At 38.5% G+C, this 121,754-nt stretch overlaps 2 protein-coding genes across 3 annotated transcripts; one reads left to right on the forward strand and one right to left on the reverse strand.

The window, feature by feature from the left end:
* The first annotated feature begins 3,389 nt into the window (after positions 1-3,389).
* On the forward strand, positions 3,390-35,735 carry SREK1 (splicing regulatory glutamic acid and lysine rich protein 1). 2 transcript variants are annotated; one of them, XM_063423911.1, is made up of 12 exons: positions 3,390-3,842; positions 8,755-8,888; positions 16,575-16,690; positions 18,009-18,173; positions 19,278-19,456; positions 20,061-20,191; positions 21,623-21,737; positions 24,466-24,585; positions 26,809-27,324; positions 32,224-32,319; positions 32,797-32,932; positions 33,925-35,735. In XM_063423911.1, exons 1-12 carry the CDS (start codon positions 3,682-3,684, stop codon positions 34,075-34,077), a joined length of 2,022 nt encoding a protein of 673 aa, XP_063279981.1. In that variant the 5' UTR covers positions 3,390-3,681; the 3' UTR covers positions 34,078-35,735. The 2 variants fall into 2 exon arrangements, with proteins under 2 accessions (XP_063279981.1, XP_063279982.1); XM_063423912.1 differs by lacking the exon at positions 3,390-3,842 and adding an exon at positions 16,165-16,288 and having other exon boundaries at positions 8,754-8,888.
* A 10,092-nt stretch (positions 35,736-45,827) lies between these two features.
* On the reverse strand, positions 45,828-77,881 carry LOC134564589 (interleukin-31 receptor subunit alpha-like). The gene is made up of 15 exons (XM_063423487.1): positions 77,707-77,881; positions 77,438-77,488; positions 74,767-74,878; positions 71,735-71,901; positions 70,548-70,687; positions 66,594-66,735; positions 66,352-66,434; positions 65,108-65,318; positions 62,887-63,045; positions 61,724-61,846; positions 61,003-61,155; positions 58,167-58,310; positions 55,058-55,154; positions 53,071-53,134; positions 45,828-49,895 (listed from the first exon to the last, which is right to left on the reverse strand). Exons 1-15 carry the CDS (start codon positions 77,747-77,749, stop codon positions 49,422-49,424), a joined length of 2,163 nt encoding a protein of 720 aa, XP_063279557.1. The 5' UTR covers positions 77,750-77,881; the 3' UTR covers positions 45,828-49,421.
* Between the last annotated feature and the right edge of the window lie 43,873 nt (positions 77,882-121,754).

The raw sequence follows: 121,754 nt of genomic DNA on the forward strand, positions 1-121,754 counted from the left end.
CTGTTAAGATGTTTTTCTGTTCTACATCAGTCTTCTTAAAAAAACTCCATAAATTACACAAAGGCATACATAAAAATGAGAGCAGTTACTTGATAAACCTGAAAGGTATATCAGTGGAAAGGGAATGAAAGCCACATTTTGTACTTGGGAAGCACTGTGGATGTGCTGGAGTTTGGAATAAAGTCTGTTGTCTTTGAAATGTTATGAAGTTAATGTTTTCTGATTTGTCTGTTTTTGAAAGTTAGTTCAAGTTAATCTGATGTGTGAACATGTATCTGTGAAACTGGAACGTGTCTGAGCACAAACAGAAAATAGCAGTATTATCAGCAGTAGTTTGTAGTGGCAGTCTACTGTGAGTAGTAGAGATTGGCATTTGAAGATTATGCCTCTTGATTAATTCACAAGAGAAGGAACATTCATACTGTAAAAGAGGAATTGCTTTCCTGTGGTCTGCACCACTATCTGCACAAAGCACTGACATCTTGGTTGTACAGTAAGGAAAGGGGTGTAAAGCTACTGTGTATGAAAGCAAACTTAGGTAGCACAGGCTACACAAATGTATTGGCTTTTAGTGGCATTCTAGTACTGCTTTCAAATGAGCCATCAAAGAAAAACGGGACAAAGTTAGACAAGCCTTGAGAAAGTCAAAATAAACAGTATTAGATGCTCTCCCCTCATTCACAAGCCAGTCATTTCATGGCAGCCGAAGGCTACCAGGCGATCAGGCACAGTTTTCCCTTTATAAATCCATACTCACAACTCCCAGTCTACTCCTTGTCCTTAGCATGTTTAAAAATGGCTGTGAGGGGAATTTTGTGCCATCACTTTCCCAGGGACCGAGGTGGGGCTGATGACCGTCTAATTTTACCAATGCTCCTTCCTGCCCATCTGAAGTCTAGGGGTGAATTTGAAGGATAATTAGAGGTGGTCACACAGTACACTGGCTAGATTCCTCAACAATCACAGAAACATCCCATCATGTCCTGTGACCTTGCATGTGAACAATTCCTTTAACCTTCCTGGTTCTCCTCAGCCATGGGAATGTCTTTGCTCGAGCTTTCTCATTAGTCTCAAGAGCTTTAGATTTCCAGAAACAAGTTTTACCAGCGCTGCAGGAGTGGTTGAATCTGAAGTTAAATTTCACTTCTCACAAATTGCTTAAAACTTAGAACTATTTTATTTTTATCAAATAATTGCCAGCTCTGTGGCTAACATTCTTTTTGAAGTCTTTAAGGTTCCATTTAAAGAAAGCTGATGAAAGCTTTCTAATACTTCTTTCCTTTCTCATGTGATTTCCTCCCCCTGCAAGTGCAGCAAGTACCACAGAGATGTTCACCTCTCTCAGACCACTTATTATCTGCTTAAAAGGTAACTTCATGTAATGAAAAGACTTTTCTTCTCCTGATCCTCCAAAACTGCTTTTACTGTAGCGTCCTTCTGAATTGCCAGTATTTTTCTATGGGTACTTGCAATTAACATTACCCAGTAAATGCTTTCTAATCCTCATGGAAAGATCACAAAATGCAGTCTTAAGACTGCAAAAGTTTAGTAGTCACTCTTATTTAATGGCTTTACATTTAGGTAACCTGGAATTTAAGTTTACCTCTAAAAGCCTACAGAATGCCTTGTGTTTTCCTGTTAACCTGACAAGCAAGGTTCAAGGGAAGGAATTTATTTACTGAAGCTTTATTTACATGCACAAATACAGTCAAGTAAAAACAGGTGAGCAAAATTGAAAAATAGCTTGTACATGTATTAATTCGCTTGGATCACAGCCGAAGATTTCTCTAGACCTACAGCAATTTGTAAGACGCAAGTCTGTTAGCCATTGATTAGAGATGATGTTTGGACATTGCTTGTATGACTCCTTTTCTGCATGTCTACTCTCTTTATTTAACTTTTCCTTTCTCAATAGCTCTGAGAGTTTTTATTATAGGAGAGGGAGTGACTCCTTAACACCTTTAAATTTTGAAGGTTTGACTAAAATAGTCATTGTTTGCTTCCAGCCTTTTAGTGGCAACATGCGTGACCCAAAACTTTCAGCATTGGATTTTTGGGGATCTGGGACTGGTGTAAAATTTTTGCCCATTCTTCTTGAAATACAAATTAATTTCTTTTCCAAGCTATTTTTGTACTGCACCAGGGACTGATAATTACAAAATTTAAACACTGTTTTGGATTGTTTTCAGAGAGCAGACCAGTAGCTCAGAACTTTGAATGTACTGTTACAGGCTTTATCTGAAGGAGCGTATCCCAGTCAGTTCTGGCATCACAAGGCTTTTCTTTGTGAATTTTAGAGTTCATTTTTATTTTGGACCTTCCACTGAAAGATGCAAGGAGAAAGGATAAGAATATTCATAGCAGAAATAGCTTCTATATCTTGGCTAACCATCTTTGTATAGGATGTACTAGTGAAAACGTAATAAAACTTTATGTAAGGTTCCTACACATAGAATATCAGTTTCATTTTCCAAATATCTATAACAAAATATCTGGAAGCTCCAGTTAAACTTCTCCCAACTTAAGCTAACTAGAAGCTACCAGAATGGCTGAAAAAAAAAAGGATTTCAGTTTTGTACTTTTGGAATATGGATTTCATTTAGAAAGAGAATATGAGTGCACTGACAATAATTTTGAAGTAAGTGCTATCTGGAAGGTATGCATAAACGTATTTAAATAAAATGTATCTCTGACAATTGCTTGGAATTATATTTCTGTAATACATTGAGCATCAATAAAGGAAGCACTAACCTGACTTATCTGTGGATTTTTCTGTAACAACTGACCTACTTGCTCAGGGAAGTGTCACAAATTTGCAGTATTTTTCAGCCCAGATAGCTTTAAAAATACTTCAATCTTTTCTCAGTTCATGCTTGGGAAATGGAAAGTCTTACAAACTGCCTGAAACCTTAAACCTTTCAGCGCCAAGTTGCTCAGCTCCATGCCACTAGGAAAGACTGCAGTTTGATTCTTAATACTGACAGCCCACATGAAGTGCTCGGCCTCATTTTTTCCAGCCAATGTAGTTTTTAAGGCGCACTTGAACTACAACTGCAGGCAAGATCAATTTCATTGGGATAGAGTCGCAGTCAATTTGTAACAGAACCATTTGCAACCCGTTGTATTACAAGCCTTTCCTGTTTAGACACAGGGTGTGTTCAGACGTTAATTCCCTAGGGTGATTAAGCTGTCTCACACTGAACGTGGCCACAAAAAGCGCCATTAAACGCGACATTTGGGTTTCTCTCCGGGCCCTCGCCCCTGAGGGCCCCCAGCCGCCGACGGGGTCGCCAGGGCAGCCCCTGCCCCGGCGCGTGCCGGCAGCGGCGCCGCGCGCGCGCAGACGCGGGCGGAGGGGCGGGCCCTCGCGGCTCGCGCCTCTTCCTGGGCGGGGCGCGGGCCCGGCGCCGGTCCCGTCCTACACACGGCGGCCCCGCCGGCTCCATATGAGGTGGCGCCTGGGGAGGCGGCTCCTGGGGAAGCGACCGATCTGCACGCCGCGGGCGGGCCGGAGGCCCCGCCGGCAGGGGCCGCCCGTCCCTCCGAGAACTCTTCTGGGAGCGGTCGAGTGCACCGCTAGAGTGCCCGCCCGCGGGGCCCCTCCGGCCGGTGGCGCGCACCCCTCTCGGTGGGCGGGCCCGCTTCCCCGTGTGCGCGCGGTAAGGCTCGGCAGGCGCCGCCATGATGAACAGCGGCGGGATCGGGGTCCCGCTGGGCTTCCCCCTGGGCCCCACGTCCGTCATCCAGGTCACCAACCTCTCCTCGGCCGTGACCAGCGAGCAGATGCGGACGCTCTTCGGCTTCCTGGGAGATATCGAGGAGCTGCGTCTCTATCCCCCGGAGTAAGTGAGGCCCGTGCCATCCTCTGCAGCAGCAGACACCGGGAATGAGGCAGAGGCGCGGAGGGGCTGGGGGCGATGGGAAGGGCAGGGGCAGGAGGCCAGGCGCGCCATTTTGAGTGCGGGCACCAGGGAGGCGTCACGTGGTCCCTCCCCTTTGTATGGCCGGAGCGGCGGGGAAGGAGCTGCGCCCGCACTTAAGATGGCGGCGCCGGCCGTTTTCCCCCTTTCCTAAAACCCGCTTTCTGTGGCCTGTGTGTCTCCTCGCCCACGATGGTGCAGGCGGGCTACACCGGGGAGTTCCAGGCCAGCCCTCGCTCCACTACCTTCATTCTTTTTCTTTTTTTCCTTCTATTGAAAGGGCCCTGCGCTCCGAGAAGGGGCCATTCGAACAGAAGCCAGAGTAGCTGAGGTTTTGTAGAGGGCAAAGGAGGGAGCCTGCCCTGCCTTGTATTCGGAGTTGCCCCAGTAAGCCTTGTGCAGTAAATTAATCAGGCATCGCATCTCTCCCAAAATTATAGCGGTTCGCGCGGTGTCAGCGGCGTGCGAGGGGTGCACTCAGGTGGGAGAGGCAGGGGCTTCCAAAATAACAGTGTTGGCTCTCCCGGGAAGGCGATGATTAGGAGAAAGGGAGAGGATTTTTTTTTTTTTCCTCGAGGCAGCGGTTGTACTGGGAAGCGAATAACAAATGTGCCTTGTCAAACCTTAAATCGGAATCGTGAAAAGGAGAGCATCCTTAGCATCCCAATATGTGAACTTTGATACAAAAATGCTCAGGCTAGCAAATCTTCGATTTGCAAAAGAGAATGGCCAAAAAGTTGGTATTTATCAGAACAAGTCCTGGACTTGTTCCATAGTTGATGCTTTATATTTAGGGGTTTCTCTTGACTGAATATACTTTTTTGTTACAGCTGTTGTTCCTGTCTTTCACTAGGTTATATAACAGATTTTAAGTGAAATGGGGACTTCCTTGACATCCATACACAAATAATATTTTTGCCAAAGTGTACAATTTTGCCAGGGTGTATATACACATAAAATACTAAAACTCAGTACCATCGTTGGAAATAACTTGGGAATGTCAAGCTTATAATGCTGATTAATTCAGAGATACGATACAGGATTGTGATTACCTGTTTTACTCTTGGTTTTATTTACCATTATTTATGCATAAATGTTAAAAGTATGGTTTTCCTTGCTTCATGCTTATGGTCATTTGAACTGACTTCCAGATGGCTACCTTGGGAGAAAATTAATTACTTACTCTAATGCCCTTCCTTAGAAACAAAAAAGTAGTTCCTGCTGTTGACTTTCTGAAAATGTATTTAAATAATATTGTGATAAATTCATGAAAGAGTATTTCCGTGACAGGTGGATGGGAAGCAAAGGTGTCCCAAACAAAACGTAGATCACCATCGGTTTGCAGTACAGTTAACAACTGAAGCTGACTTGCAGGATTTCACAGGTCTTTTGCCTTGGGTGTGTACCCCAGTATGCTGCCCAGTATACTGACACAGCCTAGTGGTGTTTGCCAATATCGCAGGAGACCAGCGACACCTGTGATTGGATTCCTAGTCCCAGACATGCACAGGCAGTCCCATACACAGTTGAAGTCTCCCTTTCAGAGTAGCCTTCAAAATTACATGTGCAGCAGTGAGCCTTCATATGTGGCCTTAAGAGGATTTTTGAACAGTTGAAATGTTGAAAACCTTCCTGAGCAACAATCGAGTTTTGGCAGAATGAGTTGTTTTAAGGCAGGGAGTTGCAAACTGTCTCTATAAGCTGTGGAAAGACCTACTGTGTAATACTGCTTGCACCTGAATAGTCTGGAGTGGTCTTGGAAGCTAGAACACTGAGAATAAACTTTTGGTTTAACCAAAAGTTGGATGATGGGCTGGTTTGTCATAACCCTTCCCTAGTCAAGGGCAAGACTGGATTGGCCTCTGTGTTCTGCCACCAGGAAGCTCCACTCTGGTTGCAACCCAGTAGGTGTCGAGTGGTGGAGACACATGCCATACCAGACCTTGGCAATGGGGTTTGGGGCCTCCTCTAGTTTGGAGCTTAAAAGTGTTCTGTTCATTTCCCAGAGCCTTTGAGCAAAGCCTAGTTCAGCTTTGAGGGGTGCCACCCAAATCACTCTCACTTGTATACCTTACCCGTTCTGACACAGGTGGATGGGCCACCTTTACTTAACCAAGAAAAGGGACATCTCACCTGAGAAGAGGGCAAAACACACGCAGCTTTATTTAAGCTGATCTGCACAATTATTCCGTAAAATACTATTTTAGTAAGTTATTAATTTCTGTCATGTCCTCCACACTTCACACCCCCCACCTCTCTGCTCCACTTGAGAAAATTTGGACAGTTAGAGAAATGTTTTGTAGCCTTTTTTTTTTTATTATTATTATTGCTATTGTTATTGTTGTTGGTTTTATGTGGGGTTTTTTTAATCACTGTAGGCTTCTGAATAGACCCTTCTTAGGAAATACTTCGGTTGATCTTTATCCTGTTAGGAGACGAATGTTGCTGTCTTCCTACAAAGGGAAACAAAAACGTTAGAAATTATTTTGTCTTACATCTCTGATTCAAAGTTACTAAAATCCAGTTAGCCTCCTTAGAAAAAAAAAAATCCAGGTTGCTTTTTGGCATCAAGGCTGTGTAACCTAGGAAAAAGATCATGAGTCTCCATCAATTCAGCCTCAGTAAAGGCTAGCAAAAAAAGCAACCAGAGGAATTAGAATAGGACTTTTCTGTTTTAGGAAAGCCTTCTTAAAAAGGCTGATGGAAAGATTTTGGAGGCCCCCTTCATAAAGGGAGAGGACTCGATCACTGTTAAACCTTCTAGAATTTTTGATCTCTTAGATCTTAATAGTTTCCCTGGAAGCAATTTTGATGTGTTTTTTAGTAGAGATGGGCACCTTGTAGAGAATTTCTCCTTCCCAACCTTTGGAAAACACTTGATATCAAGATGTCTTTATACGGCCTCATTTGCACCAGTGTTCAGACATCTGTTATTTTTAACATACTGTCCACATAGGTTTTTTGTTCTAAATCAGTGAATACAGGACAGTAAGCCTTATAAAAATGCAGACAGTGCAGACTCTATAGATGTTAAAATCTATAAGGATTATTGGGGTGGTCTGAAACTGCCTGAAGCAGAATTATATTTTTGAGCTGTCAGTGAAAACAAAAAAGGTCAAAAACTCCAGGAGATATTAGAAGTCTTCAGCAGTTTGGACCATAGAACCTTCAGTGGTGGCTTCAGCCATTCAGGTTATCACACTGAGAAGTGCATTTAAAAAGAAACAAGCAAACACCATACAGTGATGACAAAACCCCCCAAGACACGATCTCCTCCCTCCCCTTAGAGTCCTCTCTCCCACCAAACCAAATAAAAACTACTTGTGGCCATAGAAGTCTTTGTGGTAAACGAAGTTTCTTTAGAGTACTGAAAAAGTCACAGCTGGCTGCCACCTCTGATGTTAGAAAGTGATCTCAACGAAGACCTCAAAGCTGGCTCAGAAGCTGTTCTATGCAGTTATTTCCTTCCTGGGTCTGGAAACGTGACACAGTGAAAACATGAGCCACTGAAGTAGATAAAGTGGGCAGAAGAAATGTAGTCGTCTTGTAATGTTTTTCTAAATTGTATGAGGTTTACTTTCATGTTTATGTGTCTCCTACTCCCTGTTTAGTTTTTCCTCTTACTGAATTTTCCATCATAGGTGTTTCCGAATGCCATTCTGAATTTGGCCATCTCTAGATATTATGCATTGGTGCTACTGTCCTGGTAGCTGGAAACATACTAGTCTGCCTGCCTCTGGATAACATTCTTGGTTTATTTTTGTGATTGATATGATGAGATGATTTGTCTAAGACTTTTGACTTGTATTTAAATTCTGAAATCTAATAGAATTCCATAGAACAGCTGGGGAAGCATGTGCTTGGAATTTGAGGGCACTCCAAGATGGGTTGTGTTAAACTTGAACTGCTGCTGGTGCTTTCAGAAATTTGGCAAGTGTTTCTGTTTTGGTTGAGACAGGACCAGGGTGAAACAGTCTATGCAACGTTTATTTCCATGATTTCAAATGAAAATTGCTGATATTCCTGCAGTATTGTATTCTCTCTGAATATTTTACCTATACTTCTTCCTGTGAAGAAATAAGCTGCTAATATAAAGGTTACAAAACTGGACTAAGGAATCAATTTTAAAACAAACTGACGTGGTTTTGATCACGATTGGAATGTTTGCATGTTTTCTGTTGGCATGCTGTGTAATGGAAAAGTGAATTACAGATTTTCTTCACTTTTGTAGCCAAATGGTGAGTTGCTCCTACTCCTCCAGGGTTACTCCATGCTACATTGTGCCAAACTTAGGCAAATTATAAAAATGGTTTTTGTTGCATTAGTCAGCTGAGTCACAGTATTTGAAAGCCCTCTCAAGAACTGCTTTTGTCTTTGTAAGAATTAATAGAACTATATCTGTGAAAGCTGGAGAAAGATTATTACAGACTGGTGTCTGAAGGACCCACCAAAAAGTGGCAGGGTTTGTTTGACTTTCCTAAACAAAGATTATTTTCAGAAAAAAAGATAAACTATATAACATTTACTTGGCAATTGTAATTGTCAGGTAAATATGCGCCTAAAATAGTAATTTGAAATGTATTGTTCAGTGTTGTGTAGCCAGATAATAGAAGAAAATTAGTCTTGTTAGTTAGAGATTTGGACTTACATAAACTTTCATTAAAAAGCAGCTCCATGCTTTTTTCACAGATGCAGCAAGTTGGCAAGTTAGTAGATTTCTGTTCTTTAGACTTCCTTTTCTAGGAAAACCCCCTTTTTTTCCCTTAAGGAGTAATAGTTAAAAATACATGCATGCAGTTATGACTAATTGTTATTTTTTCCTTTTATCTTGCAGCAACGCACCTCTTGCTTTTTCCTCCAAAGTATGTTATATTAAGTTTCGTGAAGCATCGAGTGTTGGTGTGGCCCAGCATCTAACTAACACGGTTTTTATTGACAGAGCTTTGATAGTTGTGCCCTGTGCAGAAGGTTGGTATTTTAGACATTCTTCTGTAATGTTGGTCTTTGTTGTGTCTGTTAATTGTTTTAAGCTTTCTGTGTAAGGTGATGCTCTGTTATTTTATTTTATTGCTTTTGGAAAAAAAAGCCTTGAAACAAAATTAAAAATTGAATGAAGAAAATCCCAGTTTTATACATGTTTAATTTAAGTACAACATCAGCAAAAAGATAGTTGGTTTAAGTTATGATAACTCACGCTTCCATGTTATTACATATTTTGAAGGAAAAGAAAGGAAAATAATTCCTTTCACTATGTGTTGATAAGTGTATTTGCACACAGAGTTCTCACTGAAGTCAATGGAGCTATGAAAAGATCAGGCAATTTCCTGATACAAAACACTGCAGTTTGAATCTTAATGTATCATCTTTGCTGTAGAGAATTGTTTGCTGATTTGTCCTTTTTTAAAGATACTGATGATTTCTGCAATTTTTTAGCGTGAATCCCAATGTTGTCTTATAGACGTGATATATTAATTTGGCCATTTTAGAGTCATCTAAGATACTTAGCATTCAAAATACTGTTTGAATATAAATGTTTACCTGCTAGTTTAATTTTTAAGAAACAATCTTTCCTTATTGTTACTGTTGAAAACGTTACTTTGTGTGCCATAAAAAACTTTCCTTATGTATACTGGTACTCCTTTTTTGTTTTCTGTATCTGTTTAAATATGCAGTGATCTGTCCAGAATGCTCCCATCATAAAATGTTCTTAAAACTCTTAATGAGATGAAATACCTGATGAATACTAAATTGGCAGATGTTCCTTTAACTAGCTCTGAGACCATACTTTTTCAGACGTGTTGAGTACTAGACAGTTTGTGTTTTTAGTACAAGCATCCAAGATTTGAATGCAGTTACGTGAAGCAGGGTCCTGTGGCAGGCCTATCAATGGAGCTAGGCAGAGCCCCATTGACTTCACTGGGTTCACTGTGGAATTTAGCCTCTGACTGGTGCTGGACATTTTGCCTCTTTTGAATGGAATCATTCCAGCTGATGGAGTGAACCCGACTTTACTTTCAGCTTGGTTGCTATTTTGCCATGAACAGCCATATGTAAAGGGATTGAACTGTAAACTGCAGCAGATAAAGAAATGCCTCCTATTAACATCTCTAACTGCAGGAGTCAGTTTTTGGTTCAAAAAAATACTATTGATTTCTTGCAGTTTGTTAACAATGGTCCCAGAGTACCATTTTTTGGCATGTTTGCTGCATCGTGATCTAGATAGTGTGAGATGAGTGCTGCTGTGATATTCATCTGGGAAGTTCTTAACAAACTGGCAAGTCTCCAAGATTTCACAAAATAAAAAAGTACTTTCACTGAAGGCCGTATTGACCTACATTGTACTGCCTATTCTTGTAGCTTTTTTAGACAGGTCATACAGCACATACATTTGTCTGTAAAGCTCAGGTTTTTAGTTCCTTTTGTGTCTTCTTTTGAGGGCTCTTTGTTTTTATATTTTTAACTTGTTCTTAAACCACAAAGAGAATATTGCTGTATACAAAGAGAATACTGGCTGTATGCACTGGAAACTGTGTAGAAGCTTGGAGGACCAGAGTCTCCAATTGAAAAACTGCCCCAAAATAAATAGACTAAAGATTATTCAGAATCTTAGTTTTATATTTCATCAATAAGATTTTTACACTGGTTCAGTATTGCCAGAGAGGGAAGATGGCTGCCTGATGAATGAGCAACACTTCCAAGTGTTTTTCTTGTGGTGAGATCACTGCCTGACACGATATGGCAACAGGCAGGTAAAGCTACATTTTCCTGTGTCTTTTGTGGTAGACAGTGAATGAAAGGAGAATAAATCAAAATTCTGACAAATCTTGTTCCAACTCTATTCGTAACTGGCTGATCAGGCATTTCTGAGAAAACATTGTCACTGTTCAAAATCATTCTGGACTCCACAGAAATGTATGCATATTTAGGTGAACAAGTGATTGGGTTTTGAGGTCACTTTTTTAATGTTAGAATGCTGTTCCCTGTAATGTTATAAAAGAATCAATCATTTATAAAAAGGTGAGAATTTTTAAAAATTTAACTTTCTGATGAATTTATTGTGTGGATTAAGTATGGCTTTGGAGACCATGGCACAAGGGCTTTTCCACCATGTGTCATACGATGCACTGTTAATGGAGTCAGTGGAGTGGATCATGGGTTTTAAAGGTAGTGATGGGGTTTTATCCTACCAGGAGGTAAAATTACACCATTGGCCAACATTGCCAGTAATAAAACATGTATTGCATGAAGCTTAACATAGAGGAGAGGTAAAATGGAAATCTGAAAACATGGTTCAAAAAAGCCCAATAAAATCTGACATTTGGAGTGTATTTAAACACTGTTAAATCAAGGAGAAATCATTACAAAATGAAATCAATGTAAAGTATGTGACATTTGATGAACAGTTTAACAAAAATGTAATTGTAAATGAAGTAAGATTATTAAGGTGTGAAGATATGACTTTTTGTGTATGTATATTGGTAGCTTTTTCTCTAAATATACTCTGAAAATGCAAAGGTTGAAAGCTAAACAAAGATGCCACCCTAATCTTTCTAAATTTTATGTCCACATTATCTGGTAGATGGATCTTGACTATTAATTTGGTTTTGTATGTTTTCTCTGTGTGATATTTGTGCATTATTAGATGACTAGACTGGCCAAGGCAGACCTGTTACACTTGCCTGAGTTAGGCATTGTTTGCCATGCCACTAAACCTGCCGCCAAGTGAAACCTTCATGGGGGAAATGAGATCGAAGTCTGACCTGCTGAAGATGGACGCCCTGTCTCTGTTTTTATTTTATTTTGCTTTCTTTCCTTTGTTTCTTTTATTTTTATTTTATTTTGTCCCTTTTTTGTTTTGTTCTGTTAAATCTCTTTCCCTTGTACTTGTGAACTGGTACTTCAGTTCTGTAAAATGATGTTTGTAAAGGGTTCACAGTGTTTGATTTTGAAGTTGACCTGAAGCTGCTTATGAATGGTGGATGGTAAACAGAGAATTTAGAATATGGTTAGTTTTTAATGCTCTGAATTAAGGATAAATTTGATTTGGAATTCATTTAAGTATCTAAATTGAACAGATGAGTGCATTTTGTCAGAAGACAAGAATAGTGAAAAAGAATTGTTTCGAGATGTATTCCTCTATATGTTGTGCTTTATGAGTTTGTCTTGGAAAAGGACAGTTAAAACTCTTTACTTCTGGAAACAGCAACTTTAGAAAGTAAAGTCATAATATTTCTCTGCTGCTTTCCCTCAGCAGAGTGTTTTATTTTATGTTGCATCAGTTATTTAAAAGAAGGGCTTACTATTTGTTTAACATGATAAGTTTAAAACAATTCTTTCTGAAGTTGAACTTTTATGAATATTGAATGTCATGAAATATTTGTTTACTTCTGATGAAACCTTGCTCCAGTGAGGTCAGTGGTAGTAAGGTTTCATCTCTTTTTTTTTTTTGTAACTTTAAGAAAAAACTATTTACCACTCATAAGTACAAATGCAGCCTGAAGCTTTGGTTGGAGTGTGTTATGTGAGACACATTGTCTTTTAACACTGTTACTTGTGGGAAGATTGAATCAGTTCTCTGTGTGTGTGTGTGTGTGTGTTGCACTTTGACATGCTGTAGTGGTGATTATTTCAGGAAGAAGTTTAAAAAACCCACTAAAGTCAGAAAAAAGGTGTTTTTCCAGTCATTGCAGAGTCTCAGAAGCCATGGCAGTTCATGCTGGAGTGATTAAGATGGTTCTCATCCCTAAAGGATATTCTTACTTCTTGTGAAACAGAAGCCCTGAAACAGAAATGGTGGTGGACAAAGTAGAGTGTCTAGTCCTTAGGCATTGCTCCTCCCAGCCCGCTGCACTGGGATCTCTTGGTTTCACTCCTTTCATCAGACTCTGCACTGCAGCTGGGAAGCGCTTTGATTTGTGATCCTTTTCGGATTTGGCTGTGACAGTTGTAATTGCCAGTAGCTGTAATCTTTTTATTCCCTTCTGCTAAATCCACCAAGATTCATGAGTTGAATCTCACAGAAATTATTTGATTTCTAAGCAAGCATACATGTTCCACTGATTTAAAATAGCAGGAAAATAATGACTTTTTAAATGTTTAAAGTAGATTGTGAACTCTTCAGCATTTTTAAATGTTTAAAGTAGATTGTGAACTCTTCAGCATTTTTAAAAAATGGAAACTTGTTGCAGAAGCACTTTTGGATGTAAGGGTTAGCTCTATAGGTTCACTACGAAGAGTTGGAAGTTAATTTCTTTCAAACACTTGAGGAATAAAAATACTGTGATTAGGACTTGTTTGATGCAGATGATTCTGTTTAGCCTTCAGCAGAATGGGTTCTAGTATGGACTAGGTTGTCTAGGGGTCTTTAGACTAATGGTACCAAAAAATGGCAATCACAGCTATGCCTTTAGGCAATGCTAGGGCTATGTACACATTTGCTTCCAGATTCTTTTGCAAAGGGAAGAATCAATAAATAAATTATCTTAGAACTTACAGTTTGCTAAGCAGAGGAGGTTCTAAGAAATCTGTGTAAGGATGTGGTATAGATATAGTGTATTTATTTTGACTGCTTCCCTCATTAGCAAATAAATATCTCCACCTCATTCTTACTCAGATTTTAAATACTGTATCCGAAAAATGAAAGTATTATTCTTAAACTAAATTGCCTTAAACTGTTGCATCATAACCTGCATGTTTTGATGTATTTAGTGAGCTTGTATTTCCTTTACAAATGCAACCACAGAGGTAAAACTGCAAAATATAAAGCTTGTTTTTCAAAACTATTCAAAGAATATGATGGTAGATATTCAAGATACCGCAGATTTTTTTTTCTCCACAACAGTGTTCCATTGTTTTTTAAATTTTTAGAATTTTTAAAATTGTAGAATTTTTTAAAACTTAACCTCATCTTAAAAACTGGAAAAGTTATTCTGAAGAGACAATGTCTTTGAATATACAGGCAAATTTTCAGGGTTGTCTGTAGAAATAGACCCTTTCTTATTCTTCAGAACAAAATAAGTGAATCTTTCTTTGTGGTATGGAACTGACCAACTTGAATTTGTATTTAAAATAGAACGTTACATTGTTGAAAGACCAAAGTATTCTGGAAATAATGCTGCAAACTTTACAATTTACATACATATATGCATGCTGTTCATTCTGTGAGCTGCTACAGTGGTGAACTTACCTGAAATATTCAGTGGATATCTTGATCAAAGTTTCAGCAAGTAAACGATTTCAGTTGTTTCACTGCTACGATCCATATACTTAAGGTTTAGGCTTCTACTGAAGTCACTTTATGAACTTGAGTCCTTGTCTGTCTTAGTTATATGCACCTAACTAAGCTCCTGTTTAAAAGGGCTAAACAGCTAAGCAATTTGTAAGTTTACCTGGTTAAGTGTGTATTGAATTGGCTGTGTGTAAGTGCATACTTAAATTAGGCATATACTTATGTACAGTCCTGACCAAGGATCTCTGTCAGCATGCAGGCACACCACCACCAGAGCCATTTCTGCCATTGGATTTAATTATGCCATGTCTCTTGATCCATAGAAACCTGCATGAGTAGCTGTTTAATTGCAAGATGCTCACTGTTCAGGATAAGTTCTGGTTCATTAGTCATTTGAGAACACTTTAATACTTCGATTTTTCAGAAGAACTGGTACATAATTCTATGCCTAATTTGCATGCACATCTGCTGGAACTGTATATTCAAAAGCCTGTTGGTAGGCCTACATATTAGGCAGGATGTGCAAAGTATCTGATACTTTCAAGCAGTCAGGCAAATCAGGTACACCTCTCATTGCATGCCTGACTTTTTTTTTTTCAAAATGAGATCTGTTAAGAGTGCTGAACATTGTGATGGCTTAGATTCATGCATGTTTTTTAAAAAAGCCCTGGAAGTCATTGCACAGTGAATTCCTAAGTGGTAATAATTTTCCTATTTTTCTTCCTTACATAGCAAAATCAAGTGGTTTTTTACATGTTAAGGAGCAAGGTGTCTCAAAATTTAACATAAGTAAATGTAAATAGGAAGCATGAAAAAAAAGGGTACTGTTATTTTATCTGTTCTGTTCCACCTGTGCTACATATCAATTAAGTTTCATTTAGATTTGTTTTGTCATTGGGTCATGTCCAGCTGTAACCCAGACTTGCCTGCAGATCTGTAGAGCAGGTTTGCAGCACTTGTTTCTTTCAGTTTCTTAAAGTAGTGTATTTTCTGTGGTGTCAGTTGGATCTCATATCACTAAACCTGCATGGTGTTTTCAAACCTACCTCAAATTTTCCTTTTACATAAGAATATATATTAATCTTCAAATTTTAGATTTAGATGTTTTGTAGTTAAAACATGCAGTTTGAATCAAGGCAGGAAGCCACTGGCACAGCTTCTTATGTTACTTGACTATTAAAACAATGTTTAAATAAGAGCATTTACTTCATTAAGATCTGTGGGGTGATACCAGAGGACTCAGTTGGTTAGCACATAGTTATGCCAGTAATTTTCATTAGATCATAGATACCTAGTGTAGTTAGAACTTCTTGCACTAGTTTTTCAGTTTAGTATTTAATGCTTGTGCCAATTTTAATACCTTTGCGCTTCAAATTTAAAACGTACATTTAATTGTAATCATAATTGTTTAACTATTAATCTTTTGATTTTTGGAGTCTTTGGGGGGTTCATTTAGTAGTCTAATCATGACTAACATTCAATGAAACCTACATTTAATTCAGATTAGTTTTTAAACTTTTGGCATGACAGGAGGAGTATAATCAGGTTAAAACAGCAGGAAGTACCTATGCTGGGGAAATAGAGCTTGCTTAGCCTGATCAGTTATGATTTTCTTCAGTCTGGGTAAATTTAGAGGAAACTTATCAGTTTCAGATAAACTGAGGTGACTAGAATGTGAGAGAGTACAAATCTTAAGTTTTTTTCTTCTCTTCCTTCCTCCACCTTCAGTTTCACTTGTAGTATGTATTCTGTGCAGTCACAGTACTTCAGTAGTTTATTATTTTATGTTCTATTTATTTTTACCTTCTAAGTAGGTAGCACCAGAGGAATAAAGAAAAACACAAATTTCAGTCAGCACATACTTTGGTTTTTTTCTTTTTTTTTTCTTTTTTATTCCCTTTTTCCTTTTTTATTTTGGTTTTCTTTCTTTTACTGATTTGGTTATTTGCCATTTCTGGGGATTAAACTTTAAAAAATGTTCTTCTTTTCTGTATCTGATGTTCTGTGTGCTATTAGTGATGCAGCCAACACGAACGGTTGTCATGTGTAAAACAACTTTCGATCACCGCGAAAACACCGCCCTGGGAAAGCGTCCATGCTTGATATCGTTTGGTTCATGAACGTTAAGTTTCCAGTACAGGTGACCCATAGCTCAAAGTGTTAAATAATTATATTCATTATTCAGTTTTTAAAATAATAATCCATTAATGAGATTGCTAGTCTTTGAAGTTTTCTCACTTTTGTTTTTCCTAATAGAGCAGGGTAAAAGGAAAAACTTAAGTTATTTGTTTCTTTGTACGGATCTGGTAGATAGATTCATTGTTATTTATTACATTTTTAAATGCAAGGGTAATTTTAAAATCATAGAAAGAGTAACGTCTGGCTAGTGTTCCAACTTTGTGTAATGCTTTCATTTGCTTCTTCAGGTAAAATCCCAGATGAAGCCAAAGCCCTCTCTCTATTGGCACCTGCCCCTACTATGACAAGTCTGATGCCTGGTGCAGGGTTGCTTCCTATACCTACACCAACTCCCTTGACTACAGTAAGTAAAATTTGGTGTCTGTATAATTTCCAGTTTCCTCTTTTCTCTGTAGCCTTTTCTGTATACAGGGAACAGGGACTGTCTAGTCCACACATGTTGCAGTGAGGGTTTAGCTGTGGTGATTCTCCTGAGGATCGTTCAGAAGATGTCCATGTGGTACCTTTCCAGGATTTTTCTTTCAGATTACTATTTTCCAAAATACTGGGTAAATACTGGTTTTGGTTCTTGTTTTTAAATTGCTGTCCTACCCTGTAGAGCCATTAAGTTAGTACAGTGGTAGTTATCCACTGACAAAAATTTACTAAAACATAAGTTACATTAGCACTGGTACTTCAGAATATTAAAAGCTGCAGTAGAGACTTTGACTAGATATCTGTATGGCAAGATTTTTGACTGTTAGACTGTCTTAACAGTCTTTTCACTATAAAGTCAAGGAGCTTGATTCTGCTATTTTTCCTCCATTTCCTTTTGCTTCTGTAAGACTTTCATGACATCAGCAAGTTGCTGTGGTTTATTGAAGGAAAATTTAAGGTTTAAATAGAGTAGTTTTTTCCTTTGTTACATACATAAAAGGTACTGATGGCTTGTTAAGAATTCCCCACATTTCTTAGAAAATTCGTTTCTTGAAAAAGCAGTTCCTTTCTGGGTAAGAAAATTCTAACCAGGAACTCAATGGACCAATTTCATAGTGATTTTTAAATCACTACTGGCTGCTTATAACATTTTGCAGGAGAGTTTTCCATTTCCAATTCCAGTTATGAGAGCTGTATTTTTCTTATTCTCTCTAAGTATGAATTGAAGAACTTAGAATATTCTTTGCATTTCAAATGTAATTAATCTTGTCTTGGGTGATTCATTTGTCTAGAAGACACTTTATGTGTCTGTTTGATGACCCTGGAGTGCTGGAAGTTCCCTTTTTCCCTTGATGGGCAAGATGGCAGCTGTTCCTCATCTAGTCCAAATACTTGTTTCAAAAATATAAGAATACCAGTAGTGTTTGAAGGACTCTCACTCGATTTAATTGACTCTTAAGCATTAGAGCCTGTATGTTTTGTGATTAATATATATCCCTGTCCAGATCTCTTTGATAAGATGTTAACTGATAACCCACAGAATAACTTAACTCTGGAAGCTTATTTTTGGGTGGACTTTTCTTCTGTAAAAAACCTGCTGCACCGTGACCTTAAAATTTAAGTTATTGCTTATATTAATTAGATCTGTTTTTGCAGAAATGCATCCAGGCAAACAAGTATTAACAAGTGGAATATCTTTCAGCAGTGCTTGGCTGCAGAGTGTATTCTGTGCTTGTGTTTTCCAGCTTGGTGTTTCACTTGGTACTTTAGGGGCTATACCAGCAGCAGCATTGGATCCTAACATTACAGCACTGGGAGAAATACCACAACCACCAATTATGGGAAATGTGGATCCATCCAAAATTGATGAAATCAGGAGAACAGTCTATGTTGGGAACTTGAACTCCCAGGTAGCTTTCTTTTGTTTCTGTGTTATGGAAATACTAACAGAAGGAGTGAAAATGTTATCTATGAAGTCTAATCTTACATGTTAAAAGAGTTTCCATTAGTTAATGACAACATGAATTTAAACAAAACCCCCTAAATTTTTTTGCTTATTCATGATGGTTTGCATTTTGAAGCGTCATGTGCCAGTCAGCTTAGACCAGACTTTGTCAGAATACCAGAGACTCTAGGTCAGTTGACTGTAGGTCAGTTGAAGAAACTTACTTCTAATTGTGTGTGTTGATTAAGAGTGCAGTTTGGTTGTGTTAGATGAGCAATCAGCAGAGATACGAGATCAGGGTAGCTGTCCTCCACAGCACAGTGCAGTTGCTTAGGTATAGTAAGATGGAATGATGTGTCTGTCCTACTGGAAGTTGCAAAATTAGCATAAATATCTTTCACTCTGTAGATTGGTTTTTTCAGAGGTGATCGGATTAATTGAAAAATACTTGTTTTTAATTGATAGCAATATAAGTATTACATTTTTGGGGTTTTGATTTCTGAAACAGCTACAGAGTGTAAAAGTACTGCTGATTGGGATAAAATAAAACAAATTGGCAGCTAGTAGAAAGCCACATAAATCTGAGTCCTTTAATATTTGGATTTTTTTGTTTTAGTTGATCAAAAGTCACAGTTAGCTTGGAAACAGGGATACGGAAATTTCTTATCAGTTATTTCAGATTAGTTGCCTGAAAAGTGCAAAATTCCATGTAAATTTCTTTTTTTTACTTTGGTGAAGGACTAAGGGCTTGTGGCTGACCTATTTAAAAGTGAAGAATGTTCTTTAGATTCATGAAATAAAAATACCTGTCTTTAAGTCTTAAAATGTAACACTCCCAAATTCATAATAATTCATATTAGCTTATTACAAATTGAAAATGCACATTGCATTTCATTATTACTGCATAGTAATGCACTGAAATACAATGTGCATTGCATAAAACTGAAATGCAATGTAATAATGTTATAGTATCATTCCAATAATCTGTAGCTCTTAGACTGCCCAATATATTAGATAAGTGGTTTTCATTGTATAATTTACTTCAGCTGAGCTCTTCAACTCTTTCCAGACTACAACAGCAGATCAGCTGCTCGAATTCTTTAAGCAAGTTGGAGAAGTCAAATTTGTGCGAATGGCAGGTGATGAGACGCAACCAACACGATTTGCTTTTGTGGAATTTGCAGACCAAAATTCTGTACCTCGAGCTCTTGCCTTTAATGGAGTTATGTTTGGGGATCGGCCACTGAAGTAAGAAATTAATTATCCATATGACTGTTGAGTGAGAGATTTCTTTGTATCATTGTACACACATTTTGACTTATGTGTAGCAAAATGCTGGGACTAACATTTCTTCAGTATGCAGACCTCTTGTTAACAAACCAAAACATTTTTACCAATTCCAATTTCACAGTCTGGCATAAATTTTTCTCAGTGGAATACATATAGCATTGAGTAAAATACATTTATATTAGTTTTGAGGTAGTGTAAGCTATAATAGTGAAAAAATCCTTGAAGTCCAAAGTACTAATTAAGTTTTCAGTATGGTGTGTATGTAGTTAGTAAATGTTAATGTAGAGATTTGATCTGAAATAGAGAAGTAACTTACTAGACTTCTACTAAAAATACTGAAACATAAGAACACTGTGCTGCCTTTCTTTAAAAGTGGTAAGATTTCAAAATAATAAAATACTTTGGCTACTTAGAACAGATGAATGTTACAAATCTGCAGTTTTGCTGAACTTTTAAGTTTGTAATTGTACATGAAGTTGAGATGTTTTCCTTTCTTACTTGTTTTTAATTTGCCCTGTTGAAATGTTTCAGAACGAAAGGCTTTTATTTTTCTTTAATTTAGGATAAATCACTCCAATAATGCAATAGTGAAGCCTCCTGAAATGACACCGCAAGCTGCAGCCAAGGAGCTAGAAGAAGTGATGAAGAGAGTAAGGGAAGCCCAGTCTTTCATATCTGCTGCTATCGAGCCAGGTAGGTATATTGTGTTCATCACTGAACAGGCTCATTGCGTGTTTACCTTCGTACACATTTCCAAGAGCATTTTCAGACACAATAGAAGAGTATTCCAGAGGTATTCAAAACATGTTGGGTAAAAAACAAAAATAATCAAAATTCTGTTCATGAATCTAAGCAGTGGAATGAAGCTCTTTATTTCATGATGTCTTGTTTTCAGATGTTCACTGAATCTTTTCAAACATGCAAATTTGATATTAAATCAATACTCAATGATGGCACTTTCTAAGTTAAGAGCACTTAAAAAGGTTTAGAAGAAAATGCTTTTTATTTATTGTTGTCCTTTAGCACCTGTTAATGCCATTGTTTCATGATCAGAGTGAGCTAGCATGGTTCTGAAAGCAGCAATATGCTTTCCTTATCTGCAGCAAGTTAATTTGGTTTCTTTTTCATGGTGACTCAAGGCTGTATGCATCCTCCAAATAAAAGGGATCAGAGAATAAATCTGTGATAAACATTAACATGTTGTAAAGGACTTCTTTTCATCCGGATTGTTTCCCTGTTCCCTATTGACGCTGAGATGCCAACTCAGGCAGGAAGGTGATGTTGTGCTGAGAGGTTAGATAGACACTCAAGTGGTGATTTATGCTGGCTTAAACTGATTGCAAAACCACAGTATAAAAAAAATCTCAATTTGGTAAACTCCATGCTTTTTCTATCAGCATTTTTTTGCCATTATTCTTACTAACAAACCCAGATATTGTCTTGTGTTGGTTGGATAGTGTGGAGTCTTGAGGGTTTTTTGGGGGCATTATTTTCTGTTGTATTTTTTAGTTAGAAGTAAAGTAACTCTAGCACTTTATCACTGTTAAGCAATAGAGTAACAATTAGACTCTGAACCATGGTGAGCTCACTGTTAAGGTTTCTACTGACTTTTTGGCCTTCATTCAAACTTTTCAACCTGTTCTGTTCATCCTTTCCTTGTACAAAACAATAAGGATAAAACTTCAGTATTTGTACAGTGTTTGAAATATCTAAAAATACAGACAGTAATACTTACTTATATTTTATGCTTGTTTTCAAAATTATGCCCTCTAAATTTACTCTATTCTTCTCAAGTTATTAAGAAAAAGGTAATTATATTAAATAATAGACCAAAAGGAGGACATGTTATGATTTTGTGCATTGTGGCAGCGACATAAATCCCATTTGTAGTAGAGCTAGCTGTTTATAATTATCTGGTTTATGTGTACTGCTGCAGGATGGCTGCACTCAACGAGTATATGCAATGACTTTCTTGGATGTTTCTGAAGGATATTTGCAAAGAAGGAAGATGTGCAGAGAGTAGGCCCCTTGCAATGTGTGTGGTACATTCCTCTTGTGCCAGATTGTTAACTGGGATCTTTAAATGTTCTGAGCTTACACTGCAAAGTGGTTTTTTCCTCCCAGAGTCTGGAAAGAGCAGTGAAAGAAAAGGCGGTCGATCTCGTTCCCATTCTCGTTCAGAATCCAGGTCTAGCTCAAAATCCCGATCTAGAAGGAAAAGGTCACACTCAAAACACAGGTAGGTTTGCTTTTTGTTTCAGACTAAGATCATATTGGGATTTTTTTGCATGGTGCTGGTTACTGATATTTTTTAGTTACAGACAAGTGTTCCTGTAGAGATTACTAACTTGCACCCAGCAGATCATCATAACCAGGAACTTTGTCTCTGAATAGATACTCTTCTCCTCTAAATCCTAAATGTTTTTAGGATTACTTTCAGTTAAAACATACTAGAAGGCACTTCTTGTGCTATGTAAAATAATAAGTTCTGTGGGGTTTTGTATATTTTATGTTTTTGTACATTAGGCTATGTAGCTAAATAACATTTTGTTACCTATACTTTAAAGATAAACCTGTATTTTGTGGATGGAGCATATAATTAACTGGCAACACCTGAGCAGATAGGCTGGCTCATTTTTGATATAGAGTTCCTATAGTCCTCAACTTCTAAACATTGAGTTAATAAATGCAGTATTGCTGTTTGCTGTCCTGTAAATGTGAAGCTGTGTTTTTAAAAAGCATAAGGAAAAGGCTTCAGAGGAAGTTTCTCATTTTTCAGGTTTTGTTTGCTTTGCTAAATTTGTTCAGTTCTGAAACAGATTATTCTTGAAGTATAACCATTAAGATTTTTCACAGGAATGAAACAGCCTTTTTCTGTGAGAATTATAAAGGTTTCCCAAAACGGCCCAGATTCTTTCAATGTCAGGATTATATTCTGAGAACCTAGGTAAATCAATCTAAATATACTTGACCACATTAAGGATGAAAAAAAAACACCAAATCTGAAATGTTACTTGAATGTTTACACTTTTAAAAGATGAGTGTTGTCCATATTACAGCACCAGCTCTGATGCATCCTGTCATTCGTGTCTTTAAACAAGACCACTAGGATACTTTTAAACAGAGGAAATCTGGTGAGAGGGAGTTTTCAATTATACTATCAAACAAATATGATAAAAGTGTAGGCTTCAGTCTTGCAATAGCAGGAAAACACAGCACATGTTTTCTAATGACTTCAAAATGTTGGGTATAGGTAGAAGATAATATTTTCTTTTTTTTACATGTGGAAAATCTGTTATTTAAACAAATGTTAATTATTATATTTTATTGTGTTTTGTTAAATTGTTTAATATTGCAACTGTCAGTTTTGAGAACATGCTGCAAAACCAGTCTGACCTGTTGAGGCAGCTTCATCCATAAAAATAATCTATCCTTACTGCTTCCCTGTTTTACTGTTTTATATAACATCATTTTCATCTCTGTGACATAAAATTTATTAAAGGTTGTGTTTTGATTCAGTTGTAATTAATTGGCCTTGCAGTTGGTTAGTATTTCTCTGCTGATTATGAGAACAAAGCTGTAGGTAAAAAATGGCTTCCTCTCCTCTTGGTATGTATTACTGATGCCATTTGGGAATAGGTAAAAACGGAGACCATACAAAATGAAGGGAATAAAAGCAGTTATATTTATGAAGGGCCTTCAGGTACGTTTAGGGCAGACAAAACCCCCCCCAGGGGCTACATCCAAAATAGATGTTGGGTCACGGGTTTTCACACTTTCATAAGTTCGGTCCATTTGCATTTTGGGGGTTAATCTTCCAATTACAGCTTCAGGTAATGAAGTCATTTACCCCAAGTTTACTCTTCTCTCAACTCGCTTTTGTCTGTATTTCTCAGGGCCTGAGAAAGTAAGGTGTCCTTGATTCCCAGGACTAGAGAGGAATTGTTTTGTCTGACCAAAATGGGAGAACAGTAGCTAATACTCTATATGGAGTTATACACTAAAGAATTGCAGGATTACAAATGTAATGTAATGAAAGTGTAAAAGCTAAAAAATGTAAAATGAAAAATGTATGAAAAATGTGAAAGGTAAAATCCTATGGAATCTTTACACTGTGTGTCTTGAGCTGTGGAAGGTAGGTGTAGCTGTTAATTTTTGTACCTCACAGTTCTTCGGGTTTTATTGAGTAATATACATATGCATGATCTCATTGTCTGTGGTAAGTTAAACTGCATGAAGCAAAGTATCCAATGATGCAGATTTTTGAAACTTAATGTGCAAATTCAGCTTTTTTTGTTTGTTTCCCTGGGGAAAAGGGTTTTCCAAAAATAGGGAGTATTTTGGGAAAAAAGTTTTAAGTGCTGTTTTCTTCATCAAATCTGCATAAGACTTTTTTTAATCAGAGTATCTGCACTTACATTGCAACTGAAATCTGTGCTAACAGATCCTTTTATCTGGAAAGGTAACTTGACTAAAACCTGCACAACATCCTCAGAGTTTTTTATGAATTTAAATTACAAGGATGGAGAACAGAGCAAAAAGAGATTGTTGCAGTCAAAGTCATTTTTCTTTGATGACTAAGACTTCAGTAAGTGACTAGGTCTGGAAAGGAAATAAAATGTACTGCTTATTTTTACAATCTTCTAGAAATTGTCAGAGATTTTATGCAGTGTCATTTCCTAAGGACAACTGTTGTAAATTATATTAATTCGTATTTTCCAGATTCCTGGAAATTATTATGAAACACTAGTATAACTTAGATGGTTTTAAAGTGAGCAGATACAGTGGGTGAAACGTAAAGTATCCATGTTTGCAAAAACGTCTGCAGACAGTATGTTATGGTGTCATTCTTTAAGGTGTCATACTATGGGATGGTGTGACACATGTATACTGTTGTTCTGTTGGTTGACTTCATTTGTATGAAGTTTCAGTATTAAAATATTATTCTTCTGTCATTCTTCTTTTAGAAGTAGATCTGGCAACAGATCTCTCTCAAGGCACAAGGACAGACGCAGATCCAGAAGTCCCCTGAAAAAACGGTCTAGATCTACGGAAAGGCGGAAATCAAGAAGTCGCTCTCGCTCTCGGTGAGTTCCCTTCCACAAAATGGTACTGTTTGCTCACAATGCAGAGTTTTTGAAAAAATATTTAACAGACCTTATAGGTGACCATAAAGGATGGAGCCTCATCTGTGACGGAAAATAAATGTTAATACTGAGTATAGTGGTCTTGGCTAAGATAGAGTTAATTATCTTTCTTATAGCCTGTAAGGTGCTTTCAGGCATTAAATGATCACACCGAGGCACTTGAATTTTGATAGTCTCATCTACATCTGTGCTAACATCCAAGTTGACTGAAAAAAGTAATTTTGTCACACTACAACCAATAATTAAGGAATATCTTGTGTACCTTGTGAACCCATAAAAAATGGATAATGCTTGTTTGATGTGTATCAGTTGAGAAGGCTGAATTCAGACTCACCTTGATCCTGTGTTGTGAGAACATGTATAAAGTTCTTGTGCATGGCCTTTTATTTTCGTCTTTGACTTTCTCATGTGTTAAACAAGAGGATGGGTTGGTTATGTGACATTCAGGATGTAATATGTGTGTGTTTTGTCTAGTTTGTTAGTTTTTAAGTCTGATCATCTAATTATTAAACTCTGAAATTCTAACAAGATCATCTCATAATTTTTTGAGTGTTGAAGTAGTGAATAAGCTCAAACCAAAAGTGCCTGTGAAAATAGCTTCATGAATAGAAATCTTGGTATATTCTTAGTTTCATTTTTATAATTCTCCTGATTTATTTAAGGGGAGATTTGTACTCTAGGTTGAGCTGCTGCCTCTTGTTCTATGTGATAAGTTTTGTGAGAAAGAAAGCTGCAGATCTCTGGATCTGTGTGGAAAGAAAACTAGGCTGCTCTAGCTGACTGGGTTTCACTGGTGGATCCTTTTGATTCCCTGTTTCTGTTTTCTGGAGCTTCTTGAGACATCAGCTCACTGGAAGGGCAAAGTGAAATCTCTGATAAATTAACTAGAAGACATTCCTTGGGAGGCTGTAAGGCGGGTGTTCTGGGGACTGGGCACTGTTTCATCTTTATGATGTTACATTCCATTTCTGAGACTGCTAAGGAAGCACTTGACAGAACCTGATGGGAATCAAAGTTGTCAGGTCATAGAGCACACAACACTCTGCTGTTTATTTGCAGTTGGGAAGATACAGCCAAACATTTCTTCAATTTGAGTAAAGTTTGAGTGCTTAGGACCTTTCATGTGTGAAGGAGTCTCTTAGAATCTATAAAAACCTAGATTAGATACCAATACCAGGTAACTTCTGGTTAGTCAGTCTGGTTCTTCTTGACACAATGAGGCCTGCTAATCACTTTCTTCTCTACCTCTTTCTCCTGTTTTCTCTCTGAACAATTGTCCTTTCAATATGTGTCTCTGTACTTGAGAAGAAAGATGGAGTCTTGGATTTTCAAATAATAATATACAAAAATATAATCTTCCAACCAAAGCTGTTAGCGAATTAGTTTTTGTTTGACTTGATGACTTGAACATCAGATTGAGTTTTCCTCGCTGTTTTTTTATGAGCATGTATCATATTTCCTGTCCCAAAGGAGCTGTTTTCCTTTCTTCTTTATTTCTTGTATTAGCATTTTTCAGTAATTTTCAAATTCCTAATGACTTTACAGATGGTTGAATTGTCCTGATTGGGTTTTGATCTTACCTTTGCCTTTTAAGGGAATCCAGTGACTTTTTGTCCATATTTTCTTTTTATTTCTTGTATTAAGTGTTCTTGGACTTCTAAGTAGTTTAAGGATATCTGCGTGAGAGAAAACTAGAATATAAAGACTTCTGTCAGTCAGCTGTCATTATCCATTTGGCAGTGATTAATCTGAAGGCTATTTTATGTGGATACATTTTTAGTAAGGAGGGGATTTACAGATTGTAGCGTTTGTCTCACTCCTGAGAGGAAATTTATATATGTAAAATTACCTAACTGTGAGGTGAAGAGACACATTTTCTACAAACATAGTAGCATCACTTGAAAGACAGTGGTTTGATTTGATTTTGGCCTCACTTTCTCCAGTTGGGTTTCCAAATTTTTCCTTCCTGTATATAGCAGTGTATTTCCTAGCTATATATAGCTTTCCCTCATTGTGAACAGGGGTGAAAAATTAAAATACTGAAGAATTACTGTTTTTCAACAGATGTGCACACTTTATCTTGATGTATACTGAAAAGTTAGTTGTACTTTTAATTGGAAAATTCAAAGATGAATTAATGGGTTTGTGTTTGGCTTTTCACAGGGACAAGAAAAGAGACAAAGAAAAGATCAAGGAAAAAGAAAAGGCCAAAGAAAAAGAGAAAGACAGAGACCGAGACAAGGAGAAGGATAGGGATCGAGACAAAGACAGGGAAAGGGAGCGTGATAAAGAGAGAAATAGGGAGAAGGACAAGGAGAGGGATAAAGAGCGAAGCAAAGATAGAGAGCGAGCCCGAGACAAAGACAGGGACAGGGACAAGGATAAAGATAGGGACAGGGAAAAGGAAAAAGATAAAGATAAGGAAAAAGACAAGGAAGAGGTAGATCAGAGCAAAGAAAAAGAAGATACTGAGAAAGAAGGAGAGAAGGACAGAGAGAAGATTAAGGACAAGGAGGGAGATAAGGACAAAGAAAAGGACAGAGACAAAGAAAAGGAAAAAGATGGGGAGAAGGAGAAGGATCGAGAAAAAGAGAGAGATGATAAAAAGAAGAAAGATAAGAGATCCAGAACACCCCCAAGAAGCTATAGCTCTTCAAGAAGATCTCGTAGCACCAGCAGGTTTGTTTAGAATTTTTCATGCTTGTTTTTTTTTATTTGTCAGATCAGTTGACTTGCACATAACAGTAACATATAAACCTTGAGGACAGTAATCAGATGATTCCTGTGCTATTTCTGTATGTTACAGACAGCCAAAAGTTCTGACCAACATCACATGCATCTGTCTTTGCCCTGATGAAGTTTGAGTCTCTGTTACATACTTCTTTCATTACTTACATACTGCAGCATTTTGGTCTGTAGGTCTTGCAACCAGTTGTTTGCTAATACTTGCCTCTCTTTGGCTGGATGGCTGAACTGCAAGAAGCAAGCATGTTGCTTGGCTAGCTAGCCTTTCACAAGGTGAATGTATCTACTTTGGAGAGATGGTACAAAGTTCTTTATCTGACTAAGTGGCCAGGTGTAAGTTAGAAGTAACTTAACACTGCTGATAGTAAGCAGGTAAACAAAATTAAAATAGCTGTCGGTCTTGGCTCTGAGGGGAGCTTAACTGGCAGAAAGTCTGGATAAATTTATTTACAGCTGTGAGATTGTAATCAATCTCTGTAAGCAAACTCAGGCATATTCTAAAAGCATTGCAGCTAAATTAAGTTTAGGATTATTGATGGATTAGGTCCTTTCTGTTACATCAGGAATCAGCAAGTTTAGTAGTATGGTATCACATTTAAACATCAGATTATATCTGTAACCTTGAGATAATGAAATGCTGAATGGATTGGACAATTTCTACATATCGTAATAATTTCACTAGAAAAAAGCAGAATTCCTTTAGTCCTCAAAATTCATCAGTTCAGGGTTCCATAGAAGGCAAAAAAGAGTGTTATGGTTTCTGAACATTATGTTTTTGTTAAGAGATTTATGGGCAAAATATTGTTTCTTCCATAAGCATATGCAGCTTCCTATTTAAATGAGTGGAAGACCCACATAGAGATATTTCTGTCAGCTTTGAAATGGTTTTTTTTTCAGTCCATAGGCCTCAGAGTGTTGAATTGGGTAAGTGCAGAAAAGTATGTAAGGGTTTCACAGTATGTGGCTTCTATAGGAACCTCGGTGGAAAACCAGGTTCCTAGTGCCAAATGGCAAGTGTAGTTAGCTACACTTGCCGAAAGCTTGTGCTTGAGTTTGCAATAATTTTGCTCCCCCCATAGGAATCTTACTTAGGAATTCTTAGGTAAGAAAGCGCTATGGGAAGGCTCCAGTGTCATATACTTGAGCAAAGAATTCTTGTGAAAATTAGCCCATTTCTTCTCATGCAGTCAAAGTACAAACCTGTACTTTGGTGTGACACAGATATTGTTAAACAAGGACAGTGTTCTTTTGAAGCTGGAAGATGATAAGAATACATGTTTTATTATGGATTTACAGTTTTTTCTTCAGATATACTTATCTTAAGAGCATCAATGCAGAGGCCAGTACTGGCAAATGTCATTATCAGGGGCTTAGCCAGTGGGACAGAGTGCATCCTCTGTAGCTTTGCAAACGGAGAACCAGCTGTGGGGGGAGGCTGATCTGCCATTTGGAGAAACCTCAGCAGATGGGGGAAATGAGATAGTCATCTCATGGAGTTGAGCAAAGAGAAAGGACAAGTCCTACACGCAGGCAGGAATAATGCCTTTGCACCAGTACAGCATGGAGGCTTGCTGGCTGGAAGGCTGGCTGGCAGGTCCTTGCAGCCAGAAAGGCCAGCAATGTTGTGAGTAGGTCAAGAAAGGTAATTCTTTCCCTCTTCTGGTGAGGACACATTTAGAATCCTGTTCTGGGCTTCCCATTACATGCAGATGTACTGGAGTGAGTCCAGTGAAGGGCTATGAAACTGGTAGAGGGTGTGGAAGCTTCCTTCATACAAGGGAATACTGAGGAATATGGGATTATTTAGCCTGGAAAAGAGAAGGCTGAGGAGTGTCTTGCCAATATATATGAGTATCTGATAAGAAGAAGCCAGAGCAAGCAGAGGCCTGTGACAATTAAGAGGTGACAGTTGCATATTGACCTATGGGAAATAAAGGGAATTTTTTTCTAGTATTGAAATTGTGGTTTGTCTGGGCAGACTGGAACCAATTACCTCAAGGGATTGTCTCCTCCACTCAAAAATCTGACTGGATATGACCTGAATAACCTACTCTGATTGACCCTCTTGTAAGGTGGGGAAGGGTTAGGTTGGACTAAGTGATTTTCAGACGGTTCTTCCAACCTCAGGAATGTGTTTGTTCTCTGAAAAGTAATTCTGAATAGGTTGGGTTACATTAGGAGTCTTACTTGGGTGATGGACATTGCGTAGTTGAAATGGTTGCAGACCTTTTCAATGAAGATCATTCAACAGACAGGCATTCCAGGTGTGTCTATTTCAGTACAGCAGTTGGCTGCTGATCATGTAAAAGGTAAAATATAAATGTAAATGTAGAATACTGGGCAAATAGTCGTCTTTTTGGAGAAGAGGTGAAGGTGGAATAGGACATACAGGACCTTCTAAGAACTACCAGATGGCAGCTGACCTTGCTTTGCTGACAAACTGTTTGCAAGCATAGGAAATAAGATGGTTGTTATTCCTATAAAAGAAGAGACAGACCAGGGGAAGAGAAATCAGTTGGAAAAGGAGCTAGCAGAGCCAGTGGCACCAGATGACATGGAGAATGTTATTTCCATGTATAATTAAGAGACACAGGATCACTATCAGAGTATTCAGAACTTGTTTTTCTTAAATTTTGGTGTGTTAGTATTGTATCAGAGATTTAATGAAAAAAAAAATCTTTTTATATACAAATGTAATGGAGAAGGGAACAAGTGCAGTGAGCCACAGTTATAATTCTTCAACTTGAAATAAAAGCAGAAACTGAAAATAAAATTTCATGAATGAGAATGAATTGCTGAAGCACTTGGTTTGCAGGTATGCATGCTGGAAAGCAAAATTAACAGAGAACATAGTGTAGAAATTAACAGTGTAGCTGCAGTGACAGCACTGAGAGAGAACAATCAATTTCCAGTACCCTCAGTTACATAAAGGTGATGATCAATGTGGAGATGTTAAAAATAAAAAGCATGTTAACTAGCGAACAGCTAATTAGTGACTGTTAATTTTCTCCTCAATTTTGAGGCCATTTTGTATTTTTGTTTATCAAAGATAAATCAAAAGCTTGCTGAACCAAAATACTTATCCTGTGACAATTGCTGAACTAAAAATCTTGTCCTGTGCAGCTTCAGGAGGTCACTGTCTTGGTTTTGATTGAAAGACAGTTAAATTTCTTAAAAGCAGCTGGTACAGTGCTGGAGGTTTTTGTTGGTTTTTTTTTTCCTGCTTATTTTGCTCCCCTGGTGGTGTGGTAATATGGAGGTTGAGGGGCAAAAGGAGGCAGGGAATGAGTAAATGCCACTCAGGATTTAAGTGTCATCTGTGGTTACACCAAGTCAGTTCTTTTTTGACTTCTTTTGTTTCCTCACCAATCCCTTCCTTGCTGAATCTTGTTATGCTCTGCCAGGCTCTGTTTTGAGAGATGAGGTAAGAACGCATTAGTAGTTGAAACAAAATAAAATAATTATGGTAAGTGTAATGGAAAGGACAGAGAGGAATAAAGTCCAAGAGAAACAAGTGATGCAGTACACACTTGGTCACCCCTCGCTGACTTCTGGCCAGTTGAGTCAGCTCTCCTGGCCATGCTCCCTCACAGTGTCCAGTGTACCTGCTTGCTGGCAGAGCATGGGAAACAAAAGTCCTTGATTTAAGGGTAGCTAACAACTAAAACATCGGTGTATTATCAACATCATTCTGATACTGAATCTAAAACACAGCACCATTCCAGTTACTAAAAGGAAAATTATCCTGGCCTAAGTCAGGACAGTCACAATAGGTGGTATTGTCAGAGTATCAGTCCATGTAGAGATACTGGCTATAATTTAATGTGTCCTTTTGTTACTTATCTAATAAGTGTTGATTTCTTGGCGTTTCTAAATATTGAAGATCTAAATATTCACAAATTGCAAAAGCTGCTATCCATAAATGTAGCATTTTTTTCTGTATCTAGAAGTAAGTTTAAACTTCCCTAGTTTTCTTCAGTTGTTCTTCCAATCTGCTTTTCCTGCCTTACAAAGAGTTGATAGGAAAAAAAACCCTTATTTTGACAGATGGGTTCTCCATTTATGAGAAATTAAGTTGTACTGGCCCAGTTTTTGCTTTAATTTAATGTGTGCCTCAGTATAAATGGTCAGTTATTTCATGTTTTGTTGTATTCAAGATCTGACATAATGGCAACTTCAGGAAACTCCATTTACCTATGTAGAGCAAATGTTTTGTGAAACACTTCAAGCTCTTCCATGTGTTACAGAATGATGACATTGTTTGCTAAGCAAGGACCACTAGAAAAAAGTATTAGTTATTTATTAGTTAGTTATTCTGACTTTGACAACAGCTTGGTCTTCATTTTGCACTGTTTTCTTCTAAACCAACTAATTGCAGCTCATATGTTTAAGAATTTCAGTCAGGTTAAACTTAAGTTGCAGTGATCTTCAGGTTGTAATGTTATGTTTTGAAAGTCATACTGCTCAAGTTGTACCTTTTGTCTTAATATAGCTCTTCGTTCAATTGAATTATTTTCCTGACTGAAGAAACTCTTAACTGATGCAGTATTACCGAATTCGGTGTGTTTTCATTGTTATCAAGCATATAAGGATTTTTTTAAAAGATTGTTTTGAAAGGGAAGATCTTTTTTTTTCTTCTTCTTTGACCTTGCCTTTCCCACTAAAGTGAAGCATAAAAATTTTTTCTTTAGTTTGCACAGTTCATATTTTGTTGGTAATACAGACTGTAAAATTCAGTGGATGTGTTGGATCATTGTAAAAGCTTTCTCTTTTTATCTCTTTTGAGTTTATTATTTTTGGGTTTTGATGATATTGAATTCTTTGGTCCTGTAGAGAAAGGCGTAAAAGGAAGAGCAGAAGTCCCTCCAAATCTCCTAAAACGTCAAAAACAGCTAAAAGAAAGTCTTCGCGAACTCCTTCTCCAAGAAGGTCAGTTTGATGTAAACACAGAAGTTAATGATGAGTAAAGAAGCAAGAATTTATAGTGATTTTACTGGTTTACTGTTCTTGCACTAATGATTTCAGATGATCTCAGTTGGTCGGTCACAAATGATTGACTTTAACTCAAAACTTTAACCAGTTTGAGCTCTGGTACTCTTTCATCTTCAAATCAATCAGCATTGCAAATCGCTTCAAGTCAATAAAATCCCTTCATCTGATACAGATTAATTTGCCTTTTTTTTTTTTTTTTTTTTTTTTTTTTTTTACAAATTCAGTGTGTAATGGTCATATACATTGTTTAGCTGTCTTCAGCAAAAAAATCCCATTGTCTTTGTGAAGTGTTTTTGGTTAAATTTTGGGAGGTTTTTTGGAAGTCCACACTGAGTGTTTAGTTTGCAGTCAAAGGGTTTGAAGTTTTTTGTAATTGAATCAAATCCTAATTTGAATAAAAAATTTCTGAAACAGAAACAAGAAAGAAAAGAAAAGAGAAAGAGATACAAATAATGAAAGAAGAGAAAGAGAACGCTCAACTTCCAAGAAAAAAAGTAGTAAAGAAAAAGAGGGAAAGGAGAAGTCTGAGAAAAGCACCACTACTTGGAAGGTAAGTTTGTGTGACCAAGTGATGAGCAGAATGAAGTTGTAGTGAAGCCATTATTGAAGTTCTCTCTACTTTTTCTTTTGTTTACTCCTCCCTTCTTTTTCTGCTGTTCCTTACCAAATTAGTGCCATTTGAGTTGTGTTTGCTAGTTGGGGTTAGTAGGCCAGTTTAACTCTACATATTTGAACTTCAGTTGACCTGTAGGAGTTTGTGTGCTTAGGATACAGAAACACCTTGTTTCTCTTCCTAGGACTTGCCTGCCAGACAGACCATTAAGTAAGAACCAATGTTCAGGGATGGCTTGACTGTCAAACTGAAAAGATTACTGAAATAAACTTTCACTTATGCAGTTCAAACTCCCCTTTGGGAGCATTGGTCCTGGTCTGTATATTGGATTCTGTAGGAGTAAAGTTGAAGAGTTATGGAAGAGGTGGTATAGGATTTTCCCCTGCAAAACAGAAGAGACTGCAATTAAGAAATATTTTCAAATTGTTTAGTCTTAGAATTTGAATAGTAGCACACCTTTTAAGAGCAGTCTGTTGTGCTCAGAATTATTCAGCTGTTACAAAACAGCTGGTTTAGGTGACTGTTCAAATGCTTGTGTAAGTATCTTACCCAAGAACTCTCTTAAAATGCATCAGACAAAAAATAAGAAAAAATGTAGTCCTGTTCTATTTTAAAAATGTTAGTAAAATCTTAATTTTCTGGAGCTGTTTCTCATACATTCCATGGTGCTGCTTTTTCTATAACTATATATGACTTCATTACTGTTAATGAAGACTGATCGCTTTGTGGCATAGTTTCTTGGGTGATGGGTTGTTACAAGTGCCAATTGAAAAAAAAGCTTATTTTTAAAAAAGGCAGGGGGCAAAGAAGCACACCTCTATTTTAAAATTTGCAGAGACAAGATATACATGTAAAAATTGAAACAATAAAATTTTGAAAATTGTAGCCTATAATGCTAAGAATATTATTCTGTTTTATTATTTTGGTAGGACAAAGATAACAATAAAGAAGATCAGAATTCAGAAACTGACAAGGAAGTAGACAATAGAGATACACAAAGGACAGATGAAGTCAAGCTCCAACAGAACGGGAACTGTCAACCAAATGAAGAAAACCTCTCAATTAAAATGGAAGAGGTTTAAAGCAAAGAATGGACTTCTAATTCAACTAAGGAATAAAATCCAAAGCATTTTATTTCCTAGAATGAGGAAGAAAATGTCAAAGCAATCAACCTGAACGTGTTGATAGTACTAGTAGCTCCTCCAATTCTTGTGATAGCTTTGTTGTCTTCTTGCTGTAAAGCAAGAGAGCACAGACCAGTAGTAAATACCATGAAAAGGCAGATGCCATCAGAACTATTCATCTCTGAAAATCCATGCATTTCCATGATGGCTGTACTTGTAAAATGATTCATGTTAAGTTTTGCTATAAGCTGTTACAAATAACTAGAAACTGAAAGATGTAAACCTGTACTTCCCAAAAAAAGCTGAAGATATGCATTGAAGGTTGTTTAAAATACTGCTTGTTGATGACTTTTGTATTGTTTTGCCCTGTAGGTTAAAAAATCCACAAAACCTTTAATGTGTGCTGTTTGATGTGCTTGAAAATGGTGCATAAATATACACACTTTCTTTCCTTGTAAATGACAACTGTAGGGAAAGAGGGTTTAAGCATAGACATGGTTTTACTGTTTTTATGTTAAATACTCTGAGGTTAGTATGTTTTTCATTTGCTCACTGCTTGAGATTCTTAGGGTTTATTACTTAAAATAATTTCTTACTAATATCCCTGAAATTAATATTTCTTTTAAAGTATTTGCATGCGCTTTTTTTGTTCCTAAAAGGAACATTGCCATGTTATAGATATTAGGTTAGCTTATAGGGTTATTTTGGAGTTGTTTTGTTTTGTTGTTTTCTTTGTCCTTAGAGAAGTGAAGCACATCTATAAGATGATACCAGAACTTACAGCTTTGTTTTGCAATGTACTGCAGTGTGTCTGTTCAGCTGAAAATAGTACAGGTGCCATTAAGAAAATAATTTTTTCCTTTTTGTTAAAAAAATATGGGAGCACAAGCAGAAGCTTTAGTGCCTTCTTAAAATGTGGTATTTTCTAGAAATGTATATGTGCTGTAACACATTTTCAGCTAAATCCTATATGATCTCTCTTGCTACTTTGCCACCACCATACTGTAGACAAAAATGCAAGTGACTTGCCAGAATGGTTTCTTGGTTCACTTGTTAAAATAGTGAAGCTCCATTTTACTTTTATTTTTTATTCTTAGAAGAGATTTATAAATAAGAGAAAAAATGTAGTTTGGGGACCACCACTGTACAAAAGTAGTAGCTGAATACAAAGTGTGCTCTGATCACCTGCATCAAAGAAAGCCCTTAAGACATTTAATATACATTTGGATGGCCTTAATTGTTACCTCTCTGTTACTTTCTCTGATACCTGTTGGGTGATATAAAAGGAATGGCGTGCAAAGAAATAGGGGATAAATAATTTGAGGAAGGAAGTTCTAATTTATACAGGGCTTACATAGAGATTTTTTTTTCATTTTTTTGTGGAGAAAGCATGCAAGAAGAGAATGACAAAATATGATTTTGTCATAGCAAAACATGGCTTTTATTCTCTGAAGTAATTTAATTGGTTACATGAGATTTCTGATTTAAAACATAATTATATCTAAAGTTGCGTCGATTATTTTTACTACAACTTAATGCAATCAGATTACTTAATTGCCTTACCTCATGGGAAGTGTTATTTCTTTCAGTTCAAATAAAAAACTACGTGTATTGGCTATTTGCTTTCTACTTGTTTTACTTTTCTGCTTCATAGTTAATGTTTTTCAGTGCAAGTGAAGCGTATTACAGGGGATAAAAACTTTACTCAGCTCCTAAGGTAATGAGATACAATTTGATTGTGAAGCTGCTTAATCACTCCTCATTTTCTATAAGATTTAATGTTCTTGCCACTGTGTACATTTAAGACAACAGAAAATGCTTTACCATGTAAAGTATAGAACAGCCATTTTTGTGATGTTTAAGCCACATGCTGTTGGCTGGTAAACAGCTGATTCTGCTAGAAGAGTAACAAATCTGTATGCTTACAGGAAGACTGTGAAAGATTGTGTCTTGCAACAACAGCTGTCTTATTTATGATGTGTAAGTAGCATAGAGCAAAAAGATTGTTTGTATACTTGTTATCTTTGGTACCATTTCACTAATAAAATAAGTATTTTAGAGGGATGTTTCTGCTGGTACATACTTATTAAAGGAATATTTTTAGACCATCTGGTCTTATTCATAGAGCTTCTTTCATTTGAAATATGGATATTAGTGAAAATGTATTTATGTTTTCTTTGAAAAGCTAAATTTCTCTGTAAAAACTAGAATTCTTTCAGTGTATTATGTTTTAGCTGGTATTTGCTATATGTTTGGTTTCTTGAGTTTTGTTATCCTCAAATAGCATAGCTCTGTGATATATCAGTTATAAAAAATGGGGATTTGTTTGGTTGGTTTTGTTGGTTGAGGGATTTTTTGGTTAAGGAAAAAACCAACCAAAGCAACCAGGCACTAAACACACACGTTTCCTCCCTTCTTCAACTAATACTTGATTGCAAATACTGTATTTTCTGGTTTTGTTTTGTAAATGCTGTGCAGATCTGTGAGGTAGTTATGATCTGTCCCTTCTTATCAGGTGTTCCTAAAAACCACTCCTGGATAACTTTTAGTCTATAAGATGCTTATCTCTGCAGAGGAGAGCTCGCTTATGAACTGGTAGCATAGCTTGGTAGTGAGGTTCCAGCCTGCTCCGACAGGATTGGGTGCATCATCCACTGAATCTGTTTGTTCATCTTACATGGGAAGTCCATTGCCTTCATCATTAACAAACTTGTGTGCTGAGCTGTTGTATCAGATCTTTTGGTTTTGTACTTTGTAATTGGGGTTACCTTGGGTAGAGATTTTGAGAACAGCGTGGTTCATGGTAGCTGTATTTTACATGTAGTTCACCTGAATCAGCTCTTACTTGAAAATGTAAATTGCTCAGAACAGTGATCATACGTTGACACTTTGCTAAGACCACGTAAAGTGCATAAACATAAGCTTCTGTTAGTGCCCATAGCCATTTCCCAAGAGGGTTCTGGATAGCAGACAGGATTTTTCTTTGCATTCTGAAAAAAGAAGGTAACAGAAGAGAACTGCCTGGTGGATCAAACAGGATGTCAAGCTCAAAATACAGGTGGCTGTGGCTTAGATGATTTCATCCGAGTCAATGGATTTACACAGGTGTGAGGCATGGAATTTTGTTTACAAAAACCAACAGTAGTTTGATACGTAAAGAATTCCTAGTTTTCATATGTTGGAATTGGAATTTGGGATTATAAAAGCACTTAGAAACTAGAAATATCTGAAGAATACTTGAGAAGTGGATGAGATGTGGGTTTTGCTTATGAAGTAATCACCTGCTAATTTTTTGGATGGCAGTTTCAGATAGATATATCTGAACCAGCCTTGTATTAGCTATCTTGTAATAGTTACTAGACTGGGGAAGTATCTGTTGTTTGGGTTTTTTTTTTTTGGTCTAAGAAAGATCGTAAGTAAAGCCTGCACTGTAGGTTATAAATTATTGCATATGTATTGCAAGTCCTTATTTAGTTATTTTTCATTCATGAGTATGACCCTTGGAAACATTAATTCCATAATGGTGTGTGTATTGTCTGCTTCTAGGTCTAAAGCATCTCTGCATGACTTTTGTTGTGAAAAAAGATCAGAGCTCATGTATTGTTAGGGGAAAAAAATCCAGACATAATAATCTTGAGTTTGCTAAACGCTAGTGTGATAGTAGCATTATGCTGGTAAAACAATCTTAAAGATGTGAATTCTGAATCATTATTTGGGGCATATGCCACTTGGTACTTTCCATTTTATAGCATTAAATATAACCTTTGTTTTTGAAAGTGAAAATTTGACTTAGTGACATAAATGCTGAAATCTGTAAATGGCTAAAATGTCAATCAGTAGACACTTAGTTCAGAGAGATGTAGTTTTCTCATCAGAGACTGGAGTGTGGAGAATTAAACATATGTAGATATCATTAAGTGTTCGTGCCTAAAGAAACTGAAATTTGATTTTGTTTGCTAATACATAAACAGAAGTTTTCAGCTTGTAGTTTAGCTTTATTTTTATATGTTGAAAGATGCAATTAAAATAGTATTGAAAACTAAAAGCACTGAACAAAAGGATGTAAAAGGATGTTCTCTTTTAATGTAAGAGAACCACACTTTCATCTGTTTAATTTTAGACTTAAAAAATGTCACGGCATGCAGTGTTTGTTTTTAATTCAAGACTGCCTCATTTGTACGTAAGTCTTGTTGCAAGATATGAGCACGTTAGCACATCAGTTTCTTTTGTATTCTCTTCAGTGTAATACAGCTTAATAAACTCAATACGTAGAGGCGGCTACTTTCCCTCTCGTTTGAGGAGATGCTGCTGTTAACACTTCAATTCTGTATTGTTTAAGTAAATACTACAACTTCAGCTCGTTTTCTGAACATGTGAACTCTTACTATCCAAGAGGGCAAGAGGGGTTTTGTTTTTGGTTTCTTTGTTGTTTTGGTGTTTTGGGGGTTTTTGGTCATGACAAGTCAGTTTTAAGATTGTTGAGCGTAATACAAGAGAACATGGGCAGCAAAAAACAGTTTTTTAGCTCTTTGCTAAACTATTCTGGAAAATTTCAGCTTATGCTTTTTTAAAATTTGTTACATTTTTTACGTTCATCTAGTGCCAAATTTTATGTGAGATCAGAAATATTTGGTGTACAAAGTGTATTCTCTACAAGTTGTTAACGAAATTGTTCTTTTTCCATTGAAAAGGCTATATGTGTCTTTTTTGGCCTGAAAATGGTAAAAGAATAATTTCGTCTCCCTTTCATGATGTCCTTTATGAGGCTGCCAGTTAACTGGCTTTCTTAGAAGAAGTTGTTGCTCTGTTCTTTCCTTAGGGCAAAGATTTAGAACTGCTGCTGCACTGATGAGTAAATCATAGGCCGCTTAGAAATTTCTGCTTTGAAAAGCTGTCATTTACATAACAATCAAAGGAATGACTGATTTGGTCCAGAAAAATCAAGAGAGGAATTTAACGTTCACAGATTATGTAGCCTATCAGTGAGTCCTTTCTGGTATTTTTCTGAGTGATCTGGGAGCTATGTCTAATTTGTTAAATCACACCCATCACAGTCTGGATTCAGGTATACCTGAGGAACCTAAGCACCACAGCTGCAAAAATACTATTTTCCTTCTATTAAGTTTGATATTTCTGTTAATAATGTAGGTATTCTAAGTTTAATTAACAAGTAACCAAACTTGTGCTATGTTGGTAGAGTATATTTTTGCATAATGAAGCAACTATGGAAATGGTACACATAAAGAAATGTTAAATGCTAGTATATTGTTGTTCTTTTCATAAATAAACCATATCTCAAAGTTCTAATGGTGTCATAAACTCACTTCTACTAAATTTAGATGAGATACAGCACATGACTGTACAGTTCTATTTTTTTTTTTTCTTTTCTCTTATAGGCTTTACCTGCCCTAGAGTGAAGTACTTAGAAACTAAGTCTGTTTTACTGATACAAGAAGGATGATAAGGGTTAAGTAACTGAATATATCCTCACTGTTTAGTTACAGAAAAGCCTTCTGAATCCCATCTCTGAGGAGGGGATTTTCTTCTGCACAAGAAATTACTACAGTTTCACCAGAGAGAGTGTCTCACTTTCAAACAGTAAATTAGTAAATGTATAGAAGGTAGTGTCAAAGTAGGAATTAGGAGTTCAAGTGGAGCTTCTGACACTAACAGTACCTCTCAATTTATTGCCATGGGTGTTTTCATACTAAATTTACTTCTCAATGCCTAAGCTTCTCAATTGCTTTGTGTAATTTGCAAGAGCCTAAATAGCAATGATTAGGGAGCCAGAGTTTGAGACGTGCTTCTCAACAGACTAATTTGCTCATTAGTATCTGATCTTGTGATTTTTGAGGTTGGTCATGTCTGTAATGAGACTCATGGCTGGCTTGGCTCCCACTGATGTAGTCACCACAGGTGAGGTAGTCACCACGTCTGTGGTCTCGCAAATTGCATTTCACCATGCTGTTCCTCTCTGTGAAAGCAAGGAAAAACAGATCTGAGAAACACTTTGAGGTAACTTTGCAATGGTTCAAAATCGTGTATTACACAGGAGGGGGGCCAGCCTCTGCATAAGATGGTGACGGGTACTCATGGTAATTATAAATGCAAATGTGTTGATTGAGCTATCCAAATTTCATTTGTATCAGTGAGAAGATTATTTAATTCACCAAGATCCTCAGAATTGGGATACATTTGTTTTGTTATGTTTGGTTCCAAAGAGAATGGATTGAGGGCAGCTATCTATTATGGTATGAGCCTGGGGGAGCTGGAGGCCACTTTATAGGGCCATATCTCAGATAATGTGGGACACACAGCAAGTCACTGTAATATTCTGTTCTTCACTCTTCTAATTTTATATCAGAACTTGGAGTACTCTACTCTGTTCAACCAAAGTGTGTCAATGCTGAATTAATTAAGTGGAAGTGTACCTCAGAATATTTTGATGGAAGAAAGTGTTAGACCTGGGTCATTGCATTTCACTGAATGCATTAGAAATGGGCATTTGTGGTTCTTTTATGGCTAGATGAAAAATGGTAGCCAAGTATTGCATAAGTTAATTCCTTCTAGTAAATCAGATTCCTTTTGATCATTTTTACCTTGGGAAATTTATAGTTGAAAGAACGGTTGTAATTCAGTAGATGATAATAAAACATATAAATCCTACTACTTTTTGAAATAACTTTGTTCTGTCAGATCTGTAACTCTTCCAAAAGCAGCTTCTAACTGCAAATTGAGAGAGTAGTGTAACTCCTTTGAAGTGACCATGTTTTGTGGCTTCTGTCATCTTCTGCCTGTAAGATTAGCAAGTTTTGCCTTTATGCTCTTTATCAAGAGAGACAACTAGAGATCTACAAAGACCATAAAGGCAAGAATCATTATTTCAGAAGCTGTGTCAGCCTTCCAGGTCATAGTTTCCAAGAGCTACCTAAAAGTAGTCAAGCCTGGTTCCTGATCTGTCTCCTGTTATAAAGAGGTGAGGAGTAACTGTCCAAGCCTGCTGGTACCACCGTTGATTCATCTTCTGACTTGCAGACAGACCTTTGAGATACAAAACGCCTGACCTTAGTGATCAAACAGTTCTGGATATGATGATTATTTATACCACGTAAACTTGCTGCTGCTTGGTGCTTAGCTGCTTACAAGCTGTGACAGTGTTTGGGTGGAGGAGGAGTTTTGGGTTTGGAGACGGGTACTGTTTATAGTTCAGTCTCCACATTTGCTTTTCTATTACGAAGGTGTGAACTTGTATACTATGAACTATGAATTGGGGTGCCTTAGAGACGGATTGGAAGACCAGATAAATGACTGTAGTGGTTGCAATGTTAGAGGAATTAAAGTAATTTGCAATGAGGCCCTGCTGTTGATGGGTGCTTAGGCAGTATTCTGATTTAGTGCTTATACAGAAATGTAGCTTTACTACTCTAAATTTATAACCCTTAACACAAGCTTTTCAGAAAGCTCATTCTTTCCAGCAACTTCAGAAAGCTCTTGCTTTTGGATCACTGTGGAGCTGTTAAAAAGACACCTTTTCCAACACAATACTTTGAATCCAGCTAGAAATCCTCCTTTTTAAATATGGTTCTGTGTGTCACTTACCAGGAATTTCCAGATCACAGTGTGGGTTTGCTGTAACAGTACATTATTTTGAAAGTGGAACCTTATTGCTGAGAACACAGGCTAGTTGTGTGACCCAAGAGAGAAACCTGCAAGAAAGCTTCAAGCCCCTGAAGGATTATTGAGGGGATTTTAGCAGAGAATCAGAAATATTTAAGCCAGAATTTGTCCTGGAATTTCAGAACGTATAAGTGTCACAGCTGATGTAGGAAGAGCATCTTCTGGAAGTTAGGTTATGCTGCACTGCAGTATAAAACTCAGTGCTGGAGCACCCCCTCCTGAGCTTTCACAGTAAGATTTCAGGTAGTGTTTGAAATATTGCATATTTAGACACTTGAGAGTGCTGCAGGCTTTGTTACAAGCCTACTGTAAAGCACCACTATTTTTAGGACTCTACCATGCTAATTTTGTACTCTAATGCAGTAGTCTGCCAAAATGCACTGGAAAGTGGTGTACCTACTTACATACACATTAATAGGATATACTCCATGTACAGGTGGCAGAGCCTTTTTAGTCATATCTGAAATAGGTTTGTTTTGACTTTGATGTTATGCCCAGTTCATTACCTGATGCCTTGGACCAATAACCAGGGACTAAGGGCTGATGTATATTGGAGGTTTGCCTTTAACACTTAATTAATTGATGTAATGTATTTGTTTGAACAATTTCTTTTTGGGGGGGAGAAGGTAAATTAGAATGCCTGACAGCAGGAAGGTGCTCTTATTTAACCTAAATAAGGAGAAAATGAAGTAAATCAGAGCTCTGTAGTCCTTGCTGCAGTGCAGTTTATGATTGCAATGAGAGTTTTGCCAGTGAAGAAAAGGAATGGGAACTGTAAGGTTGGATTGGCATTAGGCAGAGTACCATGATGCCAGTGTGCAAAACTGGGCCACCTGGGCAGCACAGCTGGTTGCATTTGCAAGACATATTTTACTGCTGGAAGGACAGAGAATGCAAGTGTAGAGGTGTAAGGAGAAACAACCAGTGTGTCTTTCATATCTTTTGCTCTTTGAAGCTTTCAAATAACCAAACAAAGTTATTTTAAAAACACCAAATTAAAAAATCCACCCAAAAAAACAAACTAAACAACATACAAATCAAAAACATAACTGTCCTTAGAAGTTGAAAAAACATACTCTTTTATGCTTGTGACTGGATCTCCAGTGTTATTTCTGTGTCCTTAGGATCAGCATACCTTTTCATCAGGTCTGGAGAGCAGAAAATGAGTCACATACAGTATTACAAACAAAACAGACTGGGTGTTTGTCAGTAAAATATTTGGTGGATTGAGGAGTTTAAAAAGTTCACTGCAACCCTGCAGCTGCAAATAGACAAATATGGAAACAGAGACGAGAAAACCCAATGCTTAAAAAATATCAGAGTGAGAAACATTCTTAGAGCAAATGGCTTCAAAGCAATTGTGTAATGGATTTATGAAAACACACACAACCCTTTTTGGAAGTGCAGACTCCTCAAGCATTCCAGTTGGGATACAGCCTATGTATATGGTGAATTCAAGTATACTACCACACCTTTGCTTTTCTTACTTATTTTTTGTGAAATCCATAGGGTCTTCTGACAAAGGTTGAATGAGCATTGAAACAAAGTGAATAGAATCACATGCTACTGGACTATTTTAACTGGTTTTGGAGCTAGGGATCTTCTGAATATCCACAAAATCTTAGTTATTAATGGAAATATTTGTATTCTTTTTCATAGTGGGATCCTTAATGTTAATTTTCATTGAGCCAGTGCATTCAGTGTAAATTTTATCTTAGCTTTTTCGTAAATGCTTTACAGCATTGAAAGTATATCCATATGACCCAGCATAACTAGTTAGAACTTCAAGGTGACTAAATGCCATTTCTTTTTAAACTATGAGTTTCTGGCCTGGGTTGTGTTGAAAAGCTACCTAGCTTTTCAACCTAGGTTTTCACCTAGATAAATAGCTAATCTCTGAATGTTGTGTGGGCATTAGCAATTGCAGCTTCTTTGACACAGCTGTGATAATTAAAAGTGGCATAAACACAAATAGCTTCTTCTCCAAAAGTTTGTAAGTCGCACTCGAAAATAACACACAGAAATCACAGTGGCCGAATTCATTTCAAGACTGTGTAACCCACTAAACCACCAGATCCTGAACGTGCAGCCACAGCTGTGGTGCCAAAAGGGCATTAATGCTTCTTACGGATCCTGATTCTGGTGATCCCCAGTAGCCACACACATGAAATGAATGCCAGAATAGTTATTTAATTACAACTCAGAAGAAAAGGAGTGCTAATTGCTGAATACCTTGGCTTGAACCACTACCAGCAAAGTTTAACACTAGCAATTACAGAATCACAGAATCAAGTAGGTTGAAAAATACCTTAGAGATTAAGTCCAACCTATGACCTAACACCACCTTATGAAATAAACCAAGCCACTGAGTGCCACATCCAGTCTTCTTTTAAACTCCCCACGGGATAGTGACTCCACCACCTCTTGGCAGCCCATTCAAAGGCCCAATCACTCTTTCTGTCACAAATTGGTGTCTAGCCTAAACATCCTCTGGCACAGCTTGAGACTCTGTCCTCTTGTTCTGTCAGTGGTTGTCCAGGAGAAGAGACTGACTCCCACCTTGCTACAGCCTCCTTTCAGGCAGGTGTGGGGACTGACAAGGTCTGCCCTGAGCCTCCTTTTCTCCAGGATAAACAACCCCAGCTCCTTCAGCTGCCCCTGGGCACTGCTGCCTCATGTTCAGCTGCTGTCACAGCACCCCCAGGTCCCTTTCTGCCTGCCCACTGTCCAACCACTCTGTCCCCAGCCTGCAGCACTGCAGGGGATTGCTGTGGCCAAAGGGCAGGACCTGGCACTTGGTCCTGTTAAACCTCACCTTGTTGGACTCAGCCCATGGATCCAGCCTGTCCAGGTCCCTCTGCAGAGCCCTCCTGCCCTCCAGATGGACAGCTCTCACACCCAACTCAGTGTCATCTGCTAATCTGCTGTGGCAGACTCAGTGCCCTCATTTAGACCATCAGAAAAGAGACTAAACAGGACTGGGCCCAACGCTGATCCCTGGCAGACACCGCCAGTGACTGATCCCCAGCTGGATGCAGCACTGCCCACCACCATTCCCAGGGCCTGGCCCCAAATTACTGTTTGGGAAAGGCCAGAGAATACCTGTAAGAGCTCTATTGTTCTGTTCTCCACTTCTGTGCTAGCAATCTATGAAAATCTGGCTGCAGCCTGTAATTTTTCAGGTAAAACAGCATGTATACTACTCCCCAGCTTGCCTAGGATCCAGTGTCTCCAGTAAGGACCTGAACCCATTTAATCTCTTTCCCTCTCAGTGCTGGCTGTAGCTTTGCCTGTCATTCTTCAAGGCTTCTCTCTATCCTTCCTGTGTCTATAATTCAAAAAATCCAGATTACTTCCTTTGTGGGTTCATTTTTGTAAAGTAATAAGTCCACCAGTTTGCCTGGGGAGGGCTTTGTGTAAGAAAGTTAGAGCACAGGTCTTACAAGAGGTGGCTGAGGGAAGTGGGCATGTTTAGTCTGGAGAGAAGGAGGCTCAGGGAAGGGATCTTATCACTCTAAAGCTGCCTGAGAGGATGTTGCAGTGGGATGAGGGTTGGTATATTCTCACAAGTAGCAAGTGATAGGATGAGAGGATATGGCCCCAAGTTGTACCCGGGGAGGTTTAGATTGAATATTTGGGAACGTTTCTTCACAGGAAGAATTGTCAAGCCTTGGAACTCACTACCAGGGGAACGGGTTAAGTCACCCTCCCAGGAGGCACTAAAGGACATGCTTTAGTGGTGGACTTGGCAGTATTAAGTTTGCAGCTGGACTCAGTCCTAGAGGTCTTTTACAACCTCAGTGATCCTGTGATTCTGTGAAGCACTGGAGAGGTCTCTGAGGATGGGTAATGGGAATGACCATTTCTAGCACTGTTTCCAGTTTTATTATCAAACTGGTGCTTCTACTGTAGAATTGAAATAGGTATGAGGATCAAATTATTCCCACCCCAACACCACTGGCATGGAGTGATTTGTCTTACCAGTCTTCTATAAACAATGTTCAGAAGTGAGTGGTGTAATCTGTCACAAGTTTTATTACCCAGGTTCAGACAAATTGCACCAATATTGTACCAGAACACATTTAACATCATTCAGGCAGCAGACATACATTGCCATTGAGAGAGAGAAACAGGCAAACCAAGAGTCTGTGACACAGAGTCAAGAGCATCTTCTGTAACTAGAGGTCCTTTATGAAATGCTTCATTGTTTGACAGTTTTTTAGCAATAACTGCAGTTGATTTGGGTTGACAGGAAGCCTCTGTGTTCTCTGCTTTCCAGACAATTCTGCTCGAGTGCAGCTACTACTGTGCCATAAAAGTGGCTTTAAGGGTTGTCACAGTACCTCAAAGGCTTAGATTCTGGGGGAATTTGGAGATACTTGGAGATATTATTATTAATTTGTTAACTAATACAGAATAAACCTCTACAATATTGTGGTTGCTGCAGTCTCCTGTTCCAGGGTCAGCACTTGTTTTTTTTTGTCTCTGACACTGTTAATTTTCATGGTTAACTACTGTGGTCTGACTTCAGGCACTAAGTAAAAATATTATTAAAAAAATTAAAATAATAATAAAAAAAATCTTCATGTCCATGCAAGAAAAAACATCTACTCTGGATACCAGAAAAATACACGTGTACTAACCTAGCTTTGTGCTATATTAGAGACTGAGTATTACATTCCCTTCTCTGTAAATACAGAACACTAAAGTACTGTAACCTTACAGTATAATATCCCACACTATAAATCACTATGCTGATGTGCCTCCAGGTCTACAATTGTCTAAGTTTTTACCATGTCTAAATTCTCACTAATGCTGACAGTGATCATCCAGAGCTATGCTGACTGTGAAAAAAAGCAAAAATTTAATTATAAAATACCTTCTCTTTCGTGGTCCTGAGCCTTTATCTCCACAAATTCACTCAATATAACATATATTGAAGCTAAGAATATTGAAGCTAAAAACACTACACAAACCACTTGAACAGTACTATAGCACATGGAACAAACTATCTTACATGTTTATTTTTATAGGAAGGCTTCTGCAGTCACTATATACCAGTATATGCACACATTTTTTTATACTGCCTGAAGAGAAGTACAACTAGATGATTCTTGTAGGACTCTTCTAACTGAACTAAAAATCTCCACAGAAGAGCCAGCCAAAAAAACCAAAAACCACAGAAATCTCTTTTTCTCTAACCTGAAGACCTGAGCATGGTATGTCTCCTAATACTGTGTCCCAAAGTAAGTACATTATTCTAACTAAACCTCCTTTTTGGCTTCATGAAACTATTTAGCAAATGTACTCTTCTATTTCTCTTCACATAAAATGTTCCTTCTTTGCTGTCAAAGGGTACATCATGATGGGATGAGTTCTTAATTTGTATCTAAACTCTGCACCAGGATTTTTCGTGTATCTCTTATTCTTCCAAATGTACTGTGTGCAGTGGTTTTGCAAATATTGCTCTAATGACATCACGTAAGACTTACATATATTGTGAGCTTTATAACTGAAAATAGACTACATCTATACCTTCTGTTTAATATCCATGGGTACTTCTAGTTTGTCCTGTTCTGCTATATGAATTTTCTTCAGCAAGATGTCAGACAATGGCTAGTATGGTGGAGCTGATAATCACCAAGTTAAAAGCCCAAGCTTATCTGGTCAGTTTCTTGTGTCAAGGCTGTTTCATGTAGTGAAACTCCTTGCAAGCCTTTGCTTTGGTTCTACTTACTTTCTTATACATACTTTATCCATAACAGAATAATACGTAAGAGAAGAAGAATTCAGTGTTTACAGGGATAAGTAAACCTATGGAAGGTGCAAACTGCACCAGGCAAATAAGTTTCTTTAACCAGAAATGGAAGAAATACTGTAAGTAAGGAGCATGGATAATTCTTATATTCTGAAAATGGATGAATTATGGTATGGCTCCTTGATAAAGACTATGTGTTAGGACTTCATTGTCTGTAACAGCATTTCAACACCACTGCTAGATATCACATGTAAAAATAGCTCCACTAATATCAGGACATTTGCATTCTCTTAAATTCAAATCAGGCAAAGTCACCAGATTAAAGTTCAAAAAAAGAAGACAGATATTTAAAAGACTGTCCAAACTTGTGTGATCTCTGGGGAGTGATTCTCTTACCCCTTGTTTCAATTATAAGATTTAACAACCATAAATGCACATTGCTGTGTGGGAGGACAATGAATTGTAACTGCTAAGAAAAAACACACTGCATAACCCACAGTGAAATACAGGTTTGTTCCTGGCACTCTTAACAGATATAGAGAGATGAAGTTAAAGAGAGAATATAAATAAGGAAAATTAGTGAACTAGGTTTTGTTATGGATTCTCACTAAATCAGTGAAGTGGGGATATGGAATTTCTCTGAGTTTTTGCAAGAATGAGTTTTCTATAATTGATACTGCCCAGTATGAGTGGAAATATTTGTATGAATGCTAATCATCCTTCACTTTTAGTGACAGAATTTTAAAAAATGTCCATCTGTGGATTCTCTGGTGCTTCGGATACAGTTGATCCATTTCTTTCTCCACAAAGCAGTTTTAATATAATGCTCCTTTAACTTGAGGCAACAACAATAAACTGGATCTTCTACAGTAAGTGCAGACCATTAGTTCCTGCAGAGTTCATGACTGAGAAACCCTTGTAGGCCAGAAAATGGCTCAGACACCTTTCATTGTGGATGCATGATGGAGTCTCACAGAAAGCATATTGAAGAAGACCCTTTTATCCCCTGTATTCCAGTGGCTCCTCTTCCATGCAGTCTTTTGGAGGTATAGCTACTTGAAATATCTGTTCAGCTCCTGGAGTCTGTTTAACAGTTATTGTCATTGCAGAGTGAAAACATATCTGTACCTACACCTCATCACAAATGATGGCTGGGTTTTTCTGAATGTGCAGGCAATTGTAGGAGGAAAAAGCATTAATTTAATACAAGTAACAACTCCAATACTGTTAATGAAACTTATCATCTTCACTTATGCAGCACTATTTATCTACAATGACTCAAGAAGTTCTAGAATGTAGAGCACTAATGGTGTTTTACATAGATCAATAAACAAACTTTTGATTCTTAATTTGAAAGATTTGAACTAATTTCTTTCGCCAGTTTTGACCAACTGAAGAGCTTCTTTGGAGTGGTAGATATTTCTGCTGGGGCTTTTTTTTTTTTCTTTTCTTTTCTTTTTTTTCTGAAGAAATTATGAGATCTGAAAATCAGATCTAAGCTGGTCATAGTGAATAGAGAATTTTTCTGATATCTACAATGACACTGTACTTCAAGTGGAAGCCTGGAATGGCTCCTGAGTGCCCTGGAACAAAATACCAAGCAAGAGGTACTTTCCTGAAAGATTTTCCACGTAAGTCAGTGGAAGTTTTTTCCCGTGTGAAGGTGGTGGGACTTTCCACTGAATGACTGAGGTGAAATAGCTAATCTAATCGTATAATCAATCTGTTTCACCAAGGAAACTTACCATAGTGGAGATAACTGTTGTCACAAGCTCACTGTCCCATATGGTCCTAGTGGCTCCACTGAAGTATAACAAGATTTGGAACTTAATTTTATGGGAAGGAAAAAAATGAAGATACTTCAGGTTTAATTGGCTTGCCCCATGAAATTTGGTCCAGATGACGAAAGTACCACCTGGCTTTGTTTGAGGTAGTCCTGGGAGGCAGACAAAACTTTATGCTTAGTTTGTGCTGGCTTACTGCTTAGTTCCATTTCCAGATGAGGATGAGCAGTTCTCTCAGGCATGCTCACTGCCAGACTCATCAGGGCTTTCTGACTAAACTCCATGCTGGCATAGTCACTCAGGAATGGTACTTCAGTGGAAATGGTGTCTTCTTCACTTGTAACTGCTTCTGAGGGGATTTCCTCATGCCTTGGGCTCAGGTGTATGTTATTGCTAGGTTTTTCTGACTGGCAGCTGTCGTGCTTGCTGTCTTCTCCATCTGTGAAGAGGTCTAGCATCAGAGGTGCCTTTGACTCATGCTCTATAACAAAAAGGCTGGTGGTGTCATTGTCTGACAGGGCCTGAAGCAGGGACCTTGTAACAGGTTTCCAATGAGTCTGTGAGACAAAGCAAGGAAAAAGAATAATATGCTAATTAATCAATTTTATTTTATCTTCCATTTTAGAAATATGAATGAAAATACTTATTCCCCTAATTTAAAGGACCATTTCTCCAGTCCCATAGTATTTAATCAAAGTTTTTCTTGCTTTTGTGTTTACTTGGGACCAAAAGTAGCGATGATAAATGTAATGTAAGCCTCATGATGTGCTGTTCTAAGAACACAGCTTTCAAAAAGTTTAGCAAATATATCACTATAAAAATGCAGCAACTTGAACAGCAGCCAGAGAAGATTAAGCTGTCAGCTGCTATGAGCAGTTTGTTATTAAACTTCATGCCATGTTGTGATCTGAGTACACCTGGGGTAACAAGTTTTTCCCAATTCTGGATGGGTAAATGGAGAACAGTTGGTAACACCAAGCTTCCTTATTTTCCACCTAGGTTGTTCTGTGTTTGCCCACATTTGACATAATGTTTTTTAAATTATGGGCAGGCTGGTAGAGCTATTAGATTTTTTCCTTCCTTCCTCCCCTACCCCTCTGCCCCTACTTGCTCTAAATTTGTTTACACTGTTGGGTTTTTTTTTACAAGAAATAAGTAAGTGTGTATTGTTTTTTATTTTCTTTCTTCTTACAATACAATTGATCTGACCAGGAAATGAGAATGTTGTTCTTTGAAGTCTCAACAATACTGAATAAAATGTCTCTATTTTTCTCTTGTAATGGGATAAGTAGACATCACTGCACAGTTAACATCTGCCTTGTTTTGAACAAAGAGCTGTATGATACATACCTTCATTATCGTATTTTTTAATGAAGAGCAGCCCAAATTCCAAACCCTAGAGAAAAGAGACTCGGGGAACCTTCTCACTCCCTACCCCTGCCTGAAAGGAGGCTGTGGCCAGTGGGAGTTGGTCTCTTTGCCTTGGTAACAAGTGAAAAGATGAGAGGAAATGGCCTCAAGTTGCTCCAGGAAAGGTTTAGATTGAATATTAGGAGGAATTTCTTCTCTAAAAGGGTTTTCAGGCTGTCCAGGGATGTGGTGGATTCACCATCCCTGAAGGTGTTTGGAGAATGTCTACATGTGTCACCTGGGGATGGGGATTAGTGGTGAACACAGTGGTGCTGGTTAGTGGTTAGGCTGGTTAGATGATCATGGAGGTCTTTTCTAAACAACATAGCAATGCTATGGTTCTTCTGGTGAAAGAGCCAGTAGGTGAAGAGGAAGAATCTTGCCTATATGTGAAGAACAGAAGATTCATTTTGGTGGCTGACTGACATTTCAGTTCTCCATAATTCATTTTCCTGGTCTCTGTAATGTCTCCAGTGCCTCCTGCTGCTCTGTACCATGTGATGTATCATTGACTTAATTTTGTTAAATAACCCCCTGTCTGGACAGCAAGTTGTCTTGCTGCCTTTTCCTGGATTATTTTTGTGTTTTTGTCAAGAGTTGCTAAGTTGTTCAACTAAACTGGTACAGTTCAGTCTTGGAACAACTAGAAATTGAATGAATGTACAGAATATAGCAAGATTTGCTCCCTGCCCCTGTTTTGCAATGCCTATTTGGGGAATATCTTTCTCCGCAGTTCATTAATTGTTCAGAATACCTAATTACTTCTATATGATATATCCGGTAAACTGTTTATTGTACTGTCTCCTGACATAGTGTTTTCTCTGCTTTCTCCCAGACCATTATCTGGTGTATGGTATTTCTGTGTCTGACATGTTATCAACATTACAGTATTCTCTGATAGGTGTGGTTAATTCAGACTTCATTTTCTTTGACAGTCACTTTGCCTCTGCAGGAAAAGTTAAAGGCATTTTAAATCCTATATTCTGCTTTTAAGCATTTTATGTCAAAATGTCACTGTGGTTCCATAAAACCTACTTGTCCCTTCTGTAGCATGCAGACTCGTATTTCACTCGCAATTCTTCATTGCAAAATGACTACCTGATGACTAGCTCTGAACTCATCACTTCTTTACCTACATTTAGGTGGAAAAAAGCAAGAAAGCAAGTGAGGAATATAATATTCCTGATCTGGAGTATGAAAATCCATACTCTCTTTGCTGCAGGAAGCAATGCTGGTGTTCAGAAAACTTCTCTTTATCAGTGGACTATCAGGGTCTTGTGAAATGTTGTTTCTGATCACTTCACCCTCCATCCCTGTTCTGGACAGTTCAGGACAATATACTTACTAGCAAATGCCCGAAATTTGATGAGATAGAAGTCTGCTTGTTAAAGGTCATGAGAGAATCTACTAGATTGTCGAGTCCCAAATTAAATTAAAGTCTTCCGGAAAAAGAGATTTATAAAGGAAGGCAGTACTAATTCCTGCTACAAAACCACAATTGGCAGTTATCTGAGACTTAAGAGATAAACTTAGGTGTTCTAAAAAGAGGAATTTTAGAATCAGATGTCACCAAATCTGCAGCAGAAATCTTATTGAAAGGGTGAAGGCAAGAAGGCAAAGATACAAGTAAGTCCACTAATAGGCAAAAGTGGTTAATACCGTCTCCAGCAGCTGCTCCTAATAGCTGTATTTTTTTCCTAACAGCTGATTTCCCTGCTTCTTTACTGCTGAAATTCAGGTATACCTACCAAAACATATGGGTAAGCTGTGGGCAAGATGTGAGCTTGTTGAACAGTAGGTGTTCCTCAGACAGCTACCAGCTGGGTTGCTTTGGAGGCAAGCAGGGACTGAGGAGTGAGGAGCAAACCTCAGAAAACACCAAGTTACATGGTCTCATTCATAATATTTCTCTGGAATTAGGCCACAATTCACTACTTTGTATTTTGAGTATTTTGAGTAACTTGTACTTAATAATCAGTTTGAGTTGGTAAAAACTGACTGGATATAAAAACTGAATTTCTCTCTTTAGTCTCCATTTACTCTCATTCAGATCTGATTTGTTCTTTTAAGAACCGTGCCTTTGAAAATCCTTTACAATTTAGTCAAAAAAAGTGTGAGACTTTATTAAATTTAAAAGTGTATATACAGCCTAAGCCTTAATAAAACCACCCTCCATCCTATATTTTCAATATTACTCTGGCTTCCAAGCAATTGATATTAGGCATTTTCTAGAGTGAAGTGTGAAAGGACAAATAACTAGCATTATAGAGTAATCAAAGATCTCCCCTCTGTATTTTTTCATGCTGTCAGAAGAGTACTTGCCATATCTTGGAGTGCACTGCTGTTTCTTGGGCTTGGTACACTGGGCCAGTACAATATTTTCAGCCTGTAAAGAAGTATTTTACATTTAACATCAGGTTAAATGAATGACATTTCCTATGCATTTAAATTAATTACTGTTCATACCTAACATATTAACATTTTTGTAGCCATCAAAAAAGGTGTTCTACAGAGACATTTAAGCATAATGCCAATAAAAAGCTGAAGACCAAAGTTAGGAGTCTACACTGAAATGCTGAGTTAATGATGATTAACATCTTTGTTTAATGACAAAGGAACTGTGAAAGTGCTGGCAGTGTTGTCTCTTTCTGCACATTTAATCTATACATTTAATATTTCTATACATCTAATTTGTTATCATTTCCACAAAACCTCCATCTTCCTTGAGGGCTTTGGGACACATAGGATGAAGTTAGTTTTAGTAAGTATTTGCTCCTGGGTTTCAATTTAAAAGTTTCCTTTCCCCTGAAAACAAAACAAGACACTGTTGCGTTCAGCCCATGTGCAATGGCTCTGGTAGTCTGGAAATGGCTCTGACAAGACAAGCTCCTGCTCTTTCCTGTTTGTTTTGAGTTTGGCTGGGAGCTACTACATACAGTATCTCACCTCCATTAAAAAAGCCTCAACAAAGCTGTAAAGCACTGAGAGGTTAAGTAGTCCATCACTCTGCCTTGGTGTCGGCTTCAGTATTTTTCAGTTTTGAAATTAAATCTGGGCTTCATTAGATTTAGGATACCTTGCCTCTGCTTAGGCTGTGGTTGGAGGTAAAGGCTGTGGCTGTAAAGTTACTGGATCTCTTGCTGATCCTGTGAGGATGGGTGTTTGGCTGGCTGGTGAGTCCCTTCTTACAAATCAAGAAGGCAATTAACATGAGGGCATCACTGGGACCCTTCATCTAGGTTTTAAGTGTTCAGTATTACTACAGATGGACAAATTTAAGCACGGTTTTGTAGGGTTGCACTGGGCTCCTGTGTGCTACTTGGTTGTTTTGTGGTTTGGTTTTTTTTCCCCTATTCTTTTCTATTGAACCCAGACAATAAAGTTTACTCTAGGTCAAAATTTCCACGTAGGTCTCAGAAGTTCCTGTCAAAACTGCTGTACCAGACACAGAGCAATTTAAAACACAATCTGAAAAGGTAAGAGCACAGGAGGGAGGCTTCATGTGGAGTCTGTTTCCCAGTGGCAAGGACAGGAGTTCAAGCTAAAGCAGGCTATGTCACTCTGTGTGGCTTTCAAGCCACAGGTTGTGCCATCTGCCAGCTTTCAGCTTCTGAGGCTGGTGCTTTGTGAAGAGGAGAAAAAGGGAGGGCAGGGCTCTAGGACACCAAATAATAACATGGGTGGTTGTATGCAATTAAGTTTGTCAGAAAATTAATATAAGAACCATTATAATGCAAACCTTTCAGTCATAGTCTATGTATGATATTGTACCTCAGATTATTATGTGGGGATGAATTCTTTATTGTTGCAGAAAACAATTTCTCCTAAAAGAAGAGGACCACTGCAAGATCTTAAAGGCACCCTTGTTATTCTCTCTTGTTCATATTCATTCATATATTACTCCTTGTCATTATGTGCTTATATGCATACCTTATACAATTAATATCCAAATGTGTTTGCAAGAAACATCTTAGATAAAAATAATCAAAAGCATGCTTTATCCATATATCTGTAGCATATTTCCCAATGTGAGAAATGGTCTTGGCTCTTTCTAAGCATGTTTGTGACAGGAGGTAGTCAGATAAAGGAAACAAAAGCTAAAGAGTATGGATTTTTTACAAACTTGTTTTACCATTTTAATCAGCTTACAGTGGCTTGTAATTGCCCTCACTGTGAAATTAGTGTGTTGCTTTTTTGTGTTTTTTGAGTTGTGCTGCCTTTAATGATAAAAAAGGCCCAGTGCTATGAAAGTCCAAGCTAAGCAAAACAAGAGTGCTGCTAAGAACTCCAGACAATATTCTGTTCTTACCTTTTAATCACCAGAGAACAAGTCAGAGGTGCAAAAACCAGAATGAGTATCATGCTGAAACAAAGACCAATGACAAAACCTTCAAGTTCTCCTTTATCTGATGGGAAACAGAAAGCTTGAATCAGATTTATAGTGCTAAGTACAGAAAGACCTTACTAACTTCATGAGAGAAATATTTCAAACAGAAGTCAAAGCCAACTTTACACATGTCCTGGAATTTAAGTAAAATCCAGTGAAAACTGAACCTGGTATTCTCAGGGGAGTGTGAGCTTTTAAGGTTTGTTTTTTTAAGATATCTAGGTATCATAGGGTCACAAAATGGTTGGGATTGGAAGGGATCTCTGCAAATCATCTATTCTAACCCTGCTAAAGCAGGTTCACCTAAAGCAGGTGACACAGGATTGCATCCAGGCAGGTTTTGAGAGTCTCTAGGGAAGAAGGCTCCCCAGCCTCTCCGGGCAATCTGTTCCTGTACTTTATCACCCTCACAATAAAGAAGTTCTTCATCATGTTCAGGTGGAAATTCCTGTGTTTCAGTTTATGGTCTTTGCCTCTTGTTTTGTCATTGTGAAGAGTGTGGCCCCCTCCTCCTGACACTTGCCCTTAGAGTATTTGTATACATTGATAAGATCCCGTCTCTATTGCCTCTTCTCCTTAATAAAAAGTCCAAGCTCTCTCAGCCTTTCCTTATGAGTAACATGTCCCAGTTCCCTGAACCCCTTTGCAATCCTCCACTGAACCCACTCCAGGAGCTCCGTGTCTCTCTTGTCCTGAGGAGCCCAGAACTGGACACAGCACTCCAGCTGAGGCCTCACCAGGACTGAGGAGAGAGGCAGCATCACCTCCCTCCCCCTGCTGTCAGAGCTCTTCCTAATGTCCCCAGGATCCCACGGGATTTCTTGGCCCCCAGGACACGCTGCTGGCTCATGGACAGCTCATTGTCCACCAGGACCCCCAGGTCCTTCTCCTCAGAGCTGCTCCCCAGCAGGTCAGTCCCAGGCTGTGCTGGTGCCTGGGTTGTTCCTCCCCAGGGGCAGGACCGTGCCCTTCCCTTTGCTGAATTTCAGATGGTTCCTCTCTGTCCCTCTCTCCAACCTGTCAAATGTTTTTTTTCACCCCATGCTGTTATGTGAGCTCTAGCTTGTTTAACAGGTCAGGACCCTCATGCATGTCTGATTTAATAAGAAGCTATTTGAGTGAAAGTGGCTTTTCATCTATTTCAGGTTTTACTAGTAGTATCTGGGGGGTTTTTTGGGTGGTTGCCTGGTTAGTTTTGGGGTTTTTTAAGGAGGTTTTTTATTTGGTTGGGGTGGGGTTTTTGTGGGTTTTTTATTGGTTTTTGTTCGTTTGGGGGTTTTTTATTTAGTTTAGTTTTGTTTTAGGGTTTTTTTTGGGAGGTCATGCCTGATCCTGATAGCAATAACACAGTTTCTGTATTTAGTTGGTGCCCATGCTTTAGCTTTTAAGATCATTAAGACCACTTTATCTGTAATCAGCCACTTGTCAATCTTTGATGCCAACATATGTCTCCTATTGCTCAAGTTACTGTCTATCAATATCCCACCTACAGAGGAGAAAGTGTTTGAGAGGTTAATGAAGGTTGATAAAATGCTCAGGCCAACACAGGAACCAAAACTGACTGTTAAGAGTGAGTGAGTGTAGAGGTCTTCTTTACAGATGGAGACATCAAAAGTTTAAAAATAATGCCAGTACATTGTGGTCAGTTCCTGATTGTGTTACTGATATTGACAACCTGTATTTGTGAAAAAAACCCTCTTGCTTCTTTTCCTACCCTACCCATCCCCCAACAGAAATGTCTTTTTTTTTTTTTTTTTTTTTTAAAACCAAACAGCCACCTAATATTGAAAACTAACTTGGAAGGTTGCAAATTGCTTTGTTGCTGAAATTTGGTTTTTTTGTGGCAAAGAAACCTGAGATTCTTCTAATGGATTAAATAACCTGTGAAATGTTTGGGGAGTGCAAAAATAGTGAATGCAATGTTTAAATTCAGTTTAATTACTCGAATTTTTAAAATGTATTAATTTCACTCTGCATTTTTGTTACTTCAGTGAAAAATTGGATACTCTCCAAGTATATATTTGATAGTAAGAGTGAAATAGAGTCCTGAAGAAAAGCACTAGGGAGAGACTTTAATATTTTGTGTTGACAGGAGAAAGTTTTCAGTGGGGGGAGGAGGGGTGCAAATCCTGTTGATTTCAAGGAAGAATTTAAATTTATTTTTTTTTATCTCTGCTTCACACTTTTGAGTATTTAGTTGTATGGTTTCACACCTCTTTCATGTAATACAAAAAGCTGCTGCAGGGAGCAACCATTTCCATACTCTGTCTCTGAATATCACAGGTTACTGATACCATCTTAACATGTTATTCTCTTTTTCTATTTAGAAAGCTTCATTAAGGGAAGCTGTGGTCAAACAAAAAAAATCTGTTGCAGTGTTAGTTTTAGCTTAAATTATGAAGTATTAAACATGTTTGAAAGACTAATTTTACCCAACCCTATATGACTTCAAGGTTTTTAGACTTTAAAAATGTTACTGAATTGGTCTTAGCTTATCTAAGCACTTCTGAGAAAAGCAAACTTTTGCCAGTGGCTTAAAGGACCTGTTATTTAAAATATACTTAAATCATCAGAAAGCGAAAGATACTTTGTATGAGTATTCACCCACCTTAGGAAACTTGATACTTAATCTTTTATTTTTGCATTTAATGGCTCAGGAAGCCAATTTTATGGGATTGCTCAAGATTTTGCCGAGAGTAGAACATTACTAGTCACAGGCAGAAATTTCAGCTGCTCCAGACAGTTATTGTCAATAAATAAAGATATGTGCACATAAGTAGCAAAAAAAAAAAAAAGATCAGAAAAGGTTTCAGAGATGAAGAACCCTAGCTAAGAACCCTTCCCTGTATACTAGGTAATGAAATACAGAGTAGTTCTGTGACACAAAGTTTACCTCTGGCAGAGGAACAATTTTTTGTGGTTGCTCTCAGTAACCAAGGATTGAATAATAAATCTTGTGAGTGAGCATAGAGAGAGCATAAAGCAAAGATCCATGCTGAGTAATGCAGATGCACAGATAGTTCCACAGTACCATATTTTGGAGTGCTGAAAGGTTGTGAAAGAGTCAGAGGTCCTTCTCCAGCATTAGTGAATCCTGAAATCTGCACACGATAGGTGGTCTTTTCCTTCAGTCCAGTAAGATGGTAATTTGTGATGGAAGAGTTGAGAGTAACAGCTGAAATGCAAGAGGTTTGAGGGGAGGGTTAGATTAACACTCATGGCTAAGCATGTATGAGTGCAGCTGACTACGGAAAAGGCAAAATTTCAGTGCCCTGATCCTCATCTGGAGGAAACCAGCCTGTGCAGAGGTTCTTTGGATGGGCATAAGATTCAAATGTACAAGATATTTATGTGCATTTTAAATTCAGAGGTTAAAAGCATGAACTTTTAACACACCAAGCCTGTATTGAGTTTGCATGGCCAGATGTTGGTAGCAGGGGTGCTACAGGGGTGGCTTCTGTGAGAAGCCGCCAGAAGCTTCCCATGTCCAACAGATCCAATCCCAGCTGGCCCCAGGATGGATCCACTGTTGGAAAGGCTGGCCAGTTAGAAATGGTGGTAATGCCTCTGTAGTAACATATTTAAGAAGGGAAGAAGAGTTACTGTGCAAATGTAATTGCAGCCAGAGAAGAGTGGGGTGAGAATGTGTGAGAGGAACAGCCCTGCAGACACTGAGGTTGGTGAAGGAGGGACAGGAGGAGCTCCAGGGCAGAGCTGGGGTTCCCCTGCAGCCCGAGGTGCAGCCCATGGTGAGGCAGCTGTGCCCTGCAGCCCAGGGAGGTCCCTGGGGATGCAGAGATCCACCTGCAGCCATGGAGAGACCCAGGACAGGGCAGGTGGGTGCCTGAGAGGGGGCTGTGACCCTGTGGGAGGCCTGTGCTGGAGCAGGGTCCTGGCAGGGACCTCTTCACCCATGGAGAGAGGAGCCCATGCTGGAGCAGGTTTCCTGGTAGGACTTGTGACCCTGTGGGAGATCCACACTGGAGCAGGCTGTGTCTGAAGGACTTCACCCTGTAGCAAGTGAACACCGTGGGTACTGGAGCAGTTAGTGGAGAACCGTAGCCCATGGGATGGACTCATGCTGGAGAAGCTCATGGAGAACTGTCTCCCATGGGAGGCAGCCCACACTGGAGCAGGACTGTTCTCCCTGAGCAATGGCAGAAACAATCTGTGATGGCCTGACTGTAACTCTGTGCTGCTGATGGGGAGGAGCTAGAGCCTGGGAAGGAGGGAGTGGTGGAGAAAGGTTTTTTAAAGGTTTGTTTTACTTGTCATTATCCTGCTCTGAATTTCATCGGCAATAAATTTCAATAATTTCCCCAAGTGAAGCCTGTTGTGCCCTTACATTTTGTCTGTGATCTCTCCTAGTCCTTATCTCAACCTGTGAAAACTTTGTTACATTTTCTCTCCCCTGTTCCACTTGCTCTGGCGTCCAGTGGCTCTGGTATCCAGCCAAGGTCAAACCATCACAGGTGATGAACACAGAGAGTTGTGTATTCTTCATGAGAGGAAAATATATCTAGCATTCTGAACAGCTGTTTTTATGTTAGCAGGCACAGGTAACATTAGGACTAGCCCTTATCAAACACTTTACTCTCACTCCAGTGGTCAGTAGTTGTTCAGCTTGATTTGTGCCAGTGCTATTACTCATCATTCAGTACAGAAACAGGGCTGTGCTTTCTGCTTTACCTGCTTTGTGGGGCTTTCAGCTCAGCCTTTCTTTTCTGATGGACTTTTCCCTTGGCCAGAATAATGTACAGCCATGTTGTAAGGATGCCTTTAACGGGGCAGAAATTACTTTTCAAGTTTGTGGCTGTGGATTTAAGATCTTCACAGAGGTGGATGTGATGCTGCAGCCTGTGGACTTCCTGCCCCAAATTCTCCAGTAAAATTATATTTCCCACCTGGAAAGCATGGGCCATGTCACTGCCCTATTGACTGGTTAAGGCAGAGGGAAAAAGAAAGAAATTAGGGTAAGTTCTGGATGTTTCCATTCTGCCTCCTCTTGTGAATTCAGACAGGTATTTGAAGTGGAATGGAATCTCCAGATGATTTTTTATGCTTCTCTAAAGGCATAGGTTAACATGTAATACAGAACTCTTACCATGTCCCTTTGTCAGCTCTTAGGTGATATTTGTCTTTCCTAGCATGTCTTCAATTTTATTTGAAAGTCAGTATGTACAAAGTTAACATATTATTACTGATGGCAAAGAGACTTTCCACTCTCAACCAGCAAGAAAATGTTTATCAAAAGAACATGGGGACTTCTTAAATTGAAAACTCAAGAGGTTTGAATTCACAACTGTTACTTTATTCCAATGTGTAGAAGTTTCATCAGTTGCAGTTTGTTAAGGTTAGAAATACATTTAAGGTTATCAAGTCCAAACTTAGACATAAAAACTAGCAATTTAAGAAAGTGTTTCCAAAATTAAATTTATAATACTGTTTTTGGAAACAGGTAAGAAATACAAAATGCTAATTGAGTTGAAAAATATAATATAGAATGTCTTATAGAAAGGCTCAGACTCAAGCTTGGACAAAGTGCAATGAAACATAAAAGTGTCATGATTGTAATTGCAATAATGAAAATGTATGTCTTCTTTAAGTGTTCCTAGAGAATTCTGCTGTAGTCTTAGAAAGGAAATTTTTGAGGAAATAGCAATATTTAATTTGAGATAATATCTAGAAAATTCTAAGTGTTCGTGGGAGCATCTAGGGCACTAAAAGTCTAACTAGGAGCTGACCTTTGAGAGCAGAGCACTCAATTTTTACAGAAATTGTAAATATATTAGTAGACTTAATGGTCTGAGTGAAGCTTTTCTTTCCTGACTCTGAGCTGCTGCTTTCTTCTGGCAGTGGTGGCTTACCTGGAGACCTTTTCCTTGATGAATCTGTGTAACTGATCCTGTATCCCTGGAGAAAGCCCAAATGGTCTTCTGCAGCTATTTTGGTCCACTTCACAAGTGCAGAATGCTTTGTGATATTCAGAATTGTCACATTGGCGGGACCAGTCCTAGGAACTTAAAAAACCAGATATTTCAGTTCTGCATCAATACCTCTGCAATAGACACACAAGACTGAAACCTAGCTGTTTCCAAGAGAGTTCTTGTCAGACTAAAGATGCTAAAAATACAATGTAAAGGGTGCAAGAGAAAGGCAGAACTCCATAGAGTAAAACCCCCTAATCTTAAACAATACCAAAGTAGGTAGAAATTGTGACTGTCTCATTATTAATATTTTACTCCAGTATCAACAGCCATACTCATTTCAACTTGTAATATAAGACACTATGAAATTAGGATCAGAAAATCTGATTTAATTTAAATTTGAGCCACATGGGTCTGAGACTCTCTTTGTTAGTTTTGGTAATGTCACACGTAATAAAAATATTTCTGAGGACTTGTCAGTAAGGAACAACATTCAGGTCATTCACTGCTAGGACATAACTGCTAAGAATAAAGGCAGTGTTAACTGAAGAAAGCTGTTCAGTCACCTGGAAAAGAAATTTTTTGTAGTTTTCCTTTCATTGCTGCAAATAGGCGAAAAGAAGAAATATAGAGCATGAGGTTATACAAAGGGGAGGAATACCTCCTTCAACGGAGTAAAAGTGGGTCACTCCAAAAGTCGTTTCATCTCTTATGAAACTTTCACACTGACAGATATCAGATGAATGTACTATTATTTTGTACAACTTATATGGCTGAAAATTGTCTGGAAAACAAATAAAGGTGTGTCAAGGTTTACTGAAGAGATATAAATTATAAAGAAGAGGAGGAAAGACAACAGCTTCATAGATTTTCTGTATAGTTCTTGCTTTCTGAGACTCATAGCATAGCATAAGTGTATATTTACATTGAATGCAAAATATGTACATCCTATTTCAATGTCTCTAGATGCTCTACAGAAACTATTTCAAAGCCAGAACATGACATACCATGGGGTTTTTTTCAAAAGATGACAGATGTGTTTATAGTCTCTGTCTGGGAGGCTTTAGCTGCTAAAGGAGAAATTGGGAACTAAAATGGCTGTAGTTATTTTAGGGATAGGTATTTCCCACTCAGCTAGAATATATAAACCCAGGCAAAAAACCTAGATGTAATGGCACTACAGATATCACAGAAGGACCAAGGTAAACAGTGCACTCTCTAGAAGACTTTGTAGAACTCTGAAGCTAAATGATCTCTATTGTATATAAAAACCAGTGCTGAATGGCCTTTGCAAGTGCTGCCTACGTGATTTCAATCAAGATTTTCAATGTCAGTTTCATAAAAACATCCCTGACTGAAGCCCATCGTGTCTAGCATGGTAAGCATAATACTGGAGTTGAGAACTTAGGCTTTGGCAAGTATAGACATTGGTATAAAAATAGAAATTAATCTCAGGGAGTCTGTAACAGACTGGTTTATACTGAAAGATAAGCTTATCTAGGTACAAGATGAAGGGGTTTTTGTAAGCCAGTAATGTATATGTCTGCATGGGGACAAGGAGAGACATTGTACCTGTAGCTTAGTTGCATTTCTTGCCCAACAGCATCCAGAAGAACCTTAATGAAAACTCTGTTTTTTATCTGCATTAATGTTGCTAAGCATTAGATGATGACTCAGTACTGGACAAGTATTAAGAGTTGTACTTATCTGGATGGACCTTTTAAAGTTTGCCTTTAAAAACAGAACAAAAACCCTACTCTGCCCAACCAAAAATAACCAAGAAATTAACAGGTGCCTCCAAAGAAGTGTAGTGGCTGCTGTTACCTAATGTGAAATTTCTCGTAGCCGTAGTTATTATTTTCATTTGCATATCCTCTTTACCAGTGCCCCAGTCAACCACAAAACATTTTGGATTGTGTTCTGGAGTCCATGTGACGACTGCATTAGTTCCCTGGCTTTTGACATGGATTTGACCAGGCAAGTCTGTGAACAAATATAAAATTAAAGGTCAATAAACAGGAAAGCAGTATTCTCCCCTATTGTTCTTTCTTTCTCCCTTTTACTCTGTTTTTTTAAAGATTATTCATGAAGCAGTTATCATAGCAAGTGATGTGCTTATAGTAAGGTTTACACTAGTATTTCAATAGAGGAAATTTTGCAGTGGTGTCTGGGGGCTGCAGTGTTGATTACTGTTCAAGACTTTTCCTGATTTCTGGTTGTTTGAAGTTAAGTGGCTGTTCCAAGCCTCAGGAAATAGTCTGGTGTTGCTAAATAACCTCCTGTGAGCCACTAGTAGCTAATATATGTAAAATAACTCTGAGACAGTGCTTCCCTGAGCAGGGGTGGAGGAGGAGGGACTAATGATAGATATAGCTAGATTATTCCAAATTTCATATATTTTCTGAAAGGATCTTGAAGATTTTGACACTTTAAAAGACAGACTATCAAAGTAGGAAAGACTTTCTGACTGACACTGAGGGAAAAGGGCAACCTGCCAGTTTGAGGTAAGAGGTGGACCTTGTGAGAGACAAACATTCTCCATTTTATCTCCTGTCTGGAAACGAATATAAGAAAGGCAAATTCATTCTGAGGGCGCTGTGGTTGTCTGATGGAGCTGGGGCTGTCTGAGGCAGCTGGGGGTGTTTATCCTGGAGAAAAGGAGGCTCAGGGGAGACCTTCTCAGTCCCTACACCTGCCTGAAAGGAGGCTGTGGCTGGGTGAGAGTCAGTCTCTTCTCCCAAGCAGTAAGCCATAGGACAAGAGACACAGTCTTAAGCTGTGCCAGAGGAGGTTTAGGCTCAACACTAGAAGGTATTTATTCACAGAAAGAGAGATTTGGTATTGGAATGGGCTGTGCAGGGAGGTGGTGGAGTCACTGTCCCTAGAGATGTCTAAGAAAAGAGTGGATGTATCACTTTAGTGCCATGGTCTCATTGACAGGGTGGTGTTAGGTCATAAGCTGGACTCAGTGTTTCAGAGTTCTTTTCCAAACTCGTTGATTCTGTAAAGAAAATTACTGTAGTAGCTGAGAAAAAGTTGTGTATGCTGAGAAGGAACTTATCTTAAGAATGCACTTAATGCAGGTATCCTCTCAGTAATTCACCATAGATACAGAGAAGCTGCTCTGAAGTACAATCAAACAGAAACAGGCAACTGGAGAGAGCCATGAAATACAGGCTCAGAGGTTCAGTAGACAACTAACTGTCTATCAAAATGTGGCTTGAAGTGGTAGGATATATATTTTATCAGAAGAGAGCTAAGGGACTGAAATGTAAGGGCAAAATCCAGTTGTTACCTCTTTGCAAGAAAAAGGAGAACAGCATGAGAAGAGTGTTAGAAAATTCTGGATAAGCAATCATTTGCAGCTATCTGAAGATCAACAAGGGTACTTGCACACTTCTTTATTGTGAATGCTATAGCTTAATTAAAAAAAAAATCTTACTTTGTAAGAGGTTCTTCTTGCAATAAATACCCCTCAAGACTGTAATATATGACACTAGTTTATATTATAAGGAAGATATTAGACAGTAAGTTCTATTATTTAAATGAAAATATTGTCTATTTAAGCCTGAGAAAAGCTTATATCTTCATTAGAGTGTGACATGTACATCCTAATGTGACATGTACATCCTATCTATTGCTTTTGTAATGCGCCAGTTGGAGTAATACTGAAATAAAGGACAATAGCAGGTCTCTTTAACAGTCATTCAGCTCAAGAACTTAGATTTGCATACACTTCTGTTAATTTTTTTATACCAGTGGCATGTACTCGATCTGGAGGACAGTCCATAAACCATTTTCCTAAGTAGATCTAGCACACAGTACTTTCTCTACCTTGACAGAGTTGCTAAAATGAATATTAAATTGCTAGCCTGTTTACTGAAGTATCTTCTTATGAAACAATTCTGACTCCCAGTATGTAAAATATTAGCCTAATAAATATTCAAGAGAATGCTTTTACCTATCCCAAAGTCTGTCAAAAAGCAACCCCAGAGATTGGTCATAGAACTTCCCTACCATTGTGGTGAACAGATGGTAAGGTTACCTGTTACAGAGAATTCTGGGACAACGTAGATGGCTCGTGGAGATTCTCCTGCTTCATTATAGGCAGAAATATTAACTCTATAGTTAGCCATGGAGATATTAACAAGAATTTCTCTGTCTTTGAGAGAGATGTGATTTGGTGGGTGGCTGCAGCTGTTGGGTATTCTTTCCACATTAACAAAATATCCAAGGACGTTCTCACTTTGTGCTACCTAGCAAGTGGAAAAACATTATTATTCTGTAAATGCTGTTATGTCCCATGCAGAAAATGAAGAGAAATTTAATTGTAAAAAACAAAACGTAGCCTCTAATGATGGGGATATAATCATACTTTTTTAATTAGGTCATTAGGAAGCAATGAAGCAAAGCATTTCCTTAAAATTAAACGCATACTTAAATTGAGAGGATTTAAGTACAGGATTAAGAATTTTCCTTAACTGTGATCTTAGTTATGTGTATGCAATTAGTAATAACAGCAGTGAAGCAGCTGTAAAGTTCTCTACATTTCAGTGGAACATATCCCTCATTATCAGGAACTTGAAAGTTAATGAGAGGTGTTTAATTGAAATTTATGCCTCTGGGTACCCTCATCTACTAGGGGTTGTAGTCTTTTTAAAGAGAAATGCTAGTAATTATGCTACAAATTTGGAACGTGCTGAATATCCATTGGTAGGAATTTCTGGTGGTGGTTCACTCATTATTTTACTGTAATAATCTTAATAAGAGCTTGGAAAATGAGTGCACAGAAATGGAAATTACTGTAATATAGACAGAAACTTAATACATGAAGGTCTGTGAATTCTTCAAGGGTTATTTCTGATATCAAGATTGTCAGTGATTTCTGGCACAAAATTAATAGTGTGTAGATACCATGAAGCTGTGAGGCTGGGTTATCTTAATGAAATAATTGGATGTTTTGGAAGGAACATAGACAGGAAGACATTTAATAATCTAAAACGCAGAGACACATGTCTTATAAGGAATTTCAGATGAAGCTGGAAGCTCTTAAAATGAAAACATGTTTTTTTCTGGAAAAGAAGGGAAGTTTTAGTAATTTTTCCTTGTTAGTTTCTAACACCTAAATCATCAGCATATAAATACAATGAATTGTGCAGCAAGTATACAATATCCAATGCCTTTCACATATCAAGTTTAGACTCAATACAATGAGAAACTCTGTTTTTTCCTGAGATGTAATAAATAGCATATACATAATAAAAGGTATCTAGACAAAGTGAACCTTACCTCCCACTTCAGATGAACACTTCTTCTTCCTGGAGAGACTTGTGTAGTTACATTATATGATATTCTTGGCTTGTTCATGAGTTCTGGTAAACATGGAAAAAGATGGAGACAAGCACTCAAATAATTCTGATGTTCATTTTTACAGGAGTATCTGAAAATATGCTATTCCATATGACACAGAATATGGAAAAGCCTTTACATTCATGTTTACTACCAGGAGGATGACACTACATTTCACTTACTGTGAGGGACCAAAATGTCTTTGCTCCAAATGCAAACACAGTTGAGACCATCCTTGGTTATGCATCTGAGCTGAACAATGTACGAAGACATAGCATTTACATTTGAAATGGTGACGTTGTCAACATTGCTTCCTAGAGGCACCTAAAAAAATTTCATTCATGTAACAGCAATAAGACATTATCTTATATTAATTGTTTTCTCAGCCTAAGACCAGTCTTCTGACTCAGCTGAAAGTAGAGGTTCCTGTCATCAAATAGGAATTATTGCACATTTTAGTCAAAGTATTTTCATTCTTTCAAAGCAACACCCTCTTTTTCATGAACTTGTTCTGCTCACTTAGGACAGCAAGTAATCTGGTCTAAATATTACTTTTAAAATAAATTAGACATCACATATACTGAAAAATAAAAATTTACTTAACTCTGAGCCTTGTTAATGTTTGCAAGAACAAGAAGTCAAGGGAAATAAATATTAAAAAAGCGTTTATTTTTTAAAGTGTCATTATGTCTAAATAGATCCACATGGCTGATGTCTTAAGCAGCATGACCGGATTGAATGTGTGACTGCCTTGGCACTGCAGGAGAGATTTGCATCTGCAGCTGGTGTAGCCATGTGTACAGGAATGGAGGAACTGTACAGGGAATGGAGCTTTTCTTGAAACAAAGACATCACCCCCCACATCTAAGAAAAACCCTGAGCTGAAAAATACAGATAAAATAGGAGAAAATATGACAGGAAATTGTTGTTACCACTCCAACTCTTCCCTAAAACTCCCTAAAAGAACAAAGCCCCATCATAAGGTGACCAGCTCCTCTCTTTCAACTCCTGCAGTACTTTATTTTTTAATTAAAGTTAGTTAATTAACTTCTGTAACAGTGTGCTCACCTCCCTCCACTTCCCCTCCATTCTGACCTTTATTTCCTGTAATCCTGATCAAGTGATAACCACTATCAGCTGTCACAACAGATGTGTCTGAACCAGCATCTGACTCAAAGTCGATTCGAGGCAGATAACAACATGAAAGACAAGAGCTAATTTTAACAGTTCATCCACCTAATCATAGTGCTGGTTAAGATTTGACTCAAGTCAGCTTTGGAAGAAACTAATATTTGAAGTGAGCATGATATATGTCTTTAAGTGTCTCATCTTGCCCTTTAAATAGTGGACAGCCCACAGAGCTCTCCTACACGGCAGTGGGGTGTACAACAGAATCTCTTGAGTAAGAACACTTCTTAAGGTTACTCCTCAAGGATGAGAGGGTATTCATCTCATCAGATACTTGATAAATTAACTGGAAATTAATATACTGAAAACTTAAAATCTCAGTTAAGTGATACAAAGCGCTGATTGTGTTCATATAATCTTTTAGACATAAATTGTTGACCAGGTCTGGGACTAAGTCTGGATCCAGAAGCAACTAGACTTGCAGGGGGTCTAAAAAAGAATTTTAGAATGCAAGGGGAGACTTTTTTAAGCATCATGACCCAATTAAAATACTTCCCTCACAGTTTTGTCTATTCTCTATGAAGAAATCAAGTGCTCCTTGCCATCTACTCTTGTTAAACTCCTGTCACATTTACGATCAAGCTTTTCTAGATTCTGGTTTATATCAATAAACACATGGCTACTTCTTTCTTATGAATGAAGGATATTACTCTGTCTATGACAACTTCATATAATTTTGCTAATAGAAAATACCTGGTCTCAAAAAAATCCTACTACCCACAATACTACAGAAAGACTCCAAATCTCTAGAGAACAAGAGGGAAGTGCAATGGATTTAAAGCCCAAATGTTAAATTACATTACAGGTACATTTATCCCACTCTTGATAGACAATAGCTTTATACATCCTCTGTGCATATATGGCCATACTCACTCATCTGCAAGTGTAGCCTATGTTTATATTATTGGAAAGAGATTACAGCCTCAATTCATAGCATCATTTGGGACCTGGGAGATAATGAATATCTATAACCTGTAGTCTTCACTCATTCACATCACCCAGTGTGGCTGTTTCTACTAGTCCTTCACAGTACTCATGTGAATCTCCCATCTCCCCTGTCTCCAAAACCTGCAGGACATTCATTTGTGCTGCTCTTAACCTTCTGTTCTTCCACATGCCACGTACCAGACTGTCTGCACGTAGTTGTCATGATTGCCCTACTGGGTGGGCTATGCATGCCTAAGTGGCTGGCCTAGGATGGTCTAGGACTTGTATGTAAGTGAACAAGACCTTTCCAAAACCTGCATGTTCTTTGTACCGAGATGAAACGTTTCTTATGTGGGCCTCTCGAAGTATGTCTTCAGAAGTGGCTAAATAAACCAGTACTCAGCTACAAGAGAAATGGGAACAGTCTTCTAAGACAAAAGGAAGTCCTGTAAGAAGACATCTGTGCAGTAGTGGAAGAAGGTGCTGGAAATTCTTTTAACTTTAGCACAATAGACCATGACCCCTATATTTGTTGTTAGTGCTTAATTTTGTCCATACAGTGCTTAGTACAAATACCAGAGATTAATGTGACCTTGTGCTAACTCCCTACATCTGTGACTGATAAACTTGTTCCAGTTAATGCTTTCTTGTTTAGTTCTGTTAGTGATTTAATATGTTCTAAGGTTTTGAGAACAAGGATTGTGTGTCAGAGCAAAGAATGATAAGAGGAGTACATTATGACCTGATGACGTATTTGAGATACTCCCAAGGAGAAAAGGTTCGTCAGAACATCTGGAACCATACCCAAACAAGTGAAAATAATTAGCATATATGCATCTGTTCAGGAAACATGAAAATACAATAGTTTCAGGAATATAACCTGGTCTCTTAGGCTATTGGGCATTGCATGCTTTGAAGAGAATCACCTATGCATTCAGCAGTGCTAATGAAATCATGTTGGCATCCTAATTTAACAAATTTGATAGAGAGTTTATTTTCCAACTCTGGGGACAGGGTCCCCAGCACAGGCAGGATATGGACCTGTTAGAATTAATCCAAAGAAGGGCCACCAAATAGTTTAGTGGGATGGAGTACCTCTACTGTGAGGAAAGGCTGAGAGAATTGAGATTGTTCAGTCTGGAAAAGAGAAGGCTTTGGGGAGGCCTTATTGTTGCCTTCCAGTACCTCAAGAGGAGCTACAGGAAAGATGGGGCAAGACTATTCACAAGAGCATGTAGTGACAAGACAAGAGGCAATGGCTGTAGACTGAAAGAGGGTAGGTTTAGATTAGATATTAGGAAGGAATTCTTCACTGTGAGGGTGGTGAGGCACTGGAACAGGGAAGTTGTGGATGCTCCATCTCTGGAAGTGTTCCAGGTCAGTTGAATGGGGCATCCTGGTCTACCAGAGTGTGGCCCTGCACATGGCAGGGCTGGTTGCAACTACATGATCTTCAAGGTCTCTTCCAACCCAAAACATTCTATGATTCTATGACTGTATTACAGGGAAATTATTTCTCTTATTTTCAAAGAAGCAAATCTGGGATACTTACACAAACCAAAAGTGTGTGAAGTATGAATTATTACCTTAAAAAAAAAAGCAACCTGATCTGTTTGAAAATATGATGATACCAGCTAAAAGAGCAATGTTGTAAATCACTGAAAGTATGATTTGGATCTGACTTTACGTGACATTTCTGATATTCAGCTTTTGCATCACTGGTAGTTGTAGTGTCTCACTAGTAGGTTTATGAACCAGATAACATGCTATTTTTCTATTAGTCTATTCTATTTTACTTTGTTTAAAGCTAGTATTCCTTCTTTTCCAAATATTGCATGATTTGTTAGAAGCAAACTGAGGTGTCTTATAGGTCTGCTGTCTGCTGTAGGCAGTGGGATCTGCCTACAAAGTGACTCCTTGCTGTGCCACCTTGCAATCCTTGTGCTGCACACAACACGTGCAGCTGAGCTGACAGTGAGGCACCCTTTGTTCTCATGAGATTGTCATCTGGAAGTACTCACCAGTGTCCATGGAGCAGGTTCTGTGAGTGCCTCTCTGTATCTCAGCTCATATCTTGTGTGAGCTGTGGGCAGGTCCCATTTTATTACCAATTGGTTTGTGATCTGATAAGCGTTTATGTTAGATGGTGACAAGCACTTTCCTGAAAGGGGGAATCACAGCTGTTAAAAGTGGAAGGGAAGCAGGAAAGCTTTGGTAATTAAGTCTGTTGATTGTGGTCTATAAAAATTAAAAGACTTGGCACAGAATACTAAACACTTTGAGACTTCAAAAAACCCTGGAAATAAATAATTGCTAAATCTTTATGATATCAACAAAATACTGTTGTTCCTTGTGCCTTTCTTTTGTCAACTTTCTTTTGTCAATGATTTCAGGAACATTCTTTTTCTAAGCAGTTACTATTCTGAGTGAGGCTGAAAGGCAAAATCAAGATGTCATGAGTACCTGTAATCACGAATTTTATAAAAAATATCCAGAATATCTTCAAATAAGTGCAAATATATTTTCATCTTCCTCTCCAATAAACATAATGCGGCCAAAAGCCTTCAGTAAAGGTTATATTGATAATTTGGGTTGTACTGGTATTAACCCCCAGCAGTGAGAAGAACTGTTTTTTCTTGGACCATGATTAGTCTGAGCAGGTGAAGTTTTATGAAGCCTTTAACATTAGTTCAGTGAACAGATAGGTAGGGAATCTTTAAATAAACATCTAAAGGGCATAATAAATAGGGTTGCTTTTTTCATATCTTTCTTGTAGCACTGTGTAATGGGTAAGAGGCCTTAGAAAATAGACGAATTTTGAAAAGGCTTCTCAAAATTTTAATGCCCTATATCAAGGATTCCTTAGGTGCACAGCACTGAGTCAATCTGCTCTTTGCAAACCAATATAAAGAAATTCAGAAAGCCATCAAAGAGAGCATAGAAAGCTGGTTAAGTATGGTATAAAAGTATTACTAGATATTTTCTGGATATGAATATTAAATATTCCCTCCTCCCGTAAACCCCACCTCTCATAAAACGTGATAGACTTCTGTTATTAACCTCATTCAAAGAAGTCAAACTGCATCTTAGCTCTCTGAATCAGTAAAAATAACAAGAGTATTTTGGGAGCTGAAATTTTGGAAATAATCTTTATAGACTACAGCTTTAGCTGGGCACTGCAGTAACACAACTTGTGAAAATGCTGTACCTGCTTTGCTTGGTAACACTGAGATGTTCTTTCCTTTTGCACAGGTGTCCTGGGCATAATTCACTGCTATCCAAACAGATACAAATCTTTCAATGTAGAGATTCTTTCGTTCTATTGTAATGGAAGGTGATGATGTGTTTCGTTGAAAAGGTTTTCGTATTTTATTCCTTCAGATAAAAAGGTAGCAGAATTAAAAACACTTCATTGGATTATAGTTATTCTTTACTCCCCTGCCCAAGAAACAAAATTATAGCAATTTTTAGCTTTCCAGAGACTGCTACACATAATTCCACTCCTGGAAGTCTTGAAGGTTCATCTTGAGCATCTTGAAACGTGACAACAAGACTTCCCCTGGTATACCTAATGCACACAGCACAGGAAGTCCAAGAGTTATAATGCCTTAAATACAACTTTGCTGCCTATTTTTTTTTCCTTTCTCATTTAGTCTCTACCATACACAGGACAAATTTTTCCAAGGTTAGATTTGTGCAAGTTCAGTGTTCTTAAAGAGAAGGGCTAGCATACTAATTGCCTAGCTATGCATTTCAAGTATTAAATTACACACATCATAATTCAATATTTAATACCTGAGAAAAACTGCTTGAAGGTTTTCCTGTCTTCTGCTCCAGGCTAGCTATGAATCAGCCATTAAAATTTCAAAGCATGATTTTGAATTCTTGTTTGGAACTTTTCTGTAGGAGTGTTTATCTTTAATCTTTTTCTTCCTGACAACTAAATCATAAGGAGCAAGGACAAGGAACTATTACAACATCAAATTGATGTTACATGCAGGAAGGGGTGATATCCTCCTCTTGGCAATCTAAAAGCCTTTTCACATGTGGGTTTTTTTCTTTCCTTTTAACCAATAAAGGAGGAGATAGGAAGTTTGTCTTTAGGACCACCAGGTGGAAGCTTAGGAGACAGAGGTTAAAGTCTTTGCTCTGACTGGGAAACATCAAGGCTTCTGCCAAGGAATTGTCTCCCTCTTCCCCCACTGACATCCTCTTTCATTCTTTTTTCTGCCTTGTCTCTTCATTATATCAGCCCTGCAGCCTGGGAACAGAACACTCTGGTTTTGGCTTAGGAGTTTAAGATCAACCTGATTACAAATATTTCAACAGATAACATCTCTTCAGAAACAGAGTAGTTTCATAGATCTTTCTGCCCTTCCAAAGAAATGGATTCCTTGAAGTCCCAAGAGGAAAGACAGTAAATGTGGTGGAATTTGGTGCTTATTGCAAATTGATGTCAGCTGCTACCTCCAGTGAGAAAATACTGAATCTGATGGGGGGAGTAACCTCAGCCTTGAGGTGGTTGCTTTGCTCCTCTGCAATGTGAAGATGATCACCCTGGGGAATTTCCCAGTGTGGTGACATTTTCTTAGCTTTAGGAGACGCTTCTAACCACAGCTCATTTTTAATGGCAAGAGGTGGTTATGTGGCAAAATAATCAGCAATGAATATCAGAATTTACCAACGGCATACAGTGTTGTACTCTATGTACCCCATGATACAGTTGCATGGTGAAGATCATGTCTTCTGATCTCACGTCTCTATTTCTGAACAAGTCCCTAATCTCATGGGAGATTCCAGATGTCTAGATATAAAATGAGGAAATTCAATTTTATAATGCAGCTGCAACAGAAGATATCATATTTGAGATAATCAGTTCAAAATTAACCCTACAGATTCATTCCGTCTGTGAAACCACTACTTGATAATTCATCATTACCAGAAATTATGCCATATCTGACATCTCCCTGGGTATGTGCTATAGCAAAATACATAATACATAAAACAAAAGCTTAATGTCTGTTTATGTTTTTGCTGTTTGTTTTAATTTTATTTTTACTTTGCGTCTGTGTTGAATAGTCAATAAAATTCAATACTGCAAATAAAGGTAACTGAGTAAGCTGATCCTTGGCAATACTGCTCTAAACTGTGTGTTGGAGGCATGGTAGGATGTATAATGACTTTGAACTGGGTTTGCATGGCAAGGCATGGGAGCAGGGGAGCAGATTGCTACAGAGGGGCTTCTGTGAGAAGCTGCAATAAGATTTCCCCATGTGCAACAAAGCCAGCTCTAGCTGACTTCAGGACAGACCTGCTGCTGGCCAAGGCTGAGCCCATTACCCGTGGTGGAAGTGCCTTGGGATAACACATTTAAAAGAGGGAAAAAACTGCTGCACAACAGCAGCTGGCGGAGAGGAATAGAAGATGTGGGAGCAGCAGAGAGCAGCCCACACTGGAGAAGGTTTGCAGGGCCTATGAACCCTTGAGAGACCTGCTTTGGAGCAGGCTGCTCTGGAAGGGCTGGCACCCCATGGAAGGGACTGATATTGGAGCAATTCATGAAGAAATGCAGCCCCAAGGAGTCATGCTGGAGGAGTTAACGATGGACTGTCTCCTGTGGGAGGATTCCCATGCTGGACCAGAGGAAGAGCCAGAAGAGAAAAGAAGTGACAGATACAACACGTAATGGACTGATCAAAATCTTATTTCCCATTCCCCCACAGTGCTGTGGTGGAGGAGGTAGAGAATTCAGGAGAAGAGCTAAGCCCACTAAGAAGAAAAGTTGGGAGGGCGGGGGGGGGGAGGGGGGGGGGCGGGGCAGAGAAGGAGAAAGTGTTTCAAGTTTTAGCTATATTTCTCATTACTCTACCCTGATTTGAATGTTAATAAATTCATTTTCCCAAGTCAGGTCTGTTTTGCCCATGACAATAACTGCTGAGAGATCTCTTCCTATCCTTTTCTCGACCCATGACCCTTTGTCATATTTTCTCTGTCCTGTTGGGCTGAGAAGGGGAGAGATAGAACAGATAGATAGTGATGTCTAGCCAAAATCAACCTACCACTCTCCTACCAAGCTCTTAAAAATCAATAGGCATTGATGAGAAGTGATGAAAGGTTGACCAGCATTGCGTAACCACCCATAACGTGATGAAATACACTGGAGCAAAACTCTGGCAGATGGAATTCACATCTAACAGCAATAAGAGCTTTTTGTTCTCTGAGATTACTTTTCAGACTTACCATTTTAAGTATACAGTATAATTAACTGTATTTGCAGCACTAGGTACTGGCAGCCAGGTACAGGTTAGATCCTCACTTAATTCTTTGTAACACACCAATTCATTGTCCCAATCTGGAAGATGAAAACATGAGCACTGGAAAAGACCTATCACAGGCAATCATTAACTGACTCAAAGTCATTAGTAATGAAACCAAATAAAAACCAGGCAAGAACTGGTCAACTAGACCCTAGAATTATTTCAAAACCATCAATCTCTATCTGAAGTTCAGAACTATACACTATTGCTGGATAAAAACAATATTGCTTTTATACTGCCAGCTTTATAAAGAATGCATTATAAAATAGGGGGAGCATAAGTTTAAATTACTGTATAAATTGTGTAAAATTACTTGTTATTAATTTTTAAAAGAGAAATATGGGCCTTTTTTTTGCAACTGAACATACTGGTTTTTCAGCTGATGTGAAAGTAAACACTGATGACATTATTAAAGGAATTTGTTTTTTGTCTTTAGTGATTAAGTTTATGTCAGTATTTAAAAAATCTCTTATCAGAAATGCTGATGATAAAATATGACTTGTTCTTGTTTTGCTTTGTGTCTCACTGTATGAACTATCAGTTCAGAATAATCAGTCAAGCTGTCTTAAAGCACCACCTAAAGGACTTTTGAAAAGGACTCAGATTTTTTTTGTTCTTGTTTAGAAAAGTAAACAAGGATCTCAACAGGCATGGGATGCTTAAGGTGAATTTTTTCCTGATGAGTAGCCACACGTCCTTCATACTTGTTAGGTTTCACAAGTTACCTATAGGCCTATTGAATCTTGAATAAGAAATGTTTTGCTGTGTGATAGATAAATAGGAGTATGTCTGAAGCTGGTGTTGTAGCACAGTTATGGTATCTCATAACCTAGATTATGAGTTAAAAAATCAGTTCTCCTCTCCTCATTTCTTCCTACAACCTGAGTTACAAAGCGTCCTCATATCACAGGCTCTGCACTACACCTTGGCATTCTTTTCATCATTGAAATAACAAATGCTTATTTCAGTTAAAAGGCCTTTTGGGAAAAAATTGTGTCAAATTAGTATAGCACTGACTTTAATACCCTCACCTTATGACACTTCTTTTCTCATACTAAATGAATAATGTTTTTCTAATAAAGGTGTGCTGTGTCAGTTCAGGTGTGTGCAGGTTCCTTTCAGGAAGGTGGAGATCATGTTTTCCTTATTTCCACAGCAATGTGAAATATTATAGAATTCCTTGCTTTTCTGGTCTGACCACCAAACCACACCTTGGCCTCCTCACCCATGAACATGGTGTCTGTCAACAGCAAGGAAAAGAGCAATAGCTCTCAAATTCCTCTCCTGTTTTACTCTGAATTAAACCTTACACTAAGTCAGTGTTTCTACATCATTGTTTTGAAGAAACACCTGAAAACCAAACCTTTTTGGAACTACTGTAATACTTCATGTCAATACATTGATAATTAACTGCTCCTGAAACTATTTGAGACGAGTTCTATTAACTCAGATCTACATGGTGCCTACCACCTTGCAGACCTATCTTTCCCTGCAGGGGTTGTATTGCTCTAAGTTTTACAAAATCCCCCTGTCTTTGTCTATGAGATGGTTGTATTAGAGCAGACAAATTAAAAATAGTAGATTTTGTGTGTGGAAATAGTGTATTAGCTCAACTAACACCCCAATGCATACTCCTACTCCCTATATTCTGAAGTTCTACATTATTTTCACCAGATGAATATAATGAATCTTGCACACTTTTATTTTCTCTTGTCCTGTTTGTGGATATTAGTGTCCATATGCACATTCATTGTTATGCTAATACTTTCTTTATTTTACTGCACTGCTCCACCTTAACATATATATTACTAATTCTTCTCAGGCCTAGAATAGCCACTAGCTGTATAATGAGTGTTCTACAAGAACTATGCAAAGAAACAAAAAAATTTCTTTGTTCTGAAGAAAACACAGTTCAGTTTCTCCACTAAAACAAAACAAAACAAAACAAAACAAAACAAAACAAAACAAACAAACAAAAAAAACCACAACAAAACTCAAACCAACAAACAAACCAAACCCCAAACCACGCACCTTTAATTTTACCACTCTAGAACTTTCTGTTTTTCTTCCTGAGCATCTGGTTTTCTCACTAACTATTTAGTGGAGCTTCGTCTGACAGGTTAATTGCAAGGACTAGATAATTATCTATGGCTAATTTCAGAAGAACACGGTCCTGCTGCAGATGTCTCGCCCAGTGTCACTGCGTACTCAAGAACCTGTCATCTCTGCTGTGTCTGCTAGCAAGCAGGATGCTCCTGCCTACAATAAATCCAGCACAAAGCACACCGAATGCCCACCCACCGCTCCGTAATGCTCTATCCAAGTGTGTTGCACTGTTCCTCCTCGCCATCCCCGCTGGTCAAGCGGAGAGCAGAGGTCTCCGTCACACAAAGACATCGGGGCATCCCTGTCTTTCCAGGCGGCGGCTGCTGGCCATGCCTGGATGCATTTTTGCAGGTCACCCCCGGCCCTGCCGCCGGGCACACACACCTCCCCCGTCGGGTTTTCCTTTCGGGAAAGGCGGGAGTGCTTCCAGGGCTTCCCGATGTCCCTGGGAGCGGGCACGGCCGGAGCAGCGATGCACCCACACCCACCTGGGAGCTGCCGGCAGAACGGAGAGTCCCAGTCCGCGCAGCGGCAGGAGTCTGCGGAGCACACACGGGAGGGGAAAAAGGGAAAAAAAACAATTGTTGGTCAAGACAACCGCGAAAGAAACAGGCAAAGTGTTGCTGGTGGTTGCTGCGCCCACTCACAGAATTTAATTCGGTCACGATTTTGTTCATGCGGCCCCAATCCTTGAGTTGCATTAAGCATTTTTGCTGTTCATAAGCGGCAGTAAGCTGTGCAGTATATGAAAACTCACCTCTAACAAGTAAAAAGATAGCTGCCAGCAGAGAGTTCTTCATCTTCTCTGTAAAGAAGCATGATGATTACCATCAACATTACGCTGCCTTCAGTCTATTTTTCACACTTCCTCTTGTAACTTCCTATTCATTCTAACACCTTTGCTGCCACTGGCTGAACGCAAGTTTATTGATGACAATGGGAAGGGCACTTGAGCTCTGTGTTATTAATTGTACTTACAAAATCCTAAAAGATCTTCTGGAAAACAGGACTCCACCCTGGTTTTTGTAAGCACTCACAGGGGGATTCTTCACAGTGTCTGCAGTATCCACAATGCAAACAATTAAACTTACAGGTACTGCAAACTCCTTTGAAAACCCTAACTGTCACTGCAAATTAGAGATATTCAGTACCAGTAAAAAGGAAGTCCAGGTGTTTGACTGAGCCTAATATACATTCTTGGACACTGTAGAAAAAAATAATAGCTCAGAAGACCCTGACATTCTGACTTCCTTCATCTTTCAGTGTAATTTCCACAAAGATTCTGTATCTACATTGTTGGTACCTACACTGGGGCCCTAATACAGACAAAAATCACCATAGCTGTAAATCAGAAATTGGCTCCACACCGTCAATTCAGAGAACATTCTGAACACAGAAGCCAGCAGAAACATAGCAGCTGTTACTGTCACAGCGGTAAAGGGAAATTTTCAGAAAATTTTGCTACTGTGGGAAATTTCCCTTCTGGGCTTAGACAGCTGCTATCAGAGATTGGATCCAGACCTACCTGGAGATAGGCAAATTATTAACTTGTCTCGGCAATCATAGTATATTTCAGGTTGAGTATTGAATAGAAAAAAAACCTGTTTAAAATTAATCACTTTCCTAAAGAGAGAGGCATGCTTCTCAGCATGGTCTAGTAGGAGTGGGTGACTAATGCAACAACCATGTTTTATCAGATTTTATGAAGGGCACAGTCATGAAGGCAAGTGATCAAGGAATTCTGAGTGCTACAGGGGGTTTCCTAGTGACAAATTCATTGGCCTTGGGAGTAAGCTACGGAATGCTGAGGGGTGGTGGATAAAAATGTATGTATGCAGGATCACAACCCCTATTATCTGAAAGATCCAAAAATCGGCCTTGACAATGCTTCCAATAAGGAATAGCCAAGAGGATAGGGAGATCAAGATAAAGTAAAAATGCAAGTCATGTGTGACAGATTCTGACTGTGAGGTTGAGGAGCTAGAGGCTCAGAACAGTGTAGAAGTCAGGAGATGGAGAAAACTTTAACAGCTATATATGTATTGGTTTGATCATGCTCAGGATAATCATATTCAAAACAATCTATCCTAAATGAAAACCATATAAGTAACTCAATGCAAGAGCAGGACTGGATTTAGTGTGCACAGAATTAGGACAGAGCATTCTGGAGAGAAATAATCCCAATGAAGCAAGTCCATATCATCTCTGCTGGAGGTCTAGGTCTCTGTATAAGTGTCAGTGTCATTTGAAGAAAAAAGTTAAATCCTGGCAAGCACAGAATATACATTACCAGTCCAAACAGCAGAGGAGATATAATCTTGAAAACTGGAATTTCACATTTGAGTGAGGCCAATTTTTTTACTATTGCTTAGTTATTAAGTTACTATAGTAACCTTTTAATGTACAACAAAAGATAAACGATTGTATTTGAGGTAAATTTGCACAGAAACACTTTTTCCAATGTTTGAAATTTCAGCTTTTTCACCACTATGAACTTCTGTCAGAATTGTAAATGCCTGAAGTTTTCCTGTTAATTAAGATGAGGATAAATTATGCCATCTTCTGTGATATGTTTTCAAGTGCAGAATGACTGCAGGACACTTCCAGCTTTACTTCATTTTGACCTAGATGTATTTTCAGACCTAGGTTTATTCATCATTCTAGATGAGGTTTTCCATGAGGGTTTTCCCTTGTCACTTCCTTATATAAGTTCTGCAGTAAAAGACATGGCAGAACTTGGTCTCCCCAAAATGTAGTCTTGAAATCAATGAACCTTTCCATTATACAGAATTAGAGAAGGTAAATTAATATAAACCCCACATCCTTCTCTGTTCCCTTCCCCAACAGTATTCATTAGCTCTTGATCTTCAAAGGGAAAATGATCTCTGGAGAGAGGCAGGCTCAGCCAGGAAAGTGCCAGTGGCCCCTTGGTCCTGCTCTGCCCCTGTGGAGCTGCAGTTGCTGCAGCACATCCCGGGAGGACTGGTGAAGCCATGAACCTCTGAGTGCATTTCTTGCAGGTCAGCCGTGTGCCCATGAATGCTGATGAACCAGACAGGCTCTGAAATCTTGTTTGTTGGAAGTTTTAAACTTGTCCCAGGAGGGTTTGGGTTATGTGTAACCACCAACATCATTGAAGTACACTCAGGCAGGTCCTGGTGGGCAGGCACAGAAGAATGCAGACTGCAGAGACACAAAAGGCATATTGCATTTCCATTTGAAGCCTTACTTTCTATGAGGTACAAACTGATGAGGGTTTCATTGTCTCCTGGTTGAATCAGTATGTATTTTAGCTAGTTGCTATTTCTTTGATAAACAGTTCCAATTGACTGGAACTGATCTCTTTCAGGCATGTTGTAGCAAATTCAATACTGCAGCAATTTCAAATTCAGTTTTTGCTGCTTACTAGTACATGCTTAATTTGTATATCCTTCCTCTATGGATCTGGAGTAGTCACAGAATTTTTATTTCTGATATAACTCTGCTTCCCACAAGCAGACCTCCAGGTCTGTAAATATCTGACAGATTTTTACAGATTGGTTTTGTTTTCCAGGGAAATACATGAACATCTGAATTCAATGAGCAAATCTCATAGGACCTTTGGGGAAAGAAAAATTCCCACTCAGCCCTCAGCTATAGCCCTTGGGGGAAATTTTTTGGGTTAGGGAGAGTTTCCACCACAAACACTTTCATCCTTTCTGAGTTCAAGTTACATTATGAAACAGCTTACCTTTCATACAGTCCTGTATTATCTTAATGAAAATCACATTTTTTACCCTAACACGTCAGCTGGACAGAGGCCATCAAAAAGTGGCAGTGAGAGATCTGCCCTGGAGATTTAAGAATTTCCAATTTCAAATGAAGCATAAATGCACCTGAATAGACTAGACACCACAGAGGATGCAAAAAAATCCCAGAGATTTACATATTAGGGTGAAGATTCCTTTGAAGAAACAAACAAACAAAAAATTAAGACAAATGTAGGTTAAATTCTGCTGATACTAGACCAGATCTGGGGTCCCACCAGTACCACATCATCAACAGTGATGTGGGCAGGGTTTTGCCTGGTGTGTCAGGTACAATATTTATGAGATTCATGGTGGTATGATCAGATGAGACTGGTAACTTCTCTTTACTACAGCATCACTGTTAGTGCTACAGGCTTGTTTGTGGGATGCTGGGAGAAAATGATCACTGTGGTAGCTCAGACTAGTGGTTTGAAAATGGAGTTCATTTATATGGTGGCTGAGCTGTGTGCAGAACCAGCGTCTTAAGTATTGTGATTTAGAAACAGTCTTAAGTATTGAGATTTGACTTGCAAAGAAGATTTTTTGCTTCTGCTAAATCACCTTGAAGCACACCTTATTTATCAGTTTTGGTAGTCTCTGACTGCTTTGAAAATACAGTGCAAGAATTTGCTTCCATTTAGGTCCAATATCTCTTCCTGTGCGGCTAAGAAGAGAAAGAAGGATAATTTTTAACTTCCTCCATCACATTTAAGACTTTATTAAATGCCTATAAGTGCTTTTAATGCACAAGTGGATAACAAAGAGTATAAGCCTTCTTCCCTACCACCCTGTTTGGTTTACCTCTTGGGCTTGCAACTGCTGCAGGGAATTATTTTGGGATATGTGATGTGGAACCAAAGAGAATTTGGCAAAAGCTTTTCTGTACTTTCCTAGACACAGTTTTGAGAGTAATCTTTATCTTTTTGTAGCTACAGGAAGACTGGATTGTTTGTTGTTTATGTGTTTTAGTTCGGTCTTTTTTTTTTAATCGCCGATGTTTTAATCTCTGAGGCAAGGAGATATAAATATCCTGTTTACCTTTCTTTTTATTTTTCCCCTTGGGATTATTTCTGGACAAAGAAATGCTTGCCAGTGAAACACAACTATTGTAGAAACAATGTCTGAAGAAAGTCCAGGAAAGCAGTATGAAGAAGCTCACCTAGCTCAAGTCAAAAGGTGAACTTTTTCAGTGTAGTATTCTGTGTTCATGGTATTTTATCTTACCATTTCCACCTTGGTAACAATGAATGTATTTGCACTGCTAGTTTCCGATTTTCTCCATGATAACTTTTGTCTCAGAATTTTATCCAGCATAACTGGTCTGCCAAGTCATTAGCTTTTCTTAATTCAAATGTTTTCAAACATATTTCCTGGCTTAGAACAAAGTGATATAAACATAGTAATTATGGTTAACTGAGTTCTGACAGTCTGCATGTATACCCACTTGTGGCTTTATTACTCCTGGCCATTTTATTTTTCCTTCAGCTATTATTATACAATAGATAACCTGGGGGATTTTTTTCCGAGGGATCATTCAATTTTCTATCAAAGTTTTTTCAGTCATTTGAAAATTATTCACAAAGAGCTATTTGCTGTTCACGTGTAGCATAGAAAGCCAGGGAAGGGCTAGATTTGCCAAACTGAAATAACAGTGTCAGGATTCTCATTAGCCCCTGTATCTTCCAGAGTTCAGTGATTCCAGTGATTGTTCAGAAAGTGGGATCCCTTAAACTTAGTTTGACTGTAGGAAGGCCTTGCTCATGAGACTGAACATTGTTATTTAGGACATCCTGGGATGGACTATTTTGAACTCCCCATTAAGAGGATTCTTTCTTTAGATCAATAACAACTGATATACAAAAATCTCTTGATTGAGGATTTATATCTAGTGAGCCACATCTCATTTAAGCCTTTTTACTATTGATCTGAGGCATCACATTACAGCAAGAGTCTCCAAAGTGTGCTCCTATGGAAAACATGTAACTATCCTAGTAGTCAAGGTATATTTTTGACAGCTGAGAAATTCTGATTTATGGTTTGCCTGCGTAAGATCTGAGCTAGGCATCTTTGCAGCTTCTAATTTTTATTTGCCTGCCTATGGATTACTTGCACAACTGTGATTATGGCTTCTTCTAATTTTAAAAATGTCCATAAACTCTTGTGGATTTCCTGGCTTTTTTGTAATGCAGTGTGAATGTATTCCCATTCACTCTTAGCCTCCAGCTGAGGTTTGCTGCTAGGAACACAGAAATACCAGGAGTGTCATGGCTGCCTGAAATTTCTTCTCTGCTAGCACTCTTTTCATAATTTCTTTTGTCAATTGAACTTGTTCCATCTTGAGAATAGATTTTTTTAACCTCATATCTCATACAAGAGACTGCTCCTGTATTTTTTAATCCTTGTTGAGAGTTCCTTCTGTGCTCTAAAATATTTTCTTTCATCTCCCACAGTGATTATCTGCCTATGTTTTGGTCAATTCAAACAAATTACCCTTTTCCAGTCTATTATTATACAAAAATGGTTCCTTTCCCCTGTTATCTCATTAGTCTTTCTCTGTACAGTTTGATTATCTGAGATTTTGCTGCTAATGGTGAGAGAAACACCAGCTTAGGGTGTTGCTTCTGTTGCCCCTGTTCCATGTCTCTTTGGCCAAGGGTGCTGTCAAGGTGAAGCCCTCCTGCTAACCACAATTGGTCAGGCTTTTATTTCTGAGTTGTTGAAGTGTATTTCAGTGGTTAGCCACAGAGTGTGACAGCCTGGGTCCAAACTGGCAGGTGTTTTTAATTTTAACAGTTTCGGGACTTTCTGTCACAGAGGCTGAATTGGAGGCTGAGGAGTGGAAGGGCACTGGGAGGTCCAAGAGTGCAATTGTGCCAGAGAGACTGGGAGAGGAAGGAGGGCTGGCGTGGGGCATTCTGCAGCAGGAGCATCCTCTGGCTGGCAGCATGCAGCAGCACAATGCATCTCTGTGGTGCAGATACAGAACACCAAAAAATGGTGCAGCCATTGCCCTGCTGTTTAACCAACATGGATAAAATGAGTTGTGATTTAAAAAGTATGAAACATAAACCTCCTAAGGGATGTCTTTGACAAAAAAAGAAGCATTTCAAGCAAAGCTACTGGTGATTCCTTATGATAAAGTTATGCCAAAATGACCTCTGGAAGTTTCCCTCCGTTGTTTTGAAGAATGCAGAACTTTCTTAGGTCTCTCCAGTTAAGAATGTTTAATTAAAACATTTTCTTCTGTTTTCTGAGGGAAAAAAATGAACTGAGATGTGTCAAATGGTGACAGATTCACTTAATGAGTTCTCAGCATGAGCCTGAAAACAACATGATGCGGGACATGGTGAAAGTGGCTGCATGAAAGGGAAAGTCTGCATAATTACCACGATGTAAGTTACCTCCTTTCATGAAGACAGGGAAAGGCATGACAAGAAAACAGCAACCACATTTAGAATGAAATGACGTGCCAAAGAGCACAACTGAACTGAGGAGGGCATAAGCAACCCTGAAATTTGGAAGTTTGTGTCTAATCTTTGCAGCCTTTTCCTTTTTTACATAATGAATAGAGATCAATGGTTTAGAGCTCAGCTTTCTCCTCAGGCACTGGGCCTTGGCCAGTAGCTGATCAATATGTAGCTGAGGAGGAATAAAGGACAGGCCTGCCAGGTTACAAAAAGGATTGCTGCAAGATGGTGTGGAACTGCAGTCAGGAGAAAATGCTTAATTGTAGTTTAACTCCCAGACCTGGGCTATTGGCAAGGCAAAAGCAAGAGCCAGCAGTGAGCTGGGCTGCCTGTGGGTGTCTTGCTTGATCTTTCTTTGCTTTCTGAATGCTTGGAGGTAGGTTGATATAAAACATAAAGCTTGAGCACAGAAAAGAGATACTACTTTTTCACAATGAAACAATGCCAATTCTAAAGGGCAAAGCTAAGGCTGCCTCTTGGAGTCACACACCTCACAGTGATTCAGGACAAGGGCTGTTCATTCTTGAGATACATGTATTTGGGAGGTTTGCTTTGGCTTTGGGGAATAAGAGGAATGTGATTGCAGTGTGGTCTCTCTTTACACCACCCTCTCTCTCACCAAAGCAGGGAGAGTGTTCCTGACCTCTGGGAGCAGAGGCTGCTGGCAGGTTGTGAGTGTTGTGCCGTGTAAACAGCCCTGTGGCGTCTGTCATGCCCCACCTACCACAGGAGCTCGCTCTGCCGTGGGAAGGAGACACAAGCTCTGAATGGAGGAAAGACAGCGATGGCTTGTTTTGACAAGACCTTGTTTTGCAGAAGCTATGCAGAAGAGAAAAGCTGCTTTATTTGAGCCCAAATTTACTGTGAGCATCACTTCGGTAGTAAAAGAAATAGGAGAACTAATTCCATTCTTAGCTGTAAATTCAGCTTTTAGAAGTGAAACAAAGTGAAAGAACTCTTTCATACAAGAAGAAACAATATTGCAATAAATAGAGAACAATTTTATTTCATTTATCCCTTCTACCTCAGGCTCTTCCCTCAATGAAGGAAGGGAACTTCTCTGAGTCACCTGTTCCAGTAGTGTTGAAGGCATTTGCAGTCAGCATGTTTGTAAACTGGTCTGGCTCCAACTTAAAATTTGGTGGTTTTAATTGGTACTACCCCTTAGAGAAAGTTTTTTTTTCATCACTGTGCATCTCTGAGAGCTATTTGTGAGAAAGTATTTGAGCCTCTAGTTTATTTTATATTTTGGAATGATTTGGAGGTAGAATTTTAAAGGAATGCCTACAAATGACTTTTTGCTCCTCCTTTCTAGAAGAAAAGGAGGTTCCTTTCATTACAGTGGGATACAATTTTGCAAGACACCTTTATGTTTAATCTCTTGTCTTTAGAGTCATTATGGCAATGGCCCTTGTTCCATGTTTAATGACAGTTCAGTGGTCAGCAATATTCTCTTTAAACACAATAGACTGTCTAGATGATAAAAAGAATTTAAGCATCCTTTCATGCAATCATTCCATTACATAGCTCAACAAAGAAAGTTTGCATTTCCTTAATTTTATTATACTGCATTACAAGTGACACCACAAATGCACAGCACAAGAGGCATTCACAACTCAATTTTTACTGGGTGTAAGGCCCTTTAATGCTATCTCTTAGTAAGCATGGAAAGCTAGTAAAATGCAAAATCCAATGTATATCCAATATTTCATAACAGCTCTTGATGGCCCTCTGTCACTGTTTTCCTCAGTCCCTGCCATTCTGTGGTTATTGAAATATCTAGAATTTTTGACTGAGTAGGAAATCAGCAGCATTAACACTAAACATGCCTTAAGCAATGCCCAGGGTCACAGAATCAGAATTATATGGGCATAGAAACATAGAATGGTTTGGGTTGGAATGGACCTTAAAGACCATCTGGTTCCAATCCTCTTCCATGGCCGGGACACCTTCCACTAGCCCAGGTTGTTCAAAGCCTCATCCAACCTGGCCTTGGATGCTTCCAGAGATGGAGCATCCACGGCTTACCAGGGCAACCTGTTCCAGTGCCTCACCACCCTCAAAGTGAAGAGTTTCTTCCTAGTATCCAAAGCAAACCTACTCTGTTTCTGTTTAAGGCCCAAGTAAGACACAGTGAATGGGAGGGAGTATTGTCAGCTTGGTCTAAAAAGCCACGGTCCAGGCACTGCAGACCAGCTAGCAGTGGAGCTGGGGCTGTTGTTGACAAAGTTCATGTAATTGCAGGGTTATCAGCTCTTCTCTAGTGATGCCACCTTGGGTAGAAGGTAGATCTTGTCCCTCTATTTTCCCCTTAACTATTTCTTTCCATTCACACCCCGAGTTCTGTGAAGGCTGCTTAAACTTGGCTGTGCCTCATGGTGACACAAATCCAGTAATGCCTTTTTGCTTAACTGAGTTTCTGAATCATGAAGAGTAAGAAAAAAATAAGACATACATCACAGATCTGAAACTCTGATAAGCTTCTGAGTATTGTTGAGTAGGCTTTGTACATCTTATGATACTGGATAAGCTTATCACAAAAAAAAAAAAAAAAAAAAGCAGTTAATAGAGGGAAAAAATCCAAGAAAAGGCACATTTTTACTTCCTTACAACTTATTTAAAGAAAAGAATTTTTTTCAATTTAAGTAATTTAAAAAGTGAAAATTATAGTGCACACTAGAAGAAATTAATGTGCATCCTGAACTGGTTATTCTGTTCACCTCAAGGAAGTTTATCTTCAGAGATCAAAAGGCTCAGAAATATTTCCTCTCACATCACCTTCAATGCTTTAAAGAGCAAATTTCACAGTTGAAGGAAATTCTGACACCCTTGTTGAAATTTCTCTTTAGAGGATCTAGGGAGTTTGATGGAGCCATTGTTTTCTTTGTAAAAGTAGAGGTATAAGGTGGAAGATTTAATATTTGCTGTAGGTTCAAATGTGAAAGTCAAACCAACAACATTTTCCTGATTTTTATTAACCCATTTCAGAAGAGAAAAATACAGTGAGACTTCTCTAAGTTACTTACCAGTGCCAGAATTTTTTTTGTTTGAGACTGTCTTTTCAGCCACCCCTACACAGTGAAGCTGTGGGATTCCAATTGCTGCTGGTAAATAAAGGCACTTGACTGCCTTTGCATGTAGCATGCTGAAATTCACTGTGCCAATTATAGGAAGCAGCAGTGTTTTGAACAGTCACATTAGAGTTGAAACACTTTCTGCTGATTTATAATTTTTTTTATTTTTATCTGTAGCAGACTATTTTATGTAACTGTGTCCACGTACTACGGGTTGAAGAGCTTCTTGACTGTAGCTCCTTTTTTGATGGAAAAATATTTTATTTAGCTTTTCCTCCCATAAGATATAGGAGAAAATAATTTTTTGAAATAGAAAAAAACAAACTCTTACCATTTTCTACTACTTATTTCCACAGATAAAATCATTTTTACTCTCTAAGCAGACATGAATGGGATATTATTTATACTCACAGAAATGTTCTCTGTTTTTTAATAACAAATATCAATAGTAATAAAAAGGATATTTGAAAGTTCTTATGAAAAACTCAAAATGAAAGAACACTCCAGCTCAGAGGAGCTTGACAGTTCTGGCACTCTGAAAACTGACAACCAAGAGTTGAAGTAGAGGACAGGTCATAGAGAGCCAGCAGGATACCTTCCTCTTCAGCTTTTAGATGCTGTTGGGTTTTGTGCTCCTGTTCTCCTTCACTTCCTCACTTCCTTTTCAAGGAAGGTTAGGCAAAGTTGGTACACTTCCACAAAATGTTATTATGTAATTATTCAGAGAAAGAGTGCTGTCAAAATTCCTCATCTGTCTCTATATGTCTATATCTAAGTGTACTGGTGGTTTATGCTGTATAACAATAATATAATAATTTACATAATTGAGTTGCTTATAAAGGCTATTATGACTGAATTTCTCAGACATAGATACTCAATTGCTTCAACAATAAAAGCATAAAGCCACTATGGAGATTAATAAAGCTATCAAACCTGAGCTGGAGTTCTGGAGACAATGGAATTTTTCAATGTGGCTGCAGCAAAACACGAAATTATGCTGACATTTTCAAATCTGTCTTCCTGATGCCAGGCACACAGTCCTTAGGCAGACAGCTCTACAGTCACTGCCTCATGTGTCTCATTGCTCTGCAAAATCAGTCCCACAGCTGCCGAATTAAGGATTTCATGACACAGCAGAAGCCCAAGATTGAAAAGCTTTGCTACTGAAGCCTGCAAGGATTCATGCTGTGTGCAGCTCCCGGTACCTACAGACAAAGCAAAGATGCATTTTGAGCAGCCCCCTCCACCCCTCACGGAGCTGCTGGAGGCCAAGGGCAGAGCCCAGATGTGCCAAACCCAACAGGCCTCCCCCAGCCAGGCACTGCAAAAGTTCAAACACAACTTTCTTGTCAGGCTGTGCAGTGTGTGCCAATATTCCTTGCCCTTGCTCTGAGGGCACTGAGCCATGGATTCTTCACCCAGCCACTGCAGGGGTGTCCTGCAGCCCATCCAGCCCCCCACATCTCAGTGAGAGGCTTGGATTTTGTGTTTATTTACCTCACAGTGACACCTGCTGGAAAAGGAGCTTCGTTCAGGCAAGGAGGATTTATTTTTACCGTCAATTAAACCTTCACTGGACGCCAGGAACAGGACACTATGTCAGGCAAAGATCATAGAAAAGACTAGCACAAGTGAAAAACAGGAGCAGAGTATTTAAAAACCTCCTGACAACAGCACTGCAATAGTGTAAAGAAGCCTGTTGCAATTTCCTGAAGACAAGCGGTTTTACACCCCCAGTCCAGCACCACTTGAGTCCCAGCACACACTTGTGAGGATTGTGCTGTTTCTCTGCACAGTGATTTCCAAGGATGCTGAAGCCCTCTTCCAGACATCTAGTGGGATTTAATCAATGCATGGAACATATTTGTCTCCCGTTCCTGTATTTTAGGAGACTGTTCTTTCGTTTATAAAAGGCACGGCTCTCACTTGGAAGTCCTTGTGTACTTTCTCAGCTTCCTGAGAGATTCAGAAAGCAAAAGGAAGGTAGGGAGGAAATCTGCCTCTGGGCATTCAGAAAAGCTATTTGTCTACACAGCTGTGTAACATTCAACAAACCAAGACTGGATGGGTTTCTCCTACCCAAGAAAATACCACTAGGTGTCACTAAATGCCAGGGATTGTCAGTACTGGTCCCAAGATGCACATCAAAGGGAAAACATTGTGCATATTTCATATATACGCCGCTTTATTACAAGCCTTTTTGCAATGAACAAAGTGTGATGTCATTTTAGATTTTAGTAAGATTTGCATTCGTTTTGGGAAACACCTCTGGCTTGCAAATGGAACATATAAACCTTCAGCTTTCCAATTTTAACTGGATATACTTTATTTTATGTACAGTGTGGGTGAAATAATCTTGCTCTGTATAAGCTGTTAAATTCTACATGTTTACATCTGAGAGAAGCTACTTTAGTCTCAGAATTAAAATAGTGATGGTGTTTTATCTGGTTTTCCTACCATCTGTACTCAGAGAGGTTCTACTCAGTGGGATTCTCATCAACATCTCACAAGGAAAAGTCAAAATACCCAACTGTATTTGCTTTTAGAAAGCTTTTGTATGTGCACATAGAACACATACAGGAGTGCTGAAACTGAGGCTGCCAGCACAGCTGCAAACACAGCTTTGTCCTTCCATCCTGTGGATTTTAGAGCAAAGGTGAGGGGACCAACATTTCTGTAAGTGTGGTTTCTCCCTCAGACGGAGCTGTGATTTCCTTAGGCAGTGTGGGAGGAGGCACAGAGAAAGCAGATTTTGAGTGCAGTGGCCTCGCTGATGTTGAGAGGGGAATCAGAGCTCTGCCTGCAGTGTCCCAACTCCAACTCTGCTGGGCTCCCTACCTCAGTGGTTGCCTGGTCTTTCTCCAGAAAGGAGGGATAAGGAGTCAGGACGTAATTGTGAGTAACCAGAAGGAGGATTAATGAGCACACAGCACGTAACTACCTCTGCCTTTGGCATCTGCGAGGTGTCTCAGTCTCAGGGATCTCTGCTGTTCTGACACACAGCCCTGGGCTGAGCTCTGCCAGGCACAGCTTCCTCAGACTGGCACTGCTGAGGATCTCCCGGGAAGAGCTCTCGAGATATTCGTGTTTCTTCAATCAAATATTTGGTGCCAAAGGCAGGATGGAAGTGTGTGCTGGAAGAGGACATAACAAAGTGAAAAGTGAATGGCCATTCCTTCTACTGAAGGAACAAAAGCTCCACAGAAGAAAAAGTAGTGTGTTTACTGGTAATGACTGCTTCTTAATGCACCCAAGGAAACTGTGCTGAGATTGCCTGCTCATCTTCTGTTCTTTGTCACATGACAGGAATATTTTCTGAGTTTTTCTTTCTTCAAAAATAATTTTTTAAAAAGAAAATCTCCCTCTAGAATCCCACATTTTATAATTACTGTTTTCTCTGACAGGGAGTAATAAGAGTAAGCCTCTCATTGCTCTGGTCATTTAGTTTGGCTGTGCTTCTTATCCCCACTCAGATGTATTAATTTTGAACTTCAGTGTAGTCTTCTCATACACAAAGCAGTAAAATTCTTTCTGGTACAGTTTTTTCCACATAGAAAATGAAGATGACTTTATCTCGTGTACCTCATGTTTTAAGGCTTAATACACACATGTTTGCAGAGTGTATTGAAGATGAAAAGCAGTATATTATAAGCAGTGCCTTCTACTTTGATCATAAAAGGCATTAGTGCTTTTCTTCATCCCTCAAATAAACAGCAGTGCTATTCCTTCCTAGACATCCATAAAAATATATCTATAAAACAGGAAGAGAAATAATTATAAGATAAAGCTTCATAAATAAACAAATACAGAAATAAATTATTTTAAGATGACAGTTGAAATCTCTCTCACTGGCTTCTTTTGATCTCCTTGAGGCTCATTAAATTGTGGGTGGCAGACCCTGCTTCCATATTTGAGGAAGAAGCTAAAGTGCTGCTTATGTGCAAGCAGAAGTTTCAAAGGTAATGAGGCTTGGGACCTATAGACCAGAAAGTATAGGTTGATTTGCATGCATTTTCACCTCTCCTGCTGCTTATTTGCATTGTTCATCATTTTCCAGCCAGCTCAGAAATCCTCAGCTGATTTGTTAATATTTGCACAGTGCTCATAAGCATTACCAATAGTCTTCAGGTAGACAGGGAAAAAAGGCACTGGCCCAGTGAACTTCCAATCAAATTACTGGAGTTGTGACACTCTCATTTTTATCTGCTCCTTGCCCTGGATGTGCATCAAAGATTTTCCATAGCAACTGTGAATGATAAATTCACAGAAATGTGTTCTAAATTGAAAGTCTGTAATACAAAGGAAGTGCTGAAATTCCACTTCCTTAGGTTCTATATGTAAGGGATATAGACATCCTCTATTTTTCTGTGGATATCCTAATTTATTTTTCTTTCTCTCATTTCTGTTGGCTTTTTATATTTTTTTCTTCATACTCCTTTGCTGATTAGGGTTGAGGTATGCTACAAGTCAAGTATCTGTGTAAGAATTGATGTGGGATTGTCTCAGCAGATATGCTAAATGCAAAATATCTCTTTGGATGCTGACTGACTGCCTTTACCTAACTTGTGCTAGTTAGCTTGGTGGGGCAGTGCTGCACATAAGCACTGGTAGAAGTGAGATCCCCTGCACCTGGAATGGACTTCTGTGGCAAGAAACACTTGCAGATTGGAGCCCTATACTAAGGAATGGAAGGAGCATCCCAATGCATTTTCAAAAAGGGGAAGAAAATTATTATAACAGCTTACATAAAGTAAAAGAGACAAGAAAATTCTAACCCATAAACAGCTTACATTGCAACCAAGCTCATTACCAATTGCTCTGTTAGAGGTTCTTCTCTTTGTTCTGATGCCTAACAATTATTCTTTTTCAGAAACATTGACTTAAACAAGGATACCCCAAATAACAAGGCGGGGTGTCATAAATGACTGCCACAGAGTGATCACTGCTGCATGTCCACGGTGTCTCCCAGCACAGAATGTGAGGATTTGCTGCTGTGGTGAGCAGCTGTGCCCATGCCAGCCCATCCTGCTGTGTGGCATCACCACTCACAGGTACAGAGCAAGCATCCGTGCACGGGGTAACCTAAAATGAGCTCTCACCTTGGTACTCCTTTGGCAAAGGAAAGTGAGCAAGAAATGTGCAAAGCAGATTAATTTAGTCCTTGTTTTCCTTGTGGGTGACTTTTCACATGCTGTTGAAAGACTGGGAAGGAGTTTCTAATGGGAGGGGGAGACAAAATGAGACAGGAGAGGGTGAAGAGAGCTGTTCACCCCTGCACAGCAATACTCATATGGAAGATTTTTGTGTAAAGTGCATCATCTCTTTGTATATAAGCTCCTGCTGAGACTGAATCCTAACTGGGACAAAAGCATAGCACAAGGAAGCTGATACTGCTTAAATCTGTGCTAGATTACTTTCTTGCTCTTGCCTTTCTGTGGGTTTAAGGAGTCAACAATAAGCATATCACGTTCCCAGTATGCAGCACTTCTATGAAGAGAACAAAATTTCCTTAGAAACTACAAAGGAGCTCCTGAGCGTTTGTTATTATCAACAAAGTTTTTGACAATAGGCAAGAAGCAAAATAAAAAATACATTTTTGAGCAGCATTCCTACAGGTTTATTGGAACTTCATTGTGAAACTACCCTACCTCCTACTAAGCCAAATCACAAAGAATCCATGAAATCAAAGACACAGCTGTGAACCATATAATCAGCTATTAAAATAGAAAAAAATAATCATGCTTGGAGAAGAACTTTTTGCATTATAAAGGCAGCAACCAGCAGCTACAAACAGGGAAGCAAAAAGGCATTATCTTCTGTTTCCAAATAATATTTTTGCACAGAGGCCTGAGATCTTAACAGATTTACAGCTTTCTTTTCTAAAAAAACTGCTTTGACACAAAGTACAGATTAAAAATAGTGTGCAGGTGATGGCTAGCAGATTTTAACAATGAGGTGTTGTGACCACATCCTAACCTCCTCAGTAGTAGCTGCTGCTGCTAGAAAGGATCATCTTGCTGCCTGACATTGTGGGAGATCAGCTGGTTTTCTCTTCAGCACTAGTCCCCTCAGTGTTCAGCTGGACAATCAAAAGCTTGTTTGAATAGTGGAAAAGAAGAATATCAAAAGGCAAATTGGAATTAGTATTCAACTGAATGGTGTGAAACCTCAAAGTGAGATTACCAGGGTAATGATGCACAGTCATCTCAAAAAATAGGCTGTTATTTTGAGAAATAAAATCTCACCAAAAAGAGAGAATAAAGGGATCAGCCCCACAAAAATGCTGACTTTTAGATGGAAAGTAAATCTTTAATATGAAACCCTTTACTTACTGTTGTGGAATCAGCAAATATGTTTGAGAAGATTTTTATCCTTATCCAAATAAATGTTCTCATTTTTATCTATATCAAAAAATATCTAAAATAAACAGATTCACAATTTTCTATTTTCCCCAGAACCTAAGATAAAGACACCAAAGAGAATTTTTCTATTAATGTTATTTAAAATAATTTTAAGTTTGTACTTGTGAATGAAAAAATACGAAAAATATGTTATGTAAAGCAAGATGATTGCTTTATTATCTTTGCTATTTGGTACAAAAATATTTGAGTATTTGTTTGCATTTATTTTGACTAAAATAATATCTGTTCTTCTGTGGTTTACCACAAAGGCTAGGTGGTCTGGGGACAGAGTGAGGGAACAAATGCAATGTAGTATAATGTAATGTGTCTGCAAAAGTCACCAGAACAAAAGAACCTGTATGGAATTAATCTGTAATGTTCCTTTCCTATATGGTTGGTACCAAGCTGTGCTGCAGTCAAAAGTGGAAGCCAGTAGGATTGCTGTGTTACTGTACAGGTCTCTTGAAATGTCACCCTTCTTTCAGGCAAGGTAAGTGTTTTGTTGTCTTCAATATTGGTAGATTAATAACTTTGAAAACAACTTTCAATTCTAGCTTTTGGTGGAAAATTGGAGACTGTTTTGAATATTTAGTGGTGAGTGAACCCCAATGAATTCCTCAGATTCTGGCAGAGAGCTGAACATTGACTATACTTGCAGTAGGCATAGCCACACATCTGCTGCATGCCGTTTTAATTTTTGCTTTTCATTTTAAAAAGGGGAAAAATTTGTGATGATTTGTGGGCCATGCCAGTCCATGGATTACAGTTTGGTTAATCCTGTCTTAGAGGTTGGTAGGGGTCAGAACAGTGTGATACTGAAAAAAATAATTGTCCATTTGTTTTACTTAAATGATGCATACATCTGGTGGACAATATTAAAAAAAGTTTTTACACTTTAAAGCTAAATTTAAAATCAGTCACAGAAAGAGCCTGTGCTGAGTTGTTAGTTGTGGAGTTTGTTTCAGAAGGAATAACTCCCCTCTGTCTACCAGTACCTGCCCCACTTAGTTTGAATAGAGCATCCTCTGCTCCTGCTTTCAGAGCTGCATACAGAGCTGTATTTTGTAAACCCAGAGAAATACAGGTGTCCAAGAGAATTCTTTGTCTTTCTAAGCTTCACTTGACTGTCACTGTTTTTCCTCCAGTGGAAAAATCATCTTTTTTTCTGTTTAAAACCATTTCTCTCACTGAAAGAACAAAAAAAAATCCCAGCATTTTTGTTCCTTTTGAAGTTGCCCTCAGAGCAAAATATGACCTACTGCTTCACAGTCAGAACATCTGAGAAACTTCTCCCATTGATGTTAGCACATCCCAGTGACCAGACGAGTTGTCTCAGACTGACATGTGTTTTTGCCTCTGTATGTGATTTATCCCTTCTTTATCCAGAGGAACAGCCCAAATCAGCATTGATGCCTTTTGGGAGTCACACGGTTCCTTCCTGCTCCACCACAAAGATGTCTCTGCTATGGCACTCCATTCCTGGCAGGTGACACGCCTGCACAAAGAACCCGACGCCTCAAACTGCTCTGTGCCTGAGCTGCACAAATCCCAAGGCTGGATAGGATACATGTAAGATCTTAAATTGTTCAAAAAAATGCAAATTCTTGTGTTCCTTCTGCTTCAGTCCCTCTACCTCTTTATGCCTCAGATGCTGTTGGTCCTCTTTCTCCTGCATACATGCTACCCACATCCTGAACACCACAACATACTGCAGGACTGGCAGGATGATTTCTGTGCACCAGTGAAAGGGTGGAATGTCTGCCCTTGGTTTGTTCTACTGAAAGGAAACCTTTCCTGTGTAAATCTCCCAGCCCTCTAGACTATCTTGTGTTGCATTTGGTGGAAGAAAAAGAAGCAAGACTTCAGTAACTGCAAAAAAAGGGAAATGAAAGATGCTATTTGCAAGAACATAATGATTTTGTTATTTTAATTGCAAGCACCTTGATGAGATACTGACAGAATTTGAGAATCAGTTTTTCAAAATGTTTACCAGCAGATGGTTGAAAACAGCTAACTGTATGGGAATGTGTATGTTTTGGGTTTTTGTTCCAAATGAAATTTGCAGCTGTGCATCCTGCCCTGCTTCAGGAGGGTAGCAGTTCACAGGCCATCAGCAGAGCAGTGCAGGGAATGACACAGCTCAGAGTGATGTGATCTCGAGAAAGTGCTAAGCCTGTGCACATTTCTGTGCTCAGTGACTCTTTCACTTGTACAGAATAGATGGAATATTTTACACTTGTAGTCATATTGCTTTCTGTGGATTATTGCTGTGGATGTGATCAGTGTCTTCTGTAATTTTGCATATTTGTGTGCCAGAAGGCACCCGAACCTTGACAAATTCAGCTGAAAACAAGGTGTTGCAAACAAGTAAAGGAGCCTTCATGTATTACTGCTATCGACAGTTTTATTCAGTGTATTCAGTTATTGTGCAAAATCCACATTCAGAAAAACCCTGCCAAGGAAGCACCCAGACACAATTATTTGGATGGATCAGTTCTGCTTGTTCCTGCAACCTTATCCAGCTGACACACACAAATGGACTGAAACCCCAGCTTTGTTATGCAGCCAGGTTATTGACAATTGCTTGAATAAAACAAAGGACACTCTGCAATCATTAGACTTTCAGAAAGATTTGGTTAATTTACATCCCATTACTGAATATTAGCCTTGCCTTCTTCATGTAGTATGAAATCAACAGCTTGCTCAGAAATAATAGCTGAGACAGGGAATGAGTAAGTCCCTTGTGTGCACGCAGTGATGGTTACCTGAGTGATGCTTAGGCTGATGCACATCTCATGGTACAGAACAATTCTGTTTCTTTTGTGGAAGATGAACAAGTGTTTTCATCTTAATTCTCTGAAGTTACAGTTTTTTGCCTGACTTTCATCGACTCAGAGAAGTATGGTTAATAGTCAGATCTATTAATTTGAAACAGATTAATCAGATGAATCAGATTAATAACTTACTGTACATTCTGTGAAGATAATTATTATTTTTGTAGTTCAAAACCTCCATAGAGGGTCATTTTTCCCTCTGTAATTTTTGATGTAACTTGAAAAAAACTTGCAGTGCCATCAAAATAGATAAAAAATATTAGGGTATTTGCTTTTAAAAAAACCCTCATGTCTACTATACAACACATTACTCTGTTAAACTTCTATGCCTGCTCTGGAAGTTTAAAAATATATTTTTGATCTACTGTAGCTGATTCATGTACCTTTCATAGGATACTTGGCAACAGAGCAAATCAATTTGTAATAAGAAACCATTGCAGTGTTAGTTCAGAGACACACACCAGGAAAACATCATAAAGCATGTAACACGTAGGTTTCAGTCACTAATTCTTAATTGCTACCTAGGGGAAAAAAATCAATTTTCTGTAAAATTTCAGTAAACCTGCAGTCTAGTTTAAAACATGAAATTTAATTAAATATATTGCATGAACAAATGAGTGCACCAGAAATGCTGATGATTTTAAATCCTTCTTCTGTACTGCATAAATTAGTAAGAGTGAAGCATGCCACACTCACAATCTTAGAAAAGATTTATCTCTGCTGAGCCACCCCTCCAGGGACACACAGCCTGGTGGCTCAGGTCTCATTGCAGTACCTCACAGCTGAGACTTCCTCAGACAAACAAGTGACACCAGCTGGACTGGCTGTCTTTGCTGTGCCATACTCTGCCTTTGGTGGTTTCTGCTGACAACCCTGAGCCACATTCTCTGTCCTTCATGTCCAGATCAAAGCATGAGGGCTGAACACAGCTCAGGAGACATAAAAACATTGCTCAGGTCCTCCTGAAGTTAGTAGAGTACCAATGTGTGTTAAAGTGCTTTGTAAAAAAGGTATGAAATTAGTTCTGAACTGAAAAGTTCATTGCTGGGATAGTGAAAGGAGCTTCTGTAAGCAGACTGTTTACACAAGTGGAAGCTGAGGTACCCTTGGCAGGCTAACTTGGATTGGGAAGATTCTGCTAATATTCCATGTGGCAGCTGAGCTCCATGGAACCATGGACCAGTTGATTTTGGTATCTGAAGCAGCTGTCATCTCACCTGTGCCTGCAAAGAAACAGATTCATAACCACAGAATCATAGAAATGGTTGGGTTGGAAGGGTCACAGTGAGCAGGGACATCTCCAGCTAGGTAAGATTATTCTACAGCCTTTTCCTCCAGCCTGTTATTCAGATTATTATACAGCCTTCTCCAATCTGACTTTGAATATTTCCATGAATGGGGCATCCACCATCTTACTGGACAACCTGATCCAGTGTTTCATCACCCTCATCATAAAATGTTTTTTCTCATTCCTAGTCTGAATCTACACTGTTCTAATTTAAAATCATTACCCCTTGCACTATTGCATCAGGCTCTACTAAAAACAAACCTGTCCCTGTCTTTCCCTATAAGCACCCTGCTAAGTACAGAAGGCCACAGAAGGTGTTACCAGAGTCTTTCCTTCTTCAGGCTGAAGAATCCCAGCTCTCTCAGCCTATCCTCAAAATAAAGGTGCTTCAGTCCTATGATCATTTCCGTGGCCCTTCACCAGACCTGCTCCAACAATGTTTCCTGTTCTGGAGTCCCAGAGCTGGACTCAGAACTCCAGGAGGGGTCTCACCAGGGTAGAGTAAAGGGTCAGAGTCACCTCCTTTCACCTGGTCATGTTTCTTTTGATGCATTATGTCATTGATGAAGGTATTAGACTGCAAGAGTCCCCAGAGGAATAATGCAGTGGATAAAATTACATTGTATAAATCTTGGAAGAAAAAAAAAAAGGTTCCATATTCTGTTTAATGAATTCTCAAGTGTAAGTAGTATTTGTCTTATCTCTAATTTATGTGCATATGGCATAATGCATTTTTCTTTCTTTCTTTCCCTTGAATGAATTTTCCTAACTGATCCTGTGGAGCAGAGATTACTCCATAGCAGAACTTTCCTCCTCCACTATTGTGCTGAATAAATTGAAGGGAAGGGCTGTGATACTATCCGATTACCAATGGAGGAAAGAAGTTATATAGGCAAACCTAATCATGAAACCCACGTTGTCTAAGAGCAGAATAAATTCCTATGTAAATAATGTGTTGTGTTCATTACATATATTCTTTCAGAAAGCTATGGGGAATTTCCCACTTAAAATCACAATGAAATTTGCCAGATATCAAGAGCTGCACTGTGCTAGCATTTCTGGAAGATGCTATTTTCCAGGGCCCTGCAGTGTGAACTGGTGCAGATTCCATATGTATTATTATAAATTAGTCTTCAGCTGCAAAAATAAAACCTTGTGTTCAAGTACTTATCCTGGCACTTGTTATGCTAGCTAATTTTAAAAGCAGGTTGAAGTAGAAAATCACATAACAAGGAGATAAAATATCTTGTATATGACTCACAATGTAAAAAAACCCCAACCCATTGTAACAAGCAGGTATTCATATATTTTTCAATGAAACATTTTTTAAAAAAGATTTTTTGTATTTGGTTCTTTTAAATAAAGGAGTCCATGCCTCTTTTAGATCTGCTTAAAAACACCCTTATCATTGCAAATGTTATTTCTGTGGACAGCATTTACTGTTTTCACTGTGATCTTTACTTTTCACAAGGGCAGAAATAAAGTAATAGTTGCTTCTGTTCACTACCTCCATGACCTTCCTGATGTTAGGGTCTAATCCGCTCCTTGGGCTCCTCTGTGCTGCTGCCATATTAGAAACTTCCATAGTGATGCCAAAGCAGCAGTTGTAGGATTTTTGTAGGTCTGTGCTGCTTATTCAAATCCACTGACTCCAGTTTTACATTTCCTTTCCAAGCAGTGGAGTTTTGTGTTCTTGCCAAGACTTGCTACAGCTGCATTTCCATGACCAGGCAAGGATAACAAGGCACTTGCAATAGCATTCTCCACGTCTGATACACACACTTGAAGTCACTCACTGGCAGTTGGCTATCTGACACTCTCATAGGGAAAAAATAGATCCTGTTTCAGGATATTCCTGTTCAAAAGCCTGTTTTCTGCCTGAATCAGTGTACAGTGTAAATGATAGCATGAAGTGCTCATGAACTGTGTGCACTTGTGCATCAGAACTTCTGTGAACAGTGTTTTGTTCAGAGCACTGTTCAATATCCAAATCTTCATAATCCCAGGAGTATGGAAAATAAATTCCACTAAACAAAGCAAATGTTGGCTACCTAATGTGAGCTATCTCCGGGGCAGAAGCACAAGAGACATTATTTCCAAGTAAAATAGATCTTCCTTTTATGAGTAATGTCACGTTGCATCTTGCTTTAGGCTGTATACCATACTCTTATAGCTACATTTTTACCCTGTTTTTTTGCCAGTATCCTTTATCCATATGCAGTCAGCGGCACAAGGTGTTCAAGTGGACTACAAGGCTTTTGAAGCCTTGCACTTTACAGTAGAGAAAGATGAAAGTATAGTCTTGAGAGCATTAGGAAAACAGCATCAGATGGAGAGGGAACTGCTGCACTGAGGCATCAGGTGAACAAAGGAGTTTAATCATATGTGTAACTGGGACAACAAGAACTGCTGTTGCTGAAACAAGTTGTGTGGGGAGGGTTTAGTACATTTTCTACTAAATCAGTCTTCTGTAGTATTAATATCATGGAGTATCTTCACCAAGAACTGGAGGTGACTAAGAGATTCCAAGACTGATAAGTGAGTGGACAGTGAATACATTTTATTCTGTTTACTGAATAAAGTACTGAGACAGACTTGAAAATACTGCAATCCCCAGAGAGCCCATGATACCCTGAAATAGGTATTAAGGTAGTGCCACAGTCTTAGAAAAAACCTTAGGAAGAACTAAGGACTCTGTTTCCACAGCTGCATTTTGCAACTCACCCAAAGAGGCATAAAGAGAGAAGAAGGTGAACTTCAAGAAGCAAATGAATAAAAAGAAGTTTTCATAGATACATTTGGTAGAAGACCTTTGTATTCTTAAGGCAGAGGGCCATGGACAGAGGAGCAAGTTGCTACATCCCCATTTTAGAACTGAAAATTATGAAGTCTTTCGGATTATGTTTCCCATAGAAATAGAAACCTTTTGAGGGCTGATATTGTCAGGTGCTAGGACAACGGGGAAAATTTATTAAATTGTTGCCTAGTTGCCAAGTGTTGCACAGGGCAGAAGCAGCTCATGAATTTTGGAAGCCTTGTTTGTCCCAATAAGTTAAAACTGGGGTTTTAACAATATTGAATAGAATTCTTATAGTCTTAAGCAGAGGCACAAACATGTGTAAAATTGCACAGATGTTTAAAGGAATATAATCCTAGTGTTTGTAATCTAGCAAGGCAGAGGTGCAGGATTTAACCACTACATATTCACACAAGAACAGTTGCATATGGCTGATGCAAGTTCTGTCATTGACTTTATGCCTGTATGACAACACAGACATGACCAAAACAGCTTTAAATTAATGGCTTTGGGAAATAGTAGCAATATTGCTAATCATACACGTACTCTGATTTCATGGGTGGGTTTTAAATCCTTTGTTGAGCTCTCTGCTATAAGAACCTGAATTGCCTGCTGAAAAACTGATTCAGATATAACTAGCAATGTCTAGTTACTGCGGAGTTGTTTAAAATAGTGCTGCTTAGAGAAGCTCTTTAAACAGATGCACCTGAGAAATTGTTCCTCCTCTCAGGCCATGTTTGTACACTGAGGAGGCATTGATTCCCTTATCTGCTCTAAGAGCCACAGTTCCTCTGTCTTGAATTAGCTCATATCCCTCTGCTATGCCAGTTTATGGTTAATAATGACATTTGTCTAGTTTTGCCCTTGTTTGAAGAAACTATTTAGCAGTCTGACCACATATCCCAGCACACAGCCAGCAGGAATGTGATAACCAGCAATGGCAGCTCAGCTGTGGGAAGGCAAAGGAGATCCTTCTAAAAATCCTCACTGAGCTACAGCAATGGTCACTGACATGAAACTAGCTGCAGCTACTCTCTGAGAACATGCAGTGCCCAAAAGGAGCCGGGTGTTCCTCAAGAGTTTTTGGCTGTGAGATCAGACACATGGGTTATTCTGATGTTAAAAGTGTGCTGCACCTCCACGTTCCCTTCCCACCTTCCAACTCTGCTGTTCTCTGTTCCTTTCCAAACCTGTTCCTTCCCTTCAGTCACCCCTAGCACAGGTGTCCTCTAGCAAAGGCTTATGGTGAAATTGCATTTTCTTTTTAGTGTTGGGTGGTGGGTGATTTTGGGAGAGTCTAATGTGCTCGTGTTTCACACAACCATTTCATGCAACTCAGTGATGAGATCCAGCCTGGACTGGGGTTAGACATAGCAACGGCTGTCAAGGCAACAGAATTAAGATTATGAAACACCAAAGATATAGGTGAGTGTGAGCAGAGTCTGCTTTAAAAGTCAAGATATTAAAAAATGCCATTATAAAATGAAATTCAGGACAGAGCAACACGGTCTAGTGGGTGATATTCTTGACTGTGGTGTAGGCCTTGGAACTAGATGATCTTTAATTTTTCTTCCAACCCAAGCCATTCCATGATTTTATGAAGAATCTGGAACAAAAGTGAGTGGAGAAATTAACAGCATAGAGCAGCTTATAGTTAGTTGCTGTAGGTTACTTCAGATACCCAACAACATGGACAAGTGCCAGTCAGGTTCCCTAGTGAACCCTTGGTTCTACCCAGCTGGATGAAATGAGGAACAGTGGTTCCCACATGCTGGGAGGCCAGCAGAGAGCAGAGGATGGCAGGGTAGTGCCTGTACACCTGGGCAGGTTGTAAAGGGCCACTGAGCTGCAAAAGTGACCTGTTCAAAAAGTCATGGTGTGAGCCAGGGAAATAGGAGAGCTGCTGCTCAGGGTTTTCCCAAGAGGCACAGGAACTGAAGGAAATAGCAGGCAGTCCTGAGTACATTGTTTTGCCATGTAAGTGGAGGCTGGAATTAAAAGCCTCTTTTACTCCAATTTCTTTCATATAACACTTATAAATCAGTATAAAGATAGCTTAAATTAGTCACAAAATTAGTCACAATCTGTAGCAATTGTTACAGAGGTGAGTGTGCAATCATGCCTTAAAAGAGCTATGATTTCCTGACATGTCTCCATAGCCTGATTTGAGTCACTTATTTCTTGAAATCTCAACTTCGGGGACAGCTGAGTGCACTCTCAAAGCTGTAGCTTAGCATATCTTTTCTATTAGTCCTTCTTATTAATCTTTCTCTACCTGAAGACAAAACGTACAGTCTGTGTCTCAGAGTTATAAAAATCTGATTGCATTTTATTTCTTAACCCATTTGCTGCCAGCATATTGTAGTTTTCTGGAGCCTGCTGGAGTGAGAAAGAACAGGAAGGAGTTGGTTGATAAGAACAAGCAACAGACAATGCCTATGAGATTTTACAGTACACAGAAATAAAGATAATAAATTCCTGTACCAGCTGTGCTCTATGAAGAGAGGTCAGTGACATACAGGTGGAGAGAAACCCTTAGCTCTGCCATACTTGGATTAGTCCAGCCCATCCTATGCCCTTCCTTCCTTGTTCTGTAATGGAATGAATGACACTGTCCTCCACAGCAGAGATGGTGTGGATGTTTTCATAGGGTTTTAGACCAGGATCCAAATCCCTGCAATGTAATTTTGCCTGTTCTTCCAGTAACTCCCCTCCTGGTGAAATCCCGTGAAACATTTGAACTGCAAAATGGGATTTGTGGGGAAAAAGGGTTGAGTGTGATTTATTTTCCCATGAGTATGAAGAACACAATAAAGGTTTGGTCCTCTGTCAGGGCATGTGGGGAGCCAAAAGAGTCCTTACTTAAAAGGGCCCAATGATTAGATGCATGACATCCAGTCAGGAGATCTCCAAAACATAGCATCAATCCAATTAAAAGAACATGAATGGCAAAGGACACTTTCCCAGTAAATTAACAACTACTGTAGCCTGCACCATCCCATGTAGATTGAATTTGGTGATCCCACTGGCCCTTAAATAGAATTGTTTTCCAGTGTATTAAAGTGCCTTCCTAAAATTGTTGGTCCTAAGGGTTCTGTTGCAAGGCCCCTCAGCTGCCTGGAAAACAGTGATTCTCCAGACCCACACCTGTAGGGGAGATAATTTTGGATATTTATTTCCAAGTATGGAAGCCATCAAACAAGCTTTCCAAGACATTTCATCAGCTGACCTCCACATATCTCTCATGTTAGGATGCCAGTACAGTTTTATCCTAGGGCCACAGTTTGCCTCAGGTAATCCAGTTCCATTTAATAGGACTGCTTTTATTCCAGCAGCCCCTGCACTAAAAGGAAGCCTGTCTCCCTGTCTGACATGAGATATAATTATTTTTACTACTTGAAAATGTACCTGCAAAATGCTAGGTAGAGCAAGGCTCTAACTCATGCAGGTTTAATGAAAAAAATACCCTGTAGGGTGCCGTGCTGCCACTTTCCTTCAGTTCATGGGGTCTCTGCTCTCATGATTTGAGAAAAAGCAAGGAAACTTACACTGTGTAAAACATTGATTGGTCTGTTTGGTTTTTTTTTTTTTTGTTGTTTTTTTGGTTTTTTTTTTTTTTTTTTTTTTTGGATTATGCATAAAAGCTGCTGACATGTGCGAAAACATTTTACTAGGTGTGATCAGGAAGTAAATTGTGCCTGCCCTCCAGCATGGTCCAGCAAATTCTTCCAATAGAAAAATCAGTAAGTTAATCACAGTATTTGCTAACTCAATCTCATTGTTCATATGCTGCTTTTGCAGTAGAGTGTTGCCCATTGAAATTGAGAGTTTACATGTTGTTCATTTGAGGCAGGTGTTTCTAACTGTCAAGAATACGCTAATTATTATTTTTCTAATTAAATTAGGCTTTTTAAAAAGGTTTAACCACGACATTTTAATAGCTTCAGCTCATATTAATATTCTGAGGACACACTTCAGCTCAGCCACTTGTGACTGAAAAGGATGTTTTTCCAATTAAGAAATCTCTTTTTAAGGGCTTCTCCTAAATGACATCTATTTTACAGGGGGATGTGGACTAGAATATAATTTGTTTCCCTGGCTGCACAATCTCATAGTTCAGCAAGTAGCCCTTTCAAATTGTTTTGTTACAAAATTTTAACCTTCATGATACAAATCGTTTACAGTGTCCAACAGAAAAAAATGAAGAATTAAAAAAAAAAAAAATTACAAACAATTAGTTGTAGTCAATCCATGCACATTTCTTTCTAATGCATCAGGGAAAATCCTGAAGAAACCCAGAGAAACCTTGCAGACGTACCAGATTCATCAAGCAGTGTATCTGAGACTTCAAAATACTTCAAAAAGTAAGCACAGGCTGCTGGAATACAGTTATAGTTCTTTTCATTTTGCCTTTACAAGTTGTACAGGGGTTCCCCTACAGGGATTTACACTTCATTCTCTTCTGTATTGCCCAAGCAAAGAAAAAAAGACAGGAACTATCCTAGGTGTCTACAGATGAACACATGTTCAAAACTGTATGGGCACAGCCAGGTGAGAGGGATAAAGCTGGAAGAGGGACCCTGTATGGCAGCGACTTGGTATTTCTGCAGCATGTTGAGTGAATTTTTATCAGGTACAAGGAAATAAAACAGAAGGAATAAAACATTTAAAGACTGGGAAGACCATATTGCCCTTTGGTGACAGGAGTTAGTTTCTTAACACAGAATGAAAATAGGATTGTGATTGTCCAAGAGGCTCCTTGAAGATGAGAACAAGTAATTTATCCTTGTTGAAACACAGAGGAAGTATTGGAGAAATGCGGAGCACAAAATGATGTCTACAAGTATCAGACCAAAGAGAAAAAAAAATCTTGTGGCTTTATTTCATTCTTTGCTTGATAATCGGTAGTATTTATCAGGCCAAAATTATACTATTGATTTCATACAAATTTTGAGTGGTCAAAATCAGAAAAAGGACTTTTTTGTACTTAATGTTGGAAACTATGTTTTGCTATTTTTATTTTGAAATACACCTTGAAGATAATTACCATTACTGAGAGCTGGTGGGATGAATCCCACTGGAACGTGGCTATCAATGGCTACAGGCTGGTCAGAAAGGACAGGCAAGGCAGGAGGGGCAGAGAGGTTGCCTTCTACATCAAGAAATTGTTGCCACCTGTCAGTTGGGAAATTTTCATGAACACTGTCTTCAGCAGAAAAAAATTAATTACTCAAATCACATGGAATGCCCTAACTTAACTGTAAACAGCAAAATAACTTTTAAGAACCATTTGCCTGTTTAACTAAGCTTAAGGATAATGGACATTGTATTTACATGAGTTTGTCTTACATTTTAAAAGGTTTTAAATAACAAGTTTTCCATATTGAAACATTCTGTGGCACTCCTGTACTATGGAAGGAAATATTTTGAGAGACATTAACTAGGACTGGGAATAAGACCAAATTTTATTTTGTTATATCTCTGTGTGGTTTGGTTTTGTACCACTACTCAAACTGTGGTTCAGTAGAAAGGAAAGAGAATGGATGAACTCCTTGACAGGACAAAGGAGAAGGAAATGCTGTCCAAAAGTCTCCATTAACCTAAAAAGCATTAAATGATCAGATGTTAGCTGACTTTGGAATCAGCAGTGCCTGGAACTGATTATTTCTGTCTCTGTCAAAAGGTCTAGCTGCAGTGAACTGAATTACTATAGATGGTTTCAAGGGATAAGGAAAGATAAACGAGCCAAATGAAAAAGCCTGCAGGAAATTAAATGAAAATACAGACTTTGTGCTCTAACACAATATCACTGCTAAAACTGAGTGCAAGGGAAATAATGAATTCATAAGAGCAAGCACATGGGCATTAAATGTTATTGCATTCAAATAACTTCTGACATAAGTTTCCTCTATAGATTAAGACAAGGTGGTGACACCATACATACGAAGTTCCATCCTGTTTCAACTTTGAAGCATATTTAATATTTTTTTGCTAATCAGCCAAGATTCCAGCAATTGCACATCAGAGTGCAAAGACACTCAGCCAATGATCTCTGAATTATGTTGTTCTTTATTACTTTTTGAAATAATGTCCATTGGCTTTTCCCAGCTTGTGCTTTTCTTTGTGTTTTTCCAGCAGAAAATCTCAGAGTACATATTTCTGTGAAGGATAGAAACAATTCTTTTGAAAATAAACAATACTGGCAATAAATGGCAAAAATTGATAATCCAGGACAATATATACATAAAAAGAATACACAGGCTCATAATAAGCTGCTAAAGTGGAGAGGAATACACGAGGCAGTGCATGTAAAGCACATTATCTAACCATCTGGTATTAAATCCTTAGTGAAAGAGTTGGAGGTCAAAGTACCTGATGTAACTAAGCCTTCTGCAAACTGGCAGTATGACATGAAGGGTGAGAAGAGAGCTTGTTGACACCCACGTTTCTTAATTTAAAAAAAGGCTTTACTCACTCATTTTAATAATAGACACATTTAGTACATTATGAATTTCTTTTAGAACTCACTGTTTAGTCTAGTAGGCAGTTAGGCACCCCAAACTTTATAACACAATCATTACCTTTTTCATTAATGGGGAAGTTCTTATTGGCCATGTAAACATATCTATGAACTTTGCACCCTTCTTACCCATTTTATTGCATTCATTGAGCCCCTGTGACTGAAGGGATAAGTGAGGATTTAACAGGTAATAGGAATAATCTGTGGAGCTGACCCCATTTCCTTAGCCCAGCTGACTTCTTCACACAGCTGTCTGCACTGTACAGAGGATAAAGAATAAAAGAAGTTGCATGAGATAGGAGACATGAATATGTATCTTCTCTTTCATGATTTTGAATAATGTGTAACAAACATATATTTCACCCCAATAAGGTGGTGGTTTTTTTTTTTTTTTTCCTTTTCTCCCTTGATTGTTGGATTAAAGCATCAAGAAGTTGGGATCCAGTCCAGGATTTTGGCCAAGATGACCCAGAGGTCCCCTTCAACTCCAGAAGTTCAGGAGTCTGGCTTTCTTTAGCAGTGGGGAATGCCATGTTCGTGTAATAGTCCCAGAAAGTGAGATAACAGGAAGAGAAAATGGCATTAATGAGTGTCATGTCTGGTGTGCCAACTCTGATTTACCTCAGGTGATGCTGCTACAGAGGTGTCCCAGCCCTGGCAGCTGTGTAGTCCTCATCTGCACCTCTTCTGTATCTCTCACCACATGGATATATCTGAAATAGATTGAGAGAGCAGATAACCTCATATAATAAATATATGATGAGAAATATATCCAGTGTCAGAAAAGATTTTTGAATATGGGAGATGTGGAGGAAGAGAAAGAAAATACAAATAAAGCTATTTTCCCCCTGTGTTTCTGCACCCGTAAGAGCAGCTCTTCGATTTCTTTCCAAAACTATGCTTTTACACTCCTGTGATTTAAAAAGCAAAATAGGCGCTTTTTTTTCTTCTTATAAGTAGGAGGAAAAGTAAAATTAATTGTCTAAATATGCCACAGGCACTCCACATCTTCTACCAGGCATAAAGTGGTCTCCTACATTCAACACTTTAACATACATCTGTTTTTTCTGTGAGTAATTGAGGAAAAGAGTGATTAGGGTCTGTTGGTGAAATTCTGATGATGATAAATGATGATCACTAATTATGATGGGTCTTTCCATGAGAAGATCTATTAATGCTAATATGAGTTCATTCTATTTCCAGAAAAGGAAATCCAGCTCCTTCTATCAAAAAGTCATCTGCTAATTTCCTATATCAGGAACCTAACAAGGGCTGCCTGTTCCCCCCCTTAGCATTTGTATGAGTGAGTTTCTCTGACCCTTGACATTGCTCAGTTGATTAACTGGAAAACAAAGCAGAGGATGGACAACTAAATGTCTAATTAGCTTATCCTCAGCAATTTAGAGCAAGTCTATTTGTAGCACATTTAGTTTATACCAGATGTTCTTCAAGGATGTTTATTTGAATGTGATGAGCAACTTACTACACCATTCACTTGTGAAGTGTTTTTCCTCATGTTACCAGTACATTTCAGCATTTACATGGTTCCCATTGTGACATTGAGGGTTACAGAAATCTCACAATAAAGACTTATTTAGTTTTTTGTGGGCTGATTCCCCTTCATTATTTTCCTTTTTCACAGACCTTTTGTTAAACTGAAGTGGATGAAGTAATTGGAGGTGTTTGGAACAGCTTTAAGTTTGCAATTTGTAAATAAACTTGTGTGTTCCTTTGCTTCAAATAAACAGCAACTAAAGGCACAAAAGACTAAACACAATAGACATCTTCCATTGAATTAAATTCCACCTGAGATGACATTTATCTAAATCTAGGAATTATAGAAATTGAAAAAAAATACTGGGAATTAGATTCTTGGAAAAGTGAAATATTTTCATGTCCACAAGTAGAAAGAACAGTATTTTAGCAAAACCTAGGCTGCCTGTAGCACTGAGCAGTTATATGAACCAGCTTTAACTACCTAAAAACCTGACATTTCTGTGTGGACAGGTTCTTGAGATGTTTCTTTGTTGAAACTCTGATTCCCCATTGCTCTTATGAGGAGCCACTGGCAGGGCGTGTTCCAGCATTTTCTGCCAGAGTTGGTGGCAGACCATACCCACAGCTTGCTGCTGGAGCCAGAGCTGGATTAAATCCTAATTGTAGAATCACGGAGTCATTCAGGCTGGAAAAGACCTTGAGGATAATCAAGTCCAATCACCAATGCAGCACCCAAGCCCACCCTAGACCATGTCCCCAGGTGACAAGTCTACACATCTTTTTAAAAACGTCCAGGGATTGGGACTCAACAACTTCCCTGGGCAGCCTGTTCCAATGCTTTACAGCCTTCTCTGTGAAGGAATTTTTCCTAACAGGCAACCAAACCCTCCCCCTGCATAACTTGAGCCATTTCCTCTCCTCTTATTGCTTGTTATTTGAGAGAAGAGAACTGATCCCCATCTGGCTACAACCTGCTTTCAGGTAGTTGTGAACACAAGAAGGTCCACCCTTGATCCGCCTCCTTTTCTCCAGGCTAAACAGCCCCCCTCCCTCAGCTTTTCCCCACAGGAGTCACTCTCCAGACTTTCACCAGCTCCACTGCCCTTCTCTGGACACACTACAGCACCTCAGTATCCTTCTCGCAGTGAGGAATCCAAAATCAAACACATGACTTGAGGTGCAGCCTCTGCAGTGCTGGAGTCAAGGCAGAAGTGTTTCCCTGGACTTCAGGCCCTGTGATTTCCTGGCAGGCAGACAAGTTCTTCCCCAGCCAGTGGGGACTCAAGAGTGGGTCACGTCTGGCATCTTCAGTCACTCCTACAGCCAGCACACCATCACAGCCTGTTTGTGGTGTGGGGCAAATTCTTTTACTCTGTTACAGACTTAGGTCCCTGGCACATCTCAATTGTTGCATCTTCCCCACTGCTGAGGAAGCGTTTGCAAAAAGCTTCAAAGGCAGCTGATGTGTGTTCTGAAGTGGATGAGCCCTGGACACGCCTTCCTGATGGGACTCCACTGGTGTGAGAAGAGAGTACCCCTGTCGGGGCACATTTGGGGCTGTGAGGGAGGCTCAGCAATGGAGCTGAACAAAACACTGTGACTTTGGCCTTGGGACTTCCTTCAAAGACAGTGTAGACTTACCCTGTCTTCCTGGAGACCTGTACGGAATTCCTAGAACAAATATCCTCAAAGTCTATTTGATTGATGGTTGCTGCTTTAAAGTGTTGCAGAAAAGTATGTATCTTATCCCTACAATTTAGCAAGGTCATAACTGTGCTGTAATCTCAGGGGATTGCCAAAAATGAAAGGAATGAGAGCATGCTTATTAGATTTGCTAATGACACTAATCTGCAAGGGACTGTGAGTACGTTGGAAGACAGGAGTGGAATTTAAAGTGATCTTGACAAATTGAAGGTATGGTCTGAAATAAATAGGATGCTGTTTACTGGGGATAGATATAAGGAACTGCATTTAGGCAGGAGAAATCAGCTGCACAAATAAGAGGGGAACAACTATTTAAGTAGCAGATCTTTGTATGTAGGTTTTGTGGATCACAAAGTGAGTACAAGTCAACAACACCATGTCTTATCTTTCCCTGACTGCCGAAGAAACCCAAACCCAGATATTCTGCATGGAATAACGTAAACTCCAGACTGTGGGGATGTGCAAAATTATGCTTCTTCTTTCCTTGGGAGCAGCTATCCCACAGCTGGACTGCTCTATCCCACTGGAGTATTGTGTCAGTCCAGTAAAATGTTTGAAGTGAGACTACAGATGATTCAAAAGGATTCAAACCCTGGATGGTCTAGAATACATTATTTAAGAATAAATTGATTAAATTAGTTTGGCTTAGTCTTCTCATATTGCAAAAATTGCTAGGTGGATGTCTCAAAATAATTTGTGATGGGTAATTAAGAAAAGTAATATGTGATGCGTGGTTTGATTAGGCCTGCAGCTGCAGCTGGAAATGCCTAAAGGTATATTTGCAATAAAAAGATTTTAAACCACCAAGTTAGACACTGGAAACAGTTTGTTAAGATCTAAGGCAGGACACTGGTGTTCAGTCCCTATTTGGGGACACCATTAAGGGCAGGTTAGATAAATATTTGTCAGGAATGACACAGACACAGAAGCAGCTGAAATTTGAGGTTTAGAAAGATGATTTGGATGGTTTTGTGAGGCCTCTTCAAGCTGCGTCATGAGCTGTGTCTTTTGGAGATGAAGGCAGGAAAAGGCTCTGAGAGAAGGGCAATTAGGGTGCTTGTATTTGACATTGGTGAACATTATATTGCTTTTGGAGATATTTCTTTCCTGTTTTACTTAAAGTTCCAATTTCTTCAGCATCTTCCCTCTTTCCCTAAGTCTATTTTCATTGACATTTTCATCATTTCCACCTATTCCTTATTTCTTCTTTTTTTCTTTCCTCCCTCAACATACAAGAGTAAATGAGGTTGTCCCTCAGATGAGAATAAATTCAAACTGATGACTTCTCTGCTGCTCTAGTGGATATTGTATTGACCCTCACCTTGACCCCCCTTTAACTACTGACTCTTGAGGGATGCTACACCATGCTGTTCAGTGTGTTCTCAGCTCAGTCTTTGAGGAGATATGCAAATACTTTTGCTCTACAGGCAAATCAATCGGAGATTGATCATAGAGAAACCATTTTGACCTCATGCAGAATTTATCTGAATATTCAATTACAAAATACTGTCATTGTTAATAAAGTACTACATACACTTTGGGAAGACACAGGCTGAGGAACAACGGTGTGCAGCTGCACAAATGCAGCCTATTTTGCCCAAGATTGAATTTTGCACAGAAAAAAATCAGGGTTGAGTTGCACACAAAATTGAGACCAAACCCCTATTAGACAAATTCAAAGGCTAGCACACGGTGCAGAATCATGGCATTGCTTCAAAAGCACACCTTCCCCTATACTGTCAAACACGCAGACAGCACATCACTCAGTTAGCCCAGGCATCCTGAATCAATTTGGAGCTTGAACACTTAATTATGTGCGGCCCTGGGCAAATTCCTTCTTCACTTTGACCTTTCCAAACTTCTGTTTCTCTTATTTATGCTGCAAACCCTTTGATTTCAACAAAGCCCTGTATTATATGCTTACACTGCATCCATTTTAATGGAATCTCAACAATGTCAGCCCTACTATGCATAACTCTGATTGTAATGATGGAAGAGAATTCAAAGTCTGACACCTTTTGCCAGCTTACTAATTATGGGAAAATATAGTATCTTTCAAAGGCAATAAATGTTTGCACAGAATATTTTTCATAGAACATTTGTCTACAGTTGCTGCTTTGGTCTGATATTTAGGATGCAGGAATTTTAGTGAACTCACTGAACAACCATTCATTTAAGGGTGTAACTGATATATAGATTAAATATATATACTGGTGGCTTATGCACTTTTTTATTATTTATGTATGTATTCTTTTTCAAAGAAAAATCCCATTTGACACAGCCTTAATTATGATGATTCAAATCTCTGGTTTTGCTAGCAATTCTACTTCAAGCTGTATTAGCAGAAAATGCCACCTACAGCACTGGGGATTGTAGCCAGAAACAATATACTCCATCTTCATTTTATCTTTCAGCACTGAGTCGTTTTTAAATTATTCAGCTGTGCAAACTGTAGGCAAGGAAAGCAAAACCAACACCTGCCCTCTTGAGAAATAAATGCCAAACCCTCTAGGTAGGGATATAGCTGACATTTATCCAGATGGTAGCTCAAAATATTTCTTTTATTTATCTGCTTATGAAAAAAAACAGAGCAAGGGGATTCCAGTGGGGAAGATTCAATTAATACGCAAAAAATAATTTAATAGACATTAATTTATATTAGACTGTGTAATGTCAGTATGTATAAACATGTGGGTGCCCTGAATGAATCCTCCCTTGAATAAGAACAATAGATAAGGAAAATATCAAGGCAGCAGTCAAGGCAGACAATCAGAAGTGGGATGCATTATTTAAACATACTAGTTGTGAGTCTGTGTTGCACAGTGAGCTAATTATATTTCAGTGTTAAGCAATACTTCTCTTTTTCATAAAATTCCCACTCCACTAACTACAGTGAGGGAAAAAACCCACATAATTGCAGATTAGCCTTAAAATTAATCTAAGATTTTTAAAACACTGAATATTTTAGATTAATTTATTACTGCACAGACAATGAGGCAAACCTCTGTTTGGAGGGCTGGTGATTGTTGCTGGTCACTCAGAGGACTCTTCCCTCCACCTCTGTGTGCAGGATAGATGTTAAATGAGAATGAATAGAAGTGGTTTTTACTCTGCTAATATGCAGGAGATTCTTTTTAGTACACCTACGTTTGGAGTTCAGCTCCAGGTCTTGTTTTGCAGTGTCCTTCATTGCCAGCATAGACATCAACATGTTTATACTGCTTTAATAGGCAGAGTGAAAATGTGGCTTGGAAACCATCTGAAAAAATCGATGCAAAAATAATCCAAAACTGTGGGAGGACAGGGATTATACAGACATTCAAAAAGCTATCAAGAGCTTCTTGTGTGCCTGGGTAGGGCATGAGGATAAAAATACATTCATATATCTTCTCTGCACTTTGCTTTTGTTTTTTGCCGACACGAATTTTTTTTCCTGGCCAAGTGCAATTTGCAGGTGTTTGCTGAAATGAACCCTGGTAGTGACCTACATATTACAGAGCCCTTTTCCCTGATAGCTGACTCAGGTTATCATCAGCACTGTGTCTCAACTGATGCATAGCCTTTGATGAAGACAGAGCAGTCTAGTCTGCAGTATTATTTGTGTTACTGGTAACATAGATGATAATGCTACGCCGCTTGACATTTACAAGTGAAACAAAGTATTATGTCCTTCATTTGTGACTGTGAGGACAGTGAGACTTAAAAGGGAATATGGAGGGGAGCCAAAAATGTTTCATGTGCTAGTGTAGAGAAACTGGATTTTATCTTGTAGTGAAACCTGTAAAATTAATAAATGTTGATCCACTTTGACTTGAAAGAGCAATCTTTGCAATTAATAGACCTATTTATCCAGGTGTCTAGAGATTGTTGTTGTGGTTAGTAAACAAGGGCTTAAAGCTTTGGGATTTGGGGAAGTTATATGGACAATAGTACACTGAACCAAACTTCTGACCTTTAAAATAAGTGACTGTGAAGAAGGTTCTGGCAAACAGATCTAGAAAACTAATGCATTGCTCATGCATGTTCAGATTGTTAGGGGTGAGGAAATGGTGATAAAACAAAACCACAGAGCCTATTTCTACTTTGTCAAAGCATAGGTTTTAGAATTTTCTCTCCTTCCTTTGGATATCCAAAATGAAGACATTTCCCTCCAATGGGCTGCCCCTTTCTTTATGGAAAGGGGGAAGAAATAGGGGGTTTAAGACTTGATGAATTGGACCCAAGTTAGATGCTTACTTTGGGACTGGATGAATCATGCTGTAGAAATGCCTCTGGGGTGAGATGAATTGCAGTCTCAGTATTCTTGCCCAGTCCTTCAAGGATGCATTTTTGTCAAGATGTAGGAAGCTAGATGCTTGTGACATCTAGGCTTTGAGGGATGAAACAAATAGTTACAAGGGCCATAATGTATAGATTAAAACAAAAAAAAATTGATGGCAAATAAAGCTATCTGCCACACACTAAATGCACAAAATCTCTCATCTAAGACCTTTGAGCTGAATGCTCAACAGTTGGATTTGAGTTTCTGAGTTGTTTGTCTTTGGTTTTGAAAGTAATTTTGGTTGGACTTTGCTATAACTCCTGATGTCTAGTCCTGTCTTATTTCCAGCTGAACTCAAAGGTCAGCAAGCTGAGTGTCTTAAGAGTATCTATCAAAGCTGATTACCAAAGTTTCAGGAATGGTCACTTTTGATGTGTCTAGTCTTGGTTTGGCGCATTTCAACAGACTTCTTGAGAACAAGGGCCTGGTCCCTCAGCTTTTGTCATGCAAACCCTGATATGATCAGGCTTTTCTGACAATAATAGAGAAATTTTAAATTTGCATATCTCTGTACAGGTAGAAGCACAAAACCTGATGATAATACAAAATGATTGCTTATGTGGAGCACATTGTCTTGAAGGCAGCTGATGAATGATAATGTTCACAACAACATAAACGTGAGAATGCAGTACATAACCAAATACAGATCAGTAGGAGGATATGCACTTTCTCTGATTTGGTAAAGTACTGTAACTGCTGCCAATTACATACTGACTAATCCTGCTCTACACCTCATACAGCTGATGGAGCTGTGACAAGTTGCCTGGTATGAATAATTGTTTACAAGAGAGTATGTTAGACAGATCAATTACTTTTTTGTTTTAACTCATTTTGAGCTTCCTTCAAAACTTGAAGCTGGAGTCTGGAAACACTGCAGTGCCTGCCATCTGTTTTAACTGGGCAAAAATTCAGATTCCTCTGTATTTTTAAAGTAATTTTGATAAATGGAAATGTTGGAAATGTGTTACACTGCAAAACTTCATCTATTAAAACCATATGTTGCTTCTTTAGTAGATCTTCCTCTCCTGCATTTGTCCTGCCCTCTTGCCCAATTGGCAAGACATTGTCATTTTTTCAGTCTTCTGGAATTTCATAGAAAGTCCAGAATTCAGTAAGTGTTAAGATAAGTGAGCCAGAGAGCTCCTCAGATGGTGCTTTTAGGATTAGATGCAAGTCTTCCCTGCCTGTTATTTTAAAAATTATTAAATACAGTGGTTGTTTAATGTCATTTGTCACAAATAGGCTACAAAGTATTTAATCATACAAGAATCATCCTTTTGTGCTCTCTCTAAATTTTAAATACAGCATGGAAATATTTCATAAACACTTCTTCTTATGTACTATTGTGAATAAATCTACTATTGCTCTATTGAGCAATGAGCCTGTACCACTTTTACAATTTTAATTTCTTTCAGTTCTTTCAAAATAGACTTCAGAAACTATTTTTTATTGGTCTCAGCCCTGCCCTGCCATCCACAAAGCTTTCTGTCACCTTTAGCTTCCCTTACCAGTTTTTTACAATTTAAACCATCTGCTATGTATTGCTTGTTATCTATTTTCTTTCCCAATTAGTGATATTTTTGTTCTCATTTTAGAGAATGAAAATTTTGTTTTCATTTTAAAACCTGTGCAGCACAAACATCTCTTATGATTCATCAAGACACGTAAAGTGCCTCAAATTCCTAAGACACCTTGCAGTGTACTACAGAAAATAAAATAAATTTGGGGGGTAGGCAACTCCTCTGTGGGAAAAAAAAACACAGTACAGGATCACAATCCACTGCAAGGATTTCGCTCAGTCAGGCTTTGCTTTCTGTTTTGCACCAATTATATGTGGTATTTACAGTAAGCTATTAGCTGATTTTCCTTCAGTGGCGGGAAAAGAGTGTGTGGACCAAGGGTGGACACGCTGTGTTTTGATTTTAGAAAGAATTTTGGTATTCCCCACGTCAATATGCCCTATGCTAGCTAAAAAAACATGGTGACTTCAAGGAATCTAGATCTAGAATTAGAAATTAAATTTGAAAAGAATGCTGAAAGAGTGTTTATCAATTGGTCACTGTCAAAATAAAAGGATTCATAGGGTAGTGCTTATTTCTAACCCATTTGCTGTTCAATGGTTTTGTTAATAAATGGGATGATGGAGTGCAGAGTATGATTATCTAATTTGCAGATGGATCCAAGCTAGGGATGAACATACTGGGAATGGTATAACAATTTAAATGGATCTTGATAAATTGGAGACATAATCTGAAAATAATCAGGCACTATTCAATGGGTACACATACATTAAGCAGTCATTGTCTATTTTGTAGATGGGATGGATAAAAGTAATTTAAAGAGCAGTTCCACAGGAAAGGACATAGAGGTTAAAACTGGCCATAACTGATACACTCAACATGATTCAACAATGTCATATTGATGAAAAAAGTCTAGAGCTCTTTGGGATCAAATAGAATTTATTACCTCAAGTGTACCCTGCAAGACATGAAGAAATTTTTCCTATTGATTCAGCATTTAAAGGCTTCACTCAGAGAAATTTTCCAATTATATGTGGACCAGTTGGAGAGAATTCAGTAGAGAAAAATGAGAATGTTCAGTAGTCTAAAAATGTGACCCATGAAAAATGATTGTACAAATTGGGTTATTTAACCTGGAAAGGAGAGGATGGCTGGAACCAAACAGCCTTCAAATACATAAAAGGTGTTGGAAAAGAGAGGGAATAATCCATTCTTCCATGTTCTGTGCTTGGAAGTAATGGGTATAAACCACAGCTTAATTAGTAGAAAAGTGAAACATTGTAGTAAATTGCCACGAGAATTGGTGGAATCTCTATGTTTTAAAGTCCTTAAGAACCAACTAGTAGAACACCTGTCAGAAATGACACTGGTATAATTGTTCTTTCTGGAGCAAAGCAATAATAGACTTAATGACATCTCAAGGTTACCTTCAGTCCTGTGTCTCCAGAGAATAGTTGGATGTAAAATATATCATAATGGGAGGATGTGAAAAATGCTACAGTTCTGATACAGCAGTGGAAGTTAACAAAGACACAAGAACTAGAAAATCAAGCATTCTAGCTTTAATTGTGAGAGCTAAATTTACACTAAAATTCCCGGTCCCCATTCATAAATGTTGATTAATTCTTAGGGATCCTAGGTGATCATCTCACAAAATGAAATATGAAACATGGAGGTAGTATTCAACACCATAAAATCCCCTCCAGTTATAAAATTACTAGAATCAAAGTCCTGCCATTTGTTGCAAAGTATTTAAATACACTATACACATGTAACATTTTAACAGATTTGTAGATAACCCCCAATACATATTGTGAATTTGATTAAATTAAGCAAAAAAGAGTAGTACACTTTATGTGATAGAGTGATTACAGACTATTTTTCCCCAATAGTAATACGTTGTGAAAAAACCCAGAGTTTCTCACTCAATATCAACTTAGCTCATAGAGGATCCTGCTTTGCATAAGCAGTTGAAGAAATAAAATGAAAGAGAGAGGTCTTTACTTTGAGGGAATAATAATGGAATTCAGCAGAGTTTTCTTCAGTGAAATGATAAAGTAAAATGGTAAAATTTGAAGACTTCAGTCTCTTGTGCTTTGGTGTTTACAAGAATAAATGGAAATAAACCAGAAAACAACCTGTAAGTGGTATAGATGGCTGTGAAAGAAGCTTGTTCCATACTTGGGCAGTCATGAGATAAAAAAGTCAATCAATCTGACTGGGTGAAGAATAGCTAATTCAAAGCTAGCAGAAGCACAAGGACAGGTTTCATTAAAATCAAGGTAGTGGAGCAGAGAAACAAAGCCTGATGGAATGGATACAGAGCAGGGTTGTCCACATGAGGTTGTGTTTTCAGATAAGAAGAAATGACAGTTTTCTTAGCAAAGCCTGAGTTACTTTGCAGAAAAAGAAACATTTTCACTCAGGAAAAGCAAACAAACAAATAAACAAACTCATCTCTAAATTCAAAGCATTGGAGGATCAAACTCTTCAACAATTGTCAAGATCCAGCAGCACAAATACGATCACTTTTTAGTGATGTGTTAAGAAAAGATTTGGAATTTGTATTTCCCACACAGAAAAAAAATACTCTTTTTCCTCATTATTCAAAGTAGAAAAACGTGAAGATATAGAAGATTATTTATCGAGCTTAGAATGGAACTGTGGTTATGTAGCTTGACCTCTATAGCACAGGCTGTATTACTAAATAAACAAATTCTTGTTTAACTACAGTGGCTCTCCCAGAAAAACACCTGAGTTTTAATTAATGTTGTCAGTGATAGGTCATATCAAAACCCAACCCTTGCAATCATTCCTCAATGAATAGTTCCTCATTTAAAACAAAGATAACATTATATTATCAATTTGAACTGCCTCCCTTCAGCTTCCAGCTATTTTATCTTGTCATATATTTGTCTGATGGGCTGACAGGCTCCCTATGATCTTGTTGCTGTGGTGTGTGTGAGTACTTACACAGTATAATCAAGTTGCCCGTGAGCACTCTCTGTGTTTAGTTAAAATGGATTGACACACTACAGTCTATAAAAATAGGCCAAGTTTTTCAATATTTAATGCTTCTCTTTGGCTCTTGGAACTCTCGCTCAGTTATTGCTACCCAAACTGCATTTCTCTAGATATTGCTCACCTACGTTCTCTGGGTTTAGATGTACTACTACATGTTTCCCACAAGAATCAGGAATGTTTTCTACTACTACACCACTAGTAAAGGCTCAATTAACCAGTGAATGTCACCAGAAGATTTTTATTCTCTTACAGAGCCCTTCTAAAATGTGAAAATGCACTTCCTTACATTTCTAACTATGGCATAATCCCAGATGGAAATGCAGAAGCCATGTTTTGTGGTGTTAGGTACTGCAAAGTGTGTATTGTCACAGTCCAAAAAACTGCACTCTGGGTGTCCAGGGGGTATTCAGCAGATATCATGGAAATGTCCTTAGCTTCAGCCATGCTAAGGTGATAAAAAATTCCAGCATTTATTTGTGAAGTCCCTGGTAGGTGATTCAATTATAGATATTGGAAATAGAACAGCCATACACATCCCTGCTTATTCTAAGGCCAAATTTTTCCCTTCTACTTTGTTTCTGGCAATCAGTGTGAGCTGACCACATGACAAGGGTCTCCCATTTTGTACTCTCCCAACAGTTTAAGGAAACTGTTATGGGGTAATTATACACAATCAGCCTTGCTTTGAGTAACTGATCATTTCACATCTTAATTGATCATCCAGGCACTGATGGCTTCAGCATGACCTTAATGTGACTTGCTAATGACTGGCTCCAAATAAATCTCTCCTTGAACTCTCTCTAGCTGAGTAGCCTTGTATTTCAGTTCTACATAAAGCCTTTTCACTCAGTGAATCTATAGGACTTGGAAAACCTATCCTCTGTCAGTCATACCTTCCAGAAGTCTATGAGTGCATGTGGCTCAATACTGGCTGCTGCTGGCAAGGCAAAAATGACAGCGAGTAATCACATAGGGGTGCTAATGGGCACAGAGGAGATCAGTCATCAATCATCACTTGGACACTGTGTGATTTTGCATTTAGCTTTGTTAAATGTGCGTGCCTAGCTTCCGGGCATTAAAATTACATGGGGTTAAGGACTTGTTCCCTTATTTGGCCTTCCATCAGTCTTTGTGACTATTGGAAATGTTATCTGTAATGACTTTGGTTTTTTCCCAGTCATTGATTAAAAAATGTGACCTGTCCTAGGGCCATAGGTTCCTTGGGGAGCTGCATTAGTAACTTGACTGTTCGGTGATGGTTCCCCAGCTGCACGCTGAGAGACAGCCCATCAACAAATGTGGCCTGGACCTGGACATGGATATGGATAGCCTGCTCCAAATGTTAGACCTTGCTGAAGTTAAACTGTTGTTATAGTCTTCTGAGGCCAATAGGCTTTGAAAGATGTGCCCTAATGGCTCCAAACTTCTGGGGAATTGATGCTCAGTCAACAATCCCCTCTGCTAATAATTTACCAGGCAACAACAATACTTCAGTTACAGCTATTGACACACTGCCATGTCAATCCTCCAGTGCCTCACCAGCCATCATGACTTATTTGTGATTGATGAAGCAGTGAAAGAAGATGCTAGAGCACTACTGTCAAAAGATTGCTGAATTTGATTAATTTCAGCATGGAATGTGTTTGTTTTCCCATGTGACGGCAAAGAAAAAAAGGTGAACGTGTCAAGCCTACAACAATATTTCTTCTGACTGAAACCCCTTGAGGTACTTTTGAACCCCAGGTTATGGAGATGGGGTAAATATTTGTGAAAATGGTGGAAAAATGACATATGACTCCATGGTTTACAACAGAGCTATAGTAACGGTGCGTGAAATGTAAAATATTGGGGCTGATCCTGAAAAGAGTGTAAATTAAGTAAGCTGAATATTGTGATTCTTCTGAGGAAGACACCTGATGAAGTGAGGGGACTAATTCTGTTAACCAGATTAATATTTTTGGGATGAAGCATCTGATGTACACATAAGTGTGAATGAGATTACTGTTTGGTTTCATAAGGACTACTTATCGAATAATCTTGATATGAAAGGTTGCATTTTTAGATGGTAGATTTCAGAGGAAAATAGCTAAATATTCCAGCTGTCCTTTGAAGCTAAAGACATGTTGACATTTTAGGGCTGCCAGACTGCTCTTCATGTATTTAGGTATCTTTTCTGGCAGCAGAGCTTAAAAAAGGCTTAAAACCTCATTTTGGGTGACCAGATTAAATGATTAATTGCACCAAATGGTTTTTTTAAGCGGAAAGAATGAAGGATCAAGAAAGACCTTTTCTGTTTATATAGTTATTTACATTTGTGTGAGTACACATAACCTCAGCAATTCTGCAGCTGGAGTTATTTGACTAAGGACAGTGGTGAAAAGACATAAGTCAGCTCTATAAACACTTTCAAGCTCCCCACCCATGAGACTTTAAACACAAACAGACAATACCTGCATTAATTGGTGTTGTGTAATCTATTTCTGTGTTTTATATATTTACATCATGGACTTATTAATAGGCTCTCATGGCTGTTGACAACCCGTACAGAAGAGGTAAAAAACCCCAGAATT

Source organism: Prinia subflava, chromosome Z (assembly GCF_021018805.1).
Source record: "Prinia subflava isolate CZ2003 ecotype Zambia chromosome Z, Cam_Psub_1.2, whole genome shotgun sequence".
NCBI lineage: Eukaryota > Metazoa > Chordata > Aves > Passeriformes > Cisticolidae > Prinia > Prinia subflava.

Excerpts from the sequence above, each read along its gene's own strand:
- SREK1 (XM_063423911.1), top strand. The coding sequence starts at position 3,682 with ATGATGAACAGCGGCGGGATCGGGGTCCCGCTGGGCTTCCCCCTGGGC. Across the intron at positions 27,325-32,223 it reads AGATCTCGTAGCACCAGCAG|AGAAAGGCGTAAAAGGAAGA; the intron begins GTTTGTTTAGAA and ends TTGGTCCTGTAG. Across the intron at positions 32,320-32,796 it reads CGAACTCCTTCTCCAAGAAG|AAACAAGAAAGAAAAGAAAA; the intron begins GTCAGTTTGATG and ends TTTCTGAAACAG.
- LOC134564589 (XM_063423487.1), bottom strand. The coding sequence starts at position 77,749 with ATGAAGAACTCTCTGCTGGCAGCTATCTTTTTACTTGTTAGAG. Across the intron at positions 65,319-66,351 it reads GTGTTCATCTGAAGTGGGAG|GTAGCACAAAGTGAGAACGT; the intron begins GTAAGGTTCACT and ends TCCACTTGCTAG. Across the intron at positions 49,896-53,070 it reads GCAGTGCACTCCAAGATATG|ACTCATTGGAAACCTGTTAC; the intron begins GCAAGTACTCTT and ends TTTGTCTCACAG.